The sequence below is a fragment of the Schistocerca piceifrons genome, chromosome 3 (genome assembly GCF_021461385.2).
Source record: "Schistocerca piceifrons isolate TAMUIC-IGC-003096 chromosome 3, iqSchPice1.1, whole genome shotgun sequence".
Lineage (NCBI taxonomy): Eukaryota > Metazoa > Arthropoda > Insecta > Orthoptera > Acrididae > Schistocerca > Schistocerca piceifrons.
In genome coordinates this window covers 257,795,442-257,939,620 of record NC_060140.1, presented here as the reverse complement: position 1 = coordinate 257,939,620, position 144,179 = coordinate 257,795,442, and the positions used below count along the sequence as shown (strand labels likewise).

The following is a 144,179-nucleotide window of genomic DNA, read 5'->3' as shown; positions in this document are numbered from 1 at the left end:
GGCGAGAAGATAAGTTTGTGGCACAACTTAACTAGAAGAAGGGATCGGTTGGTAGGACATGTTCTGAGGCATCAAGGGATCACCAATTTAATATTGGAGGGCAGCGTGGAGGGTAAAAATCGTAGAGGGAGACAAAGAGATGAATACACTAAACAGATTCAGAAGGATGTAGGTTGCAGTAGCTACTGGGAGATGAAGCAGCTTGCACAGGATAGAGTAGCATGGAGAGCTGCATCAAACCAGTCTCAGGACTGAAGACCACAACAACAACAGCCAATTGGGGAAGGGCACCTTACATGGTTCATAGGGTCCATTGTGCATTGAGATCTTTAGTCCACTTTCTAGTCATTGCATTGCAGTCCCGTTCATTCTCCATCTCTTGGGTGAGGAAACATTTCTGGGTGCATTTTCCACCATGCACTATGCAGTGTCGCTTTCTGCGCCAGTGATGCCATGGACTTCTTGGCACCAGATATCCACCACAGTAGCCAGGCCATTGTGGTGGGGCCATCATGTACCCTGTTGGTTGTAGCCCCCTGACAACACAGGGCTTGTTCTGCTAATGCCTGCGCCGTTAAGTCCCAAGGAGTAGATGCCCATCACTCTGGGGCATCGGGACTCCCGGCAATGGCCATCCTGCCAGGTGGGCCTTGCTGAGGCTGTGCAGCACCCGTGGGGAGGGCATCAGGGCAGACGACACGCAGTAAAGTGTGATACATCATCTCTTGCTGGTGGCCAACTACCAGCAGTCTCTATATGTTCCAGGGCTCAATTCAATGCGCAGAAATATGACCCCAAATCATTCCCCTGCCTGGCCACACCATGTGAGGAACGCCAGTCTAAGAATGGCAATGAAGCTTATTCACCCCAGTACCTTGTCTGTTTGAGAGCTGATGGGGAATCCTTCATGTCGATGAAGCCTCAGTTTTTTGTTGAGCAGTTAGAGGACTAGTTTGTGGAGGTAGAGGGCTTGTCCAAAATGCACTCTGGGTCAGTCTTGATCAGAACAGCATCTTCTTTTGCAGTTTGTTGATGAGTTGCATGCCAATTTAGAACGACGAGGTGTTCACTTCATCCGGCGCTTCCATCGGGGTCCGAGGGATAATCAGGTTGCCACTGGCGCCTTCATCTTTGCCTTCGAGGGTGACACATTACCAAAAAGGTCAAGGGATTGTCTACCGCTCTGTTGTTAAGCCATATGTCCCTCCCCTGATGTGGTGTTTTAAATGCTGGAAGTTTGACCATATGTCTTCCAGAGCGTCATTTCCCTTGCTCGTCAGATTGCAGGATCTTACAGAAAGAAAGAAAAATCATGGAGTACAAGACCCTGGACCGACTGATCTACACTGAGGCTAAGAGGAAATTTGAACGACTCCATCCTCAGCGAATGACTTCCTCTTATGCCGTTGCTATGACAATAGTGATAGCCCCATCAGTTAAGCGAATTTCAGTCGGCTCTGAGCCGTAAGACTACACCTGCCCCCTTGACCATGGAGGGCACTACCCTCCCTGTTGCTCCTGCACCATCTACTTAGGGAGCAAAACCCCCCCCTCCAATCATCGGGGATATCCGTCCCTACTTCTAAGCCAGAAAAGTGTATGACTTCTTCAGCTCCTTGCTAGGAAGGGGTCCCATGGGTCACTCCCTTCCAAGGTTCTTACCAGTGGCACAGCTGACATCTGCCAGTGGCTGAAGCAACCACAGGTAGCTGGTCGTAGGGCTTCACGGTCCTCCTCAGTCCCTGAGATTGTATAAGTGAAGCCCTCTCAGCAGGACAAACCTAAAAAGCAAAAGACCCTCAAGAGCCAAGGCACTGTGGAGGCGCCCACGTCACCGCTACCTACAAGCTCTGTGTCCGAGGATGAGGTGGAGATTCTGGCGTCCGCTGAGGACCTAGATCTCGCCAAACTTTCAGACACAATGGATATTGACTTGTCAGCCAATAAGTCGGTGGCAGCAGGTGACCCTGAGTTGTAAACTGCCTCATTGAATGTTCCAGGCTTTCCAAGTCTCACACTGATGTCATCACCCAGTGGAATTGCAGCAGTTTTTTCCACCGCCTGGCTGAGCTACGGCAACTGTTAAGCTTTACACCTGCTTTCTGCATTGTCCTCCAGGAGACCTGGTTCCTCGCAGTGCGGACCCCTGCTCTCCATGGCTATAAGGGATATTACAAGAATTGTAGCGTCTATAATAGTGTGTCAGGTGGAGTTTGCGCTTATGTGCTAAACTCAGTCTATAGTGAACCTGTGCCCCCTCCAAACCCCTCTTGAAGCTGTAGCTGTCAGAATGACGACGACACAGGAAATAACTGTCTGCAATGCATATCTTCCTCCAGATGTTGCAGTACTCCTGCATGTATTAGGTGCACTGATCGATCAGCTCCCTAAACCTTTCTTACTTTCAAGAGATTTTAACACCCATAACCCCTTGTGGGGTGGCACCGTGCTTACTGGCAGAGGCAGAGATTTCGAAACTTTACTGTCTCAGTTCAACCTCTGCCTCTTAAATGCTGGGGCCGCCACACATTTCAGTGTGGCTCGTGGTAGTGTTAGTGGTAGTTACTTGGCCATTGATTTATCCATTTGCAGCCCAGCAAATGACGCAATTGCTGACCACTTTCCTGAGCACTTTCCGCATCGGAGAACTACCCACCAGCCTTTTGCACCGTTAAACGGCGGATGGAAAGGAAGGTCCTCTCGTTTGCTACATGCCACAGTGAACCCTGTAACGCCCCCCAATGTGCCCTTGCACATTGCCCCGACACAGCTCGTAGGCCAGATCGGATCCATGGTCAGATGATTAAACATCTCATCCGACTACAAGTGACATCTCATCATCATCATCTTCAATCAGATGTGGTGCGATGGCATCTTACCATCGCAATGGCGGGAGAGCGCTGTCATTCCAGTGCTTAAAGCAGGTAAAAACCCACTTGATGTGGATAGCTATTGGCCCATCAGCCTCACCAACGTTCTTTGAGAGCTGCTAGAATGTAAAGTGTGTTGGCCGTTGGGTTGGGTTGGGTCAAGTCCTGGAGTCACGTGGCCTACTGGCTCCATGTCAGGGTGGCTTTCACCAGGGTTGCTCTACCATTGATAATCTTGTGTCCCTCGAATCTGCTATCTGAACAGCATTTTCCAGGCACCAATACCTGGTTGCCATCTTTTTTTGATCTACGCAAAGTGTATGACACCACCTGGCAACCGAGCGAGGTGGCGCAGTGGTTAGCACACGGACTCGCATTCGGGAGGACGACGGTTCAATCCCGCGTCCGGCCATCCTGATTTAGGTTTTCCGTGATTTCCCTAAATCGCTCCAGGCAAATGCCGGGATGGTTCCTTTGAAAGGGCACGGCCGACTTCCTTCCCCGTCCTTCCCTACTCCGATGAGACCGATGACCTCGCAGTTTGGTCTCTTCCCCCAAAACATCCAACCAACCAATCACCTGGCAACATCGTATCCTTGCCACATTATACGGGTGAGGTCTCAGAGGTCTGCTCCCAATTTTTATCTAGTTTTTCCTGTTGCTCCATACTTTCCATGTCCATATCCAGGAGAATGGGGTCCTGCAGGGCTCTGTATTGAGTGTCTATTTTTGGTGGCCACTAACGGTCTAGCAGCAGCTGTAGGGCCATCCGTCTCAGCCTCTCTGTATGCAGACAACTTCTGAATTTTGTACTGCTCCACCAGTACTGGTGTTGCCTACAGGGAGCCATCCACAAGGTGCAGTCATGGGTCCTAGTCCATGGCTTCCAGGTTTCAGCTGTGAAGACATGTGTCGTGCATTTCTGTCGGCGTCGAACCGTTCATCTGGAACCAGCACTTCACATTAACGACTATCCACTCACTGTCGTGGAGACGTATCATTCTTGGATCTGGTTTTTGATGCTCATTTGACTTGGCTTCCTCATCTTCGTCAGCGTAAATGGAAATGTTGGCAGCATCTCAATGCCCTCTGCTGCCTGAGCAACACCAACTGGGGTGCAGATCACTCCATGCTGCTGCAGCTCTACAGAGCTCTTGTTCAATCCCGCCTTGACTTAGTGTGTGTGATTTATGGTTCGGCGGCCCCCTCAGTGTTGCGTTTGCTTGACCCATTGCACCACTGCGGAGTTAGACTAAAGACAAGAGCTTTTAGGATGATTTCGGTCACGAGCATACTGGTGGAGGGTGGAGTCCCTCCATTGAAGATCAGATGTGCACAACTGCTTGCCAAGTACGTTGCACACATTCATAGCTCTCCTGAACCTCCTAAGTACCATCTTCTTTTCCCAACCACGGCGGTTCACCTCCCACATAGGCAGCCCAGGTTAGGGCTAACGATTGTGGTTTCCGTGCTATCGCTTCTGTCTGAACTGGAGTTATTGCCTTTACCACCTCTCCTTGAGGTCGATTCATGTTCACCTCCATGATGTAGCCCAAGGCCGAAGCTTTGCCTGGACCTTTCATGTGGCCCTAAGGACTCTGTTAACCCTGCAGCTCTCCTCTGTCACTTCTGCTCGATTCTCGACGTGTTCAGGGCTCTGAAATGGTTTACACCGATGGCTTGATGGCTGATGGTCGCGTTGGCTTTGCCTATGTTCATGGCGGCCATGTTGAACGGCATTTCTTACTCGGTGGCTGCAGTGTATTCACTGCAGAGCTGGTGGCCATATCTCGTGCACTTCAGTATATCCGTTCATGCCCCGGGGAGTCCTTTCTTTTATGTACCGACTCCCTGAGCAGCCTGAAAGCTTTCGACCAGTGCTACCCTCGTCATCCTTTGGTAACTTCCATCCAGGAGTCCATCTATGCCCTGGAACAATCCAGTTGTTCAGTGGTGTTTGTCTGGACCCCTGGTCACACCAGACTGTGTGGAAGTCCTTGATGAAGGCCTCTCGCAGGGACTCCATGATTCTCTGCCGGCTCTGCATTGGCCATGTCTGGGCGACCCACAGCTACCTCAGTGTCAGTGCGGTGCCCAATTGACAGTGGCGCGTATTCTTCTGCTGTGTCCTTCTTTGGCTGGCCTGCAACTTCGCTGGTTGCCGGACTTATCATTGATTTTAGCAGACAATGCCTCTTCAGCTGATTTGGTTTTACCTTTTATCCGTGAGGGTGGGTTTTATCGTTTGATCTGAGTTTTGGCGCATGTTTCTCTGTGTCCTCCACCCTAGTGCTTTATGGGTGGAGATTTTAATGTGTTGCAGAGTGGCTGGCTTCTCCTTTTTATTTTCGTGGTCAGTCAGCCACTGTAATCTGATTTCTTGTTTTACTCTCTGTTTCTCTCATCCCTCTGTTGTTTTCTTGTCCTCTTAGTGTTCGTTGCCTTTCCGTCTTTCTTGTGGTTTTTCCTTTCTTTCCGTTTTGTGTTATACATATCGTATGTTTCTCACACTTGAGCTTTGTTTTATTCAGAACAAGGGCCAATGACCATGCAGTTTGGTCCTTTCCCCCCCTCTTTTAAACCAACCAACGACCACCCAGGCACGCCTCTCTGTACCAAGATTCCACATGGAACTCCCCCCACCCCCCTCCATTTTTCTCTGATTTTTCCTTAGGGCAGCACACAATCTGTGGCACTACCACTTCGTGTCCTGCAGCCTAATGGTCAGAACATCAACTTCTACAGTGCTGTCACAATCTTTCTTCATCTGCCAACCGAAATGAAAAAGTACCTATGAATGGCCAAATCATTTGACTGAAACCCATCCAAAAACATTTTTGATTTCATCTCTGCTACATTGAAGAGCCAGAGAAACTGGTGCACCTGCCTAATATCGTTTAGCCCCCCCCCCCCCCCCCCCACGAGCATGCAGGAGTGCTGCAACATGACGTGGCATGGACTGAAATAATGCCTGAAGTAGTGCTGGAGGGAACTGACACCATGAATCCTGTGGGGTTGTCCATAAATCCGTAAGAGTACGAGGGGCTTGAAATCTCTCCAGAACAACACATTGCAAGGCATCCCAGATATGCTCAATAATGTTCAGGTCAGAAGAGTTTGGAGGCCAGTAGATGTGTTTAAAATCAGAAGTGTGTTCCTGGAGCCACTGTGTCGCAATTCTGGACGTTTAGGGTGTCGCACTGTCCTGCTAGAACTTCCCAAGTTCATCGGAATACACAATGGACGTGAATGGATGCAAGTGATAAGATAGGATGCTTACGTACGTGTCACCTGTTAGTGGTATCTAGATGTATCAGGGGTCCCATATCACTGCAACTGCACACACCCCACACCATTACAGAACCTCCACCAGCTTGAACAGTCCCCTGCTGAAATGCAGGTTGTCTCCATACCAATAAATGTCCATCCATCTGATAAAATTTGAAACAAGACTCGTCCGACGAGGCAGTAGGTTTCCAGTCATCAACAGTTCAATGTTGGTGTCAACGGACCCATGCAAGGTGTAAAGCTCTGTGTCATGCAATCGTCAAGGGTGCACCAGTGGGCCTTTATCTACGAAAGCCCATATCGAAGATGTTTCGTTAAATGGTTTGCATGCTGACACTTGTTGATGGCCCAGTATTGAAATCTGCAGCACTTTGCGGACGGGTTGCACTTCTGTCAGTTGAACGATTCTCTTCAGTCGTCGTCGGTCCTGTTCTTGCAGCATCTTTTCCTGGCCACAGCGATGTCAGAGATTTGATGTTTTATCAGATTCCTGATATTCATGGTAGACTCATGAAATGGTAGTACAGGAAAATCCCCATTTCATCGCTACCTCGGACATGTACACAATGCTCAACCTCACTTAAATCTTGATAACCTGCCATTGTAGCAGCATTAACCAATCTAACATCTGTGCCAAACATTCATTGTCGTACATAGGTGTTGCCGATCGTAACGCCATATTCAGCCTGTTTACATCTCTCTGCATTTGAATACACATGCCTATACCAGTTTCTTTGGCACATCAGTTTATATTGTTTGTCTTACCAGTCTCTTAACAGAGCTACAGGAAGCATTTATCCCAATCAATGCTGCACAAGACATGATGTCTAAAATCTCCATATTAATTACCACAAGTGTCTAGCAACTTTCAAATCATCATTAATCTAGAATGCTATTGGCTCTCTACATCGAAGGTATATCCTGAAGCTTCTCTACATCGAAGGTATATCCTGAAGCTTTCTCCAGAGAAGTAGGTGTTGCTTTCTTCAACAAGACACATCTGTTCCAACCTGTAGCTTCTGTGTCCGGAACTACGTAATATACAGAGCTGACTTCCTAAGTGGAGGTGCATCTTGTAAAGAATTTTATCTGCCACAGGCAATTAAACCAGCCAACATTTATAGATGCTTAAATGGTGGTACAGAATTAGTATTAAATCAGCCCTTCTGATCATTCTGCAGCTGAAGGCTTGTTACTGCAGATGTGGACATTCTGCTGAAGGGCAATCACTAAGTCGTCATACGATCTGAACAGCAAGCACAGGGCAAGTATTTCTATAAAATGTGAATGACAACTTGGTCATGGACATAGCCTTCACAGAGAAGCCAGCTCAGTTTCATTATGACTCCAGCTACTGGCCAGACATACTGGTTACATTTCTACAGAATCAAACGACAGCCACTGAAATCCTAACTGGATTAAATCTGAATCGCATTCAGGAATTCTGAAATTCAGGGTACAGAATGTCCTACATAGGAGGAACATAGTGAACTTTCACGGCTGGCAGATCACCATATTACAGACTTTCCCTTCAAATGAGGGGGGGGGGGGGGGGGGGGAGGAGGAGGAGGAGGAGGAGGAGGCGAGATGATAAAGCCATCCCAGAGTTCACTACCTGAGCCAAAACTACCACAGTCATGATTCCTCAAGACCCAAGGCATAGTGATCTGTCACCAGAACTTGCTCTGCTAACCACAGAGAAGCAATGAATTCACCTCCTCAGGCAGCAATTGGGGGACCCACACAACAGGTAAACAATGTAAAGGATAGTGTGGGAAATATTGGCATCTGCAAGAGCTATGCTGTGCCTGCTGGGAACAGAATCCCTAGGGAGCAAGACATATCTAGCCATTTTTGTTGCACCACAAAAGCATACTGGCAACTACTAAAGTTCACGTGGAGATGATAGTTTACATAGTACAAAAGAAGACATACAGCAAATCATGCCTGGTAAAATGTCAATTCCAAGAAACATCGAGTGCAATGAGGAAGGACTGGAGACGAAACAGTGTGGAAAGGAATCTGGTAAGAAAACTGCAAAAAATACCTATCATCTCTTTTATGATTGGTGTTTAATCCTTTAACTGCTCTGGACATGTACCTGTCCCTGTGTGCTGTGATCATGTTTACGTGCACCACCAGTCCTTCTATCTGGCACTCTAAATGTGTCTACGTGTAGACACGTTCAGAGTACCAAGGACTGGTGGTGCGTGTAAACACGTTCACAGCACACAGGGACAGTTGCAAAGGTGCGCGCGTTAATGTCCAGAGCAGTTAAAGGGTTAATGCATAGTATGTGCTGTTTTTAGGTTATCGGCAATGTAATAGCTCCTGGCCCTGATCTTGTTGAAAATAAATATTTAAAAATTAAAAAACCTACCTTTGCTGGAAAACTCCAACCAATATACCATGTCACAACTGCCCCAGACTATTTCTGTTCAGCCTGGGAGGTTGCGCCAAAGCTATTAAAATCCATAAATATAGTAAAAACACTCTGTTCCCTCAATATACAGAGCCACTTCCATCTAAACCACCTTTCCGAAACTCTAGCATACATCATAAAAACATCCCTTCAACAGTTCGTCTCCCCTGGTAAAATCCTCAACTCCAAACAATTCAGGTTTCATGCTGGAGATGGAACAACAGTGAGCCATTCATGTAGTGGAACAAATGTATGAGAAGAGTCAAGTAAATAACAGTACAGCAATGTTCCTAAATATAGAAAAAGTTGTCAGCTGTGTCCTACTATAAAAAAGTCAGAATACAAGCCCCCTTCCTACATTCTAAAATCATCTAATGGTTCTAGGACAACATGTAAGATAACCAACCTGATTTTTGTTCTCTCTTCTTCGATGCCTCTTCAGCAGCACATCTATTTGTAGTTAAGGAAGAGGAAAAACTTAATGAATAATGTATGCAGCTCCATTTGTGCATTCACTTTTTTCCCCGTGTTTATTAAACTTAATGTCTTACTGTTGAGATGGTTAAAAGTTTCTCAACTTTGTAACACAAGTGGCAGCCAAGTCAGGTTAGCTCTCGCATCCAAGAACAGTTCAGTGACAGCATTTGTCAGATCAATTATAACATTAAGCACAGTTTTAGGAACTCTATCAATGAATCAGTTGTTGTTATAAAAGTTTTGAAAACAAAATATTGAGAATGGCAAGAACACAGTCCACATTTACACAATATGTAACAATAAACACTGTGTAGCAATACTCCATCAGAAACGTTACATGGAGACATTTCACTCGATCCAGTCCTTAATGAAGGTCACAACATAGAATAACACTGCTCAACACTCATTTTCTTGCCAAGGATATTTGAGTGACTTTAGGATGGGTTAGTGGTGCTGAGGACGAATATAGCAACCATTTATGCAGTTTGGCTCTAGTTTTTGAGATAATGCATGATTTATTCAAAAAATTAGAAAAAATTGCTAGTACTGAACTCGAGTGCTACAAACTACAATGAAAAAAGAAAATAATCTTTATAAATAGCTTCTATGAAAACCTGATAAGCATTTGTCCACGTATAAAACATAATTGAAAAGTTTCTCTATATCATTTTCCGTCCATGACGAACTGCTTCCTGCACGCTTTCCTTTTATAGGTCTCTTCAGAACAGTCACGTTGCAGATTCCAGCAATAATCTGCCATCATATGCCTGTCCCATCTTCCTTTATATCTTTCCTCTATTCCTTTCATATCTTGATGGAACCGCTCTCCTTGTTCCTCACTGAAATCACCTAGATTACGAGGAAATCGATCCAAGTGGCTGTGAAGGAAGTGCAATTTTATGCTCATGTTAGCTCCTAAGTTCTGAAAGTTAGTGAGCATGTTTTTGACCAGTTCCTCGTAATTGGGAGCTTTATGATTGCCCAAAAAACATTTTACAACAGCGACAAAACTGTTCCAGGCCGATGCTTCAGTGACAGTCATGACACTTGTAAAATTGGTATCGTTGATGAGCCTGCGAATTTGAGGACCATCAAATATTCCTGCCTTAAGTTTTTCACTACTGAGTCCAGGGAACGTATTGCAGATGTATGTGAAGCAATTACCATTTCTGTCTAAAGCTTTGGTGAATTGCTTCATTAGTCCTAACTTAATATGTAATGGTGCAAGAACAATCTTGTCCCTACTAACCAGAGGTTCATTAATGATGTTTGCTTCACCAACAGCCATATGTTCCCTTGGAGGCCATGTTTTGTGCTTCCAATGTTCGTGCTTTGCCCTACTATCCCACATGCAGATAAAACATGGGTGCTTTGTGTATCCACTTTGTTGTCCACCATTTTCAAATCAACACAAATCAACCACTGGTGCTGCATATACTGAATTTTCTGCAGGACCATCTTGATGTTAGCATATGCTTCACAAAGTTTTGTTGAGTGGGCAATTGGAATAGATGCGTAACGATTGCCATTGTGTAGGAGAACACATTTTAAACTTCTAGTGGAACTGTCTATGAAAAGACGCCAGTCCTCTGGTCTATATTCCGGCAGCCCCAATTCAAGTAAAAGTCCAGGTATATTGCTGCAATACACTATAACCTCTTCTTGGTTGAAGTATGGAAGAAGGTTTTCTTCTCTCGTCCGGTAAGCTGTTATTTTAACACTTTGATGAAGACAGTTCTTTTCCTTAAGCCTGGATGCTAAGAGTTCTGATGCTTGCTTTGAAAGATTGAGTTCTCGTATCAAGTCACTGAGCTCCTTCTGGTCGAACTGCTGGGGTTGTGTCTCACGTCCTTCGTATTCCGAACCACTACTTGTACATTCCTCGCCGTGCACGTCGTCATCTAATGATGTTAGCGTGGGTAATGTTGTGAAGGTTGGTACAGGAACATCGTTGCTGTGCACCACCGGTCTTCTTGCTGACTCCAAATCGGGATATTCCCAGTTTCGTTTTTTGAACCTATTAAAACCTTTCACATTAACAATGCAAAAATAGCAATCATCTGTATGGTTCTTCTGCTCTCGCCATACCATAGGCACTCCGAAGTTTAAGCTTTTCCTTTTTCGTTTTGTCCACTGCCGTAAGCTCTCCATACAGCATTTACATACTTTATGGGGTGCCCACGCCTTGTCTTGATCTCCAAGTTTAATTCCGAAATATGCCAGATACGCTTCCTTCACAAAAGGAGTGATATTCTTCCTGTTCTTTTGAAGAACGTATTCACCACAAATGTAGCAGAACTCATCTGGATGGTTCACGCAAAGACGGCGTGAAGAACTTATGTTTTCCTAAAACAAAATTGCACAAATACTACATATTATGCAGAACTTTCTTGTATTTGCATGTCAATCACATCCAACAAACATCATTAATTGTTTTGTGTGAAATGAATACTCACCTCTTATTTGCTACGTCACGATGAAAAGGGTCTATCTCCTTGAAGCTGCACTGCACATCTGCGTGACTTTCGACCATCGCCATTTTTCTTGTTTACACTGAACGCTACCTATCGGCTGTTGCGGGGATTACCTCGGCCAACAAATGAATGTCGAGTACCGCCGAATTCAAATCTGCACAACCCTCAATATCTTCAACACACGCACCGCACAACAGGACTGAACACATGCTGACAGTGTGATGTTTGCATGATGTAATCCTCAACCACACAGATGCACTCCCTGAGCACAATTGTTTAATGAAGATAGTACAATATCACTAATTAAAAAACAGGTAGCAAAAACATTACACCATATATGGACCCTGCAGTCGATATTATCCACATGAAACTCTCATTTCCACAAATAACCTATATCTCAAAAACCAGAGCCAATTTGGAAAAAGTACAAATATACTCGGAATGAGTATCATAACAATATCCCATTTTCGTTCAAACTTCCCTGGCAACGAAAAAAAAAATTATTTTGTAGAGCTGTGTAATCAAACATTCCACTGAAAATGATGGTCAAACATGTATTATTTTCAATGCAATTTAATCGAAATAATCAGAGACGTCAATTGGAGCATCCACTAGTGGGTTCATAGGCACTGACTTTGCAGTGCCTTCTGCAGATAACAGACACACTACTTTCGTGGAAGTGTTTGAATAGTGAAGGATTCCCATAGACATTTATAATTCTGACATTTACAATACATGCTATGTTAGTAATAACTGGGAGCAAAATGAATATTTTGGGTAGCATCTGACTAAAGACTAACATGGCGTATGAACATGCTGGTGTTTTAGAAATTACATATTGCTGCTCGCCATGGCCTAACTATTAACAGCTTAATCAATTAGTGAAGTGCATAAAATTTAGTTCAACAAAAGCATAAAGGCAAAGGTCAGAATCTAACAAGCAAAGATGCAAAATCTCCAATGAAAAATGTGGTTTCTTCTGAGCTTCAATGTTAATTAATTTCCTATAAATTGAAATATGTTACTGAAAAGTTGGAATGCCAACCTTTCTAATGGGTGTTGTCAGTATCATCAGAACTACTGATTAGCATACTAGAAATTTACTCTTGCATGTTGCATTAAGAAGTTAGTTAGTTTGCAAAACTTCCATGAAAACTATATACATAAGAAAAATCAGCACATTAACAATAATAACCTGAACAATGCATCCAACTAAAATTAAATCTAGATGACATTTTGAAATATGTACATGTATGCTACATGTAAATTATGTAGATAACTGTATCAGGATAAGATAAAGGTAGTTATCAGGAATTGTAATCATAGATAATGGAGTACTTCCAACTTACTATGTATCAAACAGAAAATTTTTTTCTTCTATAGTAGGAACTATAAGCACAGTCAAGAATATTGAGACAGGACTGCCTCAGAGCTCTGCACTTGGACCCCTCAGCAAAACACCAGTTACAGGCCGGGTGGACAGATCACATTATATGCCAATCGTACAGTCCTATATCACAGTGGTGGCAACCTTAATTACATCAACAGTACCATCTGGGCAGAATTAACCAGGTGATGTAACATCTAGATTGTCCAAATTAATATGGAGAAATGTTAGTGAATTGTGTTCACTACCAGAAGCTGATTTTCAATCTATATCAATCACATTGAGAACAATGGAGTCTCGTAGAGGCTTCAAAATTAACAAACATCTTATTTTTTGACTACATGTGTAGAGAAGCTGTTCCAGTTGTATCCAGTATTGAAGGGGGAGGGGGGGGGGGGGGAGCTTACCATGTTGACAAAAATCAAAATACGATGATCATCATCCCGGTTGCCTGAAATGTGGAGTCTGTCAGCAGACACACATCTTATAAAAACTGGTTGTCTGCAAAACAATTTCTTTGGTTGAATTGCAGATGCACAGTTCATATCCAGTGAAGGAATTTCCATACAGTTCAGCTATCCAAGCATTCACTTTTAAATTGGAAAACTTATATGAATCTTTTTGTCATCTCTCCAAATCATCTCATCAGTTCACTTGGTTGAGACATAACCCAAATTTTAAAATGACCTTGATTCACATGTATTTTAGGAATCCATAACCATATCATTGTCATGATACCCTAGACATCAGGCACAGACAGTATCCTACACAACTTCTAAGCCATTTGGATTGCTGTGAGCTCCACACATACAGAACAGATGCTGCGGGAGCTCAGAACTGTACGGTCAGACCAGCAGGTCCTATCAGGTAACCAGGTGGCATGCATGGCGATGGCAGAAGTTGTCGATGTACTGCTTACTGCAGCTTTTCGTGCATCCATAGGGTCATTACATGCTGAAAATAGGCCTGCATGGATCTTTTCATGAGCACTTATTTAGGCGAGCATATGAGCTTAGCAGAGAAGTTCCTTCACAGTGAGCAACTGAGAGATCTGTGCTACACCCCACTCCATCATCTTCCAGGACAGTATGCTGCTTTCTCCATCTGGGCTCCAAGTGTGATCGGTAACATGCTAGCTGGTACTTGGTATAATTTCTGCTGTTTGTTTTCTTCACTGGCAAGATAGTGCCAAGATTTGACTTTAGGCATCAATCCTTGCCGGACTTCGATATTTTTCAACACTTTTCGATGCTTCTCCTATGAAGTAATGCTACTAGGTACTTTCTAAGTGTTCTCTTTCCATGACTTGATCTAGGGTGTGGACTTTGGTTTGAAACCCAAGAATAGAGGAACTTGCTTCATGCTGAACTTCACTGTATTCAGATTTCAAGATTTGGCTCACCTTTAAAGAGTGCTGTGATTAATTCTATGTGTTGTGGAACTTAATTATTTGTTTTTGGGATTCGGGAACTTTGAAGTTTGGCATTGAAGAATTACTGTTTGCTTGTGGAAGAATTTTAATTTCAAACTCTTAAGGTATTCCACCTCCCTAGTACATAGAAGATACTGTTGACGATATATCAGAGAAATAAATGTGTCATTGTGATAGCCAACTAAAGCAGAGGGAAAGAGAAGAAGCAATGCGTATGAGATCTGCTGCTAGAAGTGGATGCATAAGATGTTATTGACAGCTGGAAAAATATTTTCTTAGCCAAATAGATCAGTCATTTGTGCATGAAGTGTTTTTCTCTTTCTTTTTCTGACAAAGGCTGTGGCCAAAAGCTAATGTTTGTGTGTGTGTGTGTGTGTGTGTGTGTCTTTTAATTGTGCCTGTCTGCAACTTAACATGTCACCTTTATGCTAAATAGCAGTCTATCTTTTCTTTACATAGTTAATATTACTCTATTACAGACATTGTGGGAAAATTCTGTAGAAGGGAAGAGTGTGGCATAAACTAGAGGAGTTAAATTGGTGTATATCACTTTTTCTTCATGGGAGTAATATATTTCCCCAATCTTTCTCAATTGTAGCTTATGCTCAATCTCTATAGACTTTCATGGTGGCAAGATATTGAATAATAATCTTCCTTTTTTACCATTTGTTTCATTTCAATAATAATCTCACAAGACTTCATACAGGAATTGTACAAAAATATGGAAATGTCGAAAACACAACATACTGCTATGCCTAATATGTTGTTGTAGACCTGTAGGCATTCAAAAATACCCCTAGTCATCTCAGATTGGTTAAATACAGGTCCTATATGGTTTTCAGGGAAATCTTCTGTCCGTCCTGCAAAATAATGGCAACTTCAGGTAAAAATGATTGATGCTGATAGTGATCACATATCCTTCTCTCCAAAGTAGATCACAAAAGCTCAATAATATTCATATCTGGTTAGTTGGTGTCCAGTGAACATGTGAATGTTCATCCCCTTGTTCACAAAACCACTCCTGGATGATGCGAGCTGTGTGAACAGGGGGCCCCTGTCATGCACCATTGGATGGACTTTTTCCACCAAACTGGACCCCCACCATATTTCACTCTTGGGATGTAAACTCATTTGGAAACAGTGCAGAACAAGACTCATCCAACCAAATTACTTTCTTCCATAGTTCAGGTTTTATGGCATCAGCACCATATTTTTCTATTATGGGCTTTTGCATCACTGATGAGTAATTTTGGAATTCCAACTTGTCCATGCTGATGAAGCTTCCCTCATGTTGTTTTGGTGCAGATTGAGTTTGTGAGTGCAACAGTCAGCTCTGCAATGATTTTTGCGGCTGTTGTCCTCTTATTTTTCATCACAGTTCTCTTCAGTGGCTGCCTGTTACAATCACTCAACACACACTTTCTTCCATGTTGCAACTAAGGATGATGTTTTTCTGCTTTGCCTGTATGCAGTATAAATCTTCAATATGGTGCCTCTTGAAACACCACACTTTGGCTCTCTTGGTTATGGAACCACCCACCATGTGAGGACCAGCAATTTGCCCATGTTTGAAATCCACTTAGCTCTGACATAATGCACTTGTAATACAGGATACCATTATGACCATGACTGACACTTCCAACATACTGAGGACACTGCACAGGTGTCATTCATGGTCAAATACAACAACACAACTTGCAGACTTGGTTAGCATTTGTATTTTTGTTCAAGCATGCCTGTCTCAGGGTGTTTCCAAATTTTTGCCAAATCTCTAATCAACCTGTAGTTATAATGTGTTTATTTTTTTTCTGTAACTCTATGACAGATGCTTACTTTCCAAGTTTTCTCACTCCAAGAAAACTCTGTCCATCCAAAATTCTGTAGGAATTCGGTATGTTATTATGTTTTTTTTAATTTGCTGGTAGGAGAACAGATGTTTATCAGTCGAGGAACTGTATTGTTGTGTTGTGTTGTAGCTACCATGAAGAACAAAATGAGAATTCACTTCCGAAAGTGTACAAGGAGGCTACATGGCTGGTTAGTATTGACAGTCAACAGGGGAAATGCCAGTACAGCTGATACACACATTTTAAACTATAGAATAATGTTTCTAGTTTTGGAACTGTTAGTTCCTTCCTCAGGAGGACAGAAGGACACATTCTTTAAGCTTAGGAAAGGAGAGGCAGGTCTCACACAACCCAGTTGACAATGACTTATCTTGTGATGGCAAGAGGAGACAAAGAACCTCATCCTCATAACAGGTGGTCCCTCAACTTGGGGTATAAGTGGCCTCTTACTCCTGTTTATAATGTTAACTGAGTTTCCTCTTGGTGCTTGGCAGAATGTGATAATACTATTACATAGGAAACACTTTCCTAATGCTGTGCGAAATAAATAAATTAAATATTTTGGTGAACATTAGGAAAGTGTTAACTATTTAATACTCCTATCCATCCCTCATTCTTCCATTAGGAAGGATCAAACAACTCTAAAAACTACTTTTAAATGTCTCTAAAGGCAGTAGTGAAATTTTACCTTTTGAATATAAGAAATGGCCAGCCATTCTGTCTCAGTAGTTTTACAGATCACTATGTAGCAAATCATAAAGAGGATGGCGATAAAGTTTCCATCTGATATTTAATGTATTGCCTGAGCACAGTCATCCATCCTTTTTTCTTTTTTAGCTGGTTAAGTAGACACATATGGAAGGGTTGATTTAAACATTCATAATAATAATAATAATAATAATAGTAACAATAATGATGATAACATAATTTTAAGAAAATTTCCAATATGACACACAACTGCCACTTTACCACCCCTTTAGTACCTTTTCAACAGTCTACAAAGAATGCTCTGCTGGTATAATTCTCTCATATTTTCAAGAATAATTTTGATCAGGATGGAAGAGTTACAGTTTCAGGGACAAATTAAGTTCAAGGTAGTGAAATGAGAACAGATGTGAGGTACTTCAGCAGTTAACTAACAATACAGATCTGTGAAGTTTCTGCTACGCATGTTGGCAAAGTGGTTATGTCAGTTGATTCAGTTATGAGAAATGTTACTCAAATCCCTGCACACCAATACGAATTTAAGTTTTGAGTGGCTTTTTGAGATGCAGAATTGGTTCCTTTGTAATAGCTGTGGCCAGTTACCTTCCCTATTTCTGTCCAATCCACGCTAGGACTACACCTTTAATGGACCTGAATGTCAGTGGGGCTTCAAACTAATCTCCACTCTTTGCAAATAGTACCTATTATAAAAACAATTTTCTTGATTTGTACTGTTGGAAAGTTTTTCTTCCACAAACAAACTTATGTATGACAGAAAGACCAGACTAATTCTGCTGCCAGTGACTTGCTACTCAAAACTTTGACCCCATGATCTTTCCTGCCAGTGAAATCAATGTCCCTTGTGGTAGTGAAACTCTCACCTTTTGGCCACTATTTTGATTGATTCTTTGATTCTGCTGTGTAATGATGAATGTAAAAGTACCTTCCGGTAGAAGAATTGCTACAACCACCTACAGGTAAGGAAGCTTATGCAACAGGTAGAGTGTAGGTGAGTAAGGAGGAAAAAATCTATTGCAACACTATTTGTCCATTATACCAGAAATGCTTCAGGTAAAACTGTAAGAATACAGTAAAAACACAAGATCAAAATGATGTTCCATCTTACTCAAGATCAAGGCCTTGTGTGGTTCTGTAAAGGATTACCTAAAATTTCAGAAACAAGAGTCTAGAACATCTGTCAGGATGGGAAAATTTATGGAGGTCAACTGAAGTGGACCATATAGAAAAAGGTGTGGGCACAAAGCGCCACATCAATAAACAACAACCATCAAAGCCAGCAGATGCAGAGTACTCACTTTCGCCACAGGACACAGTGTTAATTGTCAAGGTAACAAGGTGTTTATATAGACTAACTTACTATGATATTGCAGCCCAAAAGAATCCATGAAAATCCAGCTACATAGTTTACTTATAAATAGAAAGCAGTTTCTGATTAAGAAAAGTGTGGGAGCTTTGTCAAAACTTGTCATTCTGGGGAAAGATTTGTTCATGCGAACTGCAGACTTTATACCATACCAAGACGACGACACCAGCATCCTACAAAAGGACTACTATTTTTTAAAGAATGGAAGTCTCTGTAACTATAAAGCAGTTCCAAAGCTCATTTTTCATTCAACCATCTTTGAAATATTTGACAGTAATGTGATAGGCAGTTGTTATGACTGCTGATAACTGTGCTGTTTTGTACAAAATGAATTATGGAGAAGGATGACTAGCAACTTCAGAACCTTCTTTACGAAAAATTTACTACCATATTAAAGGGAAAGGGGGGTGGCAGCTTGATGTGATAAAACTGCTTTCTGTGTTTGAGAGTACCTTTATGGCATATTTTAATCATACCTTTAAAAATTAAATGTACAAAACTGTAAAAGAGGCACTTTTTTTGCAGTGAGTTTTTTAATAGTTTTGTCTGACTAATGTGGTGTAATACTTAACATTTTATATGTGTACACAGTATTCTTACGATTCCATGTCCATTCATCCTGGTTCCAGCCGCCCTTAAACACTTCAAGCTACGGCATATTTTGTGTGCTCACAAATTACCTAAGGTAGCATTCCATCTCGAATATCAAAATGTCAGTGGGACATTTAAATTGACTCATTTTCTAATTTCTAATGTTTACAGTCATGGTAAACATCTAATACAGTGACTGTCATAAATAGAACTAAATTTAGTGACTGAAATTAGCACACACTTCTCAGTGAATTACAGTGAGTAGAAATTTACATACTTTGAAAAGTTAGTTAGTGAGTAAAATTGTTTTATATGAAACAATAAGAGTTTATTAATGGAAACTTTGCTGTTTGGAGTAAAGTCGAATTCTTAACACAATCATCTATATTATAACTGTATGAAACGAATAAATTGCTGCTCACCATATGAAGGAGGCAGTGAGTGGCAGACATGAATATATATACACCCCTTTCTGTCCACTGCCTGTAGCAACCAGAGATGACTGTGGCCATGTTTGTGTGAGAGTTGTCCCTGTTTCCCCTTTATCTGGAGGAGGACTTTGTCTATGAAATCTGAAATCTGTCTTCTTTCAATGTGCCTGCATGCCACTGAACACCATTTCTATACCAGGGCAGTATCCCTCTGTCCATTTTATATTCTTCTTATTGCATTCCAGATTTTCTACTATTGCATCACTACTGTATTTTAATAATACATAAACTGTCCCTCTTCAGGAATGGTAGAAAAGATACTTGCAGGCCACTGTTGGAAAGTAATGCATAAATGAAGACTTCCTGAAACATTCATTAATATTGCAAATATTTTTTAAAAAATTACACAAAATACACTGATGGAAAAAAATCGCAACACCAAAGAATAATGCAGAATAATGAAATTACAGGAATACATTTGTCTAGGTAACCTATTTAAGTGATGAACATGGAAGAAGCTTATCTCACACTAAGATCACATGATAATGTAAAAGTGAGATAAGCCATCGCAAAAGTATAATGCTGGTACATCAATAACCGGATTAACCACCAGAATGTTAAATAAAAGCAAGTAAATGTGCACAGGTGCTGGATGTTAGTTTGTGGGATCCAGTTCCATGCCTCTAGCACTTGGTCAGTCAATACTGGGACGATAAATGCTGGTTGTGGATGACAATGGCGCTGTCGTCTGATGATGTCCCATATGTGCTTGATTGGAGACAGATGAATTGACCGCCCAGGCCAAGGCAACATGTCAACACTATAAGAGCATGTTGGGTTACAACAGTGATATGTCAGCGAGCTATATCCTGTTGGAAAACACCCTATGGTATGCTGTTCATGAATGGCAGCACAACAGATCAGATCACCAGTCTGATCTGCAAATCTGCGGTCACTGCATGTGGGATAGCCATAAAATTGCTCCTACAGTCATATGACATCACACCCCACACCATAAGTCTAGGTGTAGGACAAGTGTGTCGAGTAAGCAGATAAGTTGGTTGCAGACCCTCAACTGGCCTAATCAACACACTGGTATCACTGGCACCAAGACTGATCAAGCTTTCATCAGCAAATGCAACAGACCTCCAACATGCCCTCCAACGAGATTTCACTTGACACCCCTGAAGTCGCAAATGGCTATGTTCAGGGGTCAACGTAATGCTCGCTACAAGACATTTGGTTTGGAGTTGTCCTTGAAGTAACCAATTTGTAACTGTTCATTGTGTCACTGTGGCACCAACTCTGCTCAAATTCCTGCTGCAGACAAAGTATGATGCGCCAGGACCATATACCGAACAGGATGGTCTTCCTTCTCGGTAGTGCCACATGGCCGTCCGGACCCCAGTCTTCTTGCGACTGTACATTCCCATAATCACCACTGCCAGCAGTCATGTAGAGTGGCTACATTCCTGCCAAGTCTTTCTGCAGTACCACAGCCCTATTACACAACCTCATTTAAGCTGAGGGAGGTACTGACAATGGCGTCCTTGTTGCCTTAAAGGCATTCTTGACTAACATCAACTCACCACATCCAGTCTTAAAGGTAACTAATGCTCATGACCCGTACAGTGTTATTTCAAGCAAAACTGATTTGCGCTCTCACAGTGGTGCTACTAGTACCAATCTGATGTGACTAGCAGGAAATGTGAACAGACATTATCTTTTGGCTGTAGAAACATACCTATAGACTTTCATTTGCACCACACAACTTCATTTTGGCGTTGCAATTTTTTTCCATCAATAAAGATAATGAAGTGGCTGCAGCATATACATTTCTATGTGGGGGGGGGGGGGGGGGGGCGGAGACTGTTTCCATAATAATCGTATTTATTAATAATAATGTTTGTCACTCTTCCTGAACCATTATTTAGATGTATCAACACATTTGCTGCAGCTGACACTTTAAGCCTCAACCACAGCAGCCACTAACCCACTGCGCTAATGCTTATAGGTGTACAGGCCCACAAGAGTGTTATTCTGTCTAGCTGTGAACACGTGTTTGTTCAATCAAAGAAACACTTTTTCGTGCCTACAGTTTTGTTTTCTTAGCTGTATATATGATGCATGTTGTTTGACATGACAGCTAGTCAGCCAATTCTAGGTTCTTCTAATCCTAAAAAAAAGTAAGAACAAAAAAAGTTCACTGCTGATCAGTTAGTAAACATATCAGAAGTTAGTGATTTGGAGTTTGAAGATACCAAATTGAAGGTTAGCTAGACCCCTGTGAATGCAGAAACTTGCCATACTGATGATAGTGCGGAAGCAGAGCTTTCAAATGTGTTTCATGAATGTGTAGACTCAGAAGATGTGGGTGACGGTTGTGATGAGAACACTGATAAGAACCCACACTGGCAGAAGTTAATAAATCGGGCGAGACTTGGTGTGATGAAACACATGAGATGTACTATTGTCCATTTACAAAATGGGAATGTTTACTTATTCTCAGCAATATGCCAGTGGATTTATTTAGTTGCAATAGATTTATTTACTTGGTTCACATTGTATGGCTGTTCCGACATTACTATCAACCCCATCTTAACAGTGCTGAGAGACATGTTAATGTGGGACTGAGGGTGCTGATGACTGCTGGCAAGGCACACATTTCAGTGGCTGTACTGGACATGGTCTAGACCTAAATAGGATTGGAAAGGGATGGTTGGTGAAGTTTGTAAACTTGGGCTCAATCAAGGTCAAATTCTGGTGACTGTGTGTAGAAGGGCTAGGTTTTTTTTTTTAATATAAATCAGATTAATTGCTAATAGACATTCACACTGATGTTATTTGTATCTCAAAGCATCATTTGTAGCAAAGAACGATTAAGGCTTCCTATGGAAGTACATTACATATTATCTTATTTCTATATAAGGTGTTCATTGCAGAATGGAGGAGTAGCCATGCCAAATGTGATGAGTCATTCAAGGGAGTTGACATAACAAAGCATTGTAAAGGCCAGTTATTTGAAGACTGTGCGGGAGAGTGTAAATTTTTAGGGAAAAATCTTTTCATTATAGGCCTCCACAGATCTCCCAATTCAGACAACATGGTTTTCCCCTCCAGGTTTGATGCTGTGTTAGGATCATTTCTTAAGAAATGACATGAGGTTGATTTTGAGTGGGTATTTCAATATACACTTTGACTGATTCTCCAAAGGAAAGAATGTTAATGTAATTACTTGAAACTTACAACTCAGTGCAGATAGTAACTTTCCCAATCAAGTTCAGAGAAACAACAGCACAATCATAGGCAAAATCTTCACAAATTGTTCTGTAATTGATTGGCACTGTGTGAGAAAAATTAGTAACAGACAATCTGGCTATGGTGCACAGATAGTAATAATGAAAGGAATGAAGGCTAGTTGTATCCCAAAGCACTGAACAAAAGATTGGTCCACTTGCAATGCAGACACTTAAAAGCCACACTTTAAGGGCTACTTTGCCAAGAAATCTATAATACAGATGACTTTGACGACATAAATACATTTCTGCAAGTTATGTCACTCTCTTTAATAGCTATTTTTTACTGAAAAATGCAGGCACATATGTAGCACTAATAAGCACCCAATTTGGATAACTAATGGCATTAGAATATTGTGTAAGAGGAAATGGGAGCTATACACCTAGATCTCAGCTACAGATTTTATTACAGTAACATTGTAAAGTGCTGAGGAATGCCATCAGACAAGTGTATTACATCAAGAGAAAAGAAAACTCACAAAACAAAATTTCAACATTGTAAAAGAGGTATGACGGCAGAATTAGTGCACATTAATATATTAAACTTCTCTTCTGTGAGAATGAAATTGTTAGTGATCCACCAGAATTGCACAAAATACTTACTAATTACTTCCTTTCACAGAATGCAAGCTAAATCAAACGGTCTCTCTACTGGTGAATATGTAAAACTGTTGAAAGCTGGTGTTCCAAGAGGTCGCATAATGCTACAGGAAACAAGCAAAGATTAAACTGAATCAATTATTACATTGTTAAAGACCTACATGGGTATAATGAGATTTCACATATGATTAGGAAGACTAGGGCACCATATGACATACCCTGTACTTAGCCACCTGTGCAACAAGTCTTTCAGTTGTGCTCAGTTTCCTATTAGCTTAAAATACTTGTTACGGAGACCACTTTATAGAAGGTGGTGAAGGAGATGAGGCAGACCATTACTAGTCAATCTTATTTACTACCATGTTTTCAAAAGTTTTTAAGGAAACAATGTATAGGAGAGTATAACTGGAGTCACAAACAGAAGCAATTGAGTTTAGTCTTGTTCTGCGCATCTGACATCATCCATTCTCCAAAAGCTAATGAGCATTCAATAGTGTTCCAATGCTTTACTGTGAATGTCTTAGTCAATGCAAGCACTGATCATCATCATCATAGCATGTTATTTAGTTAACTGCGATCCCATTTGTTCAGAATAGTTGTGAATGATGATGATCGTAAGTAAAAAATTCTACATAAGCAAGTGAAGGACATATTTTGCAGGATACATACTTTCTTCAAATGGAAAGTCTCGCTTTGTCCAACTGTAAATGTTACTTAGTGCCAGCAACACTGCAGTCCATCCTTGTCTTGACCGGTGCCTGCCATCATTCATTAATCTGACTACAGTGGCCTATCTCAGTACATGTAATTTGCTGTCAGACTCTCAGTTTGGCCTTAGGAAGGAAGCACTCATGGAAAATGCTGTTTACTCTGTTGTGTACAAAGTACTACCAGGGCTAGATGATAGGTTGATGGCATTAGGTGTTTTTGATTGTGTGGTCAATACAGTACTTTTGCTTAAGTTGGAACATTATGGGATTAAGGAAAAAGCACAACAATGGTTTACTTTGCATCTGGAAATAGGAAGCAGAAGGGTGTCCTCGACTGTCACCAACCAGGGAAGAAGTTCGAATCTGACTGGGGTCTTGTAAAGAGGGAGCACCACAGGTGTTTGTTCTGGGTTTATTGATTTTCTTTATATACGAGGACCGTTCAGAAAGTAACCTCCGGTTGATTTAAAAAATACACCAAGTTAAATAAAAATATTTTAATATATACATCTTACAACTAAATCTTTGCACTATTTTTCTACATAGTCTCCATAGCGATTGAGGCACTTATCGTATCTCTTCACAAGCTTTGAAATTCCTTCTGCATAAAAATTACCCGCTTGTGCCTGGAGCCAGCCTGTGACCGCATCTTTGAGCTCTTCGTCGTCATCAAACCGCTGTGACCCGAGCCATTTCTTCAAATGCATGAAGAGGTGATAATCACTTGGCGCCAGGTCTGGGCTGTAAGGTGGATGGTTGATAACGTCCCACTTGAAGGACTCAAGAAGGGCCGTTGTTCTGCGAGCAGAGTGAGGACGAGCGTTATCGTGCAAAAAAACGATACCGGAAGTCAGCATACCACGGCGTTTGTTCTGTATAGCCCGTCGTAACTTTTTTATTGTTTCACAGTACACGTCTTGATTAATGGTCGTACCACGTTCCATGAATTCAACCAACAACACCCCTTTGGCAGCCCAAAACACCGTTGCCATCAGTTTTCTGGCAGAAAAATCTTGCGAGGCTTTTCTTGGTTTGGTAGGCGAATTTGAATGTGCCCACATCTTTGATTGTTCTTTTGTCTCAGGGTTCACGTACTTAATCCAGGTTTCGTCACCGGTCACGATTCTGTTTAACAATGGTTCTCCTTCGTCCTCATAACGTGACAGAAAGTCTAATGCAGAGGCCATTCTTTGAGTTTTGTGGTGGTCGGTAAGAATTTTGGGCACCCATCGTGCACAGAACTTACGGTAACCCAATCTTGCTGTCACTATCTCATACAAGAGAGTCTTAGAAATCTGTGGAAAACCAGTAGACAACTCTGACATTGAGAAACGTCGATTTTCACGAACTTTTGCATCAACTGTCTGAACGAGTTTGTCAGTCACCAATGATGGTCTACCACTCCTGTCTTCATCATGAACGTTTTCTCGTCCACTTTTAAATAAACGTACCCATTCACGGACAACTCCTTCACTCATAACTCTTGGTCCGTACACGGCACAAAGCTCATGATGAATAGCTGCTGCAGAATATCCTTTGGCTGTAAAAAACCTTATGACAGCACGCACTTCACATTTGGCGGGGTTTTCTATTGCAGCACACATTTCAAACTGCCACAAAAACTAAACTAGCGCAGGTACGACGTTCACTCGACCACGGCTTGATGCCGACTGACCTGTTGAGTGCGTGAACGCACAGATGGCGTCGCTACTCCCCCCACAACCCGCACTGTGACCAATCGGACGTTACTTTCTAAACCGCCCTCGTACATGTCAAGAACCTGCCACAGAATACGACAAATGTTATCGTGAAGGATGTAGAATGTAATACAATTGACACAGTTAATACAATATTCTGTAACATCAGCATGCGGCTTTCACTGAACAGATTAATGCTCAACTGTTACAAAACAGAATGCATACTGTTTCTGACAAGAACTCTACTAAAAGCTAAGTTTCATTGACAGGAGACAATCAGTCCGTGAAGTTGGCCATTTTAAATTCTTAGAACTGACGATAGATGAAAGGCTGTCTTGGAAGTATCATGTTCAACATCTTGTGCAAAAAGTGGAAGTTGCACTCTGCACTATTGCGAATGATTTATATTGTTCTTCACTATCCAAATGATTCATATCATCTCTGACAATGAAACATTAAAGCTTGTCTAATTGTTTGCTTTCACTCTGATATCTCTTAAGGTGTTAAGTTTGGGGTTAAGTCTTTGTGCTCACCAAGAATATTCTTAGCCCAGAAACGGGCAGTCAGACTAATATGCAGCATCAGTTCAGAACTTCTTGTAAGCTGTTGTTAAGGTGTCTTGGAATTTTAACTCTGTTGCCCTTCTAGTTCCACCATGGGATACAATGTTGACAATAGTGACTCTTTAATAAGGAACTGCACCATTCATTCAGTGACCACTAGATGAAAAACAACACACACTAGCAGAAATGATTGGTAAAACCCAAGTATTCAAATCCAAGTTTCCTTGTATGAGGGTGATCCCAAAAGTAAGAGCTCCATTTTTTTTTAATATAAAGAAATGGTTATTTACAATAAATATGTATACAGTTTTGAAGCTTGAACATTGTTCTATTTTTCTACATAACTGCCATTTCGATTCATGCTTTTCTGTAAATGCTGTAGCAGTTTTTGTATGCCCATGTCATACCAGCCCACTGCCATGGTATTGAAGAAGCACGAGACCTCATCTTTCACCTCGTCGATGTCGTCACTGAAGTGCCTTCAGGCCAACTGTTCTTTCAACTAGGAAAACAAGTGAAAGTCACTGGGTGGTAAGTCTGGGTTATAGGGTGGATGGGTGAGGGTGTCTCACTCAAACTGTTGCAGACGATCCACTGTTCGACAGGCAATGTACAGTGGTTGGCATTGTCATGGAGAAGGCTTATGCCCTTTCTCACCGTTCCTCTTCTTCAGTTCAGAATTGGCCGTCTGAGTTTTTTTAATGTCTGACAATACCTGTGAACATTTATTATTGTTCCAGGAAGCATGAAGTCGGTCAACGATATCCCCTTCCGGTCCCAAAACACAGTTGCTGTTACTTTACTGACAGGCTGTGTTCTTTTGAATTTTCATGGCTTGGGTGAATCAGAATGCAGCCACTTGCGTGATTGTTGTATGGTCTCAGGAGTGAAATGGAAAGCCCAGGTTTCATCATCCACAACTACTGAAATCCAAAGATTGTCCTTTTCATCTGCACGGCATTAAAGAAATTGGCGAGAAGATTCAATGCGTTGCCATACCTGTTGTTCTGTCAGCATTCTTGAGATGCATCTTGCACACACCTGAAATTTCAACACTTCCGTCAAAGTCCAGTGAACGGTGACTCTGAGAAACCTCAGGAACAACACTGCAGAGCTCATCGAGAGTGATCCATCGCTTTTGAAGCATGATTTATTCAACCTTTGTAATCGCCTCTTCAGGAATTGGCAATATCCTGCTTATTTCCTCATCTTTGTTATGTTAAGTAGCTGCTTTTTGCATCCTATTTTTAATCTAATATGGTCCGCCCCGGGAGCTGAGTGGTCAGCGTGACAGACTGTCAATCCTAAGGGCCTGGGTTCGATTCCCGACTGGGTCGGAAATTTTCTCCGCTCATGGACTGGGTGTTGTGTTGTCCTAATCATCATCATTTCATCCTCATCGACGCGCATGTCGCCGAAGTGGCGTCAAATCGAAAGACCTGCACCAGGCGAACGGTCTACCTGACGGGAGGCCCTAGCCACACGTCATTTCCATTTCCAATCTAATATGTACACGACAACATTGATATTTATAATAGGAAAACAGTTATCTATGCAGCGGAAAAACAGAGGCTTATGTAAAACTATTACTTATCATCTATCCTAGAATCTAAATAGTCAGATCATTTGTTGAAGTGGATAACACAATAACAGAATATGACAGCATGCTCTGAACTTCAGGCAAGGAAGCAAAATCTACACAGAAAAAAATTTTCTTTTACTGCAGTTGTGTAAACCACAGTTCAACTGAAACTGCCTTTTTGATTAGCAACAAACACAATTAAGGCATAAAGGAGTGTGAGAATTATAAGATTTATAAATGGATCACTGCAAGGTATGTGATTACTTACTTTACGCAGTATTCTTGCAGTTTCTTTCTTTCTTTCTTTCTTTCTCTCTCTCTCTCTCTCTCTCTCTCTAACTGAATACTTACTTTATATATCTAAAAACAAAGATGATGTGACTTACCAAATGAAAGTGCTGGCGGGTCGACAGACACACAAACAAACACACAAAATTCAAGCTTTCACAACAAACTGTTGCCTCATCAGGAAAGAGGGAAGCAGAGGGAAAGACGAAAGGATGTGGGTTTTAAGGGAGAGGGTAAGGAGTCATTCCAATCCCGGGAACGGAAAGACTTACCTTAGGGGGAAAACAGGACGGGTATACACTCGCTCGCGCGCACACACACACACACATTCATCCGCACATACACAGACACAAGCAGACATTTGTAAAGGCAAAGACTTTGGGCAGAGATGTCAGTCAAGGCGGAAGTAAAGAGGCAAAGATGTTGTTGAAAGACAGGTGAGGTATGAGCGGCGGCAACTTGAAATTAGCGGAGGTTGAGGCCTGGCGGATAACGAGAAGAGAGGATATACTGAAGGGCACGTTCCCATCTCCGGAGTTCTAACAGGTTGGTGTTAGTGGGAAGTATCCAGATAACCTGGATGGTGTAACACTGTGCCAAGATGTGCTGGCCGTGCACCAAGGCACGTTTAGCCACAGGGTGATCCTCATTACCAACAAACACTGTCTGCCTGTGTCCATTCATGCAAATGGACAGTTTGTTGCTGGTCATTCCCACATAGAAAGCTTCACAGTGTAGGCAGGTCAGTTGGTAGATCACGTGGGTGCTTTCACACGTGGCTCTGCCTTTGATCGTGTACACCTTCCGGGTTACAGGACTGGAGTAGGTGGTGGTGGGAGGGTGCATGGGACAGGTTTTACACCGGGGGCAGTTACAAGGGTAGGAGCCAGAGGGTAGGGAAGGTGGTTTGGGGATTTCATAGGGATGAACTAAGAGGTTACGAAGGTTAGGTGGACGGCGGAAAGACACTCTTGGTGGAGTGGGGAGGATTTCATGAAGGATGGATCTCATTTCTGGGCAGGATTTGAGGAAGTCGTATCCCTGCTGGAGAGCCACATTCAGAATCTGATCCAGTCCCGGAAAGTACCCTGTCACAAGTGGGGCACTTTTGTGGTTCTTCTGTGGAAGGTTCTGGGTTTGAGAGGATGAGGAAGTGGCTCTGGTTATTTGCTTCTGTACCAGGTCGGGAGGGTAGTTGCGGGATGTGAAAGCTTTTGTCAGGTTGCTGGTGTAATGCTTGAGGGATTCCGGACTGGAGCAGATTCGTTTGCCACGAAGACCTAGGCTGTAGGGAAGGACCGTTTGATGTGGAATGGGTGGCAGCTGTCGTAATGGAGGTACTGTTGCTTGTTGGTGGGTTTGATGTGGACGGACGTGTGAAGCTGGCCATTGGACAGGTGGAGGTCAACATCAAGGAAAGTGGCATGTGATTTGGAGTAGGACCAGGTGAATCTGATGGAACCAAAGGAGTTGAGGTTGGAGAGGAAATTCTGGAGTTCTTCTTCACTGTGAGTCCAGATCATGAAGCTGTCATCAATAAACCTGTACCAAACTTTGGGTTGGCAGGCCTGGGTGACCAAGAAGGCTTCCTCTAAGCGACCCATGAATAGGTTGGCGTACGAGGGGGCCATCCTGGTACCCATGGCTGTTCCTTTTAATTGTTGGTATGTCTGGCCTTCAAAAGTGAAGAAGTTGTGAGTCAGGATGAAGCTGGCTAAGGTAATGAGGAAAGAGGTTTTAGGTAGGGTGGCAGGTGAAAGGAAGTGCTCCATCGCAGCGAGGCCCTGGACGTGCGGGATATTTGTGTATAAGGAAGTGGCATCAATGGTTACAAGGATGGTTTCTGGGGGTAACGGATTGGGTAAGGATTCCAGGCGTTCGAGAAAGTGGTTGGTGTCTTTGATGAAGGATGGGAGACTGCACGTAATGGGTTGAAGGTGTTGATCTACGTAGGCAGAGATACGTTCTGTGGGGGCTTGGTAACAGCTACAATGGGGCGGCCAGGATGATTGTGAATTTTAGGAAAAAGGTAGAAGGTAGGGGTGCGGGGTGTCGGTGGGGTCAGGAGGTTGATGAAGTCAGGTGAAAGGTTTTGTAGGGGGCCTAAGGTTCTGAGGATTCCTTGAAGCTCCGCCTGGACATCAGGAATGGGATTACCTTGGCAAACTTTGTATGTGGTGTTGTCTGAAAGCTGACACAGTCCCTCAGCCACATACTCCCGACGATCAAGTACCACGGTCGTGGAACCCTTGTCCGCCGGAAGAATGACGATGGACCGGTCAGCCTTCAGATCACGGATAGCCTGGGCTTCAGCAGTGGTGATGTTGGGAGTAGGATTAAGGTTTTTTTTTTAAGAAGGATTGAGAGGCAAGGCTGGAAGTCAGAATTCCTGGAAGGTTTGGAGAGGGTGATTTTGAGGAAGAGGAGGTGGGTCCCGCTGTGACGGAGGACGGAACTGTTCCAGGCAGGGTTCAATTTGGATAGTGTCTTGGGGAGTTGGATCATTAGGGGTAGGATTAGGATCATTTTTCGTCGTGGCAAAGTGATATTTCCAGCAGAGAGTACGAGTGTAGGACAGTAAATCTTTGACGAGGGCTGTTTGGTAGAATCTGAGAGTGGGGCTGAAGGTGAGGCCTTTGGATAGGACAGAGGTTTCGGATTGGGAGAGAGGTTTGGAGGAAAGGTTAACTACTGAATTGGGGTGTTGTGGTGCCAGATTGTGTTGCTTCGAATTTTGAGGTTTTGGAGGGAGTGGAGCTGGAAGTGGGAGACTGAGTAGATGGGAGAGACTGGGTTTGTGTGCAATGAGAGGTGGTTGAGGTTTGCTGGAAAGGTTGTGAAGGGTGAGTGAGTTGCCTTTCCGGAGGTGGGAAACCAGGAGATTGGATAGTTTTTTGAGGTGAAGGGTGGCATGCTGCTCTAATTTGCGGTTGGCCTGTAGGAGGATGCTCTGAATAGCCGGTGTGGATGTGGGAGAGGAAAGACTGAGGACTTTTATTAAGGATAGGAGTTGACGGGTGTGTTCATTGGCTGAGTTGACGTGTAGGTGAAGGATTAGGTGGGTGAGGGCAATGGATTGTTCAGTTTGGAACTGGTTAGGGACTGATGGAAAGAAGGGTTGCAGCCAGAGATGGGAACTTTAAGTGTGAGGCCTTTGGGGGTTATGCCAAATGTCAGACAAGCCTGAGAAAATAAAATATGCGAGCGTAATCTGGCTAGGGTGAAGGCATGTTTGCGGAGGGAATGTAAATAAAACTTAATGGGGTCATTGTGGGGGTGTTGTGAGGGTGACATGGTATTAGAAGGTGGAAAGTGTAACATTGAGGTTGAAATGAAAATGAAAGATAAAAATATATGGGGAGAGATAAGGGTGAACTAGAAAATAACTGGAGATCTGGTATGAAAAAAGGCGAAAAAGTGTTGGTTAAGGTGATCCTGTGGTGAACTTGGGTTGGTAGACAGCGATGTGCATAAAGGTTAGGTGGTTGTGTTGCCGCTAAAACATGTTAAAGGACGGAGAAATTCGGGAAAATTTCGAAAAAACGTGTAAATGTATTAAAAGGAGTGGTGTTGTGGTGAAAGATTACGAAAGGGGGGCTAACAATTGTAAATAATGACGTTAAAACCTGTGGGGAGCGGCTAAAAATGATCAGTGATGTGCGAAAAACGGAAGTGGAAATAAAGTAAAAGTTATTAGAACTAGCCGAAATGGTTGTTTAATACGTGAAAGCAGCTGTTATTGAACTAGAAATGGTGGATTATATAGCAGCGGTATTGTTGAAAGCGCAAAATACAATTTTTTTTGGTTATGGTTTGGAAGTGGGTTACGTATTATAGAGTATATATAGGCGGGATAGAATTGTATTACGGTAAAAAGGGAAGGTGAATAGAAAGTGAGACTACTGGTAAAAACAGAAAGAGAAAATAAGACGACAGGAAAGATTTCGAGATGCAACAGCGACAATAACAAACGTAATTGTTGGGTTCAAATTAATGATATGGTTATAATAGAGGGAAACATTCCACGTAGGAAATATATATCTAAAAACAAAGATCGACACGCCAGAACTTTCATTTGCTAAGTCACATCATCTTTGTTTTTAGATATATATTTCCTACGTGGAATGTTTCCCTCTATTATAACCATATCATTAATTTGAACCCAACAATTACGTTTGTTATTGTCGCTGTTGCATCTCGAAATCTTTCCTGTCGTCTTATTTTCTCTTTCTGTTTTTACCAGTAGTCTCACTTTCTATTCACCTTCCCTTTTTACCGTAATACAATTCTATCCCGCCTATATATACTCTATAATACGTAACCCACTTCCAAACCATAACCAAAAAAATTTGTATTTTGCGCTTTCAACAATACCGCTGCTATATAATCCACCATTTCTAGTTCAATAACAGCTGCTTTCACGTATTAAACAACCATTTCGGCTAGTTCTAATAACTTTTACTTTATTTCCACTTCCGTTTTTCGCACATCACTGATCATTTTTAGCCGCTCCCCACAGGTTTTAACGTCATTATTTACAATTGTTAGCCCCATTTTCGTAATCTTTCACCACAACACCACTCCTTTTAATACATTTACACGTTTTTTCGAAATTTTCCCGAATTTCTCCGTCCTTTAACGTGTTTTAGCGGCAACACAACCACCTAACCTTCATGAACATCGCTGTCTACCAACCCAAGTTCACCACAGGATCAACTTAACCAACACTTTTTCGTCTTTTTTCATACCAGATCTCCAGTTATTTTCTAGTTCACCCTTATCTCTCCCCATACATTTTTATCTTTCATTTTCATTTCAACCTCATGTTACACTTTCCACCTTCTAATACCATGTCACCCTCACAACACCCCCCACAACGACCCCATTAAGTTTTATTTACATTCCCTCTGCAAACATGCCTTCACCCTAGCCAGATTACGCTCGCATATTTTATTTTCTCAGGCTTGTCTGACATTTGGCATAACCCCCAAAGGCCTCACACATAAAGTTCCCATCTCTGGCTGCAACCCTTCTTTCCATCAGTCCCTATACCAGTTCCAAACTGAACAATCCATTGCCCTCACCCACCTAATCCTTCACCTACACATCAACTCAGCCAATGAACACACCCGTCAACTCCTATCCTTAATAAAAGTCCTCAATCTTTCCTCTCCCACATCCACACCGGCTATTCAGAGCATCCTCCTACAGGCCAACCGCAAATTAGAGCAGCATGCCACCCTTCACCTCAAAAAACTATCCAATCTCCTGGTTTCCCACCTCCGGAAAGGCAACTCACTCACCCTTCACAACCTTTCCAGCAAACCTCAACCACCTCTCATTGCACACAAACCCAGTCTCTCCCATCTACTCAGTCTCCCACTTCCAGCTCCACTCCCTCCAAAACCTCAAAATTCGAAGCAACACAATCTGGCACCACAACACCCCAATTCAGTAGTTAACCTTTCCTCCAAACCTCTCTCCCAATCCGAAACCCCTGTCCTATCCAAAGGCCTCACCTTCAGCCCCACTCCCAGATTCAACCAAACAGCCCTCGTCAAAGATTTACTGTCCTACACTCGTACTCTCTGCTGGAAATATCACTTTGCCACGACGAAAAATGATCCTAATCCTACCCCTAATGATCCAACTCACCAAGACACTATCCAAATTGAACCCTGCCTGGAACAGTTCCGTCCTCTTGTCACAGCGGGACCCACCTCCTCTTCCTCAAAATCACCCTCTCCAAACCTTCCAGGAACTCTGACTTCCAGCCTTGCCTCTCAATCCTTCTTAAAAAAAAACCTTAATCCTACTCCCAACATCACCACTGCTGAAGCCCAGGCTATCCGTGATCTGAAGGCTGACCGGTCCATCATCATTCTTCCGGCGGACAAGGGTTCCACGACCGTGGTACTTGATCGTCGGGAGTATGTGGCTGAGGGACTGCTCAGCTTTCAGACAACACCACATACAAAGTTTGCCAAGGTAATCCCATTCCTGATGTCCAGGCGGAGCTTCAAGGAATCCTCAGAACCTTAGGCCCCCTACAAAACCTTTCACCTGACTTCATCAACCTCCTGACCGCACCGACACCCCGCACCCCAACCTTCTACCTTCTTCCTAAAATTCACAATCATCCTGGCCGCCCCATTGTAGCTGTTACCAAGCCCCCACGGAACGTATCTCTGCCTACGTAGATCAACACCTTCAACCCATTACGTGCAGTCTCCCATCCTTCATCAAAGACACCAACCACTTTCTCGAACGCCTGGAATCCTTACCCAATCCGTTACCCCCAGAAACCATCCTTGTAACCATTGATGCCACTTCCTTATACACAAATATCCCGCACGTCCAGGGCCTCGCTGCGATGGAGCACTTCCTTTCACCTGCCACCCTACCTAAAACCTCTTTCCTCATTACCTTAGCCAGCTTCATCCTGACTCACAACTTCTTCACTTTTGAAGGCCAGACATACCAACAATTAAAAGGAACAGCCATGGGTACCAGGATGGCCCCCTCGTACGCCAACCTATTCATGGGTCGCTTAGAGGAAGCCTTCTTGGTCACCCAGGCCTGCCAACCCAAAGTTTGGTACAGGTTTATTGATGACAGCTTCATGATCTGGACTCACAGTGAAGAAGAACTCCAGAATTTCCTCTCCAACCTCAACTCCTTTGGTTCCATCAGATTCACCTGGTCCTACTCCAAATCCCATGCCACTTTCCTTGATGTTGACCTCCACCTGTCCAATGGCCAGCTTCACACGTCTGTCCACATCAAACCCACCAACAAGCAACAGTACCTCCATTACAACAGCTGCCACCCATTCCACATCAAACGGTCCCTTCCCTACAGCCTAGGTCTTCGTGGCAAACGAATCTGCTCCAGTCCGGAATCCCTCAAGCATTACACCAACAACCTGACAACAGGTTTCACATCCCGCAGCTACCCTCCCGACCTGGTACAGAAGCAAATAACCAGAGCCACTTACTCATCCTCTCAAACCCAGAACCTCCCACAGAAGAACCACAAAAGTGCCCCACTTGTGACAGGGTACTTTCCGGGACTGGATCAGATTCTGAATGTGGCTCTCCAGCAGGGATACGACTTCCTCAAATCCTGCCCAGAAATGAGATCCATCCTTCATGAAATCCTCCCCACTCCACCAAGAGTGTCTTTCTGCCGTCCACCTAACCTTCGTAACCTCTTAGTTCATCCCAATGAAATCCCCAAACCACCTTCCCTACCCTCTGGCTCCTACCCTTGTAACCGCCCCCGGTGTAAAACCTGTCCCATGCACCCTCCCACCAACACCTACTCCAGTCCTGTAACCCGGAAGGTGTACACGATCAAAGGCAGAGTCACGTGTGAAAGCACCCACGTGATCTACCAACTGACCTGCCTACACTGTGAAGCTTTCTATGTGGGAATGACCAGGAACAAACTGTCCATTCGCATGAATGGACACAGGCAGACAGTGTTTGTTGGTAATGAGGATCACCCTGTGGCTAAACATGCCTTGGTGCACGGCCAGCACATCTTGGCACAGTGTTACACCATCCGGGTTATCTGGATACTTCCCACTAACACCAACCTGTTAGAACTCCGGAGATGGGAACGTGCCCTTCAGTATATCCTATCTTCCCGTTATCCACCAGGCCTCAATCTCTGCTAATTTCAAGTTGCCGCCACTCATACCTCACCTGTCTTTCAACAACATCTTTGCCTCTTTACTTCCGCCTCGACTGACATCTCTACCCAAAGTCTTTGCCTTTACAAATGTCTGCTTGTGTCTGTGTATGTGTGGATGGATATGTGTGTGTGTGCGAGTGTATACCCGTCCTTTTTTCCCCCTAAGGTAAGTTTTTCCGCTCCCGGGATTGGAATGACTCCTTACCCTCTCCCTTAAAACCCACATCCTTTCGTCTTTCCCTCTCCTTCCCTCTTTCCTGATGAGGCAACAGTTTGTTGCGAAAGCTTGAATTTTGTGTGTATGTTTGTGTTTGTTTGTGTGTGTGTCGACCTGCCAGCACTTTCATTTGGTAAGTCACATCATCTTTGTTTTTATATATATATTTCCTACGTGGAATGTTTCCCTCTATTATAACCATAAGAATACTTACTTTAGCCGCATTTCCTCGAAAGATATTTCTGCAAAATGACATGGAGTGGCTGCGCCGAAGGTTCGGTCCTCCTTCAGGCATAGGTTTTGTGTGTGTGTGTGTGTGTGTGTGTGTGTGTGTGTGTGTGTGTGTGTGTGTGTTTTGTTCTCAGTATAATGTAGTTTAAGTAGTGTGTATGTCTAGGGGCTGATGACCTCAGCAGTTTGGTCCCTTAGGAATTCACACACATTTTTGAGTGAAAGTAAGAGAACACTGGTTCTCAAGTGAACACAACAAAAGATATATACAAGTATGAACCATGTCAAACTAGTTAATTTATGAGTTGACTTGATTACAGAGCTACTGGAATCCAATGAATTTTAGTGTTTCATTCACTCTATGATAGTACTTACATCTGATACCATGCTGGTAATCTCTATTTATTTGCAGTCATGTAATATGGGTTTTTGTGATATTAAGACTTAAACTGTTTCCCCACAAACCAGCTGAGGCCTGTTCACTTATAATTTGGATTGTCTCCAATATGGGACTGTCATTGTATGGGGAAGCAGTCGTTTTTTAACATATCAGCAAAGTACCTAGAATGCTATGTATACCAGAAAAATGGAGTAGAACCAATTCTGAACTTTGTGAGATGTCATTTTGTGTTCCCCCATTCTTTGTTCTTTTTTTTATTTCTTTGGTGAAATATGAACCTCTCTTTTGTGTGAAACTTAATTCATGCAAGAAGTAACTCTTAAATTTTAGTTTCTCAATCAGAATTTTATGGTACACACTATCAAACGATTTGTCGATGATGGAACATACTAGCAGGATACAACTGCTGTTGAACTTTGCTATGACAATATTTATGACATCATATACAGTATTTTATGTAGACAATCCCTTATGAATGCTAAAATAGGAGACAGTTCGCAAATTATGCTGTAGCAAAGAAGTTTGTACACTATTGTAGGTAACTGATGGTTAATTTCTGCACTTAAAGCAAAGTATTCTGTGATTAGGAATGTGACAAGTTAAAATTGTTGCTCGGCCAGGATCCCTGCCTTTCATGCATTGCAATATGAATTACACCATTTGAGCTTTCCTCAGAGACCAACGTAAAGAACGATTTAGAAGGGAAGGGAAAAGACAAAGGGCAGGCTGAAGCTTTCAGTTGGTCTCTGAGGCACACTCAGGTAGTGCAATTCAAAGTGCAATGCCTGCAAAAGGCTGGGAACTGAATTTCAATTCTCAGTCCCACATGCAGTTTTAACTTGCCAATGACAATTATTGTGTGTCATTTTGGCAAGCCTTTTTGAATGGATTGAATTTTGAGTCTGTAACTAAGAGCTGATCTGCCTATCTCCACATTTACAGATGTCTGTCAATAAACTAATTTAGGAGCAAAGGTTAACAACTCACTGAATAGTAGATGCAATGAGTTATTGACACACATTTATTTAAACATGACAAAAGCAATTATTAATACTCTTCGAATGTTTTGTAAAAACTGAGACATATTCTGCTGGTGCATGTTAACTGTTATCACACTAGCTTATGTGTTGCCAGTTCCACTGTTACGCAGCACCTGACCTAACACTGATTTGATTTATACAGACAGCCACTTTCCTTTTCTTATAGAAGTTCTACAATAGCATGAAATTAGCTTTCATCTAGCTACTTTTATCTGTTCAGTTTCAGTGACTTTAAAGTGACATTCTGATAAAACATGCTGGTATTCAAATTGCTCCTGTTTCTGTATCAACATGAGTACATTCTTTTTACTTGTAGACAGAAGTTACTAAATGAGTGTTCTCTCAGATCCACATATTTGTAAGTGCTGCAGTATTTTGCTTTGACAGTAGCCATTTCAACTACAAAGGCATTTTTTGTGCAGCTATTTCATTTGGAGAAGTTCATCTTAAAAACAATCTAGCGGAAACATTACAATATTGCATTAGCCAGACATGATATTTCTGGCAATTAGCCATGGAAGTAACTTCTTACCAGAAATATTCAGGTGCAGACCACATCACACAAGTGCACCCATTGATAGTTTGTATGATGGGGCCTTTACCTGGGGGGTAGAAGTATTTTTAATATTTTGGAAGACAGATGGTGACTTAAGTAGCCATAAAAAAAAAACCTCCAGTTCTAACCCTGTTAAAAAGCTATGTAATATCCATTTTTAAATCATTTTCTTGAAAGAAAAAACAAACCTGTCTACACTATAATTTTTTCCTTTCCCTAAGAGTGGAGGCGGGGGCGGGGGCAGCAGCGGCCTCTCCCTTGCCCCAGGCATGGGCACACTTGTAATTCATGATATGTCTTAATGTCTGAGTGAAGAAAATGCATTACTTGCACCCGTCTGTGAATGTCACTCTGCAGAACAGCTTCATTCTAGTGTTAACATATTAGTAACAGAGTGTCAAGATCTTTGTGCCAGAGAAAGATGCATTCTCAAGGCTGCAGTTTAATTGTTGCATGCACTCCCAACTTTAATTAGAATAGTGTCTTCACTCAGCTGAGTCTAACTAACTTATGACACTGATGAGCTCCACCTGTGGTGTAAAAGTATTAACTAACTGGTGATCGCTACCCAAAGAATTTTGTACCAGTTGCGACATTCCTCTCCTGTGACTTTCAACAAACAAAAACACCTTTGAACATTATGCCCTGTAAAGCAAGAATCATTGTGAAAATAGTGAGTTGTATGAATGATTTTGTGGAATTTCTCCAGAAATTAGATAAATGTTATAACTATTAAGCTGTGCTATTGCAATTTATTACTCTCTACATAATTTGTGCACTTTTAAGTGGAGTATTCTAGTATTGCTGTGTCAATATAAGCACTGAAATTTAACTTTTAAAATGATGAATTTGTAAATAGTAGTGTCGAAACAACGAAAGTCTTCACTTTAATAACTATGTACTTTCCAGCGCGAACAATATAATCAAAAATCCACTATGTCACCAACGTTATTACACCATTTGAGCATAAAATATTATTTCACCACAGCATTTTCCACTTTTATTCCACTGTGATTATATCAAAAATGGTTCAAATGGCTCTTAGCACTATGGGACTTAACTGCTGTGGTCATCAGTCCCCTAGAACTGAGAACTACTTAAACCTAACTAACCTAAGGACATCACACACATCCATGCCCGAAGCAGGATTCGAACCTGCGACCGGAGCAGTCGCGCGGTTCGAGACTGTAGCGCCTAGAACCGCTCGGCCACTCCGGCTAGCACTGTGTTTATAACTCCTTTCAATACTAGACATAAAATTCTCCTCTTTATGACGGCTGTAGTACTTACCAAAGAAACAAACTCACTCACCCACTCACTCTCTTTTCCTCTCTCACTGCTGCACTGTTATTCATATATTTTCACTGGAGTCTCTGTTAACCTCACTAAATATTTTACTTTAAGACTTCATTAACAGTTTTGTATTGGAGTAAACTTCATGTGAATGCTTTCTACATGCTGAGCACCATGTGCCCTTCTCTTTTGCAGAAATAAGTTTTTACTTAATGTTATTCCTGTCACAGAAATTGGTGTGTCTAATTAACACAGGTGTATAAGAAAGTAACTGATTCTGTGTAATTGTATATTTTGTACAAATTCCATATGGCAGCAATGCTCAATAGGTAATAAGTACATCTTATGACTCAAATGCAAAAGTGACAATATTTTTTGTGCAATACCTTATTACCAGAACATATGCAGACAAAATAGGTCCATTTCATGTATAGGAACTTTTGATAGGAAATTAAATTCCATTTCACATTCACGTTTGTTGACCACTTTTAGAGCCCCCTCCAGATGTGCCAATTCTCCTCTGCCTATCTCCACCAGATTTTGGTGGTATCCTACCACTGCCAGCATGCTTTGGTTTTCTCTGATCTGATCGTAGTCCCATTGCAGCAAATTCTTCATTAGATACCCGAGGACCCCTGTTGCGTTTTGGCTGATTCTGTTTCCTCACATGTTCAGAAGACCCTTCTGTGGATCGCCAGAATGTGTCGAAACTTCCTGGTGCCTGATAGCTGTAACATCAAATGTAAATTAGTTGTTTAACTGTAAAACACATGAAAAGCAGCCCACGAAACAGTAGAAGTATTTTGCAGTACAGTGGAATATAGAACAATGAATACTTTACCCTGGTTCATTTTTATCAAGTGGGTCTTTTGAAAGAAGTATATGTATTGTAGGAATTTCTCGAATTACAACCAGTGTGTCCAGATTTTCCATTTGTGGTTCCCAGTACTCTTCCACCCTAGGACAAAAATACATTCTTCAAGTGTTGAAAGTTTTGTAACTTACAATCTCAGAACACTGTAATTTAAAAAATGATAAGCCAAAAATGAAATATCAATGAAAGTACAACACTTTTCTTGGAATTCAATGGCATACAGAATAACTGAGCTCAAAAAATTCTTTGAAGGATATTCTATGAGTAGTTCAGTAACTCAGTTTTATCAATTAAGCCAGAACATCTCATGGAAATAATTGCAAAGCTTACAGGAACATTAAGGAAGAGTGAAGTTAAGCATCTTGTAGACGGAGATACCATTACAGACTACAGTTAGGCTCAGTTGGAGAAAGATCGGGACTAAACCAACCTACCAATATTCACATGATACAATTTAGAAAAATGAAATCAAGTTGGTCAGATGGGCATTTGATCTCACTCCTCTCAAGCTTAAGTCCAGCGTTTTAGTCTCTGTTGGTCTGATAATCAAGACTGTGAGACGCACAACAGAAAGAATGCAGGTTTTTAATCCAGACATAATGTCTTGAAGCTCTAAGTCTGTTTTCACAGAGAACTATTGTTTTTTTACAGATTTTAAATTCAATTATTATATCTAACTGCGAGGGTCTGTTCCTACCATGTACCCTTTCCCCTGGAGATAAAGATGCAGCATACTTTAAGCTGTAACAGATCTCCTGGTTTAAACATGAATGCAAAACTACATCATAATCGTTCTTCTAAGGACCAGTAGGTTGAATGGCTGGATCATATAATTAATTTATAGATTTAGTGTTTTAGTTCTATTTATTATACAGTTATGTATGCTATTTGCATTTAAGTTTATAGTGCAATAAGATAAATAAAATAATAACCACTTCAGTAAGTGTGGTCTGCACTTCCAGCTGTTATGTTTCACTTTTCATTTACTTCTTGATGAACAAATCTTAACATATTGTCTCCTTTAGCTCAATATTGTTGTTGATTATTCTTCACTGGCATTTGAAGAGGATGAATGTCAATATCACAACTAGGCATCCACTAAAATGGGAACAAGTCACATTTTCCAAAAGATGTTTATATTTGCAAAAGAGTATTACACATTGTGAAATACTAATCTAATGTAACAAACCCAGCAGTTTAGTAAATTTAATTTTTATCTGTGGAAAATTTAATGCAGTCATGCTGTCAATGACAACAGGCCACTGAAAGGAACTGAAAAGAGCAATTGTTTAACTGTCTATCGATCACGATAATAGAGATTCAAAACAGAGGAAAAAGTAGTTGGTCCGTATTGAATCCACTAAAACTGCTAAATGTAAGACCCATTACAGCTCTATGTCAAATATTTAGCATCATTGATAAAACAAGATGCTGCTAGCAAACAGTGGTTGCAATGCACTTTTGATTCTTTGTCTACGATGACAAACACAAGAAAATGTGAATATTATACACATTAGTCATACATTAAAAATATTTTTAAGATTAATACACAAATAATAGATATGGACTGTCAAAGGGAAACTATAGCTGGAACACTATGCTTGTCCAGAATCTTTACGAACAAAGAAAGGACATTGCCTGTGATTTACACATTATTAAAAAAAAAAGCTTCTGATTGAGTGCAGTGCCTAAATGATACAGTTCCTATAAATCTGGATACAGATCATGAGGACATCCAATGTATCAAAACCTTATATTGGAATCAAACTGCACTGGCAAATAATATGTATTAAATTGGGTACATAACTAAGAGATGGATACGGCAGAAGTGTGAGCTTATCTCCACTTTCACTCACCATTCATTTGAAAGCAATTTTCCCAGATGGTTTGGAAGATGTGAAAATGGGAATTAAACAGAAAGTGGCTCAACAACATTCACACTCTTGTTGATGTGGCCCTAATCACTAATAATGTACATGATATATGGCAACTGGTCAGCAAAATGGGCCTAAATATCAATATCAAAAAGACAAAATTCATCATCATTTTAAGAAATTAAACTGATTTCAAAACTGGCACAGCATCTAATGCGCTGACCACAGAATGAGTTGATAAAAGACCTTCTGAAATTGTACATTTGACAATGAGGTAAAATTGTTGGTGAAGAAACCACTGCAAGTGCATCTGCTGTTACTGCCATAAGCTGATTTTTTCATTATTTACAAAGAAAATAAACAATACTGCATACATATCTCAGCTGCTATTGCAAACATGTGTGTGTGTGTGTGCGTGCGTGCGTGTTCCCCCCCCCCCCCCCCCAAACACACACACACACACACACACACACACACACACACACACACACACACACACACACACACACACGTATGAAAATGAACAAGAGCCTGAATAGTGTTAACTGTTTTCTATTACAATGTTTCTGTACACCATGCATCAGTCCACTATAGGTAAGCAGTTGTCTTTCTCTTATTTTACATATTTTTCCATCCATAAATTTTCCATTATTGTTACACACTGCAGAAAAAATACATGCAAAAAAAAATTTCTGTGTAAATAAAGGGTTTCGGATTTGGTAAACAATACCATGTAAATGCAGAAAAGCATGCACTCACAGCATGTTGTTGTTGTTTGCCCTGAGTCTCCCAATGTTCGGAATCAGTTGTAGCTGTAGTTCATGAAAATGGACAGCACAGGATGATGTTTTTATTGAGGAAGAAATTGTTTCTCGGCTGAAATTAGTGTATGATTCCTTCCTGTCATTATTGATAGCAGTAACAAAATTGTCTTACTATCTACCTCGCATTAACAACAATCACTGTAAATATGAAACTGAGTAGAAACTGCCACTTTATTTTTTGATGTAAATTAGAACACCACACTTCACTCATTCTGTGCTTTAGTCATTTTACCAAAGATTTTTATAATATCCACCTAATTGAAGGTTCTCCTGTAAATGCAGAACAAACAACAGCTGACAACAGTAGTAACAGCTAAGTTTCATGCACAGAAGAAGCACTGATTTTGTAAATGGGGTTATTAGTTACGTTTCCTGCACCATCTAATGACACAGGTAATCTTCTTCCTCTTCTTTGAGTTGTTATTATTATTACTGACACTGTTTTCATAAATACATGAATCTGAACTTCAACTTTGATCTTCTAAAGTTGGTTTATAATTTCTTTTATCTAGAAGCTTTGCTGGTTGTATCCAAGAACGCTCATAATGATACAGCAGTCTCGTTTCCCACTGGAGGCAACATTACTTCTTCACACTTATTACTACACGATAGTGCTCACTGTTTACCAGAAAATTCAGATAACTCATTTGAAGACTAGAGAAGCAAGGATGCTGAAAAAGAATGCCAAGCATTTTATGGTGTCTTAAACAGTGACAAGAAAAGGAAACAATTTGGGAAAACATAAGGTTTGCAAAAATATGTTTTTCAATACTCTTGGGATTAACAAATGGATTGTCTGATATTGGTTGGCTAATTCTACACATGGGACGAGGCCAAATTCAGAATCATCATGTTTCCAAATAAACCAACCTAAAAAAAAAAAAAAAAAAAAAAGGATGGGTGAACCTTCATAAAGGAATTCCTCGACTGCTTTCCGAAACTGCCGTCATATTACCACATTCAAGCAGAACCTTGAGGCTATTATACAATGTAAACACAGCTGTATGGACTCTACGAGGAAAAATGTAATATGGAGAAGGTTCCACCATTAAGTTACGCCACCTTTAACTTTATTTTTGAGGAGGGTAACTTTAGCTCATTTTACTTCCAGGTAGTCCAGTGCAACTCATGTTGCAGTTATAGGCTCGAAAATTGAGTGAAGATGTGGAAGCAGCACATGGAACGTGAAGAGCAGGCAAGGATGCAAAAAGACCTAGGTAAGAAAGATACCCAGCAGAAGTTGTTCTCAATGCACACCATGTGCTTGCAGACCCGAAAGTAGCTACATTTTTACATGCAAGTGCAGCTCACTAGCAAACAAATTTGGCTGTTCAAACTTTACAGTGTAGAATGCAGTATGATACTGGTTTGATAAAATGAAGGTGAATTGGGTGTATCAAATTTTGCTTCATATATACTGGAAACCCAAATCACAAATTATTAAGGATAATCCTGTCCAAATTGTTTGTATTCTGATGGCTGCGCATATCAATACAGAAACATATTATTACCAAATGCTCTTTTAGGATTAGATTTGACACTGAAGTACCGATTCCCAAAAGTTTTTGGAGAAAGGTCATACTTAGATGGAATGTGACTAAGTTCTCAGATCCATCGAATACAAGCTTAAAGGACATGAAGTTACTCCTTCTAGAAAATATGTCTTGATATCTAAAGAGGTAAGAAAACAGCAAGGACCTTACAAAGTCCATTAACTATATTACTCTTTTTTCACAGATTAAGAGCAAAGTCTGCGGCTGTGTGACTGAATTCGGCCTCAAAGAACTGGAAAAAAAAAGGGGGGGGGGCAACAGTTATGGACCTGAGGTCGATACAATATACTTTCCAAATTATATTTTTACAAGTGCATTTTCAACAATATATGGAATAAAACCCGAGATGTCTGAGAAAAATTCTAGGGTATATTTTCTTTCTGAACCTGTACAAAGAAAGACAGAAAATCAAGAATGCCAATAGGGATCATTCACAAGAACTTAAACCATACTTCCTACAGATTGCCACTGCTTTTATGACAACATCTCTTACCAATGAACATTATCTTTGAGGCTTCTCTTCCAGGCATAATAGTGCAGTGTAGTTCTTTATTGCTGCCTGGACGACGTTGGCACTTTTTTCTTGAGCAAATGTACAAACAATATCAGAACTACGTGAATGGTGTGTGTATTTGAAGTCTTTCAATAAAAATTAGTTAACATTTCAAAATGGTGTTATTACTAGCTTTTTCAGCACCAAAAACAACATAAAAGCATTAAGTCGTACAGGAGACTCTGACAAACGAATACTGTTTAAGTAAAATATCCTGCCATAAACACCAAGAGTCTTCTCCATATCTGCTGTAAATTAAGATTCCTAAAACATATTTTCTTTGTTTCACTTTTTGATACAGTCTGAAATTTCATTGTAGCAGTACAATGCAAATTTAGCGTTCCTGTTTAAAGCCTCATCTATTCTACGCAGCTCTTTCTATCTTGTGTAAAATTTGTGTTTTGCTACTTATGCAGTATTGTTTCTTCGCTGAAAAAATACCAGATTAAACAAGCTCTATGGGCATTCTTGAAATTATAAAACTACTTACATGTTTGGATTTTGACATAGCCTGAAGACTATGGTTTGTAAAATGTTGCCTTTGTTTGGTATTTCTATACAATGTGAAAGACTGAACATTAGAAGTTGACAGCATCTACAAAATGGATGCTTTTGGACTGTGCCTACGGCACAGAGTACTTGAGATACCATCAACTGCGAGAATGCAAGTGTGTCAGCAATGACAGAGAACTGTGCAATAAAATTAAGAACAGAAAATATGCATATTTGGGGCATACCATGCAAAACAAAAAAGTCTGATTCTAGAAGCTAACAATTACAAGAAAAAAATTATGGCAGGAGAAGAATTGAAAGAAAAAAAATGTCTTGGTGTTCAACATTATGCGACAGATGATATTTTATGATATCCAAACACTCATACACCCTATAGTAAACAAGAGACTATGGAAAAGAATGATTTTAAACATCCATTAGTCAAACAGATTGGAAAGTGAAAAAGAAGCAACTTCTGTCACAATCTTCTGAAGACACAAAAGTGTCTTAGGTGTTGTGACTTCTGATTATGGAGCTTCTTGAAGTCAGATGTACACACTGTGTCTGGTTTTGTTCATGAAAGATGCTATTCATCATATTGTGAAATCCTGCCGAGTGTTGTTGAATATCCAGGACATGTTACCATGAGTGATGGGTGTCACATCGACTGTCTGTGATCATAGGTAACATGTAGCTTGTAGTATGCTATTATAGAAATTACTGATGAGTCACCTGTTGATGAAAAATAGCTGTTATGCAATTCCAGATATATATATATATATATATATATATATATATATATTATTTTTTTGTATGTATGTTTGTGTGTCTGCCGACCTGCCAGCACTTTCATTTGGTAAGTCACATCATCTTTGTTTATATATATATATATATATATATATATATATATATATATAAAATAGAGGGAAACATTCCACGTGGGAAAAATATATCTAAAAACACAGATGGTGTGACTTACCGAACGAAAGTGCTAGCAGGTCGATAGACACACAAACAAACAAAAACATACACACAAAATTCTAGCTTTCGCAACAAAGTGTTGCCTCATCAGGAAAGAGGGAAGGAGAGGGAAAGACGAAAGGATGTGGGTTTTAAGGGAGAGGGTAAGGAGTCATTCCAATCCCGGGAGCAGAAAGACTTACCTTAGGGGGAAAGCAGGACGGGTATACACTCGCGCGCACACACACACACACATATATCCATCCGCACATACACAGACACAAGCAGACATTTGTAAAGGCAAAGACTTTCGGTAGAGATGTCAGTCGAGGCGGAAGTAAAGAGGCAAAGATGTTGTTGAAAGACAGGTGAGGTATGAGCGGCGGCAACTTGAAATTAGCGGAGGTTGAGGCCTGGCGGATAATGAGAAGAGAGGATATACTGAAGGGCACGTTCCCATCTCCGGAGTTCTGACAGGTTGGTGTTAGTGGGAAGTATCCAGATAACCTGGATGGAGTAACACTGTGCCAAGATGTGCTGGCCGTGCACCAAGGCATGTTTAGCCACAGGGTGATCCTCATTACCAACAAACACTGTCTGCCTGTGTCCATTCATGCGAATGGACAGTTTGTTGCTGGTCATTCCCACATAGAAAGCTTCACAGCGTAGGCAGGTCAGTTGGTAGATCACGTGGGTGCTTTCACACGTGGCTCTGCCTTTGATCGTGTACACCTTCCGGGTTACAGGACTGGAGTAGGTGGTGGTGGGAGGGTGCATGGGACAGGTTTTACACCGGGGGCGGTTGCAAGGGTGGGAGCCAGAGTGTAGGGAAGGTGGTTTGGGAATTTCATAGGGATGAACTAAGAGGTTACGAAGGTTAGGTGGACGGCAGAAAGACACTCTTGGTGGAGTGGGGAGGATTTCATGAAGAATGGATCTCATTTCAGGGCAGGATTTGAGGAAGTCGTATCCCTGCTGGAGAGCCAAATTCAGAGTCTGATCCAGTCCCGGAAAGTATCATGTCACAAGTGGGGCACTTTTGTGGTTCTTCTGTGGGAGGTTCTGGGTTTGAGGGGATGAGGAAGTGGCTCTGGTTATTTGCTTCTGTACCAGGTCGGGAGGGTAGTTGCGGGATGCGAAAGCTGTTTTCAGCTTGTTGGTGTAATGGTTCAGGGATTCCGGACTGGAGCAGATTCGTTTGCCACGAAGACCTAGGCTGTAGGGAAGGGACCGTTTGATGTGGAATGGGTGGCAGCTGTCATAATGGAGGTACTGTTGCTTGTTGGTGGGTTTGATGTGGACGGACGTGTGAAGCTGGCCATTGGACAGATGGATGTCAACATCAAGGAAAGTGGCATGGGATTTGGAGTAGGACCAGGTGAATCTGATGGAACCAAAGGAGTTGAGGTTGGAGAGGAAATTCTGGAGTTCTTCTTCACTGTGAGTCCAGATCATGAAGCTGTCATCAATAAACCTGTACCAAACTTTGGGTTGGCAGGCCTGGGTGACCAAGAAGGCTTCCTCTAAGCGACCCATGAATAGGTAGGTGTACGAGGGGGCCATCCTGGTACCCATGGCTGTTCCCTTTAATTGTTGGTATGTCTGGCCTTCAAAAGTGAAGAAGTTGTGGGACAGGATGAAGCTGGCTAAGGTAATGAGGAAAGAGGTTTTAGGTAGGGTGGCAGGTGATCGGCGTGAAAGGAAGTGCTCCATCGCAGCGAGGCCCTGGACGTGCAGAATATTTGTGTATAAAGAAGTGGCATCAATGGTTACAAGGATGGTTTCTGGAGGTAACAGACTGGGTAAGGATTCCAAGCGTTTTAGAAAGTGGTTCGTGTCTTTGATGAAGGATGGGAGACTGCATGTAATGGGTTGAAGGTGTTGACCTACGTAGGCAGAAATATGTCCTGTGGGGGCTTGGTAACCAGCTACAATGGGATGGCCAGGATGATTGGGTTTGTGAATTTTAGGAAGAAGGTAGAAGGTAGGTGTGCGGGGTGTCGGTGGGTTCAGGAGGTTGATGGAGTCAGGTGAAAGGTTTTGTAGGGGGCCTAAGGTTCTGAGGATTCCTTGAAGCTCCACCTGGACATCAGGAATGGGATTACCTTGGCAAACTTTGTATGTGGTGTTGTCTGAAAGCTGACGCAGTCCCTCAGCCACATACTCCCGACGATCAAGTACCACAGTCGTGGAACCCTTGTCCGCCGGAAGAATGACGATGGAACGGTCAGCCATCAGATCACGGATAGCTTGAGCTTCAGCAGTGGTGATGTTGGGAGTCTCCAAAACCTCAAAATTCCAATCAACACAATCTGGAACCACAACACCCTAACTCAGTAGTTAGCCTTTCCTCCAAACCTCTCTCCCAATCCGAAACCTCTGTCCTATCCAAAGGCCTCACCTTCAGCCCCACTCCCAGATTCAACCAAACAGCCCTCGTCAAAGATTTACTGTCCTACACTCGTACTCTCTGCTGGAAATATCACTTTGCCACGACGAAAAATGATCATAATCCTACTCCTAATGATCCAACTCCCCAAGACACTATCCAAATTGAACCCTGCCTGGAACAGTTCCATCCTCCGTCACAGCGGGACCCACCTCCTCTTCCTCAAAATCACCCTCTCCAAACCTTCCAGGAATTTCTGACTTCCAGCCTTGCCTCTAAATCCTTCTTAAAAAACCTTAATCCTACTCCCAACATCACCACTGCTGAAGCCCAAGCTATCCGTGATCTGAAGGCTGACCGTTCCATCGTCATCCTTCTGGCGGACAAGGGTTCCACGACCGTGGTACTTGATCGTCGGGAGTATATGGCTGAGGGACTGTGTCAGCTTTCAGACACCACCACATACAAAGTTTGCCAAGGTAATCCCATTCCTGATGTCCAGGTGGAGCTTCAAGGAATCCTCAGAACCTTAGGCCCCCTACAAAACCTTTCACCTGACTCCATCAACCTCCTGACCCCACCGACACCCCGCACACCTACCTTCTACCTTCTTCCTAAAATTCACAAACCCAATCATCCCGGCCATCCCATTGTAGCTGGTTACCAAGCCCCCACAGGACATATTTCTGCCTACGTAGGTCAACACCTTCAACCCATTACATGCAGTCTCCCATCCTTCATCAAAGACACGAACCACTTTCTAAAACGCTTGGAATCCTTACCCAGTCTGTTACCTCCAGAAACCATCCTTGTAACCATTGATGCCACTTCTTTATACACAAATATTCTGCACGTCTAGGGCCTCGCTGCAATGGAGCACTTCCTTTCACGCCGATCACCTGCCACCCTACCTAAAACCTCTTTCCTCATTACCTTAGCCAGCTTCATCCTGACCCACAACTTCTTCACTTTTGAAGGCCAGACATACCAACAATTAAAGGGAACAGCCATGGGTACCAGGATGGCCCCCTCGTACGCCAACCTATTCATGGGTCGCTTAGAGGAAGCCTTCTTGGTCACCCAGGCCTGCCAACCCAAAGTTTGGTACAGATTTATTGATGACAGCTTCATGATCTGGACTCACAGTGAAGAAGAACTCCAGAATTTCCTCTCCAACCTCAACTCCTTTGGTTCCATCAGATTCACCTGGTCCTACTCCAAATCCCATGCCACTTTCCTTGATGTTGAACTCCATCTGTCCAATGGCCAGCTTCACACACGTCCATCCACATCAAACCCACCAACAAGCAACAGTACCTCCATTATGACAGCTGCCACCCATTCCACATCAAACGGTCCCTTCCCTACAGCCTAGGTCTTCGTGGCAAACGAATCTGCTCCAGTCCGGAGTCCCTGAACCATTACACCAACAAGCTGAAAAGAGCTTTCGCATCCCGCAACTACCTTCCCGACCTGGTACAGAAGCAAATAACCAGAGCCACTTCCTCATCCCCTCAAACCCAGAACCTCCCACAGAAGAACCACAAAAGTGCCCCACTTGTGATAGGATACTGTCCAGGTCTGGATCAGACTCTGAATGTGCCTCTCCAGCAGGGATACGACTTCCTCAAATCCTGCCCTGAAATGAGATCCATCCTTCATGAAATCGTCCCGACTCCACCAAGAGTGTCTTTCTGCCGTCCACCTAACCTTCGTAACCTCTTAGTTCATCCCAATGAAATCCCCAAACCACCTTCCCTACCCTCTGGCTCCTACCCTTGTAACTGCCCCCGGTGTAAAACCTGTCCCATGCACCCTCCCACCACCACCTACTCCAGTCCTGTAACCCGGAAGGTGTACACGATCAAAGGCAGAGCCACATGTGAAAGCACCCACGTGATTTACCAACTAACCTGCCTACACTGTCAAGCTTTCTATGTGGGAATGACCAGCAACAAACTGTCCATTCGCATGAATGGACACAGGCAGACAGTGTTTGTTGGTAATGAGGATCACCCAGTGGCTAAACATGCCTTGGTGCACGGCCAGCACATCTTGGCACAGTGTTACACCATTTGGGTTATCTGAATACTTCCTACTAACACCAACCTGTCAGAACTCCGGAGATGGGAACTTGCCCTTCAGTATATCCTCTCTTCTCGTTATCCGCCAGGCCTCAACCTCCACTAATTTCAAGTTGCCGCCGCTCATACCTCACCTGTCTTTCAACAACATCTTTGCCTCTTTACTTCCGCCTCGACTGACATCTCTGCCCAAAGTCTTTGCCTTTACAAATGTCTGCTTGTGTCTGTGAATGTGCGGATGGATGTGTGTGTGTGTGTGTGTGTGTGTGTGTGTGTGTGTGTGTGCGCGCGCGAGTGTATACCCGTCCTTTTTTCCCCCTAAGGTAAGTCTTTCCACTCCCGGGATTGGAATGACTCCTTACCCTCTCCCTTAAAACCCACATCCTTTCGTCTTTCCCTCTCCTTCCCTCTTTCCTGACGAAGCAACCGTTGGTTGCGAAAGCTAGAATTTTGTGTGTATGTTTGTGTTTGTTTGTGTGTCTATCGACCTGCCAGTGCTTTTGTTTGGTAAGTCTCATCATATATATATATATATATATATATATATATATATATATATATATATATATATATATATATATATATATATATATATATATATATTGAATTGCATAACAGCTATTTTTCAACAACTGATGACTCATCAGTAGTTTCTATAGTAGCATACTACTATCTACATGTTACCTATGATCACAGACAGTCAACATGAAGCCCATCACTCATGGTAACATGTCTTGGATATTCAACAACGCTCAACAGGATTTCACAATATGATGAATAGCATCTTTCATGAATAAAGCCAGACGCTGTGCGTACATCTGACTTCAAGTAGCCCCATAATCAGAAGTCACACTGCATTATTCTCATCTGTCACCAAAAAAGTTTAAAATGAACACTGCCAGTTTCCTCAGAGAAAAAGGGACCAATAATGAATTTGGGGAATATGTGTGGGAGCCTTTAACTATATTTTAGTAACGATTAAGTTGCAACCAGTGTGGATTTCAATATTCAATCTAGATGTTCACATACTTATGCTGTTAACAACTTTAAGATGGGGAACAGATATCAATCCACATTGAAGACACCAGCTTAATGTCTGGAACAATCTAGAAATGAAAGCTTTATGATTTACACAAGGACTATAAATGACAGTGCTCTGCTGGCTCAGGATTTGGCCATGTTATGTCACATCCTGGTATTTAGAAGAACAGAGTCAAGGTCCAGGCTGTGAGCATAGTTCTGCAAAGGATCGTTTTGTTAATCCACATTTCTGAAACAAAGCTGGAGAAACACTCATCACATAGAAAATCAGAAATGTAGATTAACACAATTTATTTACAAATATCAGGATATACAAGGTGCGGCTAGAAAAAAACCGGACTGATGCTGGAAAAAATATTTATTTACAATTATTTACAATTTCATGTTATCTCCTTCAATGTACTCTCCTCCTCGGTCTCTACACTGCTCCATACGAATTTTCCACTGTTCATAGCAATATTGCAGATCATTTGCGGTAAGTCCATACATTACTTCCGTCGCTTTTCCTTTTACTGCTTCAACAGTCTCAAATCTAGTTCCTTTCAAAGCTGACTTGACTTTAGGGAAAAGAAAAAAGTCACAGGGGGCCAAATCAGGTGAGTAGGGTGGATGATCTAAGATGGGAATGTTGTGTTTTGCCAAAAACGTCATCACTGACAACGCACTGTGAGCTGGGGCATTGTCTTGGTGAAGGATCCATGACTTTTGTCTCCACAAATCGTTCCGTTTTCTCCGTACTCGCTCACGTAGGGTAGCCAGGACGCTAATGTAGTAATGCTGATTCACTGTTTGTCCCTCTGGTACCCAATCAATGTGCACAATCCCTTTGATGTAAAAAAAAAACAATCATCATTGCCTTGAATTTCGATTTTGACATTCGTGCTTTTTTTTGTCATGGAGAACCAGGAGTTTTCCAATGCATCGATTGGCATTTAGTTTCGGGATCGTAAGTAAAAAACCACGATTCATCGCAAGTAATAACATTTTGTAAGAAGGTGGGATCACTTTCAATGTTTTCCAGGATGTCAGAACAAATCATTCTTCGGCGTTCCTTCTGTTCAATTGTGAGACACTTTGGAACCATTTTTGAACACACTTTGTTCATGTTGAAACTTTCATGAAGAATCTGCCTAACACTTTCCTTGTCAACTCCTGTTAACTCAGACACTGCTCTGATTGTTAAACGGCGATCTTGTCGAACAAGTTTACCAATTTTTTCAATGTTTGCATCAGTTTTTGCTGACAATGGTCTGCCAGTGCGAGTGTCATCAGTGGTGTCTTTGCAGCCATCTTTAAATCGTTTAAACCACTCAAACACTTGTGTTCGCGATAAACAATCATCGCCGTACACTTGTTGTAACATTACAAACGTTTCACTTGCAGATTTTCCTAGTTTGAAACAAAATTTGATGTTAACACACTGTTCTTTCTGTACACTCAACATTTTCCGACGCACAGACAAAACGTCAACTACTTAAAACAGACGCCACGGGCAGACTGAGTGCAGGAGGCAGATGAAACTCAAGCAGTAGGCGGAGCAAGAGCCACGTGACAGGCCACGCGACTTTCAGCCTTATTGCATTCGTTTTATTGTTTCACAAGTACTAGTCCGGTTTTTTTCTAGCCACACCTCGTATCAGACTAAATTGAGCTGTAAGTAATATAAAATTATAAAAATACAGATATGGAAAGTTGGAGCACTTATTTAAGAATAATAGTTAGGCAAACAGCAAAAGCTATGAAGTAGTCAGAAACTAGAATCAGAAATGGAACAAGGCAACTATTGAAGAATGGATAAGAATATATGGAAAATGGTAACAGGAATATAATGGAATATGCAGACGCACACAGAAATGTTTGAAATATATCTGAACAGGTTTGGGGCAGTAGATGGAAAATTCAATAAGACAAAAAACTGAAAAGAAAAGGATAATAATGTGAATGTATCACATTTCATCAGTTAAGATGATATATGGCAAAACAACTCCCTAGAGAGAGAGAAGTGCAGTCCAAGATTTCTTTAAATGTTTGTATAGTTCAAAATACAAATCAGAAATAAAGATAGTTAATAATGAAAATAATGACATACTGGTAGTACTGTCACAGGAGTGTATAGCTATTCCAGAGATGACAGTGGATCCAAAGAAATGATTAAACTGGAGGCTGATACAGAAGTAAGTTTTATAGACTGTTGATTTTGGAAATGTATAAGATTTCATTAAAATTATCATCAATTTAACAGGGGAAAAAACAGTAGATTTTAATCAAGCTCAAGGACAATCTGGTATCAAAAGTGGATGCAGCACCATAAGTCATTAACAAAATTACATAATTAGTGGAGCAATGAGTGTAAGTTTTGATCTGAATGAGGAGTCAGGCAGGCAAGAAGATTCCATCACACTGAGTTTCTTCTCAGCAGCCCTATAGGAAGTTTTGAAATCAAACTGAGAAAAGAGATAAGAATGTGTGTTACTGGATCATACCTGAACCATCTTTATTTTTCTGATGACACATTTTTCTACTTAAAACCTGCAATCTTGCATTTTTTGTAACTGTCAAGTGTAGAGTCAGGCAGGCCATAGCACAATTGTCATTTCACAGAGCTCATAAGCAGTCAGCTTCCACTGGTGACATGTCAGGAGGATAGCGTATTGCATATCTAGGTTTCTCTCTGTGCTTTCATAGTTCATTTCTTCTTTTAGACCTGCCTGTAGGAGATATGCATGTTGTGTGCGGACAGAGGAGGAGATGGCCACAATTTGCAAACAGCTGATTGTGCATTTGGGTACGATCAGCCACCTTCAGGCTACTGCCTCTTGATGTAGTGATGGCAGAGAATTTGGCATGTGATATAGGACACCTCATGTATCACCTGACCAAAGGGCTCTGCAGCCGAGGCACCACCTAGTGCAGCTGATGTGGTTGCCCTCACAGCAGGATGAATGGCGGATAACAACAGGTCCACGTTCGAGGCACAGGGCCAATGTGGAGTCTGGCTGTCTCACCCCATCTAATCACTCTGTGAGTGGATAGGTGGCTGTTCCTTCAGCAGGGTCTGAGCAGGCACAGGGGAGGGGCAGAGGTTTGATAGTTATTGGGAGCTCAAACGGTAGGCGTATTATATAGATCCTGAAGGAAATAGTGTTCATGCAGGAAAGAAAGCCAATTCACATTCAGTATGTCTGCCAAGGGGCCTCACCTGAGATGAGGAAGCCTGGTCTGTGGCTATCGAGCATGCAGGGAGTGCAGTTGTCTATGAGCATGTCAGCACCAAAGATGCCTGTCACTTGGGTCCTGGGTCACCCTCAGTCTGTACAGGCAACTGGCAGAGCTGGTGAAAGCTGTTGGCTTCATGTGTGGGGTGAGCAGAAATTTGTAGCATTGTTCTCAGAGTGGACTGGGGTCCTTTCATTTGGAGCCAAGTGGAGGAACTCAACCAAAGGCTTCACTGACTCTGTGACAACCTCGGCTGCAGATTCCTGGACCTGCATTTTCTGGTGGAGAATTGAAGGACTCCCGGGTAGCAACTATTTGTGGAGTAATATGGGGATTTTTTAGGTTACATGGTAGTTTGAAGTAATCTGATGAACAATCACTATGTGACATACAGATAGTGAAATCAGACTACATTTAGCAAAATCATATTGCATTCAGAGTAAAGGCACTTCGACTGTCAAAATTTTAGCAGTGAACTGTCTAAGTTTCCAAATTTACTGCCCTTTAGGAATTTCTCAAGTTCAAATTATTCTTGGGGCCAAGAGCTGGCTGCAACCCGAAGTAGAACGATCAGATGTTCAGTGATTTATGGAACATACACTGGAAAGACAGATTAGATGTCATGAGGGGGAGTGTTCATTGCAGTTGACAAAAATATTGCCTCTACCGAGGTCAAATTTGAATGTCACAGAAATTAAAATTATCTAGTCACGTATAACAGATCTACATAAAACCAGGTTAATTGTTGGATGTTTTTACCAGCCACCCAACTCCAATGTGACAGTATTATAGTCATTCAAATAATGACTACAGTCCAGATCATGCAATATTAGCTACAGGTGACTTTAACCTACTGAGTATCGACTGGGACATCTAAAGATTCATTGCAGAGAGTGCAGACACGGGCAGTCTTGCAAAGTACTTTTCAGCACATATTCCCACAACTGTCTTGAGCAGATAGTTTAACAGGCCACAACATGCAATGGAAATATTTCAGACCTTGCAGCTACAAACAGGCCTGTCTTTATCAATGGCATCAGAGACAGGGATTAGTGACCATGATGTCATAGTGACCATACCAACTAAAGTTAATAAATCAATCAAGAAACTTGGAAGAATATTTATGCTAGAAAAAGCAGGTTGTTAACATCCCACACAGACAATGAATGGACATAATTTATTTACAGTGTGAAGGACATAGAGAATTCATGGACAAAGTTTAAATGGATTGTAAACCATATTCTGCAGACGTACATGCCAGGTAAGTTGATTAAGGACAGAAAAGACCCACTGTGGTTTAACAACAAAATGCTGACAATGATGAGGGTGCAAAGGCTGTCACACTCTCAAGTCAAACGAGAACATGAAAATGACAGAAAAAGTTAGTAGAGGTTCATGTGTCTGTAAATAGACTGAGGCACAAAGCCTACAACTATCACTGTCATGCCTCTGCAAAAGATCTTGCCGAGAACACGAGAAAATTCTGGTTCTACATAAAAAAGCTAAGTGGATCTAGGGATTCTACCCAGTCACTCACTGACCAGTCTGGTGTGCAGCAGAAGGAAAGCTGAACTTTCAAATGTCGCATATAAGAAATCATTCCCACAGGAGAATCATACAAGCATCACGTCATTTGACCATCACACAGGCTCTTGAATCAAGGCCATAGTGACAGACATCCCCAGCATAGAGAAACAACTGAAAGAGTTGACAGCAAATAATTCACCAGGTCTGGATGGAATCCCATTATGGCACTGGTCCCTTCCTTTAGAGCATTTATCGGTAATCTATCATCCACAGCCTAGTCCCAGGTGACTGGAATAAAGCGAAGGTGACTCTAGTATATAAGAAGGGTAAAAGAACAGACCTGCAAAATTGAAGACCAATATCCATAACATCATTTTGCTGCAGAATTCTTGAACATATTCTCAGTTTGAATATAACAAATTTCCTTGAAATGGAAAAGCTTCTGTCCACAAGTCAGCATGGTTTAGAAAGCATAACTTATGCGAAACTCGGGCTGCCCTTCTCTCACATGATATCCTGAAAATTATGGATGAAGGGCAATAGGATGATTCCATATTCCTGATTTTCAAAAAGGATTTGACTCAGTGCTCCACTGCAGACTGTTAACAAAGATACAAGTATACAGAACAGGTTCCCAGATACGTTAGTGGTTTGAAAACTTCTTAAGTAGTAGAACCTAGTACATGCTCTCGATGGTGAATGTTCAACAGACACAAGGGTATCATCAGGTGTGCACCACGGAAGTGTGATACGAGTGTTGTTATTTTCTACATACATAAGTGAGTGGGTCAGGAGAAATCTGTGGCTGTTTGCTATTGATGCTGTGGTGTACAAGGAGGTGTCATAGTTGAATGACTCTAGGATGATATAAGATGACTTAGACAAAATTTGTAGTTGGTGTGATAAATGGCAGATAGCTCTAAATTTAGATAAATGTAAGTTAATGAGGATGAGTAAGGAAAACAAACTGGTAATGTTGGAATAATTATTAATAGTGTACTATGTGATACAGTCACCTCAATTAGGCCCTAAATATCTAGTTGTAATGCTGCAAACTGATATGAAATGATATGAGCATGTAAGGATTATAGAAGGGAAGGCAAATGGTCGACTTTGATTTATTGGTAGAACCTTAGGAAAGTGTGGTTTATTTGTAAAGGAGAGTGCTTATAGAATACTAGTAAAACCTGTTTTTAAGTACTGCTCGAATGTTTGGGTTACCCATTAGGTCTGATTAAAGAAAGACATTGAAGCAATTCAAAGGTGGGCTCCTAGATTTGTTACCTGTAGGTTTGATGAACAGGAGCTACATGCTTCGGGAACTCAAACTGGAGGGAAGGTGACATTCTTTTCGAGGGATGCTATTGAAAAATATTTAGAGAACCCACACCTGAAGCTGAATGTACAACAATCCTACTACTGTTGATGCACATTTTGCGTTAACGACTATGAACTTAAGATTGGAGAAATCAGCGTTCATATGAAGCCTACAGACAGTCGTGTTTCCCTCTATTTGCATGTGAATGGGAAAGAAAATGACTATTAGTGGTACTGGGTACCCTCCGCCAAGCACCATGCAGTGGCTTGCAGAGTACGTATGTTGATGTGGAGTGGAAACAAGTTTCAAAATTGGTGTTTGTTTTATATTTAAATACTAGCATTCAACACTTAAAGACTGGTTTTTTCTATAAATTCTACTTAGTTCAAAATAAAAAAAAAAGTTTTCTCCATCCTGTTATCGCTTAATTTGTTATACTGATGTCCCTTGGGTTTACATGGCTCAGGTGTTTAAAAATTCACAATACTGGTAGTAAAATTTTATTTCTACATGTCTGAGATAGATGCATAATGGTTATCTTATAACAATGAAGGTCTTTGCTTGTTTAATGTTGAAATGTGCTAAGTTACTATTTCAAATTATCAGAGTATTATCACTACCAGTAATGCTTCATCAACTGCTTGGTGTGGATGCAACCATTTTTATGATCCTGCAACCACTATGAATCAAGACACACAGGAACTGAAGACATTAGCTGCCCATGGGTATTGATTTAAATCAATGGTCAAATTTGAAAATTTGTGTCTGACTGAATTGCTCCATGTACTGAGGATAATGGGCAAGGGGCACCACACCAGTAGTGTACGAGTAAGTTGAGAGTTTGGTTCTGATGGGAGGTGTTTTAGGGTAGTCCATGCAGGTTCGATGACCACTGTGTGCAGATGGCACAGCGCATCTGCGTAGTAAGCAGGAGATCTGGGTTCAAATCCCAGTCTAGCACAGATTTGAAACTGTCCCCATTGATCCACTGATTTAAATCAATGCCCACTGGCACCTAACATCTTTAATTCCCTTGTGCCTTGCAACACAGTAATTTATGTGTGGCCAACACAATGAAACAATTTCTTTCTAATGAGGAGTTGGAAGCTATAGGAAATGCATCAAACAGTAAGGAGAATATTTCTGAAGAGAGAATCACATCTGAAACAGAAGATGTTTCAAGCATTGATACCTCACATGGCAACATGCAAGTGGTTCTGTCAAAAGTAAAACATATTATGTGGAACTTTGAACTTTTTCCATAAACTGGAAGAGTTTGTTGACTTCTTAAAAAAAATAGATTGGTTCCAATTCTCATTTATGTTGAATTCTATGACAATATCACTTCAGGATAATCCTACAAGTGATCACCATACATTCACAAACATAATGCAAGTTCATGACGAAATTCTCACTGCACCCCCACATTCTGAAGTTGACACCTGTGTTTTGAGCTAGTGTATAACATTGTAAAACACTTTTACAGATGTTTGAGGTTTCATAGGACTCAGAACTATTTGTAACCTCAAAAAATTGTTTCCAGAGATAAACCATCTCTAATATCCTACAATGAATGACAAGAATGGTAAGATAAACTTCCACTTTAGGAGTTATGAGAATAGAGATTCACTAAAAGAATGTTATTAGGTAACATACTCTACTTATGTGACAGTTCACCTTCATGAAATGTCAAATGTAGTAAGTTTAATTAAGGTATACTAGGCAGTTAGCAAATAAGCCTAGTAAGTAAGAAGACCCGGGTTCGAGTCCCGGCTGCACCACATATTTTAATTCACCTCTTCAGCTTCCAAAGTTATCGTAGATAAATTAGAGACTTAAATGTCTCAGGGAAAATTTAATTTAAGATCTATACAATCACATGTAGTAAAGCACTTCCCCATTACGTCCAATGCTGGGCTGCTATTCCAATGTCGGAAAGCCCCGGAAATAGTGACAATATAAAGGGAGATGTGAATTGGAGTTTGTGTTGGGGAGGGTATTTGATTTAATTAAGGTATCCACTACAGTAAAAGTTTACCTACCTCACAGGATAGTCTCATTAATGTTCACAGTATTCACAGTAACAGGTAAAAAATCATCTTATTACCAGCAGTTGGCAAGCCAGAACTGTTTAGTGCCACTTGTTAGATGAAAATATAACAGTTCTTCAATACTTAGAAACAATACTAAAATGTACACACATCAAAAAAAAGTTTTGCATCACTCTGGTTCCCAGAACCCCTGAAGATAGACATTGACTGTGGACATTGTATCACAGACACAGTCCCTTTGACTCTTCAGAGATGTCACTAAATCCACCCAAAGACGTAAACAACCATGCATGAGCAGCACTTATTAGATGGAGGGGGTCCGACAGCCGATCCGTTCCAGTCATTCCACCAGGAAGGAGGTACATGGCTCATTTTGTCTGTAGTTCAACCATGCCTAGTTGGTCAATACCGTGGTTTGATCATGTCCGCATTGTTACTTTGTGCAAGGAAGGGCTCTCAACAAGGGAAGTGTCCACGCATCTTGGATCGAACCAAAGTTATGTAGTTCGGACATGGAGGAGATACAGAGAGACAGGAACTGTCGATGACGTGCTTCGCTCTGGCCACCCATGGGCTACTACTGCAGTGGATGACTGCTACCTACGGATTATGGCTTGGAGGAACCCTGAAAGCAACACCACCTTTTTGAATAATGCTTTTTGTGCAGCCACAGGATGTCGTGTTATGACTCAAACTGTGCGCAATAGGCTGCATGATGAGCAACTTCACTCCCAACGTCCATGGCGAGGTCCATCTTTGCAACCACGACACCATGCAGCACGGGACAGATGGGCTCAACAACATGCCAAATGGACTGCTCAGGATTGGCATCACATTCTCTTCACCAATGAGTGTCGCATATGCCTTCAACCAGACAATCGTCAGAGACGTGTTTGGAGGCAACCAGGTCTGGCTGAACGCATTAGACACACTGTCCAGCAAATGCAGCAAGGTGGAGGTCCCCTGCTGTTTTGGGGTGGCATTATGTGTGGCTGACGTATGTCACTGGTGGTCACGTAAGGCGCCATAATGACTGTAAGATACGTGAAAGTCATAATAGTGCAACTATATTGACAGCATATTGGCGAGACTTTCGTCTTCATGGACTACTAGTAGCACCCCAATTGTGCACATCTTGTGAATGACTTCCTTCAGGATGACATCGCTCGACTATAGTAGCCAGCATGTTCTCCAGACATGAAGCCTATCAAACATGTCTGGGTTATATTGGAAAGGGCTGTATATGGACGACGTGACCCATCAACCACTCCGAGGGAATTGCTGTTGAGGAGTGGGACAACCTGGACTGACTGTGTCTTGATGAACTTGTGGATAGTACGCCACAACGAATACAGTCATGCATCAATGCAAGAGGAAGTCCTACTGGGTATTTGAGGTATCAGTGTGTACAGCAATCTGGACCACCACTTCTGAAGGTCTCGCTGTTTGGTGGTACGACATGCAATGTGCGATTTTCATGAGCAAGAAAAAGGGCGGAAATGATGTTTATGTTGACCTCTATTCCAATTTTCTGTACAGGTTTCGGAACTCTCAGAAACGAGGTGATGCAGAACTTTTTTTGATGTGTGTGTATTTACGTGAAAGCTGCATTGCACTGCTGGCTGTACTTTAGGATTGATTGATTATGTTTCTGTTACTTTTAGAGCATTTAATATGCCTGTAACTTATGTCACATAATAACATGGAAAGTCTATGTTAACTTCTGTATTTCATGACGATGCAAGTCCATCTCAGTGGAAGAACAATCTGAAGCAACCATACAGTCAAACCACCCAGTACAAACATATGTACTTAAATTTAGAACAGGAAATCAAGAATTTAACTTAGTTTCGATCATCTGGGGACCAGTAATTGATGTGGTAGTAACCACAGCAGGGTAGGGAAACAGGTGTAGAGGAAAGGCTAAATAGTCAGTTACTGGAAACTGAAGTTAATATTTTCAGTTGAAGGTAAGAGGCACACTGTAAGATGTGACGGAAGGAGGAAAATCAAACCAAATCCTAAAGCACAAAATTTAAGAGCTACAGTTGATGATATGGCAGTATATGACATATAATGGATTAAACTTATATTTCTGACAATTAGTAAGCGGTCCTACTACTCTTAACTGCAGCTTTTGGTCATCTAATACAGAATCAGTGTGACTTTCCTTTGTGCCTTTAACTGTGTTCCCTCTTTATGAAAAAACTAATAAAAGTACCCATATCCCCAGCTTTAATGCCTGGATCTTTCCTGTTTGTACATCTATCGACCAAGATCAGGTTCTCATAATGAGTGCTATTTAGTCTTTTATTATTTCATCTAATTGTCTGTAAACTGAAACTGATCATAGATGGACATGACTGAATTAATGCTAATATATGGCCAATGCCAAAACAACACTTCATTATTTGCTTTTGCTTGTGGGATGTTAAGATGGAGAAAGGAAACATTTCCAGCAACATATCATTTTCATCTTTTTAACTTTGGGGCAAAGAAGACAGAGCTGGCTTCAAACATTTGTGCTCTTGGTGAGAAATTTTCCATTTTAAAGAGTACCACTTCAATGGGAGCACTGTGTCTGCTTTCGGGCAACATGGTAATAATGTCAGGCAACCATCGTGAATCATTTGTACCCCACAGTCAAAAGATTTAGTTTCCGGATACTGGACAATTTTTGGTGCAACTACAGCAAGAAACAGATAACCACGTGTATAGCTTCACTTGCTTGTAATCAGTTACTTCATTAGAACACCAATCATTCAAATTAAGATGCTATAGTGGTGACAGAAACAGAACCTTTCTAACATCAGAAGAAAAAAAATGAATAACTGGAGCACAACAGAAAAGCTGTATACATACAAACATTTTTGTCCATCCACAGAAAATAATGATGTACGCCTCCTGTTTTAATTAACTTTATGTGCTATGAACTGGCTCCCAGGTATTTAACTACAGCTGCTGACACTCTCTGCCAAAAGTTCCAACACTTTGCATTCGATAGGGAAAATATCCTCAAGAAGACTGTACCAATAGCTGCTTCAACACAATACACATTCCTAGGTAACTAACATGTTAAACTTGTCCATCAAAGATTTTGGTCTGGAGACCATTCCAAGTCTTCCCTATTTTTCGTATCTTGCACCCACAGGCTTCCAAGGAAGAAACATCTGGGTTTAAATCCCATCATCAACAAGATCATTAGAGGCAGAGCACAAGCTCAGATTGGGAAACGATGGGTAGGGAAATCAGTCATGTCAGACAATTCCCTTGAGCAATTTTAAGAAATTTGAAAGGCTTCCGTTCTTTACTTAATTTGAAAACTTCAATACCAATTTTGCAGATAACCTTGTATATGCAACTGATAAAATGCTCCAGTGCCAGGAGAAACGAAGAAATATAATGGTGTTAGGGAACATCACTTGAAGGACACAGCACTGTGTGTGTGTGTGTGTGTGTGTGTGTGTGTGTGTGTGTGTGTGTGTGTGTGTGTGCTTTCGCTCTCTCTCTGTCTCTCTTTGAGAAGCGAGTGGGGAGGCCAACACTTAGAAAAAAAAGTTTTCTTTGGCATATTTTAAAATTGATGCAAGTTATAATTCAACAGGAAGTAGTATCAGAACTGTTCTATTGTTCCTACAGGCAATAAGAAGATAAGATGGAGAAGCCTTCTGAATTTATGTATCACCCAAGAGCAGCAGCTATGTTATTTGTAGCAGGGTCATTCCATGCCAAGTGGTCTAGAGTCTCCCGCATGAGCTTCATGGATTTTGCTGAAATTTTGTATGAACATTCACACATGTTCTCAATGAACACTGGTAAAGTTTGAGTTTCAGAAATTCAATACTTTCGGAGATACAGTCACTTGTTTAAGACCATAGCACAGCTTTCTATAGTGCGTCCTTGAATTTTCAGCAACTTTGAGATGAGATATCTCTGTAAGTATTTGCATGAAAGAAACAAAACTTGGCCATCTTATACAACCTTTAGAGCTCGTTAAAGTAAAATATTAAGAAAAGGATTTCTGAGCAATTTTCATATAGATAATTTGAAGCAAAGTTGGGCGAAAAAATAGCTGTTTAAAAAAAAATGCGAACTTTAGTATTTTATATCTCCAAAGGTAATTGTGGGATGTACATGAAACTTTGCACGCCACAATTCACCAACACACGGTCTTATAATATAAAATTTCATTCTCCTACTGCTTTCCATTATTTCACAAATCTAGGGTGAAGTTGACGATTTTTCAAAAAGTGCTAAAAATGGGTACTTTTAGTCAAATTTTTCAAAATAGTGTTTTCTCCAAACTCTTCTAAACTATGGTCATTACAAAGAGCATATTCGAAACTATCTAGAAAAGTGGATTTGGTTTTGCAATGCAAGCATATAAGGCCCTAAAAAGTAGCATCATCAAAGAGGCGCACTGGAAGTTTGAACACATTTTTCTGGCACTCAAATTATACCTGAAATCTTTTATTTTGCCTTATACATGTTTATTAATGTCTGGAATAAGTGAAATAAGAAGTCCTGATGAATAGGACCTAGATTAAGTCCGAATAGTAAAAGAAGAAAAGTAGAAACAATGTTATTTCTTATTTGTCACCTCCCCCCCCCCCCTCCACTCTCTCTCTCTCTCTCTCTCTCTCTCTCTCTCTCTCTCTCTCTCACACACACACACACACACACACACACACACACACACACACACACAAAATTATTATTAAGAATGAATGTAAATCGTAAAATTTATTTGCATAATCATCTAATTATTAGTTGCCTGTTTAATGAACAACACCAGCTTACTGATGGAAAAGAAGTGTATAAATGAGTTGCTATGGTCCATGGTGTCTTAACCACTGCTAGTTTCATTTCACCTGATAAAACCAGCATTCCCATTGCCATAGGGGCCACGCCCGATAGCTTCGCAACAACAGCCACGGGTGGGTTTCTTTACCACAGGATCCCAAGCTTGATAAGGGTTTCTTTACACAGGTTCTCAAGCCTGATAGTAAAATTATTTAAGTGCCCTGTGTAAAATTAGAAGGCACTCTTGGTTTCCTTAGATTGTTTCCTCTAACCTATTTCAATTTTTGATATGCTACATTAATTTTCTGATGAATATCAAGAGGAATGGTGTATTGCCGGCCAAACGAATTTACTGATGGAGCTGGAATAACTGCAATAATGTGGTGTTCCGGAACCCAGCACTTGTCACTTCTTGGTGGCCCATAAAAATGAATTTGCTGGACCATGTGGGTGCATAAAATTTATTAATGCATCCCTTTGCTCTGTGGAGGTCTCTCAGATATTCCCAATCCACCACACGTTTTCATAGATGCATGCAACATATTGTCCTGGTTGGAGAGCAGACATTAGTATGCCTCCTTCGTTACTGTGACCCATTTTAGCTAGAAAATATGAACAATCATTTGAAACTGTGATGACCTGAATTGTTGTTTCATGAATAGGTAAAAAGTGATGATTTTCTCTAGTGCCTGCCACAGTTTGTCCAAGTTTAAACCTCTCTTCTTGTGACAATATTTTTTTCAATTTCATCTTTACTGACGAAAACAAATTGAATTCCATTAATGTTTTCAGAGCAGATGTGAAACAGATCTAGGGGGGTAAGAATTTGTCCAATAAGTGGCCTTTGCAAGTTTGCTCTTGCTGCTAACCACTTTGTTGTACCTCCAATCCCATCACAAGGTGATTTCCCGTGACTAGTAGCAAAAAAATTCCGTTCGGCTGTCATTCCAAAATCACTTTTATGATAGCACAAATTTAGGAAATTCTTGAAATTTTTATATTGAGCACTGGAGCCATCACTGAAATAATGAATGTGGGATATCTGTGCAAACCGTGCTTTTATACATTTGATGAACTCCTTGATAAAAACGTGAACTGTAATAGTGTCATGCCGCAAACAATTACTGATAATGCAAAAACTTAAAGATTCTACTTTCTCACAAATGGATGAATTGTTGCTTGACTATTGTCCCAGTGGAAGCCTTGCGCAGCATCCTGAACGATAAAAGAATAATTTTCTGCAAAATCCAATAGGACAACAAGTTCTTCATCTTTCAGATGACATTTAAGGCCTTTAAGATGCAAGCTTTGATGATTGGCAACGTAATGATGGCATGACAGACTCCATATTTTATTTTTTACATCTTCAATAAATTCATCCACTACCATCTGCTTTGTGTCCAGTGTGGCCCTATCGGTATGTATCCATTGCTTAAACACAATAACTTCCTGAGGCTCATCATCTAAGAAATAGCTGGCAATTTCAGATGCTATAGCTTCGGGCCCAGGACACCTTTCACAGCGATGTAGCATGCACTGTTTAGAGTTCAAACTGTGAACTGCCTTGTTGAAAATCTCCTTATAATTTTCACGTATACCAGCTCTGCTAAGCATAAGCTTAACATTTTGGTGAATTGCAGAGACGCAAACTGCATGCATTCCAGGTGATCCTACTGTTACACAACATTTGGTCTAAGTTCACAAAACTTTGAGAACCCTATTTCTGGACCATTTATATTCTTATAGATAACATACATTTCCCGTAAATTGCAAAGTAACAATGTTTTCTGCATGTATGTCTTTCTATCTAAAAGTCTAACTGAAATACTATCTTTTTTTCCAGGGTACACCCTACTATACTTATCATTTTCAAAAAAATTTCGCACTCTACTAGCAACTTCTGCTGGTAATTTCTGCTTTGCCTATTTTCGGGAAGTGCCAGAATGCCCTTCTCTGCCTTAAGCTTCAGAGCATTCTTCACCATTCTTTCGGACACGCCAAACTGAGCTGCTGTTTGTCTGACTGTCCAACTTACAGGTGCCAAGGTTAAAATTTGCATCTGTTCTTTATGGATTGCATTCTGTATCTTGGCTTTCAGTTCAGTCAGCAAATGTGCATAGTCGGCACAGTTTCCACATTCCTCAATTTCACTAGCATCTTCAATTTTCGGTTTACTCCCATTGCATTTACAATTCTGTTTTTAATCACATTTTGAGCCTTTTGAATTTTCTTCTTCACATATTGGGGCTTATCTCTGTAGCTTACTGTTCTCTTCAGGGGTGAAATACTGATAGACAATAAGCTACTATTGAATTCTTCTTTTGGTGCAAAGTCCTCATGAGAATGTGATGATGAGGCTGATAAAGCTTCGTCCAAGTGCTTATTTCAGGTAGTCCTGCAAGCCGGACAAATTTTCTGACCTGGCTTTATGTTATTAACAAGCTGCTTCTTCAACATATCAGAAGCCTTATTAGCTGTTTCAGTATCAAGAGTGCGAATTCCTGCCGTAACATTATGATTCACCTTCCCAAAGAAATTTAAGCATTTTTTTTGTAACCTCTCATATTGTGTCAATAAAAGGGCTTCATGGTGTAGGCAAACTTGAGAGGTATTGTCCAGCTTTGCTTCAGAACGTCGGACCAACAACTCTTTTTCCTCATCACTAAAATCCGCAAACCATTTTAAAGCAGCTTTTTTGGCAAAGAAAGTGACATGACACTTTGTTCCACTATCTCCCTGCCCAATTGAGCAGGAAGGTATGCTGTTCCCTTCTGCATCCATCTCTAATCAGTAACTAAATAATGTATTTGGCCTCTAAGTGCAAATTATAATCTGCTTACATTTCAGACAAATTGCTACTGAATGAAATTATACACAATGTATAATACCAATGAAAAAATCTAATAAGAGATATATGCTATAAAAGACACAATCAAAACAATTTTTTGTAAATTAGATTACAAACTTTGATGGTCTTACGAATCACTTAACAAGCCACACTCAGTCAAGAGAACCCACTCACTATGCTGCAAACACACCACTGAAATACTGATTGTTCAAACAAGGCTCACAATAATGAAACAATCTGATTGTTAAAGTAATTGTTGCCATTATATTTTCTATAAACAGTTAATCTTGTGAATTTTCTCTGTGAAACTAGTGGTTACATATTTACCAAGGTAGTAGGCTACATTTAAGTGTGATTAAATACAAAATTAAATTCTTAGATGTTTAACCAACCAATTTCACATGTTTCCCTAATAACTTTAAGACAAAAATTCACAGGTTACAACACCTAGGTACTAAAATCTCTGCAATATTGATGGGAAAATTTACATCACTTGATGCATGATTCAAGCAAACCGATTCTTTTTTAGAAAAATGTTTTATACAATTGAATCCAAAAATTAGGTCTTCATTTTCCACTTGTAAATATTTACAATTTTGAGAAGTACAAAAAATATGAAGCTATTATTCGTTGAATTCTTTATGATCTCTCTCTCTCTCTCTCTCTCTCTCTCTCTCTCTCTCTCTCTCTCTCAGAGTTTTATGCAGATGAACACTTACAATAAAAGCAGAAGGGCTACTTCTCATAGTTTTCAAGTTTTTCTAACAGTCTCATTGCCTATTTACCAGATCTTTTTATTTCAATTATTCAAGGCACTAATAAACATTTATTAGGCATAATAAAAGGTTTCAGGTATAATTTGAGTGCCAGAAAAATGTGTTCAAACTTCCAGTGCGCCTCTTTGATGATGCTACTTTTTAGGGCCTTATATGCTTGCATTGCAAAACCAAATCCACTTTTCTAGATAGTTTAGAATATGCTCTTTGTAATGACCATAGTTTAGAAGAGTTTGGAGAAAACACTTTTTTGAAAAATTTGACTAAAAATACCCATTTTTAGCACTTTTTGAAAAATCGTCAACTTCACCCTAGATTTGTGACATAATGGAAAGCAACAGGAGAATGAAATTTCATATTCTAAGACCTTGTGTTGGTGAGTTATGGTGTGCAAAGTTTCATATACATCCCACAATTACTTTTTGAGATATAAAAAACTAAAGTTCGCATTTTTTTTATAAACAGCTATTTTTTCGCCCAACTTTGCTTCAAATTATCTACATGAAAATTGCTCAGAAATCTTTTTCTTAGTATTTTACTTAAAGAGCTCTAAAGGTTGTATAAGATGGCCAAGTTTTGTTTCTTTCATGCAAATACTTACAGAGGTATGTCATCTCAAAGTTGCTGAAAATTCAAGGACGCACTATTGAAAGCTGTGCTATGGTTTCAAACAAGTGACTATATCTCAGCAAGTATTGAATTTCTGAAACTGAAGCTTTACCAGTGTTCACTGAGAACATGTGTGAATGTTCATACAAAATTTCATCAAAATCCATGATGGTCATGTGGGAACATTTCTCGATATTAGACCACTTGGCATGGAATGGCCCAGCATGGGACATACATGAATTTTGTTACGTACCTTCATTAACAGAATTAACCCAAATCCAGATGTGTGGTATTACTTCTCATAAAAAAACTTTGGCTTAATATTAAACACAAGCATCAATGGAATATTAAAAAGGTTTTAATTTGTCAGGATTAAGGTCAGTAAAGACAGCACACAATCTTAAACTGAAAAAAGGAGGAGAAGCCAGTACCACAGTATCCAAGTCAAGAGATTATAATAATAATGATGATAATAATAATAATAATAAGATGGGCCAGATGTAGATTAGGAGTCTCATAACCCGAGTCCATGGTATTAACTGTTGTGCCACCAAACCTGGTACTTATCCAAGGAGCTTTATCACGAACACAGAATAAACGCTTGTGGATGAAGGGGAAAAAAAGAGAGGAAGAAATCTCAGAAAGCAATTGTTACAAATGATCCATATTTCATACACATAAAAGAATTATGTGAGGGTTGATCACATACACATAAAATTTTGTGTTCTGAGTGCATACCGCAGAAGAACAGGTAAAGGTGTGGCTGGGAGGGGAGGTGGGGGTGGGGAGAGAGGTACTGACATGTATATTAATAAAGAGTGGCAAAACAAGATTTCAGGCAACCCCAGTGAAAGCCATGACTAAATTTTCAGCCCTTAAGGTGCTTGCAACTGTGCTGTTTTGACCAGTGTGCTGTTTTCCAAATTTAATTTTTGCGCGAGTGCCACATCGACAATGCAATGCTTAACTGTGATCTTTTGAGTGAAGTCAGACTTGCTTACTGCAGCAAATTACACTATCAATCAATATATTAAATCACTTTCTTCACAACAATGTTTGATCTTATACTGAAGCTCTTGCTTACCACTTACTCACAGAGACACAATGAGGCAAACAATTTCATTATGATGTAGCAATGGAAGACTTCATGTGCACAACTAGCTGGTACATGAAATCACTCTTTTTACAATGATGGCGTCAAGAACACTCCAACACATTGGGCTAAGTACATTTCTAAGTCAAGAGATTATGTAGGAAAGTAACGTATACTGGATTATGCTCTAACAGTAAACAAAAAATTAAAAACAAAAGCCTTATTTATAGCTGATACACTCTCACAGTGATACAAGTTATATATTGCATATGTCCACAAACAGAGTGTCATAAATATGGTGATAATTTCTACATTTACTGTGGCTTCCTCTAGCTATAATAAAATCCTCCAGTAATGCTCACAATGAGCACAGTTTGCTGGCAGACATCTTAGGTGGTAGTGTGTACAGCAAAGTGATTGGTCCTAAGAGTTTGGTTGATAATGATGAACAGGTTAGAAGCAGTCTTATCATGTTCAAACAACTTGCAGGAATGTAGCTGGGTGTCATTTTCAACAAATTCTGTCATTTTCAAGGCATAAATGCAATGAGAAAGACTGTGCAAGGTGATACTTTTGTTGATGGCCTTATGAAAGTGTTGTCTGGCCTCATGAAAGAGGGAGTTTAAACAGTTTTTTCTAACATCTGAATTCATGATGGAGGTATGAAAGAATGGCCGCCTTCCCTTCCTTGACGTGCTGGTCAGGAGGAAGGTTGATGGTATGCTGGGACATGTCATTTATATTATGCCAGCTCACAATGATTTGACAGTTGCTCCACCAAACACAGTGTGAAGAAGTGCTTCGTACCCCGTTTCACAGAGACCCCAAGTTATCTCAGGTACTGAAAGCTTATCAGTCACATTAGCCCCTCTTGAAATCGCCTTCTGCCATAATTATTGTAGTGGAAGACAGATCAGATGCCTGTTGTGCTATAGACCAAACATGAATCAGTTGAGTGATCAAAATAATGAGGTAGAACCTTAGTCTATGGCCTTTTTGGCCTACACAGTTGGCACTTCCAACAAGACTGGTCATATTCTGTGAAAATGTGGTATGTAGTTTTTTTTCCACCTGCATCTACACTGAAGTGCTAAACAAACTGGTATAGGCATTCTAGAATGAAATTTTCACTCTACAGCGAAGTGTGCGCTGATATGAAACTTCCTGGCAGATTAAAACTGTGTGCCGGACCGAGACTCGAACTCGGGACCTTTGCCTTTCGCGGGCAAGTGCTCTACTAACTGAGATACCCAAGCACGAATCACGCCCCGTCCTCACAGCTTTACTTCTGCCAGTATAGGCATGCGTATTCAAATACAGAGATATGCAAACAGGCAGAGCCCGGCGCTGCGGTTGGCAATGCCTATATAAGGCAACAACTGTCGTTCACAGCTGTTAGATTGGTAACTGCTGCTACAATGGCAGGTTATAAAGATTTAAGTTAGTTTGAATGTGGTGCTATAGTTGGCGCAAAACAATCGGACACAGCTTCTCTGAAGTTGCGATGAAGTGGAGATTTTCCCATATGACCATTTCATGAGTGTACCATGAATATCAGGAATCCAGTAAAACATCAACCTCTCAACATCACTGTGTCTGGAAAAAGATCCTGCAAGTATGAGACTAATGATGACTGAAGAGAATCATTCAATGTGACAGAAGTGCAACCCTTCTGCAAATTTCTCCAGATTTCAATGCTGGGCCATCAACAAGTGTCAAGAGCGGGAACAATTTCACTGATATGGGCTTTCAGAGAAGAAGGTCCACTCTTGTACCCTAGATGACTGCACGACACAAAGCTTTATGCCTCACCTGGACCTGCGAACACCAACATTGGACTGTTGATGACTGGAAACATATTGCCTGGTCGGACGAGTCTCGTTTCAAATTGTATCACACGGATGGACATTTACAAGTACGGAGACAGCCTCATGAATCTATGGATCCTGCATGTCGCAGGGGACTGTTCAAGATGGTGGAGGCTCTGTGGTGGTGTGGGGCATGTGCAGTTGAAGTGATATGGGACCCCTGATACATCTAGATATGACTCTGACAGGTGTCACATGCATAAGCATCCTGTCTGATGACCTGCATCCATTCATGTCCATTGTGACTTCCGATGGACTTGGGCAATTCCAGCAGGACAATGTGACACCCCACATGTCCAGAATTGCTACAGAGTGGCTCCAGGAACACTCTTCTCAGTTTAAACACTTCTGCTGGCCACTAAAGTCCCCAGACATGAACATAACAGCCAATGTCTTGTGGTTACATACTACGTTTACATACACTCAGTCCTTAGGTACAGGATTCTCTTCTGGGGACTGAAGGTATGAATCACTGACATAGCTTTTAAATTGCAGAAAATGACCATAACAATAATAACTGGTAGCAGTAGTCAGCATCACTGTAAAAAGCTATTTAAAAAATTGAGCAACCTTACTGCAGTGAGAGGGTACATCTGCCAATCTGTAGTATGTATCAGGCTGCCAAAATAAAAACAAAAAACTCAAAACTATTTTATATCAAGGGATAAAACTGTATAATAAATTGTCAAAGGAGTGAAAATGTAAAAGATTAGAGGACCCAGAGTAGTGGATAGTAATGTAAGGGGATAACTACAGTTCCTTGCCACATTTCGGTAGATGGTTATGGTCTACTGCTTTCACAATGATATCATGTGTCAAGACGTACAATGCACGATAGTGATGCCTGTTCGCTTAATTTTTCAAGTAGACAGTAGCAAATAGTTGAATATGGAGTCTGGAATTGATACAAGGAGCACAGCAGCATCTTCACAGTCCAGGAGATATCAGTGGGTGTCTCAGTGTGTGTGGCAGTGAAGAGTGAAACTATGGTTTATTTTCTGGTTGCTTGAAACAAACTGTGTGTAAATCAAGGAACATTATACAATAGGGACTTACTGAATGAGGCTGTGCAGCTATTACAACATCAACAACATATTTTGGAGGATGGAGTTGCTCTGTCTGGCCATCCTGATTTGTGGTTTCCTGGATTGCTAAGGCAAATGCTGGGATGGTTCCTTAATCCATGCCACAGCCAACCATCTGTCCTATGCCCATCGGCTACCTATCCAATCCTCTGGTCATACATTTTGGCCTACAGATTTTCACTGTATTAACTTGAGAAATCCTATATCATTGTGAGATGTTCCTTGGACAAATAAACAGTCAAACACACTTACAACAAACTAATATTGCAGGACATCAACTTCGCACCAGCCATCCCACGGAATATAACACCACACAAATTTGGTCTGCACTTCCAGCTATCAGGATAGTTTTATTACGGAAGCAGTTGAGACAAATTTAGCAAGTGACCTTATAAATAGAAATAAGGATTTTTGCTCAAGTTTGGCTTGGAATCCTGCTCTCTCCACAGTCAAATGACAGACAGAGTTACTCCCATTTGGTCCCCCACGGGTAATTAATATTGACAACTTCTGAATCTTTGGTTGTGTGGTAATGTTTATGGTGTTTGTGGAGAGGGGGGGGGGGGGGGGGGAGCATGGGTGTGCACACATTTGGGCAGGCGAGTGCATGTGCCCCGCATACTGAGGTTTCTGTTTCCTTGCACAGTGCTCTAATGTACCTGTCAAAATACTGGCAGTTCTCAAAGACATTATCCAGCTGCTTTGTTTAAGTTCTTTGAACATATTGTATGTTGGGAGAAAGTCACAGTTTACAATGTCTCATCATGTTCAACATATGCTTCATGGGGAATAGATCTGGTGATTGATATGGTCAGGGAAGTTTGTGATCATTTTGGCCTCTGATTTTCCAATCCAAAGCTGGAGCCACTGCTTGACGTACTCTGGTAGTAATTGCTCTCACAGTGAATGATGCCCTCACAAACAACTGTTACTGATTTCAGGATAGAACTACTGCCAGTACTTGATCTTTCCTTGCACTATCAAAGGTAATTCACATGGTGATGAGGTGTGATTGGAAGCCTAAGGGGCAGCACCTTTCATCACAGTCCAGCTTCCTGACAGTGCCAGCTAATGTTTTCAATGCAATGTTAGTTCTAATTTGCTTTATGATCGCTGTGCAATCCACAATGGCTAATACTTGATTGGGTTTGTCCAGATGCAATCTGCATCTCATTACCATCCAGGACAAAGATGTCAAGTATGTTAACCTTCCTTGGGACAGCAGCATCAACATTATTTCAGAAATGAAAGCTCACAAGCTTTGATTTACAGAATACTTAGTGTTATGTCCTAGCCAGTAATGCCAACCAAGCCCGCTGCCAAAAGGTTGGCAGCATCAAAGTCCGGACGCCGTCCGCATAAGCAGCGCCAGCGAGACAGCAAATCGCCGCAAGTCTGCGCGCGCCACCGCTGGCTTCTGGCTTCTTAAGCGCTGGAGTCGCGAGCGCTAGGACAGTTCTGTATTCGCCGCTCAGTTGTATACTCGCCACCGAATTGTGTACTTGCTAGTCAGTTGTGTGTTCATCGCAGCAGAGTTGTTGTTTGTCGTCAGCCGACGCTGACCTAGCCGCTCTGACTTGAACTAGACAGATTTCTGTAGACACCGAGTTCACTACTGTGTTACTGTATCTTCATTAATAAAAGATAAGTACCGACTTTTATTTAATATGAGTGTTTGGGCTTTCATCTTCCTGTTCACTGTTCCAGCGGACCGGTCGGCCTGCTATTAAAAGTGTGGCGGTGACTTCGTAAGCCATTCTACAGCCAAGTGTTTGTCGCTACGAACACCGCCACAAAACTGGCGACGAGGTCTTCCGAACTCGTGTGCAGGGCTGGTTCACCTTGTTCTTGTTATACTAATTATAGCGATAAACTTTTGGGGGCTGGTTTAATTTGTGTTCACTATGTCTGCCGAATTACAACAGTTGATCTTGTTACAGAGTCAGCAAATACAAAGTCTGGTGGAAGCAATCGCCAAACAAGCGGCTAATCCTCCAACACAAAAGGAACAAGCACAGGCAGCACCACAGTTCCAGGCTTTTGATGACTCCAGAGAAGAATGGCGAGAATATTTCGCGCAGTTGCAGGCGCACATGACAGTCTACAAAATCACAGGTACTGAGCAGCAGCTTTATTTAATTTCCACTGCAGGCGTGGAAATCTATCGACTACTTTGTAAGTTGTTCCCGGAATCCCAGCCAGAAGCTTTAGACTATGATGTTGTTGTTAACAAGCTTGCTGAGTATTTCGAGTCGCGAGTTCATGTGGCAGCAGCCAGATTCAAGTTCTTCAGATTAAAGAAACTGCCACATCAATCTAATAAACAGTGGTTAACAGATTTACGGGGCCTCACCCGTCAGTGCCGATTTAATTGTGTGTGTGGAGCTTCCTACAGTGATGTCATGCTACGAGACGCTATTACTCAAAACATTGCAGATTCTCATATTCGTGCTGCTATCTTAAAGTTGCCTGACCCGTCATTAGAGACTGATGAACATCATTGAAGCCCAAGATACTTTTGACTATGCTGAGTGTGAGTTAGATCAGCCATGTATTTCTCAAATTGCCTGTGCTAAGCAAGTTCCGTCACGCCCGCGGCCCCACCGGCAGAGTCAGACTGTAAACACTAGCCGGCCGCGTCATGTTAAACCCATTCGTCAGCCGCGTGTGCAAAATGATAAAGTTAAATCTTGCCCTAAGTGTGTTCTTGCTCATCCTCGTGAACGTTGCCCGTTGAGAAACGCGGTTTGTCACTTTTGTCAAAGGAAAGGACACATCCAGACTGTTTGTTTGCGTAAACGCAAGAACAATTCTAGTGCTGCCCAGCCCATGGATATTCATGTTCTTCAAAGCCAGCCCGCCCAGAAGGTCGCGTTTAATGACTCTTCCACGGTTCGTGTGGGTAATAAACTTGTTCGCAATAAGCCACCCACCCAGCCCTCTGCTATGCGCCCCAAGCGTAATTCAAACGCTGTGAAAAGTGATGTACAGACTGCAAGTGACGCGGGAGTTGTTGTTCCACCCGCCCAACCCACGAGTTGTCATAAGCAGCGAACACGCGCTAATCGCGCTGATTTTGTGTCTTCCGCCTCCACTGCACCGATCCAGAGACAGTGTAATAAACTATTGTGACGTTACGCATCCAGGATACGACCTTCGATTTTCAATTAGACACTGGTGCATCTGTGACTCTCATAAATAGTGCTACGTATGCGGCTATCGGCCGCCCTAAACTTTCAGCGACAAAACATTCTTTGGCTACTTATAGTGGCGAACGAATTCCTGTGTTAGGTGTATGTAGCGTGCCAGCCACATTCCGTGGCAATACAAAAACAGTTTCATTCACAGTGCTCCGCGCTACAGACAGTGTAAACATTTTCGGATTAGACTGTTTTGACTTGTTTGGCCTGTCTATCCAAGACAATGTGTTGCAAATTAATTCTGTTGTTGTTCCTCAAGACAGCATAACCGAGTTGTGTAAACGATACAGTGACATATTTAAAGACGAACTAGGTTGTGCTGCGAACTTTGCCGCTCATATTACGTTAAAAGATAATGCTCAGCCTCGATTTTGTCGTGCTCGTCCAGTGCCTCACGCCCTCCGGGCACCTGTAGAAGATGAACTTCGTCGTTGGCAAAACAACGGTGTTATTCAACCCGTTTCAGCGAGCCAGTGGGCTTCTCCCTTAGTTATTATAAAGAAACCGTCTGGCAAGTTACGTTTGTGTGCTGATTTTAAGTCGACAGTTAATCCACAGACTGTCATTGATTCTTTTCCTTTGCCTAGACCGGACGAGCTGATGGATAAGTTAGGGGAAGCTCGTTTCTTTTCCAAAATTGATCTCCGTGAAGCATGTTTGCAATTACCCCTCGACGAGCAATCACAACAGTATTTTGTCATAAACACGTCGTTGGGGTTGTTCCGTTTTCTGCGTTTGCCTTTTGGTTGTGCGTCAGCTCCAACTGTTTTTCAGCGTTTTTTGTCACAACTTCTGGCTAATGTGCCATCGTGTTGCAACTATTTAGACGATATTGTTGTGTCCGGTCGGACGCCTGCTGAACATTTCCGTAATTTGGAGTGTCTGTTTACAGTGTTGTCTCAGGCAGGCCTACGTTGCAACATCGATAAATGTTCATTTTTCCTTACGGAGATGGAGTATCTGGGACATGTTATTAATGCTCAAGGCATTCATCCCTCCCAGTCACATTTAGCAGCTATTCGTGATTTGCCCGCCCCTCGCAATCTGTATGAATTGCAAGCAGTTCTTGGCACATTGACATATTATATTCGGTTTATACCTAATGCATCACAGATTGCTGCACCGTTGCATCGTCTCCGCCGTAAGAATGTTCTGTTTGTGTGGTCAGCTGATTGCCAATCAGCCTTTCAGCAGCTTAAAGAGGCTTTATTGAATGATCGTTGTCTGGTCCATTACGACCCTAACAAGCCTCTGGTATTAGCTTGTGATGCCTCTTCTTTCGGCCTCGGTGCTGTGTTGTCTCACCGAGTCGGTAACACCGAACGTCCTATTGCGTTCGCATCTAAATTGCTAAACAAAGCTCAGTGTAGTTATAGCCAATTGGACAAGGAAGCGTTGGCTATTGTGTTCGGTGTCACAAAATTCCATCACTACCTCTATGGTAGACCATTCTATTTAGTCACAGATCACAAGCCCCTGACGTCACTGTTTCATCCGTCTAAACCAGTTCCTCAGCGGACAGCTCAGAGACTACAACGTTGGGCTCTTTTGTTATCACAATACCAATATGAGATAATGTATCGCCCTACAGCTCAGCATGCAAACGCTGACGCGCTTTCTAGATTGCCGATTGCTGCGGATGAGGTCTTCGATTCCTCTGAAGACTCTTGCCATCAGATTGACGCCGATGAGCATCAATCCCTCCGGGATTTTCCGATTGATTATCGTCAGGTGGCACGTGAGACAGCTACGGATCCTCATCTGAGTTTACTATTACGTTTTGTTCAACGTGGTTGGCCGCCCAAGGCAAAGGACATATCGGATCCTGTGGTTCGTCGCTATTATCCGCAACGTCATCTGTTGTCTGTTTCGCACGGAGTTTTGCTGTTACGCACCGAGAATGACCAGCTTCGTGTAGTGGTTCCCCAAGTGCTCCAATCCAAGGTCCTTGACTTGTTGCATCAAGGTCATTGGGGAGTGGTCCGCACCAAGCAGCTTGCCCGCCGTCATTGTACATGGATCGGCATTGATAAGCAGATTACGCAGATGTCTACAGATTGTTCGACGTGTGCCGAACACCAAGCTGCTACGCCTCAACGCTATTTTGAGTGGGCACGCCCTGCCGGTCCCTGGCAGCGAGTACATATTGATTTCGCTGGTCCATATTGGAATTCTCGTTGGCTCATCGTGATAGATGCATTTAGTAATTTTCCGTTTGTTGTGCCCATGCAGTCTACAACGTCTGCACAAACTATACAGGCGTTGACTTCAATTTTTTGTATTGAGGGTCTTCCAGAAGTTTTAGTGTCTGACAATGGTCCACAATTTACCTCTGCTGAATTTGAAAGTTTTTGTTCTGCCAATGGCATTCGCCATGTTCTTACTCCGCCGTTCCACCCTCAATCGAATGGTGCAGCGGAACGTTTTGTACGCACATTCAAGGATCATATGGACCGCCTTCGTGCTACGCACTCTCGTCAGCAGGCCCTCATCACGTTCCTGTCGTCGTACCGGACCACGCCACGCGACGGCCTTTCGCCTGCGGAGCTTCTCCACGGCCGTCGTCATCGCACCCTACTACGGTTGTTGCACCCCCCGGATCGACCCGCCGCTTCTGAGCATCGCACGTGTTTTCAGCGCAGCGACGCCGTTTTTTTCAGAGTTTATCACGGTCGCCGTCGTTGGGAACGTGGTACCGTGATAAGTGTCCAGGGTCGCGGTTTTTATACTGTTCAAGGTGCTACTGGGGTGCACAGGAGGCATCAGAACCAGTTGCGCCGCGCTGGCCGCCCGGATTCTGCCGCTCGTTCTTTGTCCACAGATTTGGTCCACGGCGGGTTCCAGCAGCGCCTTCCGACTTCGCTGCCGCCCCCAGGGCAGCAGCAGCAGCAGCAGCAGCAGCAGCCGTCGCCGCTACCACGCCGACAGCCCGTCCCGTTGATGCCTCCCGCGCAGCTTCATTCGGGAGCGCCCCAGGTGGTCGCTCCGGCGCCTGCGGTCCCTCTTCAGTCGCCACCGCCTTCGGAGCTGATGGACGTCGACCCCTCAGCCGGGCCGCCTTCCCAAGCGGTGGCTGTGCAGCCTGTCCTGCAGCCGCTTTCCTTGGGCACCCCCAAGGAGTCTGACACCGCAGCGCCTTGTCCGGCGCCCGCTCAGCAGCCGTCGACGCAGCGTCAGGAGACGCTGCCTCTCTTCGTGGGTCCCGACGCCCCGTCGCGTCCAGTACCAGAAGCTGCGCCCGTGGTCACAGGCGTGCACCCTGACCTCGGTTTTCAGTCGGTGTTTCCCGGGGCCCCGCGCAGCCAATGCTGGGGTGCGGACCGGGGACTGCCACCGACAAGTCTCCGCCCCGGTCTCTTCTGCTACGCCTGCGGCCAGACCCCTCCCCCGCCGTCGACGCTCGCCACGTCATTATTCAACGACGGTGCGGCGATTTGGGGGGGAGGAGTGTTATGTCCTAGCCAGTAATGCCAACCAAGCCCGCTGCCAAAAGGTTGGCAGCATCAAAGTCCGGACGCCGTCCGCATAAGCAGCGCCAGCGAGACAGCAAATCGCCGCAAGTCTGCGCGCGCCACCGCTGGCTTCTGGCTTCTTAAGCGCTGGAGTCGCGAGCGCTAGGACAGTTCTGTATTCGCCGCTCAGTTGTATACTCGCCACCGAATTGTGTACTTGCTAGTCAGTTGTGTGTTCATCGCAGCAGAGTTGTTGTTTGTCGTCAGCCGACGCTGACCTAGCCGCTCCGACTTGAACTAGACAGATTTCTGTAGACACCGAGTTCACTACTGTGTTACTGTATCTTCATTAATAAAAGATAAGTACCGACTTTTATTTAATATGAGTGTTTGGGCTTTCATCTTTCTGTTCACTGTTCCAGCGGACCGGTCGGCCCGCTATTAAAAGTGTGGCGGTGACTTCGTAAGCCATTCTACAGCCAAGTGTTTGTCGCTACGAACACCGCCACAAAACTTAGCATGGTCATTCAGGCCACTATACACATGCAATGTGCCACTGAAATCCATTTAACTATATGAACTTTGCTTATCAAGTTCAAGGTGTCACGTCCACAACTTTTATGAACTCGGTGTGATATTTCCCACAGCAATTCTAGTGTTGGCAGTAACAATTCAACACTATTTTTTTGGTAAGTGACATGCAGCTGATATGAGCTTAAATATTTCCATGCTCAGTATGTGATTGCTACTACACCATAATTCTTGACTTTACTGTTCACTTTTCACATGCTATGCACATGTTACTTTGTAAATGCAAAACAATATAAGTTTTGCAATGCACAATATTATTGCAGCATGTTAGATGTTGGAAGTATATTACAAGTCTCTAAATATGGGTAACTGCAAATTCTGTGAAAGAGAATAAAACAAGATGAACAACATATATTGTTTTGTGATTGATAGTTAGGAAATGAATGTTAGTATAGTTAATTTTTATATTCAAATGTTAATATCATGGAGATATAATAATTATTCACACAACACACTATCACACACGTACATTTATGAAACTTTAAATCTCAAACGATGAACAATTTTTCATCATGTTTTAGAACATGGAGCAATGAAAGAAATTGCAGCATCACGAAAACTAGAATCAACAAAAGGAAATGAAAGAACAGACTCACTTGCGATAGCAGATCTTAGTTATCTGATGCAAATCTTTATTCCGTCTCTTGACGATTTCAGCGCAACTAATTGCTTTACCCATTCCTCCTCCAGAACCACTCCAAACAATTGAACGTTCATCTTTAAATGCTTTCAGAGCATAGTTGAGAAGGTTCCTCATTTTGCTACCACCTGTGACCTGAAAACAAGTAATGACTAGATAAATCAATTATTTCATTGCTGACAAATTACTCTGGCAACATGCATATATCTTTGGATAGCATATGGAGATACCTGTTTCCAAGCAATTTGCAACAGCAACAATTTTGTGTGTGCATGCGTATTGGGAGGGGGGGTTATGAAATTCAAAATTTTAAATGCCACCATTACGTCTAATCAAGTAATGGATGATCCACTGTAATTCTCCAAATGTTCTCCTGCAGTAGCAGAAATCATTGCCAACAAAAATCACTGACTGAGCTGAGAAGAGCAGCAGTTATAACTGTGTTGTTCAGTATGCATGGCATGCCACGTAATAATCAGGAACAAAATCTGCTTTGGCAGATGTGGAAGAAGGATGTATTGCCCCTGAAACAAATATTCACTAAATTCAAATTATTGGTGTTGTGGTCTTCATTTTGATGACTGATATGATTCAAGTCTACAAGCTAGGCTCTCCTGTGGAGGTCTCATTAAATCTGCTTAACTGTTGCAATATACTGGAAGCTGTAGTCAAGCCTTGGTCTCCCTCTGTAATTTTGACATCCCCACCCCCTCCCACCTCCCATTTCCCTCTATTACCAAATTAACTATTTCATGATACCTCAGAATATGTCCTATCAACTAATCCTTTCTTTAAGTCATGTTATGCCACAAATTTCTTTTCTTTCCGATTTTGTCCAGACCCTTCCTGTCAGTTACGCAATCTACAGTTCTAATTTACAACATGATGTCTAATCAAGTATTCATCTAATCAAGCATTCTTCTAGCACTTCATTTCAGAAGCTTCCATTCTCTTCTTGTGTGAGTTGCCTATCATCTCCAATTTACTTCCATAAAAGGCTAAACTCCCAACAAATAATTTCAGAAAATACATCCTAACACTTAAATTTGTATTCAATGTTGATAAATTTTTCTTTTGTTAAAAACATGTTCTTGCTAATAACAATCTGCTTTTTATTCCATCTTTACTTCTGTCAATCCTTTGCTGTTCAAACAGCAAAATTTGTCTACTACTTTTATTGACACATATCCTAATCTACTTCACCATGCATCATTTGATTTATTCCAACTACATTCCATTACCACTAAATTACTGTGGATGTTCATCTTTTAACCTCTTTTCAAGACACTATGCATTCCATTTAACAGCTCTTGCAACTCCTTTGTCAACTCTGATGAATTACAATGTTGTCTGCAAACTACGTAGTCTTTATTTCTTCTCCCTGATCTTTAGTTCCATCTTCATACTGTTTCATTTCCTTTGCTGCTTGTTATACATACATTCTGAATAACAAATGGGATAGGTCACATACCTATCTTGCTTTCTTCTCAACTGCTGTTCTCATTATGTCCTTCAACTATCATAACTGCATCAAGGGGACTCTCACTTGCTCCATCATCATATGACACAAACATGCCACAATATATAGACATGTCCATTACAATTAATAAATCAAAAAGATACATTTAATACAGCTCTCTTAAACAGTGAGGAAATAAGGTGGAAATTTTTTTCACAGTTGATTCTCCTAAGAATTTTAATAATTCTGAGGAAATGTCGTCTACCCGAGGTGCCTTGTTTCAACTGAAGACTTTAATGTTCTGAAAAATTTCACTTGGCAATATTGCAATGCCCACCTCGTATTCATCCACTTCCTCCTCCCTTGCCATAATACTGTCTTCAAGTTTCTTTCTTTTATATATTCCTTCAATATATGCCTCCATATTTTAACCCTACTTTCTTTCTTGATGTTCAAACAACTGCTTCTCTTTTATTCACAGGTTTCTTTAATTTTTCAGTATGCGTCAGATATCTTTCCCGTAGTCATGCATGCTTATACAGATTTGTATCCTTCATTTAGTCATCACTGCTTTGACATGTTTCACTTTCTGTCAATCTCATTTTTAGGCATTCTAACAATTCTACTATATTTTGACACAATATTTTTTCCCTTTAGTGCAATATCATTGAAGGCTACAAAGACAGAAGTCTCAGAGTGTTTTATGCAGAAAAAAAAAGGCTTGTAGAGTGAGTGACAGTAAGATCAAACAAGAACTTGTAATTGACAAAAAGCATGACAGATAAATTCAAATAGAAATCCTTGTGTTGTTATGTAACTCTTATACTGTTACATTTTCTACTAAATAAGATTGTAATGTTTTATTTTAGACAAATGCCAATATTTTTAACTATTCTGAACCACACATTTTAAAATAAATAAAAAGAAAAAGACAACCAATACATGCATTTCTTGGTGGGGACAGTGAGTGGTCAAAGTTGCACAAGAGTGGGTCCTTTCAACACAGAAGAGGGTAGAAGATTTCCATCCACAGAGACTTGCCACTATGTGTGGACGAGATACAGGCTGGCAGGTGCAGTGAGCATGGGTTCTTTGGTGAAGACCAGGTAAGACAGATGGAGCCATCAGCTCCACTTGACACTGCTACTGTAGACTATGCATCCACTGCCATTTTGGAGACTATCCAACTACCAGGATTATGAGCTAATTCAGTTCATATTATCTAGTCTACACGGATTGGATATGTACTACTCTCAAAAGCACAGATGGTTGCCATTTGCTGTGCTGCATAAAAGAAGTAACCACCACCATCTTGCAAAATGAGCCCTGTAACTTCAAAATCTTGTTAGAAAGACATTTTTTTAACTTCAGAACTTTATTTACATAAGCTACCATGTTTCCTGGAAATACATTTATAAATGATATCTGAGTGAGTTGCAACAGGCACAACAAAAAGACTGCCCGAAAATGAACCTTTGTCAGAGGTAGGTAGGAAACGGAAACGGAAACACACACACACACACACACACACACACACACACACACACACACACAATATACATGACTGCAGTCTCTGGCTGCTGAGGCCTCAGCAGGCAGAGACTGCAGTCTTGTGTGTAAGAGTTGCACTTGAGCATGTGTGTGTGTTTTCTAATATTGTTACATTCCACCATGGACATTCCATTGTTGAATTACATCCAACCGAGTGATTTATTATCTGTCTGAGTCATTGTAAATCACTGATTCTGCTCATTGCAAACCTTCTTCTGGAAAATTTAGTGGTGAACACCACCAGAACAGGGAGTGAGCTGCACAGCATCATCTTGCTGAAATAAGTACTTCGAAGACATCAGAAGTACATGAACTGTCTGATAAATACAACTGTGGTAGGTACAATTTCAATCAAAGGACTTAAGAGCCTCAACTTCCTTTAGCTTGATGAACTGTATCACTGCTTTAGCTTGTTACTGGAACATTAATTACTCATTTCTTTCATTAATCTCTCAATAGTAAAATTAATAAAAAACATATTTTTCCATGTCATTCAGATTTATGTGGACACAGCTTTTTCCATGAAGTGAAAAGCTGCTTTAGTGTTGCTGGCCAAAGCGTTGTGTTCTGAGCTCAGGTTAAAGTGAAATAGTGGTACAAAGGTAGCAAGTTTTACTTAAATTAAATATAATAGACAGATTTAAATAATTCACAGAAATCTCCACTTTCACTGTCTTCCACATCTCCCCATTATTTCTCACATTTAGTCATCGCAGATGAAATGACTTGTCACAAACAACTGTTACTGATTTCAGGATAGAACTACTGTCAGTACTTGATCTTTCCTTGCACTATCAAAGGTAATTCACATGGTGATGAGGTTTGATTGGAAGCCTAAGGGGCGCACCTTTCATCACAGTCCAGCTTCCTGACAGTGCCAGCTAATGTTTTCAATGCAATGTTAGTTCTAATTTGCTTTATGATCGCTGTGCAATCCACAATGGCTGATACTTGATTGGGTTTGTCCAGCTGCAATCTGCATCTCATTACCAACCAGGACAAAAATGTCAAGTATGTTAACCTTCCTTGGGACAGCAGCATCAACATTATTTCAGAAATGAAAGCTCACAAGCTTTGATTTACAGAATACTTAGCATGGTCATTCAGGCCACTATACACATGCAATGTGCCACTGAAATCCATTTAACTATATGAATTTTGCTTATCAAGTTCAAGGTGTCATGTCCACAACTTTTACGAACTCGGTGTGATATTTCCCACAGCAATTCTAGTGTTGGCTGTAACAATTCAACACTATTTTTTTGGTAAGTGACATGCAGCTGATATGAGCTTAAATATTTCCATGCTCAGTATGTGATTGCTACTACACCATAATTCTTGACTTTACTGTTCACTTTTCACATGCTATTCACATGTTACTTTGTAAATGCAAAACAATATAAAATAGAAATAATGAAGATTATCGTGGACTATGCAAACGAAGAAGCTTGTAATAAGAACTTAAAACTTACAACCACAGGAGAAATGTATGCCTTCATTGGTATTTTGACACTCATGGGTACAAATGATGACACCAGGCTGCCTCTTGATGACTTATGGGGGAAAGTACTGGGAAAGAGTATCTACATAACTGCAATGAGTCGTATTCGATGTGGAGAACTTCTGTGCCTGACTAGATTTGACGATAAAGAAACAAGAACCGAAATACAAAAGCAGGATAAGTTTTGCTCCCTTCGTGAGTTTTCGACAGAATTGATGAAATGTTTGTAAGGTACTACATACCATGTGCAGATCTAATGATCAATGAAATGCGCTCCCTATTTTGAGGAAGATTTCTCTTTTAGGTCTTTATGAAAGACAAGCCTGGGAAGTATGGCATATTGGTTAGGATGTTATCAGATGCACACACCCGGTATGTTCTAAAAATGGAGGTCTATGCAGGGAAGGATGAACGACCTGCCGAGCAACGGAGTGCAAAGACAGTTGTTAGACGCCTAGTGAATATACTGGCAGGAAGTGGAAGAAATATAACAACAGATCGTTACTACACATCCATAGACCTACCCGAGGAACTTTACAATGATGACAAGTTAACTTTGGTGAGAACATTGAAGAGTAACAGAAAACACACACCAGAACAGCTAAAGGAGACGCAGGGTCAACAGCTATATTCCTCTAAACTCTTATTCACAGATTCGAAAATAGGCAATGCACCAGTTGCCTTGGTTTCATACATCTCCAAACTGCCTACTTCTTTCCACACAACACAATGATACGACAAACATCAATCTCTACTACAATGAAACCAAAGGGGCATAGACAGCATTGATCAAATGACGTGTCATTCAGTAAAACGAAGGACAAGAAGGTGGCCACTATCTCTCTTTTTCACCTTGATAGATATTGCCTGTCTCAGTGCTGGAACAATTTTCATGATAAACAACCTAAACTGGAATAAGAGGAAGCATAATGTAAGAAGGCTGTATCTGCTAGAATTAGGTCAACAGATGGTTAGGCCAGCTGTGGAAGAGAGAGCAAAGAATATCACGGACTTACAAAAGCCTATGATCTCTGCAATGGAAAGTGTTCTAGGGAAAATGCTACCCATCATAACTGCAACTGTTCAATCTGTTGAATTTTATTCAAGAGGAAGATGTCACACCTGTTTGAAGAGTAAAAACTCTAAGAAGGAAAAAGACAGGATGAGAAAAGTGTCTATAGTTTGTTGCAAGTGTTCCAAGTATGTGTTTTCCACTCTCTTTGCAAAAACAATCATACACAAAGGTTGTGAAACTGAAAGTGAAAGTGAGTAGGAAGGAAAAACTCAACTGTAATTTCTGACTTCGATTTTCTGTATTCTTATCTGTAGTTTGGTATTGTAAATTCTTCTATGATTTCTTAATGTAAGTCTGATGTATATGAAAGTGTTAGTTTCATGACAAAAATATAATAATATTTGTCATATTCATTACTTTATTTATTGTATTTGTATATGTTATAATGTTCCTAGGCTTAAGTAACTTGCAGATCACACTTGTTAAGCTGATCGGATGATAGCTGTCCATCTGAAGAGGTGGTTTACCCCACTTCAAAACTGGAATAATGAAACTTTCCCACAACTGGGGAGAGAATCCTCCCCTATAGAGACAGTTAAAAAGGGCAAATATATAATGTTTGCTAGCCACCGATAAGTGTTGAAGTATTCACTTGTGCACCTGGTCCGATCAAAAAGCCGTAAGAGTTCTGGCGGGTTCTCATTCACTAAATGGGACATTGTAAGGCTCCAAATGGTGGGGAATGCAAGATAAAGGGAGTTGTTCCAGACAGTGTCTGAGAAGATGGAACGTGGGCAGATAGTGGACTGATGCTGAAGCCTCAATGAAATGCCAGGCAAAATGATCAGCAACAGAGTCTGAGTTGGTGAGAATAATACCATTCAGGGAAGTTCCCAGGACATCTGTAGAAGGATGGTGGCCAAAAATGCACCTGATCTTTGCTGATAACTGCAAAGAGGGAGTGTGCAATCCAACGGCAGTGACATATTGTTCCCAACAAATATGTTTCTGGTGTTTAAGAGGACAATGGGTGCGGACACAAAGCCGTTTAAAGACCAAGAGGTGGATGCCGTTTGTAGTGTTGGAGGGCACGACAGCAGTCTTAACAGCCACAGCAACTTTTTTTTGTCCCCCCCTTGGGTGGGGGGCCTCATCCACGAGAACTTGCAACTTGTGGAAGAGGGGATCACTGAAGCAGCTGCCAGAAGAATGGCATTGGTCAAACTCCATACGGACTTATCAATGCTGTCGTGTGGTGGAGTGGTTGGGATGGCAGCCAAGGAAAAAGCATCCCAATTTGCATTAGTAAAAGCCCACCTTGGAGGGCATCCAGGTGAGTGATGCTGAAGAAAAAATAAGATGATCGATAAACGATCACTGTCACTCACACCATTGTGAACTCCCCACTGAACAATGGGGAGGAGTCTATGGCTACAGATGGGAAGATCAATGGCTGAGAAAATGCGATGTGCCACATTAAAGTGTGTGGAGACTCCAGTGATGAGGAGTCAGAGATCAAGTCCTACCAGCAGATCTTCAACAGTCCCGGCCTCGTCAGGGGCACAGCCCAAGGGCGCCATCCAGATGCAGCCAAGTGCCACCTGGCACAGCAGACGTTGCCAGGAGTTCTGATGTCACAAAACCATGAGCAATGATTCAGAGGCATACACAAGGAGGTGACAGCACACATACCACAAATGTGATCCCTGTGTTGCCAGGGGGCTCAGCCAAATGGGTATATAACAGTCCCACCACGCAGACTGCTTACCATGCTGGGGCGGGTGGTAGGTTGGTTACATCAGGAAACAAGGGGGGAAGGAACCCATACCAGAGATGCTAATGGCTTACACTACAGAAACCATTTAGAAATGGGAAGTCAAACCCCAAGGGGGATCAGAAAAATAAGGGACTGTGGAAACACAAGACTATAAAAGAATAGCAGAACTGAGGGAATAGCTGGATCATAAAGAAAAACACAAAACCCAAGGGAGAAGGGGGGGGGGGGGGGGGCAGGAGAGAGAGGAGCCAGGATGTGGAGTGGATATGTGGAAAGGAATGTATCGCATGAGAGAAGATAGGCCACAATACCACGGGGACCAATGCGTGCCACACATGTACCCACAAATGAGCAGTGGGCTACCCAAGGGAGAACAGCATAGTCCCGCTAATCCGAGCCCCGGTAATACAAACGTTCGGTTAACCCAAATGAGAAAAATGTTAGTGTAAGTATAGAAAACAGTACAGTAAACTGCTGTATATACACACTATTTCAATTTACACAGTGCAGAAAACATGTATGTGAAAAATTGGCAAGAAAGCATTAGGTTTAAGCAATGCATAACAATGAAAGAAAAGCTGTCAAACTTACTAAAATACAGCGGACATTTTATCCCTACTTTTTAGATGACAAAAACTCAGTCATTGCTTTTTGGTGAAGACAGTCTGTTATATGATGCATAGTTGCACCATCGTCTCATAAACATCAAATCAGCAGGTGTAGCAGTGGGCTGTTGCTCCAAATAACGTAGTGCCAGCTCTCCTTTGTTGCCTTCAGGCTCATTGTCACTTCTGTCACAGTAGTCCACTTCTTCCTGGTCTCGAGTCACGGCAGCAACTAAATCAGTGTCAGTAAAGTTATCCACACATGCCCCATCCATTGCCATCCACTCATCTACAATTCCTTCACTAGCTTCTTTATATCCACGGTTTGTCTGTATCATTTGTAGTAGATTTTCCTCTTCATTTTCAACTAGGTTGTCCTGAAATTCAAGAGTTGTCCACAGTTTTCTCCACGATTTTTTCAGAGTATTTTCTGAAATATTCTGCCATGCATCAGTGGCCCAATAAACAACATCCTTCACATTGGTCTTTTTTATTTTGTCCACTGAAGGAATGCTATCATCTTGGATAAGCATTCTTAAAATTTTTTTCTGTAAATCAGTTTTAATGTTTGCATATGCCCTGGTACATTAGCTGTAGAAGTCGTGTAACATTAGGCGGCAAAAACTTTGCCACAATTTCTCCATCACATAATTCCTCAGTGCTGGGGTGAGATGGCGTGTTATCAATCAAAAGGGTTGCACCGGGAGACAAATGATTTTCCTTAGAAAACAGTGAAACAGAGGGAACAAACTGGCCGTGAAACCATTCTTTGAACAGCTTACCATCCATCCATGCTTTTTTCTGGTCTCGATAATATATGGGAAGGGACTTCATGTTGCAGCTTTTAAAAGCTCTGGACCCAGCAGATTTGCCGATCAGCATTAAAGGTAGCTTGTGATTACCAGCAGCGTTGCTGCATGCTAATAAAGTCACATCATCTTTGCACATTTTAAAACCAGGAGCATGGTCTTCTGCTTTTGATGCCAGGCTTTTTGTTGGCAATGCCCTAAAATTAAGGGGAGAATACTTTCCCTCACTAATTTTTTCAAACTCATCCAAATATTCCCTCACTGCATCAGTCAGAAAAAAAACTTCTTTCCAGTAATCGTTAGCTGATGGATTCTATGACATTTTTGAATCTGTCCAACCAACCTGTACTCGCACTAAGAGACTCATCACCAATCATTAATTTGTTCAGGTAAACAGCCTTCTCCTGAACCAGTGCTCCACTCAAAGGAGTTCCCCTTTCTCTTTCCTGCATAAACCAAAGGAAAAGAGCTTCATCCACTTTATCGTACTGGGACCGTTTCAGACTCTGCCGAATTTCAAGTGTTTTTTCCGAAGACGTTGCAAAGACTGTTCACAAGCTTCACTCAGTTCTTCTTCCAATCACAAATGGTTGCTTTACCAACACCCAGTTCCGCTGCCAGTTTAGATACATTCTCACCATTGTCTATCTGGTTCAAAGCATTCGGTATTTTTCCGTTCACTCATGAGGAAAATACGTACACCACTACACCTGAACAAATACAATACAACTGTTACGCATGCCAGTGATCGATAACTAACATAACCAAGCCCTTTGTGCGCCAGCTGGCAGTGCACTGATCTCAGACACTACAAAGATCTCAACAATGCACAACAACAAGGGCAGGGAGTGAGAATGAGCCATTGTTCCCACACTTGTTCCCATTTGTTACCATGGTGTACCTACTTATCTGCTTGGTATACTTCATTCTAGAAATTCTCACCATAATTCCGGCTAATCCCAACAAATCGGTAATCTTAACAAGGCCCGGTCCCAATTCGTTCAGATTAACGGGACTCTACTGTATTTTGATTTATGTACTTTTCAATAAAACTGTTATACACTGTTTACCTGGGCTGTGTTCTCACTGTGCCTCAACCAGAGCAAAACTTAGCAAAACTATTGCCAACATTCTACAATGGATCAATTATCTGGATGATTTAGTTGTGAGAGGAAGAACTCAGGAAGAGAATATGCTGAATCTACAGGAAATATTTTCAGTTGTTTTGAAAAACTGGTTAACATCTACATCCATACCCCGCAAGCCAACTGACGGTGTGTGGCGGAGGGTACCTTGAGTACCTCTATCAGTTCTCCCTTCTATTCCAGTCTCGTATTGTTCATGGAAAGAAGGATTGTCGGTATGCTTCTGTGTGGGCTCTAATCTCTCTGACTTTATCCTCATGGTCTCTTCACGACATATAAGTAGGAGGGAGCAATATACTGCTTGACTCTTCGGTGAAGGTATGTTCTCGAAACATCAACAAAAGCCCGTACCGAGCTACTGAGCGTCTCTCCTGCAGAGTCTCCCACTGGAGTTTATCTATCATCTCCGTAACGCTTTCGCGGTTACTAAATGATCCTGTAATGAAGCGCGCTGCTCTCCGTTGGATCTTCTCTATCTCTTCTATCAACTCTATCTGGTACGGATCCCACACTGCTGAGCAGTATTCAAGCAGTGGGCGAACAAGCGTACTGTAACCTACTTCCTTTGTTTTCGAATTACAGTAACGTGTAATTTGTCCAAGTGCTCCTTCTTTCAGCCTTCTATTTAGTATACAGAATGTACCCTCGGCCAGTAAGGCCTCATATGTCACAGAATGGGGCAAATGTTTTCTATATGCCAACATGAAAATTATGTATTATGCCTGATTTACTTCCAGACTGTAAAGAAAGCCCATCTATTGAATCAACTGTGAAGAAAAAGGATTCCTTTCCAGTGAACCACAGAAAGCCAAACCATTTCTTAAACTGAAGTAATCTCCAAACTGCTAACCCTGTATCAGCATCATTTCCTATCTATGTTGGGCACAGACAAGTCACCATACATCACTATTGTTCTATCATGTATATACCCAGATGGTTCTGAAAGGCCAATTGCATTCCTATCTTAAGCTACTGACCATGGCATAAGAAAACTATTCAAAGGTAGGCAAGGAAGCATTGGCAATTGTATTTTCTAACCAAAAGTTTTGCATTTTCCTGTATGGCAACTAATTTTACCTAGTCACTCATTGTAAGCTATTGTTGTCGATATTTGAACTCAAGCCAAAGTTACCTGCACAGACATAGAGCTTACAAGACAGTCATCTTTTCTTATCAAATTACCATCACTTCCAGAAATGTTGCAGCAGTCATATATAAGCATCCAATCTTGAGTCAGGTTTGACAGTTTGTACAGTCCTGCTGGCCGCATATTCTTCCTTCGACAGCTGGCATGGAATTTCATTGTTTTCCTTTTTTTTTCTCTCCACGATGCCATGCCGTTTATTCTTGTCAAAGGCATCCTGTTGTTGACTCAGAATACCCACCAGTAACAAGTAGCAACTCCCGAGGTTCTATGCTCGTGTATATTGCAACTCCTGCATCAATTAGACTGGGGCCTTTCCAGAATGAAGAACCTTGCCTAGTGTTATGTATATTGACCATGCGTAGAAGAGAATACTGTGCAAGTGGCTCAAAAATATCAGGCTTATCAGTGACAGGAAGTGGCATCCGCTCAAATTACCAGCCGGGCTTGTATCTACTCAGCTCTGGGATCAAGTGCATGAGGATTTTGCAGGTCAGTACCATGGGACTTGTGGTTGATTTTAATAGATATGTATTCTCATTGCCAATATGTAATATAAATACAATGGAACATGACAGAAAATATGACTGATCTTCCGGCGTATCGACAAGCGCCAGCACGAAGAAGAAGATCTCAAGAGGAAAGAAGGTAGTGAGATGACATCAGCCAATAGCCCGCTAACGAGGACCGCACCACAACAGGAGCGCCCTCTAGCCGAAGAGAATATAAGTGCCGCTCCTGCCTGCCTCGGCTGCATAATATTGGACAGTATTAGACAGTACTAGACCCAGTCTAGCAGAGAGTGCTGCGATAGCAGTTAGTAGTGATCCATATCACTTGCTTATTTGGACATTGTCTATAGCGAAGAACATTACTTGTCTGCATGTTGCGCATCGCTTGTGACACCCCTGTAAATTCAAAATTAAGTACTGTCAGTCTACTTTTTTGTAATAACAACTATTAATGTGATTTGCTTGAATTGTTGTATAGCAATCCAAGAACACGGCATCCTTTAGGCACCCCCATACGAGACACGTGAGCAGGACCCCACAACTAAGGACAACACAATTACTTTTTCTGTTGAGAGAGAGCTTCCTGAACACTAGTCACCGATAAAGGTCCAGTTTACTTTTGTGAGTTTTCAAGAGTTTTGCACCCGGAAAGGGATTAAGCATATTACCACACCCAATTTTCACTGGGTATCTAGTGACATGGCAGAACATTTTGTGAGATGCAGGTGGAAAAATCTTGACATCCACTCCTATCGATTCTGCACTGATCCCTTTTTATTCTCACACTGGGCAACACTGTACAATTATTGCAGCCCAATGGAACTTTTGCATGGACATCTTCACTGTTCTTTCCTAGATTAATTGCAGTCTCCATCAATTCAAATAGTAGTAGCACAAGTGTTAAAGTGGCATCTGGGCACACACGTTCAGACATTCAGCTGGCTGAATACGTGGCTCCATCTCTGCCCAGCAGGCTGGTCCTGGTGGCCACACCTTGAAGCAATGGAGCCACCTCATCCACTCCAAAGACTGCAAAAAAGGAAATGTAGGGTTCATTTCCAGGATGACATCCCAAGCTGTGGACATCTGGCATTCCCGATTCTCCAGCCATCATCCATCACCCCTATGGATCCAGACCTGGAGGATGAACAGGACGACCTGCAGTCTGTGTTGGGTCTAATCAGACACGTAGTCAACTCACGAATCAGCAGCTAGCCACTACTCTGGCCCACCGTCACAATAGTTCTGACTGTATGGGCTGAGTCAGCAGAGAGGGATCTTATCCCACCATATGTAACAAAGGATTAGTTGACATAATTGCTAGGTGCGGCGTGGAGTGATACACCTGTCGGCACCAGGTTACATGGATAAACAATAGTGGCGGATTTAAGGACTGTCATGGACAGTCTCAGTATCACTGTTCTCAGCCTCCTGGTGTGTACTAACTGCTCTCTGGTGGACTTATCTGCAACAACTTTGTGATACTCGGCTATTTTCTGGACACTGATTTGGGCTTTGTTATGTCTGAACGTCGCCATTTGTCTTGCACATGGACATGCCTGTTTACATAATGTGGTGTGTCTCCATTCTCTGTTTGACTGCAGTTTGTGTCTGTTATGAGAGCACTGAGGGAGCAGTTTCTTTTAGAGGGCTTTTCAGTGGGATAAACTTACAGTGTTCTCCAATAATAATGTCTCAGTTATTCAGTAAATCATCAGAGTAGTTTAAGATATCCACGTCAAGAAGATTTATTACTGTATAATTCAATAAGAGTTAGACTGTAATTTATTTGTACATAATTTGTTTTCAATAAAACCTCTGTTGCTGGAGAAGCAGACTGACAATACTTTTCGTTACTAGTTAGTGCTTTGGGGAAAAAAAGAGAGAGAGTGTTGCTGCATTTTGTACACAGACCTCATAGAATTTAAGACCGCAGGAGAAAGAACAGCCCAATAATTTATGTTCCAGTAATTACATGCTACACTCCTGTTTCTACATTAAAGGGAGGCTTTTAGGCAACTGACACGAATCTTCCGATCTCCGATGTTGGTTGATTGTTATTTATTTATTTATTTATTTTATTTATTTATTTCTTGTTCCGTAGATCCAGTTAGTGAGTCAATCACAAAGATATGGAACGTGTCAAATTGTACAGGCTTCAATTTAAACTTAGAATAAATACAAGGGCATTTCAATGGCAAATTGTACATAGTTTAAGTGAGACATACTATAAATACAGTAACAGATACAATGTCAGCTAGACAACATAACTACCATTTGACAGAAAAAGGAGTTTCAAATAAAGGTTAAAGATAAGAGCACAAAGTTAAATCAGATATTAGGCCTACAAGAGTAAAAACATGTACAGCCAATCTGTTGTTACAAAAAGTGTGCTAATGCCCAAATGCACAATAAAATAAATTGAACTACTTCTAGACATAATACGTTTAGTGATGGTATACATTTTCTTTCAGGTATTCATCCACAGTATAATAAGATTTCTCTGTCAGGTAATCTTTGAGAACTTGTTTAAATTTTGGCAGTTCTGTATGAACACATTTGATATGTAGTGGTAGAGCATTGAACAGCTTAATGCTGGAGTAGTAAACTCCTTTTTGTACCAGAGTGAGACGTTTCATTTCTAAATGTAGATTGTTTTTGTTTCTGGTGTTATAACCATGGAATTTACTGTTGTCTTGGTAGATGGAATAATTTCTGCACACAAAGGTGAGCAAGAAAAAAATATACTGTGAGGCAGTTGTTAGGACACCTATCTTCCGAAACAAGTGCCTGCAAGAGTGTCTTTGATGGACCCCACACATTATTCTGATTGCTTTTTTTTTGGATGGTGAAAACTTTTTTTGCAAGTGGTTGGTTCCCCCAGAATATGATAGCATATGACATCAATGAGTGGAAGTAGCCAAAGTAGGCAACCTTAATAGTGTCAACTTCAGCCACTGAAGAAATTACCCGTAATGCAAATGTTGCCGAGCTAAGTTTTTTACATAGATGAAGAATGTGAACTGACCAATTACATTTACTGTCTATGGAAGCACCCAGGAATTTTGTGTCTTCAACTTTCTGTACTGGTTGATCTCTACATTTTATGTTAATTTCATCGGGATTATTTTGTGATGTATGGAACCTCATATAACGAGTTTTATCTGCATTGAGCGAGAGACCATTTGAGGAGAACCAATTTAAGATGTCATTAAAAACAGTATTTGTAGTTTTTTCAACTATGTTATGGATGTTAATGTATCCAGATAAATGCAGCCACACTTCATCAGAAAAAAGCATTTATGAATCAGCCTCCCATCAGGTACAGACTGTAACAGCAAGCTGCAGCACAGATACTACCAATCAGCAACCAACTTTGTCAGTCAATGCACTACCGCCACTTTGCAAGGTTTCTGTTTGAGTTTGTGTTCAAGTGCTGTGCGAAGATGCTGCAGACACACCCATCTTAAGTGCTAAACTGTGCAACAATTTTTGCAGACTTATTCCCAAGGACATTCCAAACCAAAGTCTGAGAAAGTGACCACAGCATGTGTGGCAATCCAAGGCTGCAGCCCCCACCCCCTCTCACCTCACTTCCATATTTGCTCCGGCACTCCCTTTTCTACAGTAATTTATCATTGCCATGTGAGTAAAACTAATAGAAGTCAACTGCAACAGACAGTTTCAGTATCTTGGCTCAGGTTTGTCATAATGGTTCAGAGATCTGAGTGCACCTATGATTGATTGAATTAATGAAATAAAATTTTACTAAACATTATCTTCACACATGACTCTCAGATGGAAATAAAAAATATTTCCACAAAAATGTGATGCATAACCTTAAACTTGCCTTGATGTTACTAACTATGTACATCTCATAACAATTCAGAACAAGGTACAGATAAGAGGAGTTACTGCATTTTATTTGCTACCATCAAACATGCCACATCAGATACAGATAATAAGAATATGGAGCAAATAATTGTCTTTCATGCATCGGTAGAAAAAAGTTTTGAGTTTAATATGTAAGTTGACAAATATACCTTTCTGCCAGTGGAAACACTACTTAAAACAGCAAGCTACAGGGTTTGTCCAACATAGTGTCAACACAATCCTAGCTCACGAGAAAAACAGAATTTCTGTATTTGATAAAATAATGCATGAATGAAAATCTCATTTTTGAGCAATGAAGGTGCTTGTGATTTTGTTGGCCCATTTCTATACAGGTAGATGAGCTTTGTTAACACAGATCATCAACAAGGTTACATTTTCTGGATTGGCATTCATACCAAGTTTTGGTGCAAGTACGTTGGTGAATAACAGACAGACAGTTTCTCCAATTGTTTTTAACTTTATTTTGTAAGAAATGCTCTATGGAAGCTAGAGCTGGGTGTTTAACAAAAAGTAAGAAAGCAAGTTAAAGGTTGCATAATACAAGGCAGATCAACCAATCAAGATAAAAGAGAAGAACTAAAACATTTTAGTCTAAATGCTGAAACTCTAGACTATAGGAGAAAATTGGGAAATATGGAAGCGTCCGATCCCACCCGTCTGCTTTGACCCATGATGTCACATATATGGCAGAAACAAAAACAAACACACACACTTTCCACAAGAAGCCTAATGACACTAACGGAACAAGCGCGGGAAATGGGGTGTTTTGGGTGGGGGGAAAACTAAATATAAACAAATTTAGGCGCCTTGCGTAGCTACAACGTGTAAGTGAAGACAGCCATGCATGAATACCCACCCACTTCCCCAGGGGTCGTAACCCCTGCAACCCATAGAAGATAAAGATGCTTCAGTAGCTGATTAGTACATTTTGTCTTTTAAAAAAAAAAAAAATCTCACGGGATAGAACGAACAGATCAGAAAGATAAATATAATAAACTAAAACAGAAATTCGAGGAAACAGACAATTAAAATAAGTGTTTTTAAATAAAAAAAAATCTCACGAGATAGAACGAACAGATCAGAAAAGTAAATAAAATAAGATAAAACAGAACTGGAGACAGCCACACTCAAACCAAACTCCGCGCCGTCATGACGTCACACACGACAACACCCTTACATCACGGGTCAAAGCCGACGCGTTGGATCGGACGCTTCTGTCGACCCGAAAATTGAACAAAAACCTAGGAAAAATGCAGAGTGACAGATCCTCCTTAAAGGCTAGGAATTATAAGGGCCAAGAATGAGAGAAAGAGAGAGAGAGCGTCCTCCTCCTATCATGAAACTAATATGGGTTACAGCCCACCTGAGATCCTGCAAGCACAATTGTTATTTCAACTTGGACCTCCAACTAACTATTATATACTTGTGAGTTTAAAATATGTTTCTTACAGAAAAAAAGAAAATTTCTTCCTAACAATATTATGAAAAGGATAGTTACTACTCACTGTATGGCAGAGATAGTGAGTCATACGGAGGGATAACAGAAGGACTGTCTCATGTGTGTGAGCTACAGCAGCTGGCCTCAGTAGGCAGAGACTGCAGTTACATGTATGTGTGTGTTTTTTCTATCTCTGATGGCAGCACTGTTGGGCAAAAGCTCATTTTCTGGCAGTCTTTTTGTTGTGCTTATCTGCAACTCATCATCTCTGCTATATGGTAAGTAGTAACAATTCTTTTCATAATACTGTTACATTCCACACTGGATTTTCCACTGTAGAACTTTTTACTAGCTAGATGCTGTGTCGTGTTTAACATCATTTCATTGGGGTTTTTGAGATTATGGCTAAAAGAAAATAACATACTTCATTGCCAAATTCAAACAATGATGCAAATAAATTTAATTACTTTCAGAATAATTTATGAACCCAAAGCATATGAAACTGCAATCAAACTTCATTACATCATTACTTTACACCATTCTTTGCCAATTTATTTTGGAGATTGAAGTTTGATATCAATTCATTCAAGCTAAACACAGTGTGAAAAAAGCAAAACCTTCTCCAGTTTGCTGGGAATTAAGTGATCATTTCATTAAGTGATTACCTGGCCACATAAAATATAAACTGAGGCATGTTATAACAACACGGCTCTTTGATTCTGAATCCTCTATCGAACAATTACAACAAATGAAAGGTCAAATAACATTTACAGACCACCACCAGAACACACTGAGGCCTTTACTCCAGAGAAGCTACTAATCTAAATATCCCGATCTAAACTTATGACTGCTTGTTTATGAGTAACAGTGAAAGACATGAAAGAGGTAATAGTTCATCGAAATTTACAACACGAAATCTATCAAACAACAACGAAAATTCGTATACATACCTGCATCCATATGAACTTTTCTGGCAAGTTGGGGATCGGAATCTTTTCCTTTTCCAGAGGTTCTTCAACATTTTTACCCTTGGTATAGTTTTCCACTGAAATATAATAGCAAATTATATGTGACAAATTAAAAAGCGCTGACAGCCAACAGAACAAATACACCCTTATTAGATGTACAGAGAACAAGTACACAATCATAGAGATGGAAAAATAAATTTATCTTACTCTTAGATCATACGGATTTCTTATTTGTGTGTCGCTTTCGTTTGGAAAGCAGCACAGCTTACATTATCAAATGAAATGGATTTAATTTCGCAAAATTTTTGTTGTACTCCGTTTCTTTTGCTGTGTTCAATCACAACATAATATTGAATCAGCTGTTGCAATTATAAACAAAAACAGATAGCTCCATTAACAACAAATGAATATCGTTTACAGGCTGCCAACGTAGGAATGATTGAAGCCCATACCAACTGTCGTGCCAGTATCATGGTCGGTACCCCGGGGAAGGTCTTTGGCGAGATGGTTTATAACATCTAGACATCACAGCCTGTTCTGATAAATACGAGGACTATAGAGAATGTGTGAAGATTTAACGTTCAATCGACGTCGAAATGCGTCCGAATGGAAAGAAATGTCACGAATACCAGAAAGTAAGAAAAATAACTGAGGGTGAGAGCTTCTTCTATTTCACTATAAAAAATAAATATTTTTATAGTGAAATATCATTCTGCACGGCCACGGAGCTCAACAGTCCAAATAAAATAGACAAATTGTTAGAGCTTCTTCTTTTGCGAAAAGGAAACCTGTTTTGGAGGGAAGATGCTCTCATCATCAGTTTGTCAAACTTAGCTAATGACGTGACAAAACTACATTTGCAGCATTCATAAAATAAAACAGAATAAAAAATACATTAGACTATAGTCCTCGCCGAGACCGATAAATTTTTTATAGGTGGTCTTTTCCTGACTTACGTTAAAAACGTCGACTTTTGTCAGTAGATGTCCCATCTCACACCACACACCGCGTCTAATTGATATCCTGTGGGCTCCAAGAGTGTCAAACTGACGCTTCTCCAGATGTCGAGTGGTTGTTGTGAACTGTGCAAATTTCTAATGTTTAGTATTCGTTATGTTTCTTTTCATTCAGATGCACTTGAACAACGATAGGACGTTAAAATTCGATCGTCATTCACTCTCCATTGGCTCAACCATAATGCCATTTTATTCTTTTCATGGTGTCAGCTTACAACAATCCCTGGACGTCTGGAGAAGCGTCAGATCACCCCTCTTAGGCTCCACAGCTTATCAAGTGGCTTTTTCACTGTCAAAATACTGGGAAACCTAAACCATTTTTCACTCTCAGATATTTGCCATTTCTTGTGGAAGAACTACCTAAGTCGTTATGGAACATTAGCAATGTCGATTTAAGACAAAGCAAACTGATAAAATAAAGACTAAGAAGAAGCAAAACACTCATTCCATTATTACAACACGAATAGCACAAAGAAACTAGGTTAGATTCCAAATATCAACAGACGAGGCACTGCTGCCCCATCAACATCAATGCCAAATATATCTTTGCAGAAGCTACTTCTCCATTTACACAAGCCAGAGTCATAAGATGTAGCAATGCTGTGAAGACGTCCTACTAAACTCATTTAGTTTTCAAATTCTGTGTTATCAGGTGTACAGATTGTGGATGTTTGAACTTAGATTTCTGCAAAATCTGCTACATTTGTTAAAATTTTTCCCTAGACATGCTACTGCCTCCTAGAGTATACACTGATGAAATTCTAACTGAAATTCATCTGAATTAAGCAGCTGTGTAGTAACATTACAAACCACATGACACATATTGCATTTGTGTAAGGTTATACACAGAACTGAAGTGTACAGAATCACTTTCTTTCTGGAAACACAGATACAGATTCATAAGCGAACCAAGATAACTCGACACTGACAGTAACTTCAAAGATATGTTGTTCCACCACATGGATGTGTGTTGGAATTATGGTGTCGGAGGGGAGATAAAATACTGATTGAGAGTATTATAAAACGTTTTATGTCTTTTATCTGTTGGCTTTAATATTTAATGTTTATTACTTCGTCTTTTATGTCTGTATGTGTTGGTATTTGTTTATGATTTTCCATCAAACACGGTGTACTTTTTTCTGGCTGCACTAATGCATGACTTTCTGTTTGTTCCCTTACACTTAAAAGTACTGATCTGAAACTTTTGTTGAGACTGGTACCGAATACTTTTCTTTGAAAATGTGTAGTGCAAATCATTTATACCAGAGGCAGTAATTTTTAGCCTGTGGAGCTGTTTCATATGAAAGAAAAATTTAACTTTTATTTCACATACCCCCCCCCCCATCTCAAAAAAAAACATTCCATCAAGAGTCTTTTGTACCATATCAATTGCAACAGGAATATCTCAGTTCATTGATTGAACTAACATTAGATTTTCGTCTATATTTCTATTTGAAAATAGTCACTATGTTGGATTTATTTCAGAATGCCCACGTGCCACCTTGAAGAAAATATAGTTTGCCTTGGCGACATGCAGTCAACAATCAGCTGTAGTATGGATGGCGATACCGATTTCGTTTGTTGCACTTCACAAGTGAGACAAATGCCATACACAGCCAATACATTCCATACTTAATTTTACTGCAAATTCACAACACTATCAGCCATACAGTTATAGCCCTCAATATGCATACATGGTGCACATTCGATCGCAATAGACCTGTCATCACTTCAGTTAAGTAAAGCCAGCTTTTATCATTTTGCAGTTAATTTGCGATGCTTGTCTTTAATTTTAGTAGGCTTTCATTTATTTTATGTATCCAGTTATGGTGAATAGGTACACCAATCGACATTGGCAATAATTTCTGCCTCAGTACCTTCTTTGAATTTTAGTAGTACAAAATATATAAATACTTGAGTGTAGTAATGTGTTTTTACTGATGATGTTTTAAGGATTCCGCATTACAAAGATAAAAAAGGGATCCTCCTAGTGCAATTTCATCCACCTGTTTTTATCTCTTATTTACAGCAACAAGTAATGTTATCGACTTGAAATGTAGACCAATTTTTAGAAACAATCACATGAAAAGAAGTCGAAATGGGGGTCAAACTTTTAAAGTGAGGCTGCTAGGTTAAGCGAAGCATATGTACATTTTTATATTTGTGGTAGATGACATTCAGAACTAAACTGTCATTTTCCTAAAGCAGTGTAATAGTACTCTCAGGAATTCTCGAGAGAACAGACTACAAAGTTTTGCATGAGCATTTAATACTCAAATGAAAGACATCCAACTTGCCAAGCAGTATAGCTCTGTGGTATCATGCTAATCTTCAATGTGGAGGGCAGGGGTTCGATTCTCAGGTGGGATGTATTTTAAAACGTAGGTGCATAGTTGATATATATTTTCAAACACAGTCACATGCTCTACCAGCATTTCTCTGAAGCACGAAATACATAAAGATAAAAAAAAACAGTGCTTGAGACTGATAATTGTTGGATTGCTGGTTCAAGTGTAGTCTTGGACATTACTTCTTTATTTTTTTTCCCATTTAGTTCCAGTACCTACGTCTTATAAATGTATGCTAATTAGTACATACTCAACTGTCATTTCATGAAAAATGCACATCTTGTTTTTAATAACAAAAAAATCCAATTTTCATCCCAGATATAAATCCCTGATCACTGATCCTTTATATACAAAGTTAATCATAAAAGATGGAAAACAATATCAAATTAATTCTTTTCCATCTTCATGAACTCTATGCTTCATGGAAATGCCCATGGAACATGAACGTTCGTTTAAAAATTTATCACATCTGGGAATTGAAGGCCACCCATGTGACAGTTTGGCATTCTACCACAGAGCCAGACAATCCATCAAAAGTCAATTTGATTTACAGTTTCAAACAGCTTCAGGAAAATTTAAAGTAGATTTTGTAGGGAACCTTTGAGAGTTGCATCAAACTACTTTAGGTAAACTGATACTTGATTGTGAACTAACGCCGATTGCCATGTGATCTTTTTTCAATTTCCAATTAACGGCAAAAAATGTCTGTTTCACTTCAAGTTGTAAACTTGGTTTAGGGTCAACTAGTATACAAATAGGAACTAAGAAGAGGAAAGTTACAGAGGAGTTGAGAACTTTTCAAGATGAGTGGACATAAACTATTTTTTTGATGACTATAAAACAAAACCCACATGTCTAATATAACATCAAATGGGATTACGAGACTAAACATGCAGTCATGTTTAATAACTACAAGGGATAATTTCAACAAGCCCAGGTAAACGATTTAGAAAGGAAACTTTCCGCTCAATGGCAGATATTTGCACGGCCGAATTCAGAGTCAAAATGCTATTTGAAAGTGAGTTATGCTCTGATACTGGCAAAAAAAAAATCGAAGCCATATTCAGATGGTGAAATGCATAATGAATACTTAGAGACTGTCATTGAAATTGTGTGTCCAGAAGAATAAGCCTATCTCATCAAACTACATGTGGTCGACATTGGAAGACGAACTGAAGATACTTTAAAAAATCATGCAGCTGAGTTCATATTAGCTTTGGCCGAATGCACAGATATGGCGGATGCTGCCCAAGTGGCGGTTTATGTCAAAATTGTTGATGCCCATTTTAATAACACAGAAGATTTAGGGGCATTGTATGCACTTATGAATAACACAAATTCACTAGAGTTGTTGAAAGCAATTTTATCGACATTAAGTTGCATTTTCTTAAAACTTAACAACCTATTGGGGCTAACAACGGGTGGTGCTTCAGCAGTACCTGGGAAACAAGCAGGTTTAGATTAGTTGATCGAAAACGAGGCCCACAAAGTTGGCAATACCTCAATGTTAAACTTTCATTGGATTATCCATCAAGAGAATTTATGTGTCCAGTCCCTCAAAATCAACCGCGTCATGATGGTAGTTGTTAAAACAATGAACTTTATTAAGTTGAATGGATTGAATCGCCATCAGTTCCAAGAATTTCGAAGTCTTTGGATTCAGAGCATGATAACATTTTGTATTATACAAAAGTAAGGTTGGTAGCCTGTGCGAAAATATTGAAAAGAATGTTTGATTTTAAGCAAGAAATACAATCATTCTCTGAAACCAAGTCAAAGAGACTGCCACAGTTTGAAAATAAAGAATGACTTTCTGACTTTGCTTTCTTGGTAGACGCAAGTAGCAACTTAATGAAGTTAATAATAGACTCCAAGGAAAATCTCAGCTGATTAATGTCTTACATATTCTTATTTCCGCATTTAAAATGAAACCTGCACTTTGGAAACAACAGTTATGAACAAAAAACTTCGCACATTTTCCTAAACTGTGGAAGCAATCAGACATCACAAAGGCTTCAGCGATTCAATACACTTCTTTAATATCTGACTTGAAATATGAATTCAGAATCTGATTTCAAGACATTAAGAAACATTGTATGTTTTTTCTCTGTATTTGTTATGCCATTCTTCGTAGACATGTGCCAGTACCAGGAGATTTACAAATAGAATGCTGTGAAATGCAGTGTGATTCAGGTTGATTTGGAGGACTTCTACAGAAAATATCTGACAAGAAGAAATAACCAGCAGTTTACAAAGAAGCTTTAAAAATGAAGAGCACAAGGCAAAAATGATGATGGTCAATTTTTTTCCCATTTTCAGGTTAGGACAGTAATTTGTTGCTCAAATATGGCCAAACTTGTAGGGGTTGTACACGGCAAGAATGCTGGCAGTTACTAAGTTATTTGCCATTTTATTTTTGTTGTGCACAGTAAAACTGATGAATGTCATCTATGTTCACGGCACATATGATGAGAGTCATTTCATAAGGTTTGCAAAACCTGTTTGATCAGGAGTTCAACGTGCTGTCTTCATTCTTTTGTTTACTTTGTGTTTGTGATCAGAAAGTTGCCAAAGTTTATAGCTTGTCTTCTTGGTAGTAGTTTCTGTGAAAATGAGTGAATTAAGTGAGTCAAGTGTGGATGAAGATTGTGTAAACGTCAGTAAACCTAGCACAAAGAAGAGAAAATCCCATGGAAAGGTAAGAGATGTGATGAAAAAACTTAAGTGTGTACTCACGAAACTGGGCCCGATTGCAGATGCAGAAGACTACAGTGTTTTGATAGAGTTCGTGAAAGTGAAAGAAAAAGATTAATTTCTCATTTTAATAGTTATGAATCTCATGATGCTCAGTCCACATACTTGGCTGGGCTTATCAATGTTTATGACATCAAAATTCGCAGACCAAGGAAGCCTGAAAATGAATCACATTTTAATGATAAGAGCTACACCTACACAGTAAGAATAAAGGACAGTGATAATTTTATTGACACCCCTGTGTGTTATAAAGCATTTTTGTCTATTTTTGGTGTTACTGGGAGAAGGGTTCAAACTATTCAAACGAGTCTGAAAGAAACTGGTATCGGGAAAGTTCTGACCAAGTATGGGATCGAAACAATCTTCAGACCCACCAAGAAGATTAAGGAATATTTAAGAACTGCAGAAGACGCCCGACATCCCCTAGCAACACCTGGGGTATACAAAATTCCATGCAGTTGTGGACAAGTATATATTGGAACAACGAAAAGAAGTGTAAACATCCACATAGCCAAACATAAAAGTAACTGTCGCTTAGGACACATTGAAAAATTGGCCGTAGCTGAGCATGTTTTTCGAGATGGGAATCATGAAATTAAATTTAATGAGACAAGCGTTCTAGCACGAACATCCCATTACCATGCGCACATGTATAGACGAGCAATAGAAATTCACAAACACCATAACAATTTCAATAGGAAAGAGGAAGTTTTAAAGTTGGACAAAATATGGATGTCGACGTTGCGCCAGGAGATTGACAATCGATTACTCTTAATCGAGAATGATGACGCCTTCCAAAGATAGGCATACCGTCGGCATCACGTGACGAATGGTGGTGCCCTCTATGCGCTCTATAAATGCGAGAGTACCTGGAGCATCAGTGGCAGTAGCCGGACGACCTCATAAGATGTCTCCCGCAGATGGAGACGAAACGTCAGGTGGAAATTTTATACATCAACCACGGCCTCTCAGCCTGGAAGTTTTAACTGAAGAAAAGTGTCATTGAGCACATTGCATCGTTTAATGGCCGTACAAGCCATTATAGTTTTGATAAAACTAAAAAAAAATACTTGATAGACATTTTAAATTTTGTACACATTGTACAAGACAGGTAGACCTAGTGATAAGATTGTGTCCTATGAATATTATAGACAGATATTTGTATCTAAGTTTAACATAGCTTTCGGGTATCCCAGAAGCGACACCTGCAGTGCATGTGACAGGTACCAAGCAGAAATGAAAGCTCTAAACCTCCAGCTGGAACATATTAATGATGATAAGGAAAAAGCAAATATTTTAAGTAGTATTAAGACAAAACAATGTGAGAATGAACTACACTTGAGGAAAGCTAACATGTTTTATGACACAAAGAGAAACTACAGGAAAATTTCAAGGTAAAGGGAGGATACTGAGGCACTTACCATTTATTTTCAAAAAAATTTATGTTTACCTAATTTGACCACAAATGACGTTTACTACCGACGTCAATTGTCATGGTATTTGTTCAATTTCCACAGCCTATCTATGGGAAATGCAACTTTTTTTGCTTACCCAGAAACAGAAGGAGGTAAGGGTGCAGACGAAGTAGTATCGATGTTGCACTATTATATCTTCACCATGTTACAGTCCAATGTCAAAAACTTGTACATACTTTGCAATTCTTGTAGCGGGCAGAACAAGACTTACACCATGTTCCGCTTCTGTCATTGTGTGGTACAAATCCTAAAAAAACTTGACTGCGTAACAATCATATTCCCTATTCGTGGCCACTCTTACCTAGAATGCGATAGAGATATGGCCCTGATAAACGGCAAATTTCCTGCAGAGATACCAGAACATTGGGTAAATGCAATAAAGAATGCCAGTGTAAAGCCTTCGCCTTTCACTGTGATTGAAACTGACCAAAACTTATCTAGAAAATGGACTGCTATTTTGGAAAATCACTATCACAAGAAATGTTCATTTACTACACGACCAATTCGTGAAATAAAGTTTTCAAAAGACCATTGTAGATTAGTTGAACACAGATCATCTTACGCTGGGTACCTTCTTATGTCACCGATCCTTACACAACACCAACTTACCAAGCTTTCAACAAAGACAGAAGACCCTGGAGATAATATGTCCTTCTCTTTACCACCAATTCTGGGTGAAGCTAAGAGAAAATTACTCAACACTTTACCTTTGCTTTCACATATCAATCATCTATAGACCTATAATGAATTATAGAATAGTGCCGCATAACAATCGTGTAACCTTGAAAGTAATGAAAACTTATCAGTACAGGAAATATTTTTGCCGTTTCTACAACAGATATTTAGTTAGGTTATTAGTTAAATTCATAATACGCTATGTAAGTAGGTAGGTTACTATTGTATGACAAAAACCACCAGCAGGTTCCCTTGTTTTAGCCCAAAAGTTGGCTTATTTCCAGATCTTATTAAGCTAAAACCTGGAAAGTACCAAGACTTGCAGCACCTGAAGCAGTTTTGCAGTCCATCTGCTCAAAAGTACTTTGAAGAACTTCCTCACTGACAAAACATAAGTTGTAAGTAACAGTATTAAAATAAAATCTATATGGGCCTAATGTGTTAAAATATTTTTTTTTTTTTGTCATCAGTCTGCTGACTGGTTTGATGTGGCCCGCCATGAATTCCTTTCCTGTGCTAACCTCCTCATCTCAGAGCAGCACTTGCAACCTACGTCCTCAATTATTTGCTTGATGTATTCCAATCTCTGTCTTCCTCTACAGTTTTTGCCCCCTACAGCTCCCTGTAGTACCATGGAAGTCATTCCCTCATGTCTTAGCAGATGACCTATCATCCTGTCCCTTCTCCTTATCAGTGTTTTCCACATATTCCTTTCCTCTCCGATTCTGCGTAGAACCTCCTCATTCCTTACCTTATCAGCCCACCTAATTTTCAACATTCGTCTATAGCACCACATCTCAAATGCTTCGATTCTCTTCTGTTCCGGTTTTCCCACAGTCCATGTTTCACTACCATACAATGCTGTACTCCAGACGCACATCCTCAGAAATTTCTTCCTCAAATTAAGGCCGGTATTTGATATTAGTAGACTTCTCTTGGCCAGAAATGCCTTTTTTGCCATAGCGAGTCTGCTTTTGATGTCCTCCTTGCTCCGTCCGTCATTGGTTATTTTACTGCCTAGGTAGCAGAATTCCTTAACTTCATTGACTTCGTGACCATCAATCCTGATGTTAAGTTTCTCGCTGTTCTCATTTCTATTACTTCTCATTACCTTCGTCTTTCTCTGATTTACTCTCAAACCATACTGTGTACTCATTAGACCATTCCGTTCAGCAGATCATTTAATTCTTCTTCACTTTCACTCAGGATAGCAATGTCATCAGCGAATCGTATCATTGATATCCTTTCACTTTGTATTTTAATTCCACTCCTGAACCTTTCTTTTATTTCCATCATTGCTTCCTCGATGTACAGATTGAAGAGTAGGGGCGAAAGGCTACAGCCTTGTCTTACACCCTTCTTAATACAAGCACTTCGTTCTTGATCGTCCACTCTTATTATTCCCTCTTGGTTGTTGTACATATTGTATATGACCCATCTCTCCCTATAGCTTACCCCTACTTTTTTCAGAATTTCGAACAGCTTGCACCATTTTATATTGTCAAACGCTTTTTCCAGGTCGACAAATCCTATGAAAGTGTCTTGATTTTTCTTTAGCCTTGCTTCCATTATTAGCCGTAATGTCAGAATTGCCTCTCTCGTCCCTTTACTTTTCCTAAAGCCAAACTGATCGTCACCTAGCGCATTCTCAATTTTCTTTTCCATTCTTCTGTATATTATTCTTGTAAGCAGCTTCGATGCATGAGCTGTTAAGCTGATTGTGCGATAATTCTCGCACTTGTCAGCTCTTGCCATCTTCGGAATTGTGTGGATGATGCTTTTCCGAAAGTCAGATGGTATATCGCCAGACTCTTATACTCTACACACCAACGTGAATAGTCGATTTGTTGCCACTTCCCCCAATGATTTTAGAAATTCTGATGGAATGTTGTCTATCCCTTCTGCCTTATTTGACCGTAAGTCCTCCAAAGCTCTTTTAAATTCCGATTCTAATACTGGATCCCCTACCTCTTCTAAATCGACTCCTGTTTCTTCTTCTATCACATCAGACAAATCTTCACCCTCATAGAGGCTTTCAATGTATTCTTTCCACCTATCTGCTCCCTCCTCTGCATTTAACAGTGAAATTCCCGTTGCACTCTTAATGTTACCACCGTTGCTTTTAATGTCACCAAAGGTTGTTTTGACTTTCCTGTATGCTGAGTCTGTCCTTCTGACAATCATATCTTTTTCGATGTCTTCACATTTTTCCTGCAGCCATTTCGTCTTAGCTTCCCTGCACTTCTTATTTATTTCATTCCTCAGCGACTTGTATTTCTGTATTCCTGATTTTCCTGGAACATGTTTGTACTTCCTCCTTTCATCAATCAACTGAAGTATTTCTTCTGTTACCCATGGTTTCTTCGCAGCTACATTCTTTGTACCTATGTTTTCCTTCCCAACTTCTGTGATGGTCCTTTTTAGATATGTCCATTCCTCTTCAACTGTACTGCCTACTGCGCTATTCCTTATTGCTGTATCTATAGCGTTAGAGAACTTCAAATGTATCTCGTCATTCCTTAGTACTTCCGTATCCCACTTCTTTGCGTATTGATTCTTCCTGACTAATGTCTTGAACGTCAGCCTACTCTTCATCACTACTATATTGTGATCTGAGTCTATATCTGCTCCTGGGTACGCCTTACAATCCAGTATCTGATTTCGGAACCTCTGTCTGACCATGATGTAATCTAATTGAAATCTTCCCGTATCTCCCGGCCAAGTATACCTCCTCCTCTTGTGATTCTTGAACAGGGTATTCGCTATTACTAGCTGAAACTTGTTACAGAACTCAATTAGTCTTTCTCCTCTTTCATTCCTTGTCCCAAGCCCATATTCTCCTGTAACCTTTTCTTCTACTCCTTCCCCTACAACTGCATTCCAGTCGCCCATGACTATTAGATTTTCGTCCCCCTTTACATACTGCATTACCCTTTCAATATCCTCATACACTTTCTCTATCTGTTCATCTTCAGCTTGCGACGTCGGCATGTATACCTGAACTATCGTTGTCGGTATTGGTCTGCTGTCGATTCTGATTAGAACAACCCAGTCACTGAACTGTTCACAGTAACACACCCTCTGCCCTACCTTCCTATTCATAATGAATCCTACACCTGTTATACCATTTTCTGCTGCTGTTGATATTACCCGATACTCATCTGACCAGAAATCCTTGTCTTCCTTCCACTTCACTTCACTGACCCCTACTATATCTAGGTCGAGCCTTTACATTTCCCTTTTCAGATTTTCTAGTTTCCATACCACGTTCAAGCTTCTGACATTCCACGCCCTGACTCGTAGAACGTTATCCTTTCGTTGATTATTCAATCTTTTTCTCATGGTAACCTCCCCCTTGGCAGTCCCCTCCCGGAGATCCAAATGGGGGACTATTAAAATCTAGAATATTACAAATCTTATAAAATAAACAGTAAACAGAATCTGTTTACAGGTTACAAGATCCACTGAAGAAGCACAGAAAGATAGTGGACTTCCATCGTTTTTACCAAGTTTTTTATGACTACCATCACTTTTACCACGTTTTTTGGGTACCTATTTAAGATCTTAATAAAGTACCTTAAAACTGAAAATGTGTTTATTGCATTACATTTATTACTTAAACAAATATATATAGAACAGTAAAAATGCTGTTGTGATAATTATACGGTGAACGTTTATGATATATGAGAAACTAGAGCAGAAAATTCGTCGTCCTGAAAAGTTACAAAAAAGTGACTATCATCATTTTTGCCTTGTGCTCTTCAAATAGTTTCATTATTTGGGATTGTTTACGCATATGAACAGCTTCTTAGTCAGATGAATTACATTCACAAATGCAAACACGAATTACTGATGTATGTCTGGAAAATTCTATGTGTGTAGCAACAACTTCAGTTGACATCAACACTGTCTCACTTAGTTCAGCCAAGCAAAGCCAGACATCCCACTAACATTGTTTTTCATTAAATTGTATAATAAATGTTCTTTCCTCAGATTTGTTTTATTTTCTTTAATAAATAAATTAATATTTCTTGATTGTTTTGGTTCACAGAACAAAAACTGGTGATGTGGCCCACTGAGAAATCCCCTCTCAAAAATTTGGCCCACCTACTGAAAAGGTCGGCCACCTTGATTAATGCTATAAACCATGGTCTTGCACATTCTGTATGAACTTGACGAACCTCATTGGTTGTTTTAATTTCAGTACTTTTTCCAATGATTAAATTAAGTACATTGTTATTTATTTAACTATGCAATAGAAATCAAAAGTCCTAGACAGAATTGAACATAATTCATCCCATTTATAATCTGATCCTTTTAACTATTTAACACTATCCAGATTGTCTCTAGCTAGTGTGTTTTCGAGTGAGATGATGTTTGCAGTGCTCAATATTAGCTTTGGCTCAATTACTTTTACAATTCCTGAGCCTCCATATTTATCTAGTCAATTTGTTGACAATAATGATCAGAGTAACGGCATTCCATTGTAATCGTATTTTCTGAATATTACATAGTTCAGCATGCTGAAACTCAAATCCGTTATTCTGGTAATTGAAGCCACTAAATCTGTAAGATTATGTGGCTTCAAAATGTCTGATAATTTTAATTTACCAATATTATAGGAGTATGCTTCAATATATAATCTCTCAGTACTGTGAAATACTGATTCCATTTACCTGTCTATGGTAATGTGGGTATTTTCGTTTGGTGGTTGATAAATACCTATCACTTTTTGTTGCATTGTATTACTTACAAAACTTTTGGAATGTTTTAAATTCCAACTAATTCCAGTGACTTCACTCTGCAATATTGTTAAAGAAATAATAGTATTTTTCCTTTAAAATATCATCCATTAGAAAGAGCTGCAACACCCCTTTTCCAGTCTTGGCTTCAGTAACTACTTCCTGAGGGATATTCATCTAATTAAAGTAACATGTTTCATCCTGCTTCTGTACACATTCTCTTATTTCCAGTAAATGTTCATCTATGAATGCTTGTGACAGGTACAATTTGTTTATGTGGCACTGTATGTTTAAACACATTAGACAAAATGTCTGTGTTTCCTCATTTCTTTGACTGTCTTCTGTGTTACAGGTCGTTCTCACAACCAGTCAAATGTACCTGTGTGCAACATGAAACCTGTGACTGACACCACTGATATTCACAACATTCACGTTTTTAAAATGTCTGATATTTTTAAAAAATCGTTCAATAGCTGCACTAATCCCTCTGTCAGTACGGAAATGAGATGGTGAATCATTACAATGCAGAATATTCATAGAAAACAGTATCAGTATTAATTAGTTTGCTTTAATCTGCCACCAAGTTTCAACATAGTTAATATTATGCTATATAGTAAAAGATTCATCATGGAAAGGAGACCACACATTACCAAAATTATTCCAAGATGTCCTAGAGAAAGTTTTCTGAGCCTTAATTTGGACAAACGAAGGATGAATATTTGTTAACCAAACGTATCTGAATCACTTTCGTTTTGCTGATAACATCATACTGTTTTTCTCAAGTGCCGAAAATGGAACAACTTAATAAAAATAGCTTTATGCAGATGACTAAGCAAACTGAAACTAATATTTTCCTCTAATCCTACACTATGCTCACACCAGAAAATGAAAAAAATAAGTACCATTATAAAACATGCATAAGCAATGTGGATATATACAGTTACAAATCATAATTAATGGAAAGGTCGAGATCAGTGGTCATCAAACTGCAGCCTGCAGGCTGCATGTGGCCCGAATCAAATATTCATGTGTCCCACGGTTCTCAGCTGAATTACATAATTATATGCATCTAGCAACTAATGGATCAATCTAAAAACGTCAACTAATGTTAACAGCTTCTTAAGAGCATAGCCTTCTTTCTCAGTAACAAACAAACGATCAATTTGATGCAGGGTAATTGTGGTCTATCAAGCCAGGGAACAGCCTCAAATTGATCTACAAAAGCCACCTAAGTTACAGCACATGCTGTGCAAGAACTGATTTAGTTGGTCATAACAGTTTGAAGATAATTTCTTTTTTTCTCTAAAGTCGTCCTTGTTTGCTATGCATACCTCGATTTTGCGCTTACAAAGTGTAAGATTGATATTTGAGTAAATTTTACCTCAAAATTTTGTGAATAAGGAGCAAGAAAAGGTAAGAAATGTGTTCTATCAGAGATACACCTACTTGAATGTGGGGATAGAAGATCTTTCACAGTGGCCCCAGTAACAGCATCAGGCAGATGGCCCACCAGCATGGGATAATTCAGCCGACCATGTAGAAGACTCATATCACTATCTGTCACTGAAAATGCGAGCAGACCATATGGCCAACGGACCTGCCTTTGCGATGACGATTTTGTCGCTCGTATGCCACACAGGATACCGTGTTGATGGGATTTCTGTCATCAGTCCTATTCACAGGTAAGTCTACCAGTATGACTGGCGGTATCGTCAACCTTCAAAACACCTACCTGTGGGCTAAGAAAAGTCCCTGTAGTATGATGACAGTGAACAATAAACACCAGTTCAGCATCAACGTATGTGCAGGGAGAATTAGCAACCGCCTCATGGGACCAGTCACTTTCCATAATGCGTCTCACAAATGAGAAAAATCTACACTTCCTGCCTGTGATCATGCCTGCCCTTCTGGAAGATGTGGATTTTGTGGTATGAAAGGTGATATAGCTACTGTATGGTCATGCTCCAGCTCACTGCCCTCTGGAGTGTGAAGTTAACAATATTACAGACAGAACATTCCCACATGTGTCTTATGTTCTCATGTGTGGTATCAATCACTGAAGCCTAAACTGTCAAAGATCTTTTATCTGCACCTTCAAGCAGGTGTACCTCCCATCGACGGCATTTCTGGTCACATCGCCATATAATCCTTTTTTCTCCTTATCAATGTGTTGCATCTATACCACTAACTTTATTCACAACAAATTTTGCAGGCGGTATCCACATCATCCTATACAAAAGTATATCATGGTACCACGCACAGTTTAGGCTTTACGACGTCATTAACACTGAGATGCGTGAGAAAGCACCGCGTTGTACATGATGGGTAAATTTATTACTTCTTTTCTACTAACTCTGTTCACAACAAATTTTGTAGAAAGTATCCTCATGTACCACTGAACGTAGCTACAAAATTATATCACTGTGTGATACATAGATCAGGAGAAACGACGTTGTAGACATTGAGATGTGTGAAAACCTGCTGCATCATGTAAGACATTTAAATTTATTAGTTCTTTGTTAGAAGCTCTATTTGGAACATATTTCGCTAACAGTATTCACAAATGCCCCCCCATGAACCATGGACCTTGCCGTTGGTGGGGAGGCTTGCGTGCCTCAGCGATACAGATGGCGGTACCGTAGGTGCAACCACAACGGAGGGGTATCTGTTGAGAGGCCAGACAAACATGTGGTTCCTGAAGAGGGGCAGCAGCCTTTTCAGTAGTTGCAGGGGCAACAGTCTGGATGATTGACTGATCTGGCCTTGTAACATTAACCAAAACGGCCTTGGTGTGCTGGTACTGCGAACAGCTGAAAGCAAGGGGAAACTACAGCCGTAATTTTTCCCGAGGACATGCAGCTTTACTGTATGATTAAATGATGATGGCGTCCTCTTGGGTAAAATATTCCGGAGGTAAAGTAGTCCCCCATTCGGATTTCCTGGCGAGGACTACTCAAGAGGACGTCGTTATCAGGTGAAAGAAAACTGGCGTTCTACGGATTGGAGCGTGGAATGTCAGATCCTTTAATCGGGCAGCTAGGTTAGAAAATTTAAAAAGGGAAATGGATAGGTTAAAGTTAGATATAGTGGGAATTAGTGAAGTTTGGTGGCAGGAGGAACAAGACTTTTGGTCAGGTGATTACAGGGTTATAAATACAAAATCAAATAGAGGTAATGCAGGAGTAGGTTTAATAATGAATAAAAAAATAGGAGTGCGGGTAAACTACTACAAACAGCATAGTAAACGCATTATTGTGGCCAAGATAGACACAAAGCCCATGCCTACTACAGTAGTACAAGTTTATATGCCAACTAGTTCTGCAGATGATGAAGAAATTGATGAAATGTATGACGAGATAAAAGAAATTATTCAGGTAGTGAAGGGAGACGAAAATTTAATAGTCATGGGTGACTGGAATTCGTCAGTAGGAAAAGGGAGAGAAGGAAATGTAGTAGGTGAATATGGATTGGGGGGATGAAATGAAAGAGGAAGCCGCCTGGTAGAATTTTGCACAGAGCATAACTTAATCATAGCTAACACTTGGTTCAAGAATCATAAAATAAGGTTGTATACCTGGAAGAATCCTGGAGACACTAAAAGGTATCAGATAGATTATATAATGGTAAGACAGAGATTTAGGAACCAGGTTTTAAATTCTAAGACATTTCCAGGGGCAGATATGGATTCTAACCACAATCTCTTGGTTATGAACTGCAGATTGAAACTGAAGAAACTGCAAAAAGGTGGGAATTTAAGGAGATGGGACCTGGATAAACTGAAAGAACCAGAGGTTGTAGAGAGTTTCAGGGAGAGCATAAGGGAACAATTGACAGGAATGAGGGAAAGAAATACAGTAGGAGAAGAATGGGTAGCTCTGAGGGATGAAGTAGTGAAAGCAGCAGACGATCAAGTAGGTAAAAAGACGAGGGCTAATAGAAATCCTTGGGTAACAGAAGAATTATTGAATTTAATTGATGAAAGGAGAAAATATAAAAATGCAGTAAATGAAGCAGGCAAAAGGGAATACAAACGTCTCAAAAATGAGATCGACAGGAAGTGCAAAATGGCTAAGCAGGGATGGCTAGAGGACAAATGTAACGATGTAGAGGCTTGTCTCACTAGGGGTAAGATAGATACTGCCTACAGGAAAATTAAAGAGACCTTTGGAGAGAAGAGAACCACTTGTATGAATATCAAGAGCTCAGATGGCAGCCCAGTTCTAAGCAAAGAAGGGAAGGCAGAAAGGTGGAAGGAGTATATAGAGGGTCTATACAAGGGCGATGTACTTGAGGACAATATTATGGAAATGGAAGAGGATGTAGATGAAGATGAAATGGGAGATACGATACTGCGTGAAGAGTTTGACAGAGCACTGAAAGACCTGAGTCGAAACAAGGCCCCGGAGTAGACAACATTCCATTAGAACTACTGACGGCCTTGGGAGAGCCAGTGCTGACAAAACTCTACCATCTGGTGAGCAAGATGTATGAGACAGGTGAAATACCCTCAGACTTCAAGAAGAATATAATAATTCCAATCCCATAGAAAGCAGGTGTTGACAGATGTAAAAATTACCGAACTATCAGTTTAATAAGTCATAGCTGCAAAATACTAACGCGAATTCTTTACAGACGAATGGAAAAATTGGTAGAAGCGGACCTCGGGGAAGATCAGTTTGGATTCCGTAGAAATGTTGGAACACGTGAGGCAATGCTAACCTTACGACTTATCTTAGAAGAAAGATTAAGGAAAGGCAAACCTACGTTTCTATCATTTGTAGACTTAGAGAAAGCTTTTGACAATGTTTACTGGAATATTCTCTTTCGTATTCTATTGGTGGCAGGGGTAAAATACAGGGAGCGAAAGGCTATTTACAATTTGTACAGAAACCAGATAGCAGTTATAAGAGTCGAGGGGCATGAAAGGGAAGCAGTGGTTGGGAAAGGAGTGAGACAGGGTTGTAGCCTCTCCCAGATGTTATTCAATCTGTATATTGAGCAAGCAGCAAAGGAAACAAAAGAAAAATTCGGAGTTGGTATTAAAATTCATGGAGAAGAAGTAAAAACTTTGAGGTTCGCCGATGACATTGTAATTCTGTCAGAGACAGCAAAGGACTTGGAAGAGCAGTTGAACGGAATGGACAGTGTCTTGAAAGGAGGATATAAGATGAACATCAACAAAAGCAAAACGAGGATAATGGAATGTAGCCAAATTAAATCGGGTGATGCTGAGGGAATTAGATTAGGAAATGAGACACTTAAAGTAGTAAAGGAGTTTTGCTATTTAGGGAGTGAAATAACTGATGATGGTCGAAGTAGAGAGGATATAAAATGTAGACTGGCAATGGCAAGGAAATCGTTTCTGAAGAAGAGGAATTTGTTAACATTGAGTATAGATTTAAATGTCAGGAAGTCGTTTCTGAAAGTATGTGTATGGAGTGTAGCCATGTATGGAAGTGAAACATGGACGATAACTAGTATGGACAAGAAGAGAATAGAAGCTTTCGAAATATGGTGCTACAGAAGAATGCTGAAGATAAGGTGGGTAGATCACATAACTAATGAGGAGGTATTGAATAGGATTGGGGAGAAGAGAAGTTTGTGGCACAACTTGACTAGAAGAAGGGATCGGTTGGTAGGACATGTTTTGAGGCGTCAAGGGATCACAAATTTAGCATTGGAGGGCAGCGTGGAGGGTAAAAATCGTAGAGGGAGACCAAGAGATGAATACATTAAGCAGATTCAGAAGGATGTAGGTTGCAGTAGGTACTGGGAGATGAAGAAGCTTGCACAAGATAGAGTAGCATGGAGAGCTGCATCAAACCAGTCTCAGGACTGAAGATCACAACAACAACAACAACATTCACAAATGCCACTCAATGTACCTACACAAATACACATCAAAAAAAGCTTTGCATCACCCCAGTTACCAGAACTTCTGAAGATAGACGTTGACTGTGGATATTGTATCACAGCCACAGTCCCTTGACTATGCAGAGATTTTACAAAACCCGCCCAAAGATGTAAACAACCATGCATGGGCAGCGCCTATAAGACGGAGGGGGTCCGACAGCCGATCAGCTCCAGTCATTCCACCAGGAAGAAGGTACACGGCTCGTGAAGACGGTCAATACCGCGGTTCGATCGCGTCCGCATTGTTACTTTGTGCCAGGAAGGGCTCTCAACAAGGGAAGTGTCCAGGCGTCTCGGAATAAACCAAAGCGATGTTGTTTGGACATGGAGGAGATACAGACAGGGTCGATGAGTTGCCTCGCTCAGGCCTCTCAACGGCTACTACTGCAGTGGATGATCGCTACCTACTGATTATAGCTCGGAGGAACCCTGACAGCAACGCCACCATCTTGAATAGTGCTTTTCGTGCAGCCACAGTACGTCGTGTTACGACTCAAACTGTGCGCAATAGGCTGCATGATACGCAACTTCACTCCCGACGTCCATGACGAGGTCCATCTTTGCAACCATGACACCATGCAGCGCGATACAGATGGGCTCAACAACATGCCAAATGGACCGCTCAGGATTGGCATCATATTCTCTTCACCGATGAGTGTCACATATGCCTTCAACCAGACAATCGTCGGAGACGTGTTTGGAGGCAACACGGTCAGGCTGAACGCATTAGAAACACTGTCCAACGAATGCAGCAAGGTGGAGGTCCCCTGCTGTTTTGGGGTGCCATTATGTGTGGCCGACTTACGTCACTGGTGGTCCTGAAAAGCGCCGTAATGACTGTACGATACATGAAAGTCATCCCCCCACCAATAGTGCAACCATATAGGCAGCATATTGGCGAGGCATTCGTCTTCATGGAAGACAATTCACGCCCCCATCGTTCACATCTTGTGAATGACTTCCTTCAGGATAACGACATCGCTGACTAGAGTGGCCAGCATGTTCTCCAGACATGAACCCTATCGAACACGCCTGGGATAGACTGAAAAGGGCTGTTTATGGATGACGTGACCCATCAACCACTCTGAGGGATCTACGCCGAATCGCCGTTGAGGAGTGGGACAATCTGGACCAACAGTGCCTTGATGAACTTGTGGATAGTATGCCACGACGAATACAGGCATGCATCAATGCAAGAGGACGGGCTGCTAGGTATTAGAGGTACCAGTGTGTACAGCAATCTGGACCACCACCTCTGAAGGTCTCGCTATATGGGGGTACAACATGCAATGTGCGGTTTTCATGCGCAATAAAAAGGGCGGAAATGATGTTTATGTTGACCTCTATTCCAATTTTCTGTACGGGTTCCGGATCTCTCGGAACTGCGGTGATGCGAAACTTTTTTGTGATGTGTGTATATCATTGTGTGACACATAGTTCCAGAGGTATGTCGTCATAAACACTGAGATACTTGAAAAAGAAACGCGCATCATGCATGAAGTTTTAGTACAATAAAAGTCACTCCTACAGTCAACTTAGGGAAATCCCTGACATCTGGCAGCGCTTCTGACAACTGCGAAACGCAAACGGCAGTAGGCGAAAACGCTGGCTGTGTATAGAGCTGTGAACAGGGTTGTCAGAGACGTTTAGAAAATACCGTTGTAGACACGTGAAGCAGATGAGTCTAGCGCACGGAAACTGTCCAGGATCATTTTTCTTAATGTGGATACTGTACCTAAAATTTTTTACATTATGAATATTTCTTTGAAAGACTGTTTCATAATTACAAAGGTGTTTTCACGAATGCATGGTGACGGCATCATTGTGCCTGAAGCTCCTGTACTTTAAATAATGTTCAGTTACTTACACAAAAAATATACTGAATGCAGCTTTATTGTAACGTCGATCAATTAGAAATCTAGGCAGGTTTAGCTGTTAAGAAAAGGTGCAAATGGCTCTGAGCACTATGGGACTTAACATCTATGGTCATCAGTCCCCTAGAACTTAGAACTACTTAAACCTAACTAACCTAAGGACAGCACACAACACCCAGCCATCACGAGGCAGAGAAAAATCCCTGACCCCGCCGGGAATCGAACCCGGGAACCCGGGCGTGGGAAGCGAGAACGCTACCGCACGACCACGAGATGCGGGCAGCTGTTAAGAGCGACTCGAAGAAACGACAGCAAAAAAACATACAAAAAGGTTCCAAAATTAACACTCCAAACAACAAATAGAAAACATATAAAACACAGAAAATACAGAGCTCCTGGTGGGAAACGCAGAACTCAGCGGTTCTTGTCATTCACTTGTTAATATACGTCACAACTTCACAGACGCTATGCTACTTCACTGCAACAGTGTCGCTGGATACCGTGAAAGATGTTTATCTGCGCGACTACGACAATCGAAGTGTGTAGCGGTCGCTAAATCAAACCCGTTGGTACAAGCGGAGTGTCAGTCTCTGAAGCTAGCCGGAAAGTGCAGATGTCGTCTGGAATGGGTCGTGGGCTCCGATGTACTCCGTCGACTGGTTGAAGCAGCCGTGATGGAATTTCGGGCGTTGAATCTGCTTAACATTGGACTCTTCACTGCAACATAGTAGGTGACGCCTCTTGGAAGGCATAAGCGAGCTTCACGTGATTAAATGACACGGTGATTGGTTTCTCATTACTGCTATGTCCAGAGTCTGCGTGCTTCTGCGATATGGTCCATTTGGTGCGGCCGCTTGATTCAGTCTGTCCGCAACATTACATGAGAACAGTTCGCGAGATCGCCATGCACAGAAGTTGACATAGAACTGTGCCTGGAGACCTTCGAAGGTTTAATCAGGTTCATAAGCTCCTGCAAATGATGCAGCAACTCTGATTGAGCCTGTCTCGCATTCGTAAGAGGGTTGGAGTCAGCAAGTCAGGTGCACTGTCTCGCTGTAAATAAGCTCAGCTGCAGATGAGTATGTGTCAGGTTTATTGGTGGTTCATAGGCCGAGCGAAACTACGGGAAGTCAGATGTCCATGAACTTCCCTGGCAAATGTACATTGCCTTTAGTGGCAATGTCACCGCTGAATCATGCTGTTGCTGGCTGCATAGTAACTTGTTGTTTTCTGGTGTATGTAGCCACAAAATTTCGCCAGCCGGGCAGACAGATCTGATTCAAACCGTCGACCTCTATCGGTGGTTATGGCCACATCGACTTAAAGGTGGAGGCACGGCTTTTGCTGATACGTTGTCACTCGAACTGCCTCCAGCCAGTATGTATATCTGTCTGTCATTGTCAGTAAATATAGCTGGCTGTCGGACAGAGTAGCAATACCACCACATCGAAGTGAATGAGTGGAAAATGTGACGATCGCTTGGAAAATCACCTATCAGCGCTTGCACGTCGTGGGAGATCTTACAGAGTTGCAATCGTTGGCATGTCTGTTTGCACTCAGGACAGTCCCATTCCATTCCTGGAAAGTAAAAAAGTGAAATATTTTCGGTATTTCACTACAAATACAGTTCACTTTTGTTTTCATTTCTAATAGAAAGTGGGCAAAACGAACTGCGTATATATATATATATATATATATATATATATATATATATATATATATATATAATGTGAAAACTGTGTATACAAAAGTTTTGAGTGTTTAAATAAGATAAAAAGAAACTTTTTGTGGCAAAAATGTCACAGGTGCTCCGTTTCCTCCTGGGAGTCTATGAAGGTTTGGACCTTAGTAACTTTCAGAGGTGGTGGAACTGCTGTGTGATAAATACTGTTTTACGGATGTTTCCTCGCTCGTATGGCTTTCTTTTTGTAGGGTGAGATGAAATATTTTGTGTAGAAGACACTGACAGACACTCCATAAGAGCGCAGCCATCATTCGAGAAACACCAGGTTGGTCTGAACGTGTTAGACAGTCATCAACACCAAGATGCGAGCTGTGCATTAATTAAACACGATATCTCCAGCAACATCTGCGTAAAAATACTCGTCACATGGAAATTTGAACACCATCTCTGAACATACCTAGCGTCAAAACATTCATGGACACCTAGCAGGGATATAGTGCGCCTGGGACATTCTTGTCACGTAAAAAGACGTTTATCTCCTCCAAACATTCTAAAAATTTGTATAGGTAGTTATTACAGCCTTACAAAAAAGTAAAGCACTCAGAAGACATGATCTGATGCTAATGTAACTTTGTATGTAACTTTTATGTGTACACACCATCGATTAGTATGAAAGTAATTATAGTTGCAATTCTCTGTAACAGGTAGAACGGCGACCATTAGTTTTGTTCACTGAAACGCCAAAAAAAAAAAAAAAAAAAAAAAAAATAAAGAAAAGAAAGAAAAGCCTGGTATAGGCATGCGTATTTAAATAGAGATATGTAAACAGGCAGAGCGCCGCACTGCGGTCGGCAACGCCTATACAAGACAACAAGTGTCTGGTGCGATTGTTAGTTTGGTTATTGCCGCTAGAATGACAGGTTATCAAGATTTAAGTGAGTTTGAACGTGGTGTTATAGTCGGCGCACGAGTGATGGGACATTGCATCTCCGTGGTAGCGATGAAGTGAGGATTTTCCCGTACGACCATTTCACGAGTGTACCGAGAATATCAGGAATCCAGCAAAACATCAAATCTCCGACATCGCTGTGGCCGAAAAAGATCCTGCAGGAACGGGACCAACGATGACTGCAGAGAATCGTTCAACGTGACAGAGGTGTAATCCAGCAAATTGCTGCAGACTTCAATGCTGGACCATCAACATCAGCGTGCAAGCCATTCAACGAAACATCATCGATACGGGCTCTCGGAGCCGAAGGCCTATTTGTGTATCGTTGATGACTGCACGACACAAAGCCGGCCGCTGTGGCCGAGCGGTTGTAGGCGCTTCAGTCCGGAACCGAGCTTCTGCCGCGGCCGCAGGTTCGAATCCTGCCTCAGGCATGGATGTGTGTGGTGTCCTTAGGTTAGTTAGGTTTAAGTAGTTCTAAGTCTAGGATACTGATGATCTCAGACGTTAAGTCCTATAGTGCCTAGAGCCATTTGAACCATTTTTTGCACGACACAAAGCTTTACACCTCGTCTGGGCCCGTCAACACCAACATTGGACTGTTGATGACTGGAAACATGTTGCCTGGTCGGACGAGTCTCGTTTCAAATTGTATCGAGCGGATGGACGTGTTCGGGTGTGGAGACAACCTCATGAATGCATGGACCCTGCTCAAGCTGGTGGGGGGTCTGTAATGGTGTGGGGCGTGTGGAGTTGGATTGATAGGAGACACCTGATACGTCTAGATACGACTCTGACAGGTGACACGTACGTAAGCATCCTGTCTGATCACCTGCATCCATTCATGTCCATTGTGAATTCCGACTGCCTTAGGCAATTCTAGCAGTGGCTTCACAGACACTCTTCTGTGTTTAAACATTTTTGCCACCAAACTCCCCAGACATGAACATTATTGAGCATATCTGGGGTGCCTTGCAACGTGCTGTCAGAAGAGATCTCCACCCCCTCGTTCTCTCACTGATTTACGGACAGCCCTGCAGGACTCATGGTATCAGTTCCCTTTAGCACCACTTCTGACATTAGTTAAGCCCATGCCACGTCGTGCTGCGGCACTTCTGCGTGCTCACGGGGATCCTACACGATATTATGCAGGTGTTCCAATTTCTTTGGCTCTTCAGTGTAAGAGGAGTAAGCAGTGTTAAATTTTCCGTGGTGACTTTGAAGGACATTGAGATGATATACACCTTTGAGAGACAGCGTTATCAGCACCTGCCAGAGTTTGAAAGGGGCCTCATTGTGGGTCTCCATTTGGCTGGCTGGTCGAAACGTGCAATATCCAGATTTGTGGGGCATTCTGATGTGACAGTGTCCTAATGTTCCACTGCAAGGGAACGTGAGGGCAGGCATACTCATCATCGAGGCTCTAGCCAAGCACGTGTAACCACTACAAAGGAGGATCGCCATATTGTTCATCAAGCAGATCGTAACCTTCACATCTGCACCTACCATCCAAGAACAAGCAACGACTCCCCACAACATGCTGTGTCTGCTCACACTATTGTTCAGAAACTAGCAGTATCCAGATTAGGGAATTACCGTTCAATGCGTAGGCTGCCATTAACATGACAACACAAACGGCTGCGTTGATGCAATGACAAGGATGCGTGGGCTGCTGATGAATGGTGTCACATCGTGTTCTGCAATGAATTTGATTAACCATCTTGGACGATTATCGTCAGAGAGAGTGATGACCACCTGATGAGATATCCCATTCTTCCAATGATTTGAAGAGACACAGCAGTATTACTCCTGGCATCCTGGTGTGGCGCGCCATCAGATGTAACTGAGGTAACTCCGGTGGCACAGCGGTACGTCACGAACATTGTGCGTCCTTTGTGTCACATGTCATGTGACAGTATCGGGATACCATTTGCCAATAGGATAATTCTCGGCCACACAGGGCACATGTCTCTACGAACCATGTGCACGATTTTAAGATACTCTCATTGTCATCAAAATCCCTGGTCCTATCCCCAATAGAACATCTGTGGGACAAGCTCAAATATCAACTCCACCCCAGTGCTAGTATCCGAGATGTGAAGGATCAGTTACAGCAATTATTGGTCACCTTGCCTCAGGAGAGGATGCAGCGTCTTCATGACAACCTTTACAACCGAATAAATGCATGCATCCAGGCCAGAGGGGGTGCTACGTCATACTGAGAAGTGGGATGATACTGTCAAGATTTTTGTTTGTTTATTTCACCTCCGTAATCACCAAAATAGCAACACAAACTTTGCCAACTCATTAGTTCGTTTTAGTTTCCTCCTCCTTTTCTATGTGGTTCATTTTTATGGTCAGGCGGCGTACGTTCGTAACAGACGACACTCACACTCACTGTCGAAGGTGTGTTAATCTCTACAACTTATATATATATATATATATATATATATATATATATATATATATATATATATATATATATATAAATGGCGATTTTTCGATGAAGACAGAAACTTCGCCTGCTGAAAGTACAGATAACTTGAAGATACAGTTTCCACTTTTTTTTGTTTCGGCAACGGTTTAATCGATCATTTACATCAAAGTTACTGGTTGTGATTGTACTTAATACTCTGACTGTGATAATGTTGTCAGACGTAGCACATACAACCCTTCGTCACAACAGCCACGTATCGTTTTGAGGTTATGATGGCATCAGAACAAGATTAGTGTTTGAATTGAGTGTGATCACCGTGAACTATGAAATGAGGCCCTAATTCCATGTGGAAAATGGCAGGCATGGTATTTTGCTATAATTTAGCCAACATTGTTATTAGACAGGCATTTGTCGCGTACATAGGACGACATCCTCGACGCCGAACTTCATCTGCAAAGGGTTTTGCAACTTGCTGACATAGTTCACGTTCCGAATATGAAGGGTAGAGTATTGTGAAACGTAGAATATGACCTTAAAACAAGTGTGAGGGCATAATTGGAGCTCTGAAGGCATATTCCGCGCTCTTGCGTGGTCAGTTCTGCGCGTGCAGTTGTATTAGCCATATTAGTAACAGCAAGCGCAAGTTCTCAGGCCACAAGACTACAATGTCATACGACAGTACTGTCCATCGATGCTAAGAAGGAGCGCTGGAGACGCGCTATTCACAGCATGCATCTTCTTTATGGATGAAGCGGATTTCACACTTGCCGGGATAATAAATTACCACATTAACCACTTGTTGGAAGGTGCAAATCCTCGAGTGAGCAAAGAATCAGGTTCGTTTTAGTGTCAGCGTGCGGCCTGCAATTGTGAGTGATGGGCTCATAGCCAGGAAAATTAACAGGTTTTGTTCATCACCACATTTTGTACAAAAACTGACCAGCACTATTGCAGAAAGTTATTCTTACAGAAAGAAAGAAGGTATGGGCTATGTACGATGGAGCATCATCACATTTTCTACACTTCGTGCCATAACACCTAACGCAAAAGCTTAATCAGCAGTATATTGGTCGAGGAAGCCCTATAGAAAGTCCCCATAATTCGCCTCACATCAGTATTTTACACTGATAAGCCAAAACATTATGACCACTGCCCACAGTGAGGTTGGATGCTATCTGGTGACTTCGTGGGGACGGATGGGGGACCACCCTAGCGAAGATATGGGCTGCAAATGGGGAAATTCACTGAGATAAGTGACTTTGTCAGATTATTATTATGAAAAACACGTGAACGAGTATCTCGTAAATGACGAAGCTGGTCGAATGTTCACGCGCTACTATCGTAAGCATCTACGGAAAGCGGTAGAAGGACAGTGAAACAACCAATAGCCGCTAAATAGTTGGACATCTACGACTCTTCACAGAACGTGGAATTCAGAGGCTTTTCTGTAGAATGGTGATCTGTGGCATCTCTGCGGAAAGAGCTGGAGCACACCGTTCATCGTACGTTGTTGAACATGGAGCTCCACAGCTACCCACCCCTGCCTATACACGTGCTGACACAACGGTATCGTCAATAACGATTGTAGTGACCACGGGACCATCTGTATTTGACCATAGATCAATGGAAACGTGTCGGCTCTTCGGGTGAATCACATTTTTGCTACACTATGTCGATGGTCCTCTCGACAAACGCCGTTGCCCAGGTGAACGGCGGCTCGAACATGCAGCGCGTCATGGATGCAGGGTGGTGGGAGCAGTATTATGCTACGGGAGACACCTTTTTGCGCTTGCGTGGGGCCTGTGGTAGTAATCGAAGCACGCTGACAGCTGCGAATCATCTGCATCCATTCATGCTTGATGTTTTTCCCAACGGCGATGACATCTTTCAGCAGTATAATTGTCCGTGCCTCGGAGTCAGAGCCGTGCTACAGTCGTTTGGGAAGCATTATAGTGAACTCACGTTGATGTCTTGGCGACCAAATTCGCCTGATGTAAATCCTTATGCAACCTATCTAGGTCGCTGTCGGGAGCTATTACCGAGTACGCATATCAGCGGCCCGTTATTTACGCGAATTGCAAGAGCTATGCGTAGACGTCTAGTACCACATATCTTCACAAACCTACCAACAAACTGTCAAATCCGTGATACGCAGAACCAGTGATGTATTTCGTTCCAGAGACGGACAAACAAGTTATTAAGCAGGTGGTCATAATGTTTTGAGAGACGGACAAACAAGCTATTAGGCAGGTGGTCAAAATGTTTTGGTGCATCAGTGTAGATTTATGGTTTCAGGGGCATTTAAAGGCATTTCAGTTCTCTTTCACAATGTGTATACATCTCAGTAGCGCAAGTGATCAAATACGAGGGCAGCCAGAATTGTGACGCGAGTTCTTCATTCTTTTAGAAAGAGGGCTAAGGATGTTAAGAATGAATCGTAACCATACACAATACCTTCTGTATAGTAAACAGGCAGCTTGCTATCACGGAATAAATGGCTCATATCTCAATAAATATCTGTGTACAGATATATTTTTATAGTTTAGAGCAGTATGATCTCCTGTGCGAAGAAAAAATACCACTAGTATTAAACGAAAGCTACAAGAATTCAGATATCTTTTTCGTACAGTGGTCTGGTATGAAATTATGTTTAGGATCAGCCAACTCAGCAAAACTCTTCAAAGGTTTAATATAAACCTAGAGAATGCTTTGGATCCAGTTGAAAGTGTTGGCAGCTTTTAAAGAAGATGAGCTCAGAAGAGGCATTTAATAGTGCGACAAGGTATGCAAAACTGTTTGCTGACAAACTTGGGTTTCATTCTGGTTTGGAAAGAAAAAGAAAAATTTGTTCAAAGAGAGTGAAGAAGCAATTTACCTATGAATCTAACAATGAACTTTCTCGTGTAGGTGTAGCAGAACGCTCGTGTTAGGTAACGTTTTTCCACCATATTGTCGACACAGTGATCTGCTCATCAAAAGATAGACTTGACTGGATGGACATTCATAGTAAGAGCTGCTTCATCTTTCGAACACGATATTCAGGAGTTTTACAAAACTGATGTTGGTAAAGACGTACCTTAAGTCAACAATTTCTCAAGCATGATTGGGTGGTCTGCCAACTTCAGCCATTGAAGTGATACGTTGAAGTCAATAGAATAAAATTCTGTTTTGAAAGATTTTTCCTAATTTAAGGCCTAGAAAAGTTTTAAAACAATGTTTTTATCCTAAGATTTTCCTAACTTAAGGCCTAGAAAAGCTTTGAAACAATGTTTTTATCCTGCAGTGGCTGTCACGAAATTTGACATCTCAATGTCGCACCCGTTCCCTGCAGCCCGCCGGCGCTAAGCGCTGTGATTCGCCCTCCTCATAGCTTCTCTGCCACACGCAGTACAGTGCAGTGGGTCAGCGCCAGCTGAATGATGATGATGATGATGATGTTTGATTTGTGGGGCGCTCAACTGCGTGGTTGTCAGCGCCCGTACAAATTCCCAATCTTTGCCCAGTCCAAACTCGCCACTTCCATGAATGATGACCTGTAAGAAACTGGTTTTGATCGCCAGGGCTGCTCCTCATTTTATCACTGTGTGACACGTCTTACTAGTAGAGTGGAGTTTCTTCCCACTTGCCAAACACAACAGCACCTGAGTTTAGTAGAAAACATCGCTTGTTACTAACTTCAGACAACAAATCTCACCACTGATGTCTTTGTAATATATCTTATGATTCAAAACTACACCTAGGAAACCGCAAGTTGTAAATTCATATTTCATTTTCGGATCATAATGTAAATCTTACATGTGCATTATAGATAATTATTTAAAGTGGAACTAATTTTTTCGTCCTGAAATAACGTTCCTAAGGGAATGAAAAGCATAGTTTTCTATTACTTGTCTTTAGTGTCGATTCAAATTAAATGAGATTGTTGAATTCATTATGCAGCAGACTTGGGTGTAGGGTTGCTGCAAGTCTTAAATGGTTTCAGTTAGTATTAAAATGAAAACACATAAGTTACTGATTACAGTTATCAAAGAATGTTTTATTCACAAATTAAACTGTAACCAACTGCATACTGAATACCAACTGTTCTGCTCTCACTACACCCTGATTTCAGCTGACTACAAATTACGATCGATCACGCGCCTTGTCAGTGTTGGCTCCACCACAGATTTACAAATACTGATTGATCCAACTGAGCATCTTATTCATTAATGTTTTCTTCTAATTCACATGTCCTCTCATACGACTTTTATCTTATTACAACTGATGTCAGGGTTAACTGGACGGTAGTTTTGTGGTTCAAGTCTGCTACCGGTCTTGTAGACAGGTTCGACTTGTGCTTTCTTCCAGCTAGTGGGCACAGCTGTCTGTTGAGGTGATCCACGGTATATTTTTGTTCAAGGAGTGACTAATATGACTATAAATTTAATACAGCCTTAAATTTGGTATAGCATCTTATAAGGATCCCCATCGGGCCCTTGTTCAGTTTTAGCCGGTTTCATTTATTTCTCACACCATTGACACTAATATCTGTAATAATTACCTTTTCACTGATATGAGAATTAAATTGAGGCAATATTCTTGGATTTTCCTTTCTAAAGCAATTTTTGAAAACGGAACTTTGCTTCTTTGTCCTCAAGTTCCGTTACTGCGCTCTTACTGTGTTACCAGTTCCGCTGTGCACAGCATAGTGCCTGTCAGTTCTCTAGTAGGAAATTTTTTCGAACGAGAAAATTTCATCTATTTCAAAGGCAAAAAAAAAAAAAATCAGACTCCAGTCGTAATTAAAATTAAGAACAGATTTTTGACATGATTAGCTGCATACTGTGTATGAATTTTAGATTATTTACGTGATTCTTGCACCAGACAGAAACTCTTCTCCTCCTGTCACGTCTTAGGTCTTGTTCCGACTGTTGCGGCTACATTTGATCCTTCGTTATTTTTGCTGATTTCCGACCATCTTTTAACTTGCGGACTATATTGCCAAAAATATTGTAATCATCTTTAATCCTCAGTTGACAATGCATGGGATATCCATTTTCGCCAATTTTCTTCAAACATTTTGTCGATATCAAACATGTTCAGTTTCTTCCCAATATCTATACTTCTTTTATAAACTAACGTTAGTCAGTCCCACATAGCAATGTTGGTACTGACTTTATAACATTTTATAAAAACTTCATAAAATTTCTAGGTAAGTTTCTGATCTTACTTTACTTTACAGAGATTTTCTAATGGCACCGTTTAGGTAACTGAACTCAGTTTTGTCTTTTTGAAGTAGATCTCTTCTGTATGTTAGCACGGTCCCTTAAAATTTAAATCTATCTACTTGCTCTGTGATCTTGTTTTCTACTACTATTTTTGTCCATACTGGGTTTTTCCCACAGAAAGCCATGGCTTTTGTTTTTTGTATTGATATTTACATGCTATATATCCGATATATTTTGTGTAGTTCATAGGCAGGCTTCTGTAATTGTTCTTCACTATTCGAGATTAAAACCTGATTGTGTGAAAAGAGCATCGCCATTATAAAGTCTTGTTGGTTAAAATCGTATGTGTAATTCTGTAATTTCATTTTCTACAGGATTATAATACAGCTCGTGATCCAGTATGGAGCAGAGATCTGGACTATGAACCGAAAGATAGGAAGAAATCTCCTGCCATTTGAAAATATTGTTTTGAGAGAGATTTCTGGACCAGTGAAAGATGGAGACGACTGGAGAAAAAAGTGAAACCACGAACTACAGGAGGTGTACAAATCGCTTGACATTGTGGCACTGATTAAAGAGAGGTGACTGATTGGGGGCATTTAATGCGTCGTGAAGGCCAGATCACCAGGCAGGTGGTGGAAGAAGACATCAGAGGTTACAGATCAAGCAGAAGGCCACAGCTGGCGTGGACTGACCGGATCAGAGAGGACACGAGCACGATGGGACAAGCTGGAAAAGATCGCATGGATTGAAGAGGCTGATTCTTGAGTCCAAAAACCGAGTGCGATTTGTGTGGACAACATAGTAAGAAAGCATAAGCAGAGATAAAAAAAGTCATGGAATACCTCCTAATATCGTGTCGGGCCTCCTTCTGCCCTGCGTAGTGCAGCAAATTGACGTGGCATGGACTGAACAAGTCGTTGAACGTCCCCTGCAGAAATATTGAACCACGCTGTCCCTATAGCCGTCCACAATTCCGAAAGTGTTGCCAGTGCAGGATTTTGTGCACGAACTAACCTCTCGATTATATCCCATAAATGATCGATGCGACTCATGTCAGACGATCTGGGTGGCCAAATCATTCGCTCGAACTGTCCAGAGTGTCCTGGCATGGCATACTGTCGTCCCTAAAAATTCCATCATTGTTTGCGCATACGAAGTCCATGAATAGCTGCAAATGGTCTCCAGATACCCGAACATAACCATTTACAGTCAATGATCGGTCAGTTCGGCAAGAGGACCCAGCCCATTCCATTATGGAACCACCAACAGCTTACACAGTGCCTTTTGACAACTTGGGTATATGGCTTCGTGGAGTTTGCGCCATGCTCGAACCCTACCGTCTGCTCTTATCCTCTAAAATCGGGACTCATCTGGCCAGGTCGCGGTTAACCAGTCGCCTGGATTTCAGCCGATATGATCAAGAGCCCAGCAGAAGCGTTGCAGGCGATGTTGTGCTGTTAGCAAAGGCACTCGTGCCAGTCGTCTGTTGCCATAGCCTATTAACGCCAAATTTCGCAGCACTGTCCCACATTGATTTCTACGGTTATTTCAAGCTGTTGCTTGTCTGTTAGCACTAAAAACTCTACGTAAACGTCGCTGCCCTCAATCGTTAAGTGAATGTCGTTGGCCACTATGTTTCTCGTAATGAGAGGTAATGCCCGAAATTTGGTTTTGTCGGCATACTCTTCACACTGTGGATCTCGGAATTTCGAGTTCCGTAACGATTTTCGATATGGAATATCTCACGCGTCTAGCTCCAACTACGATACCGCGTTCAAAGTCTGTTGACTCCCGTCGTGTGGCCATAATCACGTCGGGAACCTTTTCACATGAATCACCTAAGTGCAAACACACACACACACACACACACATACACACACACACACACACACACACACACACACACACACACCCATGCCCGAGGGAGGACTCGAACCTCCGACGGGGAGAGCCGCACGTACCGTGAAAATGAGCCCTAGAGCGCCCGTCTACCCTGCGCGGCAACACGTTTATACTTCAACAGATTATAGAGGAGCTCTATGTTTCATCGATTACGTGAAGTCCTTCGATGAAGTAAATAAACAATTATTACGATAGATGTTAAGGAAGTAGCATTTCTCCAGAGGTTTAAGAAAAGCAACAAATACACATATTAGAAACTTAAGTCATTAGTAGTATATTCTCCATCACTGTTTACAATAGCGTGCCAGCGCTGAGGTAACTTATCAATTTCGCGATTGTAGAAATCACATGGTTTTGAGGCGAACTCGTCGAGCCATGTTGGGAGCTTATTTTCGTCCTGAAAGGAAGTTCCTTTAAGCAAGAGATCGGAAAAGGCAAATGGATTGGGAAGCCATCCTACAACCATCTTGTGTGTAGGATGGCTTCCCAATCCAACTGCTTCTTAGCATTTTTTGACAGTTTAGAAGAATGCGGACGGGCGTTATCGTGAAGTAGCATCAACTCACGCAGTTTTCCGGGTCGTTGTTCTTGGACTGCATCTGGAAGACATCTCAGTTGTTGACAACAAATTCAGCAGCGATGGTTATACCCCGGGGAAGAAATTCGTAGTACATCATACAGTCGCTGTGTCACCAGATGCATAACATTAGCTTTGTGAATGCGAGCAGGTTTTGCACGAAAGTTTCTGCTTTGTTTGGACTCAGCCATTCATTTATGGAATTTCTTGTCGCCAATAATGATATAGAATAGGAATGGTTGGTATTGTTCAGTATTTGTGATTTTGGATTAAAATATGCGGTACACATAAATCGATTTTTTTTACCTTCCCCCACTGCATACAAAAATCTCACTATGGTGGAATTATCACAGTTCATCACATCTGCCAGTTATCGAGGTCGCTGACGTGGGTTATTGAGGATTAATAAGTTTCTATAATCTTGATCAAACCCTGAAGGTCTTCCTGAAAGTGGAGAGTCACGAATGCCAAAACGATCCTCCTTAAAACGAGAAAACAACGTTTTGGTCGCGCTCTGTCGAATGGCGTTATCCTCATACACGACACAGAAGTTTTTGGCTGCCTCCCCTACTGCTACTCTTCTATTGACATTAAACAAGAATATGTTGGAAATGTTCCGATTACTCCACTTGGCACACCACTTTCTAGCGTCCGCAGCTCCACTCGCTATCTCTAAACGACAAAATGTCAACAAGTGAAGTTAATTAGCAACCGTGGACTAGAAATAAAAATGACAATCGATAAGTAAACTCATAACATCCGGAATACTAACACCCAAAACAAAAACGCTACTAACTTGTGCACCAACCTTACACCTTAAATGCAAGTTGACAACCATTGTAAATCGGATTATAGCTGCTTATGGAATTGGATCCTTCCAGGTTCTTAAAGGCCGACAGTGGCGACGCGGTCCAAAAATATCGCCGGCCTGAATGGGGCGGCAATATGGGGCCGGCGCCGCAGTGCCGCGGCAGGGTATGCCAGGAATGGGGTGCATTCCTCTCAGGAGGCGCCGATATGGCATTCCCAGTCTCCACTCTGCCGCCTCCTTCTGCGCCGGCTGACGACTCCGACTATCAAGAAAAGGAAAAGATAAAAAAATGAAGTCACATTCTGCCTAGTATTTTACAGCTGAAATGAAATCTGTCATTTTATGCACTATAATTAGGATATGGATTGTAGTAGATTGCAGGAAAACACCTTTTTGTGCTTTTTTAAATTTTACCAGGGTTGGAACTTAAATAGTGGCAACTATTTATTCATATCCGATACAAAAGAGTTACATGTTTGCGCTACCGGGGCGGACACTGTTGATGGTGCGAATGGAGCGGTCTATTGCCTGTCGAATCTCTGGAACTGCTCTGAAGCGCATGCCACGAAGAGTTTCCTTCATCTTCGGTATCAAATAAAAGTCCCAAGGACTTAAGTCGTATTACTGTTCGTTTTTGGAGCATCACCTGCGACCAGCTTTGCGAAAGAAGCGGCGACACTTTCTGCACAACCCACCCATCACTTTGCACGACAATGCGCTGGCGCATACAGCGCAAGCTGTGGCTGCTCTGTTCCGTCGATGGGACGGGGAAGTACTGTACCATCCTCCATTCTAACCGGACTTAAGTCCTTGTGACTTCGATTTGATTCGGAAAATGAAGGAACCAACTCGTGGTATTCGCTTCAGAACTGTTCCAGAGATTCGACAGGCAGTAGACCGCTCCATTCGCACCATCAACAGTGTCCGCCCCCGTAGCTGAGTGGTCAGCGTGACAGACTGTCAATCCCAAGGGCCCGGGTTCGATTCCCGGCTGGGTCGGAGGTTTTCTCCACTCAGGGACTGGGTGTTGTGTTGTCCTAATCATCGTCATTTCATCCCAATCGACGCGCAGGTCGCCGAAGTGGCGTCAAATCGAAAGACCTGCACCAGGCGAACGGTCTACTCGACGGGAGGCCCTAGCCACACGACATTTCCATTTTACCATCAACAGAACAGGCTGTGCTAACGGTATACTACGCTTTCCACATCGCTGGAAACGGGTTCTGCACAACGTTGGTGACTACTTTGAAGGACAGTAACAGGTTCAAACATGTAACTCTTTTGCATCGGTTGTGAATAAATAGTTACCACTATTTAAGTTCCAACCCTCCTATTTACGCCCAGAAGCGCTTTACCTTTTTGACAAGGCATCTTCATTGGCTATCCTCGAATATTTACCGATGTCACATACCGTTTTTACTTGTAAAACAGTTCACGGAATTGCACTGAAGGAAAAAAAAATCGCAACACCAGAAACAATGAATGTAGTGCAATGAAATTTCAGGTATAGGTATGTCTACGTAACATTATAAGATCACAAGTTAACGCAAGTGCGAGATAAGCCATTGCAGATGTGAAATGCTAGTAAGTTGACAGCCCTTGTAACGGTCAAAATGTTGAATATAAGCGTGCAAACTTGCATGCGTTGTGTTGTCCAAGTGCTGGATATCAGTTTGTGGGATAGAATTCCAGGCTTGTTACACGTGGTCTGTCAATTCAGAGACGGTTTAATGCTGTAGTGGATGACGCTAGAATTGTCGTCCGATGATGTCCCATATACGCTCGCTTAGAGACTGATCTGGTGACCAGGCAGGGCAACGTAACATGCCGACACTCCGTGAAGCATGCTGGATTAGAACAGCGGCATGTGGGTGAGCGTTATCTTGTTGGAAAACACCCCATGGAATCCTTTATGAGTGGGTGCACAATAGGTCGAATCACCGGACTGACAAATTTGCAGTCAGGGTGCGTCGGATAACCACGAGAGTGCTCCTGCTGTCATACGAAATAGCTCCCCAGACCATAACTCCAGGTATAGGTCCAGTGTGTCTAGCACGCAGTCAGGTTTGTTGTAGACCCTCATCTCTCTTTCTAACCAACACACGGTCATCACTGGCACCGTGGCACTGTGGCAGAGCCAGCTCTATCCTGCCCTCCAGTGAGCTCTCGCTTGACACCACTGAAGTCGCAATGGTGGTGTTTTGAGGTCAGTGAAATGCACACTTCAGGACCTCTGGCTCGCAGCTGTCCTTGAAGTAACCGATTTGTAGCAGTTCGTTGTGTCACTGTGGTACCAACTGCTGGTCAAATTGCAACTGCAGATGCTGTACGATGGGTCAGAACCATACGATGAACACGTTAGTCTCCTCTCTCGTTAGTGCCATGTGATCGTCCGGATCCAGTTTTTCTTGCGACCGTACATTTCGTGTCCACCACTGTCAGCAATCATGCGCAGTGGCTAGATTCCTGCCAAGTCTCTCTGCAGTATCACAGAAGGAACATCCAGCTTCTCCTAGCCCTCTTACACGACCCCTTTCAAAGTCAATGAGGTGCTGATAATGACATCTACATCTACATCTACATCCATACTCCGCAAGCCACCTGACGGTGTGTGGCGGAGGGTATCTTGAGTACCTCTATCGGTTCTCCCTTCTATTCCAGTCTCGTATTGTTCATGGAAAGAAGGGTTGTCGGTATGCTTCTGTGTGGGCTCTAATCTCTCTGATTTTATCCTCATGGTCTCTTCGCGAGATATACGTAGGAGGGAGCAATATACTGCTTGACTCTTCGGTGAAGGTATGTTCTCGAAACCTTAACAAAAGCCCGTACCGAGCTACGGAGCGTCTCTCCTGCAGAGTCTTCCACTGGAGTTTATCTATCATCTCCGTAACGCTTTCGCGATTACTAAATGATCCTGTAACGAAGCGCGCTGCTCTCCGTTGGATCTTCTCTATCTCTTCTATCAACCCTATCTGGTACGGATCCCACACTGCTGAGCAGTATTCAAGCAGTGGGCGAACATGCGTACTGTAACCTACTTCCTTTGTTTTCGGATTGCATTTCCTTAGGATTCTTCCAATGAATCTCAGTCTGGCATCTGCTTTACCAACGATCAACTTAATATGATCATTCCATTTTAAATCACTCCTAATGCGTACTCCCAGATAATTTATGGAAGTAACTGCTTCCAGTTGCTGACCTGCTATATTGTAGCTAAATGATAAGGGATCTATCTTTCTATGTATTCGCAGCACATTACACTTGTCTACATTGAGATTCAATTGCCATTCCCTGCACCATGCGTCAATTCGCTGCAGATCCTCCTGAATTTCCGTACAATTTTCCAATGTTACAACCTCTCGATATACCACAGCATCATCCGCAAAAAGCCTCAGTAAACTTCCATGTCATTCAAAAGGTCATTTATGTATATTGTGAATAGCAACGGTCCTACGACACTCCTCTGCGGCACACCTGAAATCACTTTTACTTCGGAAGACTTCTCTCCATTGAGAATGACATGGTGCGTTCTGTTATCTAGGAACTCTTCAATCCAATCACACAATTGGTCTGATAGTCCATATGCTCTTACTTTGTTCATTAAACGACTGTGGGGAACTGTATCGAACGCCTTACAGAAGTCAAGAAACACGGCATCTACCTGTGGACCCGTGTCTATGGCCCTATGAGTCTCGTGGACGAATAGCGCGAGCTGGGTTTCACACGACCGTCTTTTTCGAAACACATACTGATTCCTACAGAATAGATTTCTAGTCTCCAGAAAAGTCATTATACTCGAACATAATACGTGTTCCAAAATTCTACAACTGATCGACGTTAGAGCTATAGGTCTATAGTTCTGCACATCTGTTCGACGTCCCTTCTTGAAAACGGGGATGACCTGTGCCCTTTTCCAATCCTTTGGAACGCTTCGCTCTTCTGGAGACCTACGGTACACCGCTGCAAGAAGGGGGGCAAGTTCCTTCGCGTACTCTGTGTAAAATCGAACTGGTATCCTATCAGGTCCAGCGGCCTTTCCTCTTTTGAGCGATTATAATTGTTTCTATATCCCTCTGTCGTCTATTTCGATATCTACCATTTTTTCATCTGTGCGACAATCTAGAGAAGGAACTACAGTGCAGTCTTCCTCTGTGAAACAGCTTTGGAAAAATACATTTAGTATTTCGGCCTTTAGTCTGTCATCCTCTGTTTCAGTACCATTTTGGTCACAGAGTGTCTGGACATTTTGTTTTGATCCACCTACCGCTTTGACATATGACCAAAATTTCTTAGGATTTTCTGCCAAGTCAGTACATAGAACTTTACTTTCGAATTCATTGAACGCCTCTCGCGTAGCCCTCCTCACACTACATTTCACTTCGCGTAATTTTTGTTTGTCTGCAAGGCTTTGGCTATGTTTATGTTTGCTGTGAAGTTCCCTTTGCTTCCGCAGCAGTTTTCTAACTCGGTTGTTGTACCACGGTGGCTCTTTTCCATCTCTTACGATCTTGCTTGGCACATACTCATCTAATACATATTGTACGATGGTTTTGAACTTTGTCCACTAATCCTCAACACTTTCTGTACTTGAGACAAAACTTTTATGTTGAACCGTCAGGTACACTTTAATCTGCTATTTGTCACTTTTGCTAAACAGAAAAATCTTCCTACCTTTTTTAATATTTCTATATTGTGTTAAAGGCATTTTTGTGTAATATCAATTCACCACATTGAGTCTTAAAGGTAACTAACGCTCTCGATCGTTACAGTGTGTATTTAAAGAAAACCTAATTTGCATCCTCATACTGACGTGAAATCTGAATCGACATCATTTTTCAGATGTAGAAACGCACCTACCAACTTTCGTTTATCTTGCACAACTCTTTCGTGTTGCTGTGTTTTTCCGTCACTGTATTTTATAATAAAATGAAAGTATACTTACATGCAAACAACTATCTTATTACTTGAGAATATTGTGGTTTTCCCCAGGTGGAGAATTTTCTATCCTACTCGGCATAGAACACTATTTATTATCACTTGCACCAGTGATGGCGTGTTGACTTGGGAAAACAGACAGTTCGTGTGGTCGATGACGGAAAAATTCACGAAGTGAACGGCTGACAAGAAGCAAATTACAGAGTGTAGCGAAGGTCGTCGTTAAGCGTGTGCAAACTGTTCATGAAGCGATCCCAATTGAAAAAGTGTACATAGGGAATGTCAGCCATTCTACTATTAATGGTGAGTATCTAACAAGGAAATTATCCAATCAAACATGTCTAAACCTGCCCTGAATTTTTTTATATGGGAAGGACACGGCTAAAGAAATATACTATCAACATTTTAGCTGCTAAAACATACTGTAAGATATCGAAAGTTTCCAAATTCGTAGCCCGCCAGACGGCTGGCGAAATGTACATCCTTACCAGAGCTGTGGGCATACAGCGTATGCACAACACGGCAGGCAAACATAGTTGATCGGCGGTGCATCGGTAAGCAGATGATATGACACAACACGTTCGTATTTATTCTAAAGCGAATTTGATAAGTCTTAACAACAGAGATATATATATCTATAAAATAATATTCATTTCTTCATAAATGCCTACTAACAGCATCTGCCCAGAGTTCACAATTATGCGGAATCCAGTTGCCGTTCACAGTTTTGTGAAGATGAAACCTGAAGAACGTGGGTCGCAGTTGAAATCGCCTATTCCTCATGATGATCTAGATATGTGTTATTTGTTAGTTGATTTCTTGGATATTTATTCGAATGATGTCGACCTTTCGTTAGAAACTGTAGAAACATCAGAAGAAACTGGTGATAACTGACAGTTCAGTACATTGTGGTACAAACGATGACTGTTGTTCCAATAAGAATCCAGAACAAGAGGAACTTCCTAGCCCAAAGAAAACATATACAGTAATAGCTTCCAGTGACAAAGAATAGGATGTGAGCTTTTGGTTAAACAAATGAGGCAGAAAATGCCTAAAATCAAGCAGTGCACAAAGCTGATTTCGTTTCGAAAAATTTGAACGTGAATGCATAAACAGAAGAAAGGCTGACACGAAGTAAGAAATTTGCATAAAAACCAGAGAAAATGTGAAAGAGAAACTATTCGAATGATTTAGAATTTATCGTGAGAGAGACTATACTGTTAGCGAGCGAGATCTCTGAGACCATGCCCTCCGAATTGCAAGTGCGAGGAAAATTGTTGGTTCCCCGGCTACTTCGGCATGGTTAAGCAGATTCAAGAAGTCATGCAGAATAGGAAGTCGCAAAATTACGAAGTTTACCGTATTTTACGGACGATAAGACGCAATTTTTTCTTCGAAAAATTGCTTGCTAAGTTCAGGTGCATCATACACTCGAAATTAATATAAAAACGTCTAGTGTTTGATTTAAAATTCCTTCCAGTCTTAAAAATGACCATATATTCGATGTCGCGGGAAACCTATCTCTATCTGGCAACACTGAATTCAATTAGCAGTAGCAGCTCACCGATGCGACGAACTTGAGCTGCATGGATTCACAAGCTTACTGTCTCCTTCCCGTCTCGCCATCACAAACCCAGAACACTGTCTAGCCTACGTTGCGTCATTGCAGTTTACGGTGCCAGTGAACTTGAATTGAAACTGATTTGTGTTATCGGTAGCAGCACAACATTTTCGTTAGTAGCTAGTTTCGTAATGGAAAAAACTAAAAGTTATTCATATGAAGCGAGCTATAAGTTGAAAGTACGTAATAGCACATGCAGAAGAACATGGAAACAGCGCAGCTCAGCGGCATTTAGGCTCTCCACCAACAGGAAAAGCCATCCGCAATTGGCGCGCTACTAAAGAAGAAATGAGAAAAACGAGGAAGACTTAACGTACAAATAGAGGACTGAATGTAGAAATGCCAAAAACAGGAGATGACTTTTTGAAATAGATTCAAGGACACCTTCAAAATGACGCTGGAATTAATACTAAAATGATTCAAATACATGCTCGTAAGCTAGCCCTACAGTGGAACTTAGCACAGAGTGAAGTTGGTTGGTGCTATAGGTTTATGAAGCGCCGTGGAGTTAGCATGAGAACCAAAACCAAAATATCTCAGAAAATACCACAAGAGTATGAAGAGAAAATATTATATTTCCATCTCTGTTATCCAACATCGAAACAAAACCAGTGTGGAAGTTGGCCAAATAGCAAATATGGGTGAAACGCCTCTGACATTTCATGTGCCGAACTGTTTCCTTGAAAGGTACAAAAACTGTATCTATAAAAACAAAGCGACATGAAAAAATTCTTGACACTGTTGTCCTTTCCTGTAGTGCTGATGGTACTAAACTCAATTCAGTGATCATTTTCAAGAACAAAAAATGCCAAAACCTTATAAAATATCGCCAGGTGTTCTACACGTCCATGACAAGGGTTGGATGGACGAGGCTGATACGAAATTATGGATTAACAGAATTTGAGAGAGAAGGAAACGTCTTTTATTGAAGAAGAGTTCGCTTCTTCTGCTAGATCAGTTTAGTAGCCACTTGAAAAATTCTGTGAATTGGAAATTGAGACAGGGAAATACAGAGCTTGCTGTTATTCCTGGAGGACTTACTTAGGACTTGCTTCACAATGGCAACCTCTTGATACCTCGATAAATAAACCATTTAAAGTGTTTATGAGAGAGGAATGGAACAAACGGATCATGGATGAAACTCAACACGAAGTCCTGCCGAAGGGAGCTATAAAGCGATCTACAATCAAATTGTGTCAGTGGATAAAACAGTTGTGGTCTCGAATGAGAGAAGATGTTATAGTTAAACCTTTCAAGAAGTGTGACGTAAGTAACGGTCTCGATGGCAGTGAAGACCGTCTTATATGTGTGTGTGGGGGGGGGGGGGGGGGGGCATCTATGACAACAAAGAGGAAAACGAAGAAGAAGAATAAAGTTCAGTTGACGATTCTTAGGGATTTCAAAGATGTTAGGTTTTATAAACTAAGGGTGGTGAGCACCAAACTAGTATAAATTACTCTTGTGCTAATTCTTACTTCTTTAGTCGGGACTGCGTCTGTGGTAATATACTCTTTTAATAACTGTTGGAGAGCTCTATTTCTATTTACTTCTTTAGTTGTAACTAAAGTAGTAACGCCTTTTTCCTAAAGAAGTAAGCCATTTTTGCACACTGCTGGCACGTGCATTACGTTCCCTCTCGGAAAATATTGACTGTCGGCAGACATTACTGCATCACTTTTTGCGTAATGTATGTTCATCGCTATAATTTTAGAAGCTAGAAATTATTATTAAATTAAATTATTAAAATTGGAAAATCTAGATGCTATTGCACTAATTAATGATAAGATATTTGTATTATGAAAAAGAAACGTGCTATTAATAGATGAATCTATTGTTAACCCTGCCATGTACAGCTGCCAACGTCCATTGCTGGTTGGTGATACATATTAATTCAAGGGCCAGTTTGAGATACGAGCTAGGAGAGACATGGAGGTAGCCAAGAAACGTTCAAAAAACATACCAGTAAATGAAAAATGGCGGTTTGCTGGAATAATGAATAAGTGCATAGCTACTATTGAATATAAAAAGCACGATATCAGCATGCTAAGAAGGAAAAAAGGATGCTTGGGAAAAAATACACGTTGAATACAAAGCAGAAGCTCTTGCACAAAGATCACAAGAGCAGCTTAGAGTAATTTGGAAGGACATGAAAGCGAAAGCAAAGAAAATGAAAGCTAAATGTGATCGAGAACAATTTCAAACTGGTGGGGAAGTAGGTGAGACGAAGATGGGCGATACAAGCCAAACGGTTGTTGATATGATCCCACAAGTTTTCGAGGGGATAGCTGGAGTTAACAACAATGACAGTTCTGAAGATAATGTGATACTTTCAAGCAACTTCGATGATGATAACTGCTCTGAAGGTAGCAATGAAACTGCTGAAGGTAGAACTTTATCCGATAGCCATGAACCTCGACCTGCATTCTCTGGTGGCAGCTTATCAGAAGATACGCCAAGCAAAAGAGGGAGAGAATATGAGGTTGTAGTGAAGAACCGAGAGTTATTGGAAAAAAATCAGACGAGCTTCATTCCTTAAAAATGCGTTTAATACGAGAGGAATACAATGCAAAAAATGTTATTAATAGGGAGGCAAAGAGAAATCATGGAAGAAGAGCATAACCTCAAAATGGAAATTATGAGTAAGTTCAAGAACGTAATGGAGCAAACTTCAGGTTCCAGTTCTTCAGCCAATGTGCTCGAGAAATTTGGGTTTTTGTGAACGAATAAGAAAATATTCATATGTATTAGACCTCTTTTATTTCCTTGATGTTTTTTCAAATGGTTAATATGTTCTTGTTTCTTGTATGGCACACAATATTTGTGTTTACCATTTCAGCATCGGTACTAATTTTTGTTAATACCACATTCTAATATTTATCTGAACTTGCTGTATTATAAAAGAAGTCTTTTTTTTTTAGAAATAATCGAAACATTGTATAGTTTTGCTTACTCAATTAAGAAAGAAAATGAGAATGTTAATCCCCTAGCAAAAAAGAAAGGAAGGAAAAAAAGAACATAACTATATAATTACACATAAGTAAAATGAGTCACCTTTCACTGCAGTAGTTACAATACCGTTGTTTATTTATTCATTTAAGAAGGATAAGTTTTTACACAAACTCCTAATGTTACTAGGATACTAGGTACAATTTTAATTAAAGTAATTAAGTATAACAGGCCTTCTGACGGCTTGACCTGCAGCATCTGCTTCTGGCTGAATTGCATATTGTTCGATATCATGCACCTCCACAGCATCAGGGTGAAACATATCTCTAACTTCTATTCCAAAGTTGTGTAAAACTGCAGCAGCCACAATAACATTCCCCCACTTGTTTGGTTTAAATTGCAATGTTTTAGTAAGAATTTGGAAACGTTTCTTCCAAACACCGAACTCTCACTCTATTACACATCTGGTAGCAATATGGGCTCTATTGTAGCGCCGTTCGGCTCCTGTGTGATCTCGGAACACAGGCGTCGTAAGATGTTTGGAGAGAGCATATCCACTATCTCCAACGAGCAACCCCTCATATTGTCCATTTTCAAATTCAGCAGCAACTCTGCTACTGTCCCAAATACGTGCATTATGCGTGGAACCCGGCCAATGGCTTACCACATTCAAAATCTTCGTATTGGCATCACAGATGATTTGTATATTGATAGAAAAGAAATTCTTGCGATTTCTGTTTGGTTCTGCTTGTGCTCCATAAGTTCCAAGTATGTGTATATGTACACAATCTGTGGTCCCTATGATATTTGGTAATCCACCAGTTCGACAGAATTCCCTTTTGTTCTTTGCTATATAATCTTGGCTCTGTGGCATGGACACATACAGTGGCTATAAGGCGATTAAACTGTTTATCACACTGTTAAAAGCTCTTACAGCAGCAGTACGATGAATATCAATGAGATCCCCTGCTACGATTTGATAAGTACCTGTGCGAAAGATTCTTAGTCCAGAAAGAAGTTGCAGCCTAGGAGACAAAGCACGGTTCCCGTCAGAATTATTGTGCAGTAACGGCTCCAGCATACCAAGCACTCTTTGAAATCACTGTCGCTGTAATTCACAAATTGGTCTCTTCTCTCCACTGCAACCCCCATTCTTGGGATGTTCATCTCTTCATCTCCATATATTCTTCGTAGTCCAGGTAATCCATAGAATTCGACACTTAAAACACAGAACTCAAAGATCGCACCTTACTCTATTACTTTATTCTTACTACTGCCTAGGTGTAAATTTT

General features: G+C 41.1%; 1 protein-coding gene across 1 annotated transcript; it reads right to left on the bottom strand.

Moving 5' to 3' along the window:
- Positions 1-39,757: 39,757 nt before the first annotated feature.
- On the bottom strand, positions 39,758-99,429 carry LOC124789504 (ribonuclease P protein subunit p25-like protein). Its single transcript, XM_047256889.1, has 5 exons — positions 99,226-99,429; positions 99,001-99,095; positions 81,157-81,335; positions 40,321-40,437; positions 39,758-40,207 (listed from the first exon to the last, which is right to left on the bottom strand). Coding segments are annotated over exons 1-5 (651 nt in total). The 5' UTR covers positions 99,227-99,429; the 3' UTR covers positions 39,758-39,948.
- Between the last annotated feature and the right edge of the window lie 44,750 nt (positions 99,430-144,179).

What these genes read in the sequence shown, in the direction of transcription:
- LOC124789504 (XM_047256889.1), bottom strand. An exon ending in AAAAGTTCATATGGATGCAG is followed by an intron (nt 81,336 to 99,000) that starts GTATGTATACGA and finishes ACTTGTTTTCAG; the next exon opens with GTCACAGGTGGTAGCAAAAT. An exon ending in CTTGATAAAAATGAACCAGG is followed by an intron (nt 40,208 to 40,320) that starts GTAAAGTATTCA and finishes TTGATGTTACAG; the next exon opens with CTATCAGGCACCAGGAAGTT.